Here is a 110,996-nt window from a genome sequence, read left to right on the forward strand (position 1 = left end):
CCCTGATCATTAAACAAAGAGAGCTTTGTGAAGATGTCTTTGCTTCCTCGCCCTTCGGGTGGTGGATGCTGTGTGTGAGAATGTGACTTTGGTGTAGTGGAAGCCATTTGTAACTATGGGCAGGGTGCATGCTGGCCTCTGGGCATAGCAGGCTGGATGGCAGGGGGATCCCGGGCTCTGTGATTCTGAGGGTCCTGACGGCTCGTGTGCGTGTGTGTGTGTGTGTGTGCGCACGCGCGCTCACGTTTGACGTCAGTGTCTGCTGCTTCTCTGGGAGCTTACAGGTCACAGATTTGCAAGACCTCCCTGTGTTAGGCTCACCATCTAGACAGAAACCGGGACATGGAGATCCCATTAACCACATTTTGTAAATCTCTACATCAGAGGAACGTCTTCGTCCCAACTTTGAAAACAAAATGCCACTGGGCGGGCATGTAAACAAGCACATGCATTTCTCAGAGATCTGCAGGCGGGACGTCTTTGATCGAAGTATAGAGGGTTTTGGTTCTCGGCGAGGTCCTGTCCCTGCCTGCCGGTGGCCACTTCTCGCTGTGCGCACATGACCTCTTTGTCTGCGGGGAGCTGAGAGCTCTGGTGCCTCCTCCTCTTCTTATAAAAACACGGATCTCATTGTGCGGCTCTGCTTGCAAACGTCGCCCACATCGGAGATTAGAGCTTTGCCGATGGATTTCGGGGGCGCACAAATGTTCAGCCCGTAACAAGGAGGTGGCAGGAAACTGTGGCAAGATCCATAGACGTCCACCCCAGTTTCTGGACAAATAGCTCTGTGAGCCCTCCGAGTGGCATCTCAGGCCGCGTTCTCAGGAAGAAGTGGGGCCTGAGGGGGGATTTTGTGCAGTGACCTGCGGAGGGCACGTGCTCCGGAGAGGAGAGAGGGAAGCAGGGTGGGCTGGGAGAGCCGGGGGTCTCGGCTGAGGACCGGCTCCAGCCTGACACCACAGAGGAGCCCAGGAGGGAAACCTCCGCAGCCCTCATCCCTCCTTGAGGTGGGCCAGCTTTGGAACTCTCCGTCAGCCATGGACCGTGGCTGCAGGGGCTGGGGAGGGCCTGATGCAGGGGTGAGGTGGCCCCCTTTGGACTGGCCGTAGTTCTTTGGAGAAGGTGGCCCCTTGCCCGGGCCAGCAGCCCTCCCCGCAGCTGTGGGACGCGCCCCTTGTCACCCCTTTTCCTGTCATCGCTCGGGAGCTGCACTGACCCACCGTCAGCCCCGTCCTAGGAAGGGTGTCACGACACTGCTGGCGAGGGCTCGTGGGCGCACTTCTGGGACACCTAGAAACAATGCCACCAGCAGCTCCAACAAAAACGTGTCCGTATTTGCCATCCTGTGATGTAACGAGCTTTCTTGAGTCAGTGGACAAAGTGCAGAGACGGGGCCATGCTGAGCCTAAGGAACCTGCCAAGGAGTGAATTCATCAACGAACCTGCGAAAACACCTTCCACCTCACCACGAATCCCGTGCACGCAAATTAAAAGAACAATATGACACCAGCGTTTATGTCTCAGATTGGCAAAGATTAAAGACACGTTCAAACACACTATATCTGCAGGGGGCTTAAAAGGCTTCGAGAAGGTTTCCTGACGTCGCCCTTCCATGCTGGGTGTCTGCTTCATGGAGGGCTACTTTTCGCTTCGTCTCCAACTTTCTGTTCCTTTCACGGCTGCCCTTCCCTGAGCTTTGCCAAGTTGTGCTCAGAAACCGAAAGGCCCGGGAGTAAACTCTGGCTGTGTTTATGGCATGTATAATCTGGCGTGTATACATGCTATGTTTTTGGCGTGTATAATGTATAATAAAGCAGATTATACATGCCAGATATCCCCTCATCCCTGCAAAGCCCAGAGAAGTCCCTTTTGGGAAAAATATGGCAAAGTTTGTTTGCTCCCAATAGCCCCTTGGTGGATGTGGTTTCCTGCTACCGACCCTTTGATAAGACAAACCCTGCAAAACATGAGAGCCGCCGAGTTTGAGAGGGAGATGCAGACTGTGCCGCGGAGCCCACGGGGAGGGCTGAACTTGGATCAGTAGCCCTGGGCTGACCCGGAGGGCCTCTGGCTTCTGCGAGCCTCACTTTCTTTGGGAGGTGGGACAAGCCACACCGGTGGTTCAGGGCGGTGGTGAGGGTCGCGCTGTAGAAGTAAGGAATGAACAGCTGTAAGATGCTGCAGGCATCCTCCACCCTCTTGTAACAGGGGCTCCTGCTGTGGCCACAGCCAAACGCGGGAAGTGTTCTGTTTTATGGACAAATTGAGCGCAAGGGAATCGTCCGTGCGGGTAAAGCATAGGCGAGCCGATCCTGCCCGAATGAAAACTTGACTTTGATTTGTTTTTAAACTGATAGCAAAGGGGCGCCTGGGTGGCTCAGTGGGTTAAGGCTCTGCCTTTGTTCAGGTCATGATCTCAGGGTCCTGGGATTAAGCCCTGCATTGGCTCTCTGCTCGGTGGGGAGCCTGCTTCCTCCTCTCTCTCTGCCTGCTCTCTGCCTACTTGGATCTCTGTCTGTCAAATAAATGAATAAAATCTTTAAATACCTTTGATTCATCGGAAGCAAGAAACTGAAAAACGTGAATCCAGAGAATCCCAGCCTATAGATGCGTGAGGGGAGCCCTGCCCTCTGCTCTCCCCCATCTCCTGTCCCTGGTCCCCTTTGACACAACACCAACAGCACTCCACCCTGGCCAGACCTGCACCATGGAGAGGCTCCCAGGAATCAGCATCGGAGGGAGGGAAGGAGCCAGAAAAGCCGCCCTGAAGGAGGGAACCAACCGAATAGTTAATGTGACTTCGTGGCTTTCTCCCATTTCCTCTCTCCCCCATGTAACTCCACCAAGTCTCCTGCAAGTTTTCTCGCTGTACCCAGCCTGAGACAATCGGGTCGCTTGTTACAACGGGGGTGTCTTTAAAAACTTCAAATACGACGGGCGGGATGTTAGTGTGCACCGGGCCTTGAGGCTTTCTCCCACCCTCAGCTGGGGACTGACAAGGCCCGCAAAGGACTTTGAAGCTTTGCTATCAGGGAGAACGATGAGATTAATCAGGAACTTGGAGCACTTATTGGGGGACGGGCAGGATGAGACTCTCCAGGGAGTATGGGGATCCCAGGAAGGCACTGGGTGCCCAGAGCCTGAGCACTTAGGACACAAGTGGTGAATGCCCATAGCAGAGCCTATTTAAGAGTTTCTCCTTGCGCCTTCCTCCTGCTGGATAAAGAGGGGACACGACGCATCTCATCCCTGGTGCTTCTCCTCCTGTCTGCACCCACATAGAGTTCAGGCCATGGCAGGGGGCTCGTGGTTCAGCCTGCGTGGGGCTCTTGAGGGCTGGCCTGTCCTACATGGGAACATACATCCTGAACTCCAGACAACCTGTTTCCAAATGAACTTCGGAACGCAACCTGTTCAGAGTTTTAGGTCAGCCTGTACTCAAGTGTCTCTACTTTTTAGAGTCTGACAGAGTTTTCCCCCATTTGCATTCAGAGCACAGAACAACAGTCAGGCTGCCAAAGGGAGCATATTTGAAGCTCTGATCTCTTGGTGTCAGAAGAATGAGTTATTATTGAATTTATGCTGAGAATAACACATACAGACTTCTGCTTCCAGTAATGGTGAGCTAAGCATTTTGCAGTAACCCTCCCTCTGAGGACAACTAGATGTGTTTGAACAAATATCCGAGACAGTGCTCTTGAATCCCGTGAGCAAGTCAGGCAGTGAAAACCAGGGGGACAGCACTGGGGAGAAGGCAGAAGTTGGAAAAGGTGAGCCCAGCATCTGGGGCGTTTGCTCTATTGGGAGTATTTTGCCAATTATGGAAGAAGAGGCAGCTGAGAGGTGCGGCAACACCTTGAACCTTCCGCAGGGATAGAGGACAAAATCTGGGGTTCAAGTTCCTCCAAGTCTGGGGTCTTAGCAGCCCTTCTTCTTTGGTGGGGACCCTGACGTGTGCACTTAAAGAAAAAGGTGAACTGGAAATAAACAAGCCCTCACAAAAACTTCATCCCAGTTTTAAGACATCTGGATGTCCCAGGAAAATATCGGCCCATAAAATTAGATTTAGATGATTCCAGATTTTTAACACAGCCAGATGTCTGGCAGCCACAGAAGTCCCCAGTGAAGATGTTATCAGTAAATTATTTCTACAATTTTCCCCAAATGCAATGTCTAGCACACAATCTAGAATAAATAAACACACAAAGAGAAGAGAGTGTTGACAAGAACCAGCAGAAACAAAGCACAACAAAATTAACCCCTCAGGGGCTTTCTGTAGATGTCGTAATCAACCTGGCAAACCATTCAAATAGGTGAGAATTGAAAGCTATAAAAAAACGACAGGGCGTCTGGGTGGCTCAGCGGGTTAAGCCTCTGCCTTCGGCTCAGGTCATGATCCCAGGCTCCTGGGATCGAGCCCCGCATCGGGCTCTCTGCTCAGCGGGGTGCCTGCTTCCCATCCAGCCCCCGCCTGCCTCTCTGCCTACTTGTGATCTCTGTGTGTCAAATAAATAAGTAAAATCTTTAAAAAAAGTGACATAATATATATTAAATATCTGAGTACAGATCTGAGAACTGCAATATACAATCATTGGAATTAAAAACTCAACGGATGGGTTGAAATGGTATCAGCTAACAGGAAAATTAATGAATCTGAGAGTGGGCTAAAAGAAAATATCCAGAACAAAGTATGGAAAGAGATACATGGACGGAGCATACAAAATAGGGGGTGAAAGACATGGAGGTTTCCTAAGTATTTACTGAGTCTGAGAAGGAAAGGAAAAAAGAATTGGGAGAAGCATTACAAAGGATGTTGGCTAAGAGGTTTTTTTTTTTTTTTTAAAGATTTTATTTATTTATTTGACAGACAGAGATCACAAGCAGGCAGAGAGGCAGGCAGAGAGAGGGGGAAGCAGGCTCCCTACTGAGCAGAGAGCCCGATGCGGGGCTCGATCCCAGGACCCTGGGATCATGACCTGAGCCAAAGGCAGAGGCTTTAACCCACGGAGCCCCCCAGGCGCCCCTAAGAGTTTTTTTTAACTGAAGGAATACACTTAAGACTCAACATTTTCCTGTAAACATTATCTTCCTGCGTCTGACAACATTTGAAATATACGGCTAAAAATTGCTTAAAACAAAATATGGGGGGAACGTCCCCAAATAATAGGGAAAATGCCATGCAAACACTCTGAAAAGGAAAACTAGTGTGTATAGTCTAGTATCAGACAGAACCGACTGCAGGCATAACATCATTAGAGACACAAACTTACTAGAGACAAAGATGGACACTTTGATTCATCAGAAAGATACAGCAATTCTAAACCGGTATGCTCTGAATGACACGATACCAAAATATATTTAAAAACATCTGATAGAATGAAAATAAGTAGGAAAATTCACAATTGCACTGGTAGTGGAGGATGCTGCCACAGCTCCTCCGTTGCTTGTAGATAACAGGCACAAAAATCAGTAATGATACTGAATATATTAATAAAATCCATACGTGACACGATAGATACATATGTGGAACTCCGCCCCCCAAATCTGCTAGGTACCCATTCTTTTCAAGCACATGTGAAATATTTACCAGAATAGACCGTCAAGTCCATCTCAATGAGTCTCACAAGCTAAATCGTGCAGAGCATGTTCTTCGGCCGGAATGCAACCGAGCCAGAAAGGAACGGGGAAAAAAAAAATGAAAACTCCCCCCATGCTTGGGATTTAATTCTTCTAAAAGGCTAAAGTTCGGAGGAGAAATACCAATGAAAACTTTTAAAATATTTTGAATCAAAAGATAACCTTTGGGAAATAGTTCAATAGTTCTTTATTTTTTTCTTAAAAAATAAGATTTTATTTATTTATCTGAGACAGAGAGAGAGCGCACAAGCAGGGGGAGGAAGGGAGAAAGGTCAGAGGGAGACGCAGGCTCCCCGCTGAGCCGGGGACCCGACGTGGGACTCGATCCCGGGACTCCGGGATCACGACCCAAGCCGAAGGCAGCCGCTTCACTGACTGAGCCTCCCGGGCGCGCCAGTTAAATAGTCCTTAAAAACAAATTCATAGCTTGATTATATACATTAGGAGAGAAGGAAGATGGAAAATTAACGACTAAGAATTTTCTCAAGAAGTTAGAATCAAAACACAAAGTAGAAAGAAGAAAATAAAGAGGTGAAGAACAGAAGTAGCAGAACAGACGGGAAACATAAAAAAGAGGAGACCAACAAAGACAGAAAACACGACTGGAAGATTAGGAACATTAACAAAAGTCTGAGACTGATTAAAAGGACATGTGTCTGCCTTCAGCTCGGGTCATGGTCTCAGGGTCGTTGGACCGAGCCCCTTGTCGGGCTCCCTGCTCAGCGGGGAGTGTTTCTTCCTCTCCCGCGGTGCGCGTGCATTCTCTCTCTCAAATAAATAATTTTTAAAAAGATTTTATTTATTTATTTGAAAGAGAGAGAGAGAAAATGAGAGAGAGCATGAGAGGGGAGAGGGTCAGAGGGAGAAGCAGACTCCCCGGGGAGCAGGGGACTCGATCCCGGGACTCCAGGATCATGACCTGAGCCGAAGGCAGTCGCTTAACCAACGGAGCCTCCCAGGCGCCCTCAAATAAATGATATTTTTTTAAAGAGAAGAGAAATAAAAAGAGGACTTTATGAACACTTTGTGCCCATAAATTTGAAAATTTAGATGAAATAGAAACATTTCTAGGAAAATAACTTACCAACACAATCACAATAAGAAATAGGAAATGTGACTAGTCCTACAACCATTAAAGAAATGGTTAAATCATCTCAAGAGAAGGGGGGAAGCATGACAAAATTTCAACATGCATTTGTGCAAACTAGGTTATGAGGGAACTTCCTAAATCTGATAAAATGCCTGCCAGAAAACCTCGAGTAAGCGTCATCACCACACCCGGCGTGTTAAAAGGTATCCCCTGGACACTGGGAACAAGACAGCGACGGTGGCTCTCGTCACTTCTGCGTAGTGTTGGACCGAAGGTCCTGCCCTGTGCTGGCTCCTTCCAAGAAGCCGGGCTCCCTGGATGCTTCCACGGAACCCCGCTGAATGCCCATCTGTGGAAGCCGGCCTTGACCCTCAGACAGGTGTGGGTTCCAGGCCTCCCCGGGGTTGGCGGGGCCATGCGACCGGCCGTGGCCCACGAGCTGTGGCTTGGCCCCCCGAGTTGGGAGTTCGGAGAGGAGCCCCCATACTCCCGCAAAGGGCATGTCGTGTGAATGAGAAACAGATTTGCTGCTGTAAGTCAGAGGGCACGGCCCTGGGACAGAGCGCGCAGGAGTTTCCTGCCCTCACAACTAAATGCTCCAGCATGATACAATGCATCGCACGCCCACTGGTGACTGGACTATAACTGGTCACAGGGTCCACTCCAACGGGAGTTCTGGAATGTTCTCTACAGAAACAGACGTAGAGATGCACCTGGAGTCCCCTTCAACCACATGCAGGCTCAGGTGCGGGAAGGCTGGTAGCAGGAAGCCGGCAGCCCCCTCGGGGACCGTCTCAGCTGTGGGGAGCCACCAGACCCAAGGGTACGCCTCTCAGGCGGCCCACATTCCGTGGCCGATCATGGTGGGGGCAGAAGGACAGAGAAAGCTGAGCCACACCCAGGACTCAATCGTCACAACCAAGTTTCAAAGAAGGTTAGATCCCTGACCCAAGCCAGACGGGTCTGCTATGCCAAGGTCGTGGTTGGAAAGAAAGGGGATCCTGGCACACTGAACAGGGACCTCCAGGTTGACTTACCTGAAAATCCTAAATTCCCAGCTTCCCCGGAACCCCGAGTCTGCAGAAGTGAGTCATCCCTCCTGGTAGAGACGCTCACAGCCCCGCTTGCTCGAAGACAATGTAAGCTGTCCCTCGCCTTCTCTAAAGTGTCAGAATTTCATACCCTGGCAAGGACCTAGGAGGAGATGTCCTGACTTTCTACTAGGAGGGTCCCTAGAAGCCTGGGAAAGCACAGACCCCTGCTGAGTACGATGGGAACCCACAGCTGCCACGGCGGATGGTGGACAGAGCAACCCCTTCTCCAGAGCTCTGGACGTGGGCTTGCTGGGATGAGTATATGATGGAAAGCCCGAGGTCCACCAGATGGTTGGATTCTACGGGAGGCCCTGGAGGCGACACCACTGACCACGGGTGCATGAAGTGCATTGCTGGGGACAGCACCAGCCTCGCTCAGAGGTCAGTGGTGGCCCCCTCCGTAGACCAGGCTCACTGCAGACGAGGCCACTGAAACCAGGCTCACCGCAGGAGGGGCCCACAGACCCAGGCTCACTGAGAGCGATGGGAACAAGGAGATCGAAACCACGGGGCGGGCGTCTGGGCCAGCTGTCCGAAGGCAGCGGGTGTGATTACTGCGTGAGCAGGGAGCTTGGGGGGCAGCTCCGAGGACAGCATCCTTAGAGGCAGAACATGTGCAGCCAGCAAGGGTAGCCCTCCGCTCAGACCCGAGAAGAAAGCAGGATGGATGACGTGGAGGGTGACAGGTGCTCCGCGGAAGTCACGATCCTTTGTCCTATTCCCAGACCTGAGCCGTGTTCAGACCTGGGAGCCCTTGGCTGAAGAGCCGGTTGGATCCCCAGGGAAAAGGATGACAAAACAGCAGAGCTGAAGAGCTTGGGAACAACTGTCCTGTTCCTTCCGCAAGAGAGACGTGTGGTCACTTCCTCGGGTAACTGCACATGGGGGGGGGGAGCAAACACCCTGAGGCCTGCTGGGTAGAGCTGGAGTTTGCCCTGGTGCCTAAAGACCCAGAGCCTCATCATGACCCCCATGGGAGTGGGGTGTGTGGAGACTGGGCAATAATGTGGTCTTGCCCAAGCACTGATGTCCAATGGGCCCACTCGGTCCATGCCCCTGCCCGAGTGGCCATGTCCCCCATCCCCAAACTACAGTTAAGACGGACAAACGGGGCAGTGGGTAAAACTCTCCTTACATCCTTGGTGGTAAAATCAACTGTCCTGGGGGATGACAAATGGAAACCTCTGGAAAGGCCCCTGCCCCCGGTCAAGATGGGAAACGCGAGACAATACTGCATGTGCCCTGGTGAAAGCGGTCGTGGGAATTAGCTCTACGCTTAAGGACCTGAAGGGGGCAGGGTGGTGGCCTCTGTCACATCCCTGTTTAACGAGGCCACCACTGAGCTCTCTTTTGTCCCCATGAAGAAACGGTCCGCATTCACACGGACTGCGTAAGTGTCCATTTTCACTTTGCTCCGGGGCTGTGTTCACTCACGCCCTCTACACCCTCGTGGGGCCCAAAGAGAGACGAGTGACCTGGGCATTTCAAAGAACATCACATCGGTCCACGACACCGATGCTCTCGCTGGTAGGGCGACAAGCAAGGAGGGGCAAACACATCAGAAGTCTGGGTAAGATGCCTGAGCTCCTGCCAGCGGAAGACAGGCCCTAAGAAAATTGAGAGGGGTACCCCACTAATAACATTCTTGGGGGGCCCAACCAGGAGAACGTTGGGACCACCCATCCAGAGGGAAGGGCCGATCACTGCATTTTGCGTCTCCCAAAACGCAGAGACAACGGTGCCTGGGCTGGGCCGTGGCTCTAGCTAGAGACGGCCCCAGCCCATCTACCGTTGACGGGGAGAGCTACCAGCCCTGGGGGAGCCCGGAGCAGGGAGGGCTCGGCAGTAGGGCCCCGGCTTGTGCAAATAGCCCCAGGCGGACCCTGTGCTATCACGGGCGTCGGTGGTGGGGAAAGCGCGGCGCGGCGCTCTCGGCAAGCCTGTGTCAGAGTCACGGTGCGGGCCCCCGGGGTTTGGGCACGAGGCCATGCCATCTGCGGGAGAGAGTTCTGCGCCTTTCGAGAAGCAGCTGCCGATGAGCTGCCGGGCCCGAAAGACACGGGCGCGCGGCCACGCCTCGGGGCCCACTCAGGGTGAGCCAGGTCCCGCCACCCCCCCACGTCGCACGGCGGGGGACTCGGAAATAACCCGTCACGGGCGGGAGTGGACACCCGAGCGGGGGCAGAGGATGGGGAGGGCTGTGAGGAGCAGGGACAGGAGAGGGAAGACGGCCGCGGAGCAGGTTGTGCCCAGCGGGCGGCCACCACCAGGAGGCACCCAGCAGCCCAGGAGGGACGGCAGGCTTGGCCGTTCCGGCCGGTGTCCGCCAGCCCACGGGAGGTTTCGTGTCAGCTCTCCGCGTGGGGGTCCGGAGGCCGCGGTCGGTCTGCACTGCGGCTCCCCGTCTCCCTTCGCCCCCCTTGCCCTCAGCCGTGGATCCCAAGGGAACCTCCCGATAAGCTCCCGCTCGGAGCCTGCCCGCGGGGAACCTGCCCGCGACACCCGTTCCTGGAGCGAGAGATCCTGGGTCCCAGAGAGGGGCCCTGAGACCCGGGCATCTGTCCCTCTGGTCGGGGGTCACACTCGTCACCCAGGAAATACAGTCCTTCCGCTGGCGCCCGACGTTCCCGTCCAGCCCCCCCCATGAACCCCCAGTGGCCCCACCTGGTCCAGACGTGCTTCTGGATTTGGGGGTGGATGAGACAAAGCCCGGTTACCCCCCGCCTGCACTTGCTGGAAAATGGTGGAACAGGGGTGAGGGGGCGCTGGCTGTGACCACACACTTACTTGGGGCAGGGCAGGATGACAAGAGAAGGAGCCAGGGTTTTGAGGCCCGTCCTGGAATCCCCGCTCCTGGGTTCGGACCTGACTCTCCCCCCGGCAAGTGCCCCAGCCCGTGCCTCTGGCCCGCAGCCCTGCCCTCTGGGGTCCCTCTTGTCTGATCTGGGCTGAGCACTGCGAGGCCGCCTGTGGCTCCTACAGGAGTGGGGCCCCGGGGTGGTTTTCAGGTCCTTGCAAAGGGTCCCCAACACAGTCCATCCCCATTAACTGTGGATTCTGTATTTTCGAATTCACCTGCTTGGGAAGACTTTTTTGTAGTCCCTATTCAGTGCTCCGGGGTGTTCTCAGACAGGAAGGGGACTGGCCAAAAACCTGTGAGTGGCCGGACGCCCGCGTTCCCCGCGGAGGTTGGAGACGACGGCCCCGCCCTGTTTCAGGCCTCGCTGGAAGCAGGTCTCCCCTCTGTGGCCTCTTCGGTGTCGTGGAGCGTTTCTCACATTTTTGTGCTTTTTGTTGTTTAAAACGGTCCCCCGGCAGGATGGGAAGTGCGGTCTGGCGTGCTAGGACGCGCCTCGCAGGGGGAAACGCCGGCAGAGACGGGCCTCCGTCGGGGGCGGTGACCGAGCCGTCCGCCGGGAGGTCAGTGTTCATGCGTCCGCGGGACGCGCAGTCTGTGCCGTTCGACAGAAGCTCGCATCCAGCCGGGCCGTGTGTTGGTTGATGACACCGTCGCGAGCACAGGCTTGAGAGAACCACCTCGGGTCCCCCGGGGCGCGAGGGCTCAGTCTGTGCTGCTGCTGCGCTCACGCAGACTTTCTGGAACTGAGCTGCACGGGACCGGAGCTGACTGTTTCCCCGGCTGAGGGTTTCTTCGGGGCGCACCTGCCCCTTAAAAAGGCAGGTGACCTCTTACTGCAGTTATGGGGAAAGATCGTAGCTGGTCCCGCGAGCCTTACAAGCTCAGGTGGGAGCCGCACCTTTCCCCGGGGTCCCTGGGTCCCTCCTGAGACGGCGCCTGGTGCTGGCCGCCCGCAGTCCCCGGGGTGGGCTGGGCCTCGAGCTTGGAGTCGCTGTTTGGCAGTCAGCCGCTGCTCCAGCACCAAAGGGACGTGTGTCACCGCTCTCCCGGGACGCTGGCTGAATGAGGCAGGGCGCTGGCGAGACCGTCGTTCCATGGGCTTAGAGGGACACGCACTGGAAATGCTTGGCAAGAAGCATGGGAGGCCGCTGGAGAAGACCGAAGGGACCGAGGGGAGCAGCTATGGTGATGTGGTGGCCGGGGTGGGGGACGAGCCCCACTGTGGGGCGCCACGGCGGTCGGGACAGTGTTCTGTGGTCTGTCCGCTGCTCTGGCTCCTGCTCGCTGCGCACAGTGGGGCCCGGGAGCCGTGCTCTGAGCCCTCCAGGCCAGCCGAGCCCCCGCGCACACCTGTCCAAGCCTGAGAGCCCGGAGAGCTCCCTCTGCTGCCCACGCAGGGTCCCTGTTCCGGGAGTGGGTCCCGGATTTCTGTTCCAGCTGGACCAGGGAGCCCTCGAGGTGCTAACTCTTCGTGCCCCCCACGCTGCATTTGCAAATGCTCCGGGGTGCTCTGGCGGAGACGGGCTCTGTCCTGGAGGGTGTCGTTAACACCTCCCAGCTGTCATTGACTTGAAAGTCCTCCAGGAGCTCCCGGACCTGCTCAGAGCCCGCCCCCAGGCTCCTCTGAGTCACTGCCGCTTGGACGGTTTTCTTGCATTTCATATAATTTGGAGGAATCGATTTATCATTTCCCCTACTTGGTATTCTAGAGACCTCATTTTTCATTTCATCCTGCCGCTTCTAAAAATAAAGTTAGTGGTAACTTGAGTTTCTTACTCATTTTTCTTCCCTTCGACAGCAGGCGATTTGATTTATAAAATCCTGCGCTGAGGAGACGGGTGGGGACCAAGCGCCCCGGGCTCCCCCTGGGCGCATGTGCCCTCCCCTCTGGTCATGTCCAGCTGGCACGGGCAGGGTTGCTGGGGAGGTAGGGGCGCCTGGGGTGGAGGCCCGCACCTTCCCCTCCTGGGCTGGGTCCCCCAGCACCAGTGTGCCCGAGCGCGCCCCAGATCTCATCCTGGGGGACCTGCCGTGTGAGGTCCCCGATGGCCTCGTGGGACAGTGGGGGAGATCAGGACGTGTGATCTTCCCTCCCACGTGACAAAGCACTGAGGTAAGTGTCCAGCTTAGGCAGGGAAGGGGCTTGGGGCACAATGACACGAATTTAGAATTTAGAATCTAGAATTTGCTTGAAAATATATCGTATTATAAACCGAAAACGAAAAGGCCGGAAGCAGAGGAAGGAGGTGTCGGGGTCACGGACACACCACTCCGAAACGGGCTGCTTGGGCATAGTGACCAGTTTCAATAGAAGTTAGTTAAGAGCCAGCCCGGGCAGGAGGGACCCTCAGACCCCGTCTGTCCCCTGAAGGCAGGGGGTCAATCTCCCCTTGTGGAAGGCGCCCTCCCTGTCCCAGGACGAAGGGACGTGTCCTTGTCACCAGAAGTGGGACATGGACAGCCCAGAGGCTGTATAAACACTCGTTACTTTTTTTTGCTAATTCACGACCCCAGCCCAAATTCTGCTTAGAATTCCTCACTACCGAAGGGCCCCCAGGTACTTATCTTGGTCCTGCCAGTGCCTCTCGGATACATTGTCTCTACGTGCAGGAGGGCAGAGCCCGCTCGCCTTGCTGGTTTCTTTTTCTTAATTTCATTACGCGGCTTCAGAGCACACGAAAAAATTTTGTTTTCTGTCTCCTGTTGTATCCGCCTCAGGCCGGCTTGATTCTCGGTGCAGCCGGAGGACCTGGGACCGAGGGCCTCCCCTCCCCTCGCGGGGATGCTCAGCCCGTGCTCACGGGTGAGGCCGGGCATGGCAGCTCATCACGTGATCTTGTCTGTTCCCGTGAGCCCGGCCGTTCCCGGATAAGTGTGCAAGGCCGTGAAAGAAAGTCGTGGGGAGGCCGGGGCCCTGGAGGCTAACCCCGGCTTCGGCGTGGTAACCTCCCCGGGGCCGAGTTCCTTCATTCCTCATTAGGAGGAGGGATGAGGAGTGGACGGCACAGGTGCCTGGCCGCGTCTGGTCCCCTCCTCCCTTCCCCGCCCGCAGGCTTTGGGGGTTTCTTGTGCCCTGGAAGGGACAGGCAGACAGGGGAGCCAACGGCCCACACCCCAGGGAGGCGATGGGAGGGGTTTGCTGGGGAGTGGGCACGGCAGGGCCCCCGACAGGGCCTGGATACTTCCTGCAGGGGAGGTGCTGGGCACGCTGGGCTGGCCTCCCCAGGTCCTTCTGTGAGCGCGCGGGGGCCCTCTCGTGGCGGCAGGGATTCTGGGCTGTATTAGAACAAAAGGAAACACACCCCGGGGCCTGGCCTTTGTGGCAGGAGCAGCCCAGCGTGCCTGCCGGCCCCCAGGCGTGGGGCAGCCCCTGGGCCACCATCAGTGGCCTCGGCCCAGTCATGCCCACGTCTGTGCCCACACCAGGGTGTCTGGGCCCAGGGCCCGCTGGCCGCCCCCCCCCCCCCCCCCCCCCGCCGTCTGCGCAGGCCAGTCCTCCACCAGGGCTTCACGCCCAGTGGCCCGCTGCCCCCTCTCCGAAGCCTGTGGGCTGTCTCGGGCCTCACACTCCCCCCTTCCCCTCCCCGCACCCCTCTGGCCCCCTCCCCGGGCCCAGCGTGTCTGGAGAAACCCAATCCCGGTTACCTGCCAGCTGCCCGCCCTGGGTCGGCTCATCAGGACACTGTGTTCTCTGCTCAACTCTCCCTCCTCAGGGGAGGCCATCTGCTCTCGGGTCACGCTGTGCCCTCTGCTGTGCCCTCACCACGGCCAGTTTCTGCTGGAGGCTGGCCTCCCTCAATGGCTCGGCTCACTTGCTTGCTGGTTGTGGTCTATGGTCTCCCCGCTCCCAGGGTGCAGCCCCGTGGGTGCACGGCTCTGGCTCACCCTGCTTGTCACTGTCCCCACACTCCCTCGGCACTGGGCAATGCGTGTGTGTTGAGTGAATGTGTGGACGAATGGACGGCACCAGCCCACCCGCCGGGTCTGCGATCCTGCCGCCCGGCTCCCGGAGCTGTCTTCGCGGGGCTTGGCTTCAAGGACAAGGACTCCAAAGGACAGCTTGTAGAGCTGGTGACATCCCAGGTCACGGAGGGGCGGCGGGTGCTGGGCTCAGAACGCGTCTCAGAAACACGGACTCCAAACACAGCCGTCCTGGGCGATGCCGGCCTGCCGAGCGGGTCTCTCCGCTCGCTGCTACAAGCCTGTACGTCTACAGCTAGCTTCAGTGCTCCTTCTGAGCCTAAAAATAAGACACGTTCATGGCCAGACACGTGGATGATACAGGGAGACATTGTCTACGTCAGGGTTCCCGCAGAAACAAGCAGTGGGGGACACACGGATGGGGACACACGCATACCACACACACGTGCACACACACACACCAGATACACATACAGACACGCACACACACACTTACACAGACACACACACAGACACGTGTGCTCACATGTGCACATGCACACACACATGCACGCACATGCATGCAAACACCCCTACACACAGACATGCGTGCTCACACATGCACGTGCACACACACCCTTACACACAGACACACATACAGACATGCATGCTCACACGTGCATGTGCACACACAACGCACACACAGACATGCACACACACATGCATGCACACACACGCATGCGCACACACACTCTTGGGCAGGAGCTGATGCTGTGATTCACCGGCAGGATCTCTCGTTCTCCAGGGAAACTTCAGTTGTGCTCGGAAGGCCTTCGGGGTGAAGGCGGTGGCCCCCCCATCAAAGGGAACCTCTGGACTTGGTGTCCGCCGCGGGAAGGTGCTCACACACCCACTGGGGCCTTGAGCAACGCCTGCATTAGGGTCCGGCCGCCTGGGGGGCAGCCCAGCTGCACCGACCCGGAGAGCCAGACTGCGGGAGCCTGGAAGGCGGTCTGCACGTCGGGCAGGGGCCAGAGCTCGGGCACTGCTGTGGAGAGGACGATGGTGCAGGGAGCAGCCCTCGTGACCCACAGACACACGGAAAGACTCGCTGAGCTCCATGCAAACCCGTGTGCTCAATAAAGCACACTTGTAAGGGCAGGGGCCCGGGACTATTTCTGGGGTGCTGGAAATACTCTATTTCTTGCTCTGGATACTGGCCCCAAGGCCGCACAATTTATCATTTGTGACCTGTCTGTGAAGGCTGCGGGGGCTCCCAGGGTCCGGCTCCGGCTCTCAGGGCAGAGAGGATGCACTTGTCTGTGGGGTCCGAGCCTATAGAGGAAACACCAGTTCCCCGGTCCTTTCAAACGGGCCTCCTGCTTCTCGTGCGTCCGCCCAAGCCCCGCTGCGTGATGTCATCGGTGCAAACCCACACAGGGTCCGTCACAACTGTTCTCAGGCATCAGGACATGTTTTGGGCAGAATGATCTGCCTGTCTTAGGCCGTTTGCTTAGTCTGACTCAGAATAATAAAACAGGAGTCTAAACTGACCCGTGTTTAATCCTGGTGGCGGCGGGTCCCAGCCCTGACTGCGAGCCGTCTGGCGCTCCCGGGAGATCACCGATAAGTAAAATCCGGTGAAAAGAGGGGAAAGCAGGTTTAGGACCACTGTGTTGGGGCCTCGGCCCGGGAGGGGGTGGGGGCGTGCACACGTACACGTGCGTGCACCGAGAGGCTGTGTGTGGGCTTGCACGGCGCTGTTCCTGCCCACTCGCCGTTCTTCGCGGTTCCCATGGGCGGAACTCGTGAAGACCCTTCGGATGGGCTGGAAATCGCAGGCCGTGGGTGCGGGCATAGGAGGGATCTGAGAATTTATGGCTTCACGGAGCTGGTCTGGACGGAGCCGCCTTCCGCTCTTGGCCAGCGTCTCCACCCCGAACGTGCCGGGAAACAGTGTGCTGTGCGACTCGGCGCGTCGGGCTCCCAGGAAGTCGGGGCAAAGTGCAGCCTCCGTGCGCGTGTCCCTCCCGCCCCCGTGCACAGCAGCCTCGATGGGCGCTTTGGTGCCAGGGGCGGTGTGGCTGGGGGGAATGAAGCCACGCGAAGGCTGGTGGGTGTGGGAGGGAGAAACCAGAGCTGCTCGTGGCCCATGTGGGACTCGGTTCTGGGGACAGCGACGGCTCGGGGGGGTCTTCCGGGGTCAGCAGACCCAGACCACGGTCCCCTGCGAGGCTTCTCAGAGGAGCGGGGACAGTGTGATGGGACACCACGCTTCCACGCCCACCGGTTTCTTCCTAATGTCTGTTTAACGAGTGAATGAATTCGCCGCTGAATAGAGGAAGTGCTAGTCTGCAGACACTTGGCTCCAGAATTTGGGGGCTAAAAGGGGCCCTGGAGCCAATCCATTAGGAAACCTTCATTTTAAATGTGAAGGGCTTGGGGGAGGAGGGCTGGGGTGTGACCACCGGGGGCCCAGGGGGGTGACGAGCTCTGAGACTTGAGAGCTGTGGTCGCACAACATCTGGGCTCCGAAAGCCACCAAAGGACACACTTTGTGGTGTTACGTGACTCTCACCTCGTCTCAAAATATACTAAGGAAGCTCTTGGGGCCAGTGCACAAGCCGCTCCTTCTGCTGGACTCGAAGCCGATCAGCGAGCCGTGTGGACGCCGCGGCCGGAGACCCTGACCCGCTTCAGGCCGTGCGCACAGGCGACCTCTCTGTGCCTCCACTCGGGGCCCATCCACCCGAAATGCCTTCGGGGGCAGGTCGCATGAGCTCTGACAGGTCACACAGTGTCTGATTCAGGCCTCAGGTTAGAACTTCAAACCGAGGCAGGGCCCTCTGGGGCATTAACAAACTGAGGTGCTGCCCAGCCCCGCCCCTGCCCTCCAGGACGACTGAGCCCGCCAGCCCCGCCCCTGCCCGCCTCCTCAGGGGTCGGCTCGGCAGGGACAGGGCTCTCTGAGGGACCCACGTGGTCCCGGGTATGAGCGTGAAGGGGATGCTCCTGCCCCGTCATGGGGCGGTCGGCTGGGACGGGGACTCACCCGCTTCCGTTTGTGACGCGTGCGGCTCCTCCCTGGTGTCCGGGGCCTGATGGAGCCCGGCTCCCTCGTCAGGAACGTGTTCCCGGGAAGGTTCCCGCGGCGTGCAGACCTCTGCTCTCGCAAGGACTCGGTGAGGTGTCCCCGCGTTAGCCAGCAGCTCTGCGCTGCAGGGGGACGGGTCTGGGGACGGGGACAGGAACAGGGCCGGCAGCCCCAAACACACAAAGGACGAGCCTTCGGTGGCCGTGACCCCACGCTGGCTGGTGAACAGTCAGGGAAGGGGGCTGACTGTCTGGAGCCTGACGGCCGGGCTTTGAAGGACCAGCTCAGAGCCTGGAGACTAACCGTCGGTGGGAGAAGGATGTGGAACATGCTGGAAAGAAAGCTCACGGGGTGGCACAGGACCTGAACTTGCTGCATGGTATCAAGGCAGGACCCCCAGGGAAGGGGAGACCGAGGGAGCACACCCCCACCTTCCTGCCACCACTGCCCCCGGACACTGGCCTGCGCAGTCAGAGGCAAGGCTAGGACCAGCCCACCCCCCCATCAGTCTCCGTTCTGTCTGGGCGGAGTGTCAGTGGGACAGCGGAGCAGGTGCTGGGGGACCGGAGCCCAGCTGCTCCCCACTTGTCCCCACGATCCCACCTCCCACCGCCCCTACCACCTCCTAGAGCCGAAGAAAGGAGTTTTAGTACCTTGAACAGGACCTTTCCCTGGGTTTTGAGCAAAGGGCCCACGTTTTCATGTAGTCTTGGCCCTGGTTGGAGAGACACAGCCTGGCAGGCCCGGGGGTGCCCCAGGAGTCAGGCCGCTGCGGTTTCTTGGGGACACTCCATGTGACACTCCGTGAGGAATTCACAGCATCCCCCGTGCACTGCACCCACAGCCTCCACGCCACGCGCCTGACCCTGGCACCCTGGTCAGCACCCCTGCCAGCACCCAGCACACGGCCACCTGCTGGGCTGGGCTCGGGGCCACTGCCGGCCACCGACTGTGAAAGTTCCCCACAGAGAGACCCGAGGAAGCATTTACAACCCCTATAGCAATTGGCACGATGTCTGTTCAAACCAACAGGCATTAAGACTCGTGTTGTTCCAGTGCATTTTTTCTAGTAATTTGTTTTACTGGGTCTCATTAGGCAGCTGGAGAGGCGGTTCTGATTTCTGACTGGGAGGGGGGAGCTCCCCGGCGCGTTACCTTGGAAGGGCTCTGCTCCTGCCCTCGCCCCTCCAGTGCCCATCACAAGCTCGCAATTCAGATGTCCTGGGCGCTCCCCCCTCCCCAGATTTGAATAGAAAATCTCTTTCCAGGTTTGAATAGGACTCCTGGAGGGCAGAGTCACATTCCCAGGAGAACAGGAGCCCGCAGGCGGCACAGCCAGCTACTAGCAGAAGGGAGTCGTCTGGGCTCAGACCGATGCCTTCTCCTTTAACAGTGAGGACGAGTCCTCCGTCCGTGGCTCCGGCGTGTCTCAGCTAAACTGCCTTACACAGAGCGGCGCGGACCCCTCGTTTTCCGATGTCGACTCCGCATCTCAAAGGCATGACGGGTTCCCCCTGCAGGCTCGGGGGGTGCAGAGTGGCCTTTTCTCTGTGGGCTGTGGAGACTAATACCCCGGCCCCCAGAGTTGGGAAAAATACTCACCCCAAAGCGTCCTGTGGCCGAACCACCCAGGCTGGTGGCTGTGCTTTAACGGGGGTTGGGGGGGCGGGCGTTGACTAAAGGCCTTTCCCCGGGAATAGGACCGAGTTCAGGCCTCAGGGAGATCCTTCCGCGGGGCAGGGAGCAGCGGGCTCCGGCGTGTCGTTAGGAAGGATTCTCTGCGTGGCCGCGAACGCACGTTTGCGTCCGGTTCTGCCCTCCCCGTGTTGTCGATGCTGAAGCTGGACGCCCGGCACAGAGGCCTCGGGGTGAGCGGGACGCTGCCGGGGCGCAGCGAACGTCGGCCCTGGGCCAGGCGGGGCGGGTGCCTAAGCCCAGGACGGGGAGGGAAGGCAAAAAGGAGCGACCCAGGCTGTGGGCGCGAGGTGAACAGCAGACACACGACCGAAGGAACCAGAGTGGCAGGGACCCCCGTGAGCGGAGCGAGCCTCGCAGGAGGAACGGCTCGGTCCGCTCCGGGCTTACAGGAACCGCACTCCAGTTACCACTCCAACTTTCCAGCGTGTAAGCGACTTGTGTTATTACACAAGCGAACCTGTCTGGGGAGGACGACGGCCCCCAGGAGAGTCCTCCTCTCTCTGGGCCTTCTCCAGAGAGCCCGGAGCGGAAGCCTCCGTGGGGACGGTGGGGAACGGGGCTGGATTCCCGCCTGTGGCGCTCTGTGCCGTGGCCCAGGCACGCAGACCGGGAAGGCGCCCACTGCCCGTGCCTGGGGAGAGGCTCCGAGAGCCTGCCCCGCTCCGTGCAATTTCTGGTGCGGCCCTGTCCTCCTGTGCCTCGAGGACAGATCTCGGAATGTCCCTTAAATTGCACGATTTTCAAAATAGCCTGACTCTGTTTGCCGGGGCCTGGGCTCAGCCCGCTCCTGAGCAGGGCGGCCGCCGCTTTGCTGGAAACGGCCCCAGCCTCCAGCCGCAGAACTCGGGACGGTGTCCGACCCTGGGCAACAAGAACACGCAGTGTGTGGAGTTCTCGCTTGCAGACAGTGGAGACAGGAGCAGACGCAATCAACATCCTGCTTGAACTGTTTTTAAAAAAGACTATTTTATTTCAAAGAGCAGATGAGTATTTTCCCGGCGACAAGTGGGACAAGTGGCCGGAGGAGGGTCAGGTGGTCTCAATAAATAAAAATGCCATTTATGTTTCTAAAACTTCTAGAACACATACCACGTCCTCAATAAATAAGCCCACACCGGTGCTACGTCACTAGAGACAGTCCTGGGTGTCTGGGTGCCCGCCCGCCCCAGCCACGTCATCCCCGAGACCCGCAGGGACAGCGGCAGCGGCAGCCTCGGAGCTCGGACCCCAGACGTGTCCGGGTGTCCCGGCCGGCACTCCTGGGGCCTCTGGACAGCTTCACGGCTGCTCGCTTCCCGCCGGCTAGAGCTCGGACCCACAGAGCAGGAGGAGATGCTGCAACAGTCCTCTGGGTGCTGGGACGGCTCTGAGTTCCGTCTTGGTGTCTGATCCAGGCATCGGCTTCCTCTGTCCTCCCAGAGGCTGGGCTCTGCGCTGGCTGCATTCGGGCACCCGCTGCGGGATCCGGTCCCCGCCGGCGCGGCACTCGCCCGCTCTCACATTCCAGACCGAGACACCTGAGACACCCCGGCTCCCGAGCAACCCCCGCCAGTCCCGAGCAGCTGCCGGGGTGCCCGCCTGTCCCGCAGTGCATCCCAGGCTCCGCTGTGGACACAGCACTTCCCGCACCTCCTCGTCGCCGTCGTGAGTCCCACGGCTCGCCCGAAATAGGACCCGGACTTCTCAGGGTGGCTTTTGTGTCTTTTCCAGGTGTGTGTGCAAAAGGCAAGGGTAAACCATTCTTTCCAACACAGGATCCTTTATTTGAACTTTTCCTTGACAGTGTGTGAAGGACAGGCCCAGCCTCCCTCCAGGGGACTTGAGGGGTCAGTGTTCCTTGAACCTGGAAGAGGACAAAAGGGCAGCTGGTGACACGGCCAGCGACGGTCACAGGCCAGACGCTGCATCTGGGCTGGATGTGCAAACCCTGCAGAGCCAGTTTTTCTCCCTCCCGGCGGGGTCTCCAAAGCCACATGGAGGGGGCAGCCCCGGGGGACAGAGGATGGAAGACAGGAGTGAGAGCAGGACACCCGCAGCCGGGACTATCTCCGTCACAAAGCTGCAGCTCCAAGACAACAAAGAAGGCAATTTCCCTGATGTTTTTCCCAGATTTTGGGGAGAGATGACCGCCACTGCCACCCCAACATTGCGAAAAATGAGCATGAATGAGACGTGCAAAGTCAGGGTCAGTGAACGAGATGTGCAAAGCCAGGGATAGCGGGTGGGTTCACCAGAGCGGCTTCTGACCTGCCGCGGGGAAGTCGGGAGCGGGGGGCACTTACAGAACTTGGTCCCCGGCCGCAGACCCCGGGCAGCTCAGCTCCTTGTGAATGAGGCGGATCAGGAACTGCACCCAAACGAAGAGGAGAGGTGGTTACTGCGGGCAGGGAGCCTGTGTCCGCAGAGGCGGCCCCGTGGGGACTCTGAGGCTCCTTCAGGACAGAAAGGACTCAGAGGCCCACGGATGCCGCGCTCCTGGAGCCAAGGCTGTCAGGACAGAGTTCAGCCTAACGTTTCTGGGATCAAGTAACGTTTAAAATGAAATGAGTCCAATCATAAGATACCCAAATCAGAAACAGAAGAAAGACAAGGTGACCCACGATGGTGGAGACACTGGGGGGGGGGTACTGGAGAGCCGTGCAGGTGACCCTGAAAGCCCAGTGAGCATCTCCTGGGCCCCGGCACCAGGAGGCTGGCCAGGTCATCTCTGGAACAGCCGCATCTTATCGGGAAGCTTCTGGGGGGGCACCTGGCTCTGCCGGGACCCTCGCTTGTGGCCTCCGGGGAGGCTGCGGGAATAAACCAGGGACAGCTCTGCGTCACCTGCCACCATTCCCTCGAGCTCCCTCCCGCTCACAGGGCTGAGTCACTTTCCAGAGCCGGACTAATGGCAAAGCAGGACACCAGCGAACGGGCTTTGTTGTTGGCGGCCGTGGGTCTGGTCTTTCTGCGCGCCGGCAGCAGCCCCACAGGAGGGCCCCGTGTGCAGGGCCTGGTTTTGGGGGTCCCCGCCTCTTCTAAGGCGGCAGATGGCCTCGGGCCCGGAGGGACGGCAGGCTGGGAGAAGCCCAGCACAGGCTGAAAACCCACGTGGCTCCGCCGGACCCGGCTCAGGTTGGAGCTCTAGGGGGCAGGGACACTTTTGTCTCTGAGGCTTGAGTTTCCAGCAGGAGCTCGAAGTCACTCGTATGCCACGAGATCAGGCTGAAAAGAACAGGTGTGTCCCCCACAGAGAAGCACGGGCCGGCTGCTCTCTTTGTCCCTCAAGTCGTGCGCATGCGCTTGGAGTGGGAATGCAGGGGGTGCGTCAGGCGCTCAGTACGGGGCTGGCGGTGACAGTGACATTTCTGCTGGGCAAGCTGGGACGCTGAGCCCCCAGCTCACCAGCATCCACCTGCTCTGTGGGAGCTGGAACCGGATCGCTGCACGTGCCACCGAAGCCCACGTGCGAAGGAGGAGCCTCTGGTTACACGACACAGATGGCGGGAGGGGAGGGGAGGGAGAGGAAGACGGAGAGGAGGGCAGAGAAGGGAGGAAGACGACGGGTGCATTATGTGACACGGAACAGTGCGGACGGGGGCTGAAGGTCAAAGGTGACGAAGTGCCTTGTCTGCAGGCGACACCAGCCGCCTGGAGCCCCCGTGACATGCGTCCGCAGGTATAAGACCACACATGTGACGGCACAGCCATCACGATCTCGTTCCCCGGACAGTCCTGCAGGGTGCCTGGATCTGACCCCGCCGGGTGACCTGCCTGGGCTGCCGAGCTCCTCAGCCTCAGACGGGCGGGGTCCAGCAGACACACGATTGATGCGTCCCGAGTTCACACCCACCCCCGCACCGCCGGCCCCCGCTGCAGGGTGGCTCATCTCCTGACACCGCTCGTCTCGCTGGGCTGGTCCAGCTTCCTTCCGGCTATTTTCTGCCTGCGGGTATGTTCACGTTCTTGTCTCTGTCCTTCTGGAGCCGAGAGACGTCGGTCTGCACGCTCTGTGGCTGCCCAGCCGGCGCCGTGCCCCACCTCCCGGTCTCTAGATCCCACCCAGGGGCTCAGAGCAGACCACCCGTGTGCGCTCCGTTCTGTGCATGGTCTCCCTCCAACCGAGCCTCCACCTCGCCGTCCAAGCTGCCCTCGGACTTGGCACTGTCTGCTCGCCGAGCTCGCCGTCTGTGCCCACGGGCTCCATTCCTCCCTAGACAGCTCTCGTGGCGTCTCGGCTGCTTGCTGTACGTCCGTCTGGTCCTCGTCTTCTCGGACCCACGAGACCGTGTTGCTGGTGAGCCGCCTGCTGGAGCCCAGCACGACACCTCCTGTCCCCTCTCCTGTCCTCTCCCCAGCGGTCCCCCCGTTCCTGAGCGGGCGACTAGCTCACAGCTCCACCCAGGACCTCGGTACTCGTCTATGCTGTCTCGATGCCGTGGGTCCTGTGGACACCCTGCCTCTCCTCGGGGCTGCTGGGCATCTAGAAGGAACGGATGTGCTCTCAGCATTGGCGAAGGAGAGTTTCCGGTCCTCGAACGGCCCTCCCTGATGGGAGTCTCACCGCCACTGAGCTGAAATGATCTGGGGATGCTGATGTAGCCAAAACTCTTGGGCACCGACAGAAACAAACGCTCCGAGAAGCAGAGTCTTCAAACCCAACAGGCCCGAGTTGAATGTTGGCACTGGATTCTGTCTGAAACCGGGAGCCCTGGAGTGTAAACTCAGAGCCTTCGTGTGATCGATGGAGCTGAGATTTCCAAATCCCCAACTTGCCCTTACTGGGATCCAAATCCCCAACTTGCCCTTACTGGGATCCGTGGCAGCTGTTTTCCGGGGAAGCGAGCGGAGGCGCGGGGCTTCCGGGCGGGGACTCTCTGCCCACCAGCCACTGTCAGGGGCGCGCTGCACGCCTCTGACTCGGGCCGGGTCCTGGCTGTCCTGCAGCACCGCCGAGTCTCGGTGCCTGTCCCCGCAGCCTCTGCTCCTCTTTCCCACCCTCTGGGTGGTGGGAGTCGGGCTGCTTCCGTACGGGGCTGCTGGACGCGGGGGCACTGGGGCGAGGGGGACTTGCCGTGCGGGAGGTGGGTCTCGGCCTGCCATCTCCTCCAGTCCCCTCGGCAGTCCTGTCTCGGGGTGCTGTTAGCATGCCCGTCCAGCCACCGTGGAAGCCGCACGACAGCCGGCGGACGACACGGCCGGGGCCCCATGCCAGGGTGTCCCTGCTCTCTGCCTCCCTACCGCCCCGCCCGAAGGTGCGCAGCACGACGTGTGCTCCGACCACGCAGAGGCAGGCCTCGCATCACGAGCACAGGCCAAGCCTCCCCGAGGCCCGCAGCTCCCCGGGAGAAGCGTCCCCAGCGTGCAGTCGACAACCAGAGAGACTCACCAGTAAGGCGCAGGCGTCCGCGAACATCAGCATGTAGAACACGTTGTTCCACCCAGACGGGGACAGGAGCCCGGCCAGCAGAGGGCCCAGGGCCGCTCCTGGGAGGGGCAAACGGACACACGTGAGCCGTGCGAGGAAGACTCCGGAAGGCGTACCCAGGCCCCGTGCGCACACAGCGCGGTGCTCAACACCTCCCGCTCCGTGAATGAAAAACGCGTTAGAACAAGCTCCTTCTCCCTCTCAGGCTGGGTGGGGTGGAAAGCCCTCGAGTACCCCGCATGGTGGGGTGTGGCTGGCACCACCAGTCTCTGGAAACAAATCTGAAAATTCGTATTGACCCTAAAACGTTCATTCTCTTGGTCCAACAATCCCAAAGAAAAACTACGGAAGAGCCCCAAATCTGATGCACGATCTGACAGACGCTCACGTACTAAGTGCGTAACTGTGTAGCGAGGCAGGAGTAAGGTGCGGCCACCGTGCCAGTGCGGATGTCCTCACTCCGAGAGCAGGGCGCTGGGCGTACACCCCGGGGCTCTCCATCTTTGGGGAACGCACACCGAATACACAGCCTGGTGAAGGACTGCGTGTCTGTAGTCTGCCCCCAAGCGGTCCGGGCAAACACGCGTATGTATGTTCTTACATGGGCGCGTGCGTGTGTTACAAATGTGTGTGCGCGTGGGAAAGGTGATGAAGCAGACGCGGGATACGGGAATTCTCCGTACCATTTCTGCAACTTCTACGTAAGTCTAAAATTATGTCAAAATGATTTTTGAGAGACTCTAAAAACGAAAGAGAGCAACTACTCCTCAAAATGCCTGAAGATACCCAAGAACGCAGCAGCAGTTTGGGTATTTACTGTCTGAAAAGCGACGGGAATAGATTACGACCCGTGCATAGGCTGGGTCATCGTTTCGGCCCGGTAAGAAGTACAAAGACTTTACGGCAAGTTATCCTGACACCTGACCCCGAGAGGCAGGAGTACGGGGTCCTTCCCACTTTGTATGCACTAATGTTGTTCCAACTGTTTATAGACAGCCCTCACTACTTTCTTACCTGAGAAGTGATCGTGTGTGTTAAGTCTCAGAGAAGCTTCCGGTAAACACAGTGGATTGCTCACCTGTGCTCACTTCTATACCTCCCAACACCAAAATATGCCACAAACAAATTTAACAAATTACGAGCCCACAAAGAGAAGGGCAGATGAGAGAAGCCGCCGTTCTTGGAGGACGGACTTTCAGGGGCACGACAAGGGCATGGGTTCCAGTCTCCTTGCTCGGAAAGAGACGGCCTGAGGACTCCTTGCTCGTAGCCAGGCCTGTCCACACACGCGAGGCAGGGGAGGGTGCCAGGCGAGGGAAGGGGGGCTGTGGGTGAGAATCTTTCATGAAGAATTATTGGATACGCCCCTCCACTCTCCTGATCCCAGGTTTCTCCTTCTCAGCATCACTCCAGGGGCCACCCCCCCCCCCCCCACTTCACAAGAGAACAGCCCCTCAGCCTTTGGAGACTGTGAGCAGAGGCACTGGGCTCGGGGATTTGGGTGGGGATGGGGCAGCGACTGAGTCGGGGAACGCGGGCAAGGCCTAGCACCTTCACTGAGCAGCCCTCCCCCCCCACAGTGATGGGAGGCTGTCCCAAGGCCCACACCCCAGCGGGCACTGGGGCTCTCCTCCTCCAGATTCCAGTCTGATCCCGTGACCGTGAAGACCAGTGGCTGATATGCCATCCCACGCACAAAGGGCTTCTAGGAAGTGCTTGGTGGCTCGGTCTTAAATACGAACATGTGAAGGGCTGGCCAGATTCATCTGGGTCTCAGGAAAGCCCAAACAAGCAGGGAGGAAGGCAACTTAGAGGAAACAAGCAAACTGGGGAGGCTAAAATGCCCAGAAAACCATAATACCCTCAGAAAATGGACAGAAAATCAAGTTGGGCCATACGATATTCTCACGTTTATACCTGAAAACTGGTATCAGCAATTACACGATTCAGTCTAACACATGCTGCATCCAAGAACGGGATGCACTAGGCTCTCCCTCTCCCACAGCACCTCACGTCCTTCCTTCCAACGAGGCGCTGCACGATGGCTCCCACAGAGAAGGGTGGCGACCAGGGCCATTCTGCCTTCAATGCCACAGTGATCAGAGAACACACCGTCAACGTTCACAAGCACGTCCACGGAGTGCGTTCCGAGATGCGTGCCCCTTGGGCACACAGAAAGATCTGGAAATTTGCCGTGAAGGAGACGGGAACTCCAGATGTGCACACTGACACCAGACTCAACCACGCTGTCTGGTCAAAGGGATAAGGAACGTTCCACACTGTGTCCGTGTGCGGCTGTCCAGGAAGTGTAACAAGATGATTCTCGAGAAAGCTCTCTACGTCGGTTATCAAAATCTCCAAAATTTCCAAAATGTGTGGAATGAGAACTAATCACTGATTGTCCAATAAAGATATAAAACTGGAAAAAAAAAAAACCCACAGAAAATGGGATGCATGAAAAGGGCAGAAAAACACTAATGAATGTTAACATTACGGCAACCAAAGACAAGGTTGGAAAGTCAAGTCAAGAACAGCTTTGAGAAAGCAGAGAAAAGAGAAAAAGACAGGAGAGAGGGAAAAAAGAAAAAAAAATGGAAGAATTAACCCAGAAAGGTTAACCTCTGATGAATCAGTTTTCCAAGAATTAAAAAGAGACAGCAATAGGGGAAACGCGTGCCCCGAAACAGAAGAGGAGGGGCCGCCAACACTGGAGGCGGGAAGGACTTCAGGCTCCGCGTTAGTAAGACAGCAGTGGGCGTCCAGCAGTGGACGGCGGCTGTCTCGATCCAGCTACACACAGGGCGGCGGGCGCCGCCAAGAGAAAATCCTCAGGGTCCTACACCGGTGCGGAAGGACAGCCCAGCTCAGGAGGAACCCTGTGCTTGCCGAGCCGCCTGCGTCTGGCAAGAGCTTGCGTTGACTGCTGTGAGACTGTCCTAGGTGCCCAGGTGTCCCTCCTCATCTAGCGAGTCCTCTCTCTCACAGCCCCCCTCCTGCGGGAGCCTGGGGCAGCAGGTGACACCAGGATGCCCCCCCGAGATCCTCCTGGGTAGCCGTGGGCGCCGCAGCAGCCGACCTTCCGAGCTTCAGCTCCCCACGTCTGGAGAGGGACCAGCGTAGGACCGCAGGTGCCTGGTGCGGGGCAGGGTCCCTGACAGGGGACAGTCACAGCGCATGTGCTCCTGGCCGGAAGGCTCGAGAAAGGTCAAGAATGTTGACGGCAGCCTGCTAACTTGTCGGGAAGAACACGCTTGCCGCTGGCTCGGTTCCCCCTGCCAGTCTGTGAGTGAGTGACCTGCTCATTTTGCCACCTTTCTTTCCTCCAGAGGATGCCGCTGGACGCTCTTCAAGCACCGTAACGAGGGGCGCCTGGGGGGCTCGGCTGGTTAAGTGTCCGACTCTTGGTTTCGGCTCAGGTCATGATCTCATGGGTCATGGGATCGAGCCCCACATTGGGCTCCCTGCTCAGCGGGGAGTCTGCTTCTCCCTCTGCTTCTCCCTCCCCCACCATGCTCTCTCTCTAATAAATAAAGTGAATCTTAAAAAAAAAAAAAAAAAAAGAGCCTCTTTAAAAAAAAAGAACCATAACAAGGCTGGTAACGCCAGACTCTTGTGTGCCTGGGGACCTGTGAGTGTTCTGCCGTTTGTACTTGGTTAAGATTCTGTCCGTCTTGAACGGGAGGGATAAACAGGGACCAGTGGCCCACAGCCACAGTGTGCCAGCAGCTGACTTTGGTGAAAACCTGAGCACGTGTTCTTTCACACGGAGGGAAAGTACTTGCAGCCAGTCCCGTGCCCGTCCTTCCTCTGCGGCCATCCGACCAGCGGACACACACCTCCACGCCCATGTCCCCCAGGTCGCGCACACTTCGGATCTGTTCATGTTTGTAAAAGGCCAAACATGGGGACCCTGTCCTCACCCTCCCACCCACGGTCCTCCCCACTTGCCGCACTCCTACCATCTGTGTGCATGCCTGGTTTGGTGGCAGAAAACATCAGTTTTTCACAGTAACAACTGTTAAGAGCTCCCTTTTCATTATCTAAACTTGTCGATAACAATTATCTGAACTGCGGCAACTGCATTCATCAAATTTCCCTTGGCTGGTTTTTATCATCAATTATTAACGTGAATTAGCAACTCTGCTGAAAGACTAACGGAGCTTTAAGTGACTCTGAGTCCTGTATTTTTCCATTCATAAAAATTATTAGCAAATCATCGAGTGCATGTGAGCACCACATTTATGACCTGAGAGATATTTCCCGTTTTGCCAAGTTAGATTTTATACACGTATTGTGTATTGGGATTAAATTTTGAATTAAGTTTCCTCTGTCAAATCAGCTAAGTAAGGGGACCTCCTGGAAGTCTTTGCTGATGTCCTCCCTGTGTCTGCAGAGAACCGCCGTGTCGCACAGCTCTTTCTTCTGGACTCTGCCATTTATAAGACTCTGATGCCCAAATCCCGTATCAACCTTTCCTTTTTTAAATTACAGTGTTCCACTCATTTGTAGACAAAAGAAGATACTTTTACTAGCACGATGATACCATCAAACTAAAAATAATCTCTGATTCTTGAAAAATAATATCTTTTTTTGAATTTTATTTATTTGTTTTTAAAGTAAAGTTTATGCCCAATGTTGGACTTGAACTCACAACCCTGAGATCAAAAGTGGCATGTTCTACCGATGGAGCCAGCCAGGTGCCCCAATAATCATCTTTCTTTTAGAATAAGCATTATAACAACAGCGTAAAGAGTGTTTCATGCAGTTAAAAAAAAAAAAAAAAGGCCAGCCCACCCTAATATTACCGAAACATCTAGAATCCTTGGCATCTGGCTAATCAGGATGTGACAAGATGGACAGTGTGGTTTCCCCCATGACCACGATGAACTCTTAGAGCTAAAAACACTCACGCACCTACAGAGCCGGTCCCGTCGATGATGGCGGTCACAGTGGCGAGGGCGTGCGAGTTTCCCTTGAGACTTTTGTGCGTGCCCTAGGAGAGAGGGGACAGCAAACGTGAGGCACATCCCAGCAGCCTCAGCGAGAAACGAGCCCGCACCTTCTTACGGCAATTTGCTTGAACAACTTGGCAAAGCGGTTCAAAACATGGGGTGTTTTTCCATCAGAAAATTGAAACTCTACTCTATTCCAACTTACTTGGAAAGATACACGATGTTTAAGGGTTTTCAATAGTAAAACCTCATCAGACATCTCCGTCCAAACATATTTTGGTTGAAAGAACTCTCAGAATTTTTCCTTAAGCAAATATTTACTGAGCACACCCCAGCAGCCAATGTGGAAGACAGACACGCGGACGCCACTCGTCCCCGTCCCTGAGCTACACCAGCCTTAACGCCCATTTCCACGTTCCTGCGAGGGGCTTTCTGTGACATGTGCTGGATGGCTCTGTACCACCTAAATGCCCCCCTCCCCCCGGTTCTCAGCAAATGCCTGGGGGGTGGGGAGGTGGGCAGGACCCAAGAAGCCAATGTGGGGAGTCACCAAATCCTAAACGACAGACCCACAGGAGCTCCGGGTTTCAGAAAGCAACATGGAATGGTGGGAGGAAGCAGCACAAACTGAGGACAATAAAGGAAGAAAAATTAATTGGGGGAAATAGTGCCCGGACACCTAAAACTACACATATAAACCCAGGACGGTAACTACAAGTGCTTGTGTGTGTGTCCACAGAAGTATACAAAATAAAGCACACACACGAAGTGATAACCAGCTATAATCCACATTTTCTGGAGTTGGGAGTCCCACCTCTGTCCTCTGATCCCATGGGGCAGACGACTGTTAGTGGTCTGGTGTGGGCCCTTCCAGAATGTTCTGTGCCCCGTGCAGGCAGGAGCATGGGTATACCCTCAGCACAAAGGGGGACCTGCTGCTGGACTCCCCTGTGCCCCTCCTCTGCTTCTCTCTGCTGACCCGGCACAGCAGGGCCTCTGCTCGTCTCGGGAGGGGAGGACGGGGCAGGAGCCGCTGGGCAGGGCGCAGTGTCGGGCAGACGCCTGGCCCTGGAGGAGGGTGGGGGGCAGGTGCGGGGTCTGCAGCTGCCTGGATTGCCAAGTAGGAGAATGAGCACGTGGCCGGGAAGTTCGGGGTCTGATTCTAGAAGGACTTGAGAGAGGTGTATCCCTGAGGCGAGGGGCAGCGAAGTTCTGGGGGCCTCGGGGGCCCGAGGAAGGGGGGATGCCAGGCCAGATGCCCGAGGAGGCCGGCCGTCCTCCCCACCCAATGACGAACCAGTTCTGGGGACCCGCTTATGAATTAATTAATTAATTAACTTATTTAGATTTATTTATTTGTTTATTTAGATTTATTTATTTGTTTGTTTATTTGACAGGGAGAGATCACAAGTAGGCGGGGGGCGGGGGGAGCAGGCTCCACGCTGAGCAGAGAGCCCGACGCGGGGCTCGATCCCAGGACCCTGGGGTCATGACCTGAGCCGAAGGCAGAGGCTTTAACCCACTGAGCCACCCAGGCGCCCCTGCTGCTTATGAATTTAACTGAGCTTTTACTTTTAGAGCAGTCTCAGGTGCATGGACATGTGGCCCAGATCGCACACGGGGTGTAGGCGCCCTGTACCCACTTTCCTGCATCACAGCTGCTGCGGCGAAGGTCTCGACACCCATGTGCCAGGATCACCTAATAGGCGGGCTTTTAGCTAATGGTTACTTTGATGTCCTTCTGTCTAGGACACTGTATGACGTTCCGCCATCACGTCTCCTGATGGTATCTGACACTTGCCCTCTCTCGGATGCCACCTCTGCTAGGATGCTGGGTGGTGGGTCTGGGGACGGAGGCCACAGAGGGGAGGTGCCACCTTCACAGCACACGCTCAGGGTGCAGGGTGTCACACCCTGTCACTGCCGGTGCTGACCTCGATCCCCTGGAGGGGGGGGTCTGTCACGTCTCCCCGTAGCTACCCCATTTCCCCCACTCGGAGGAAGTCGCTGTGCACAGCCCACACCTAAGGACAGCGAGGCGTGTCCCCCTCCCTGAGGATAGAGCACCCAGGAAAGTCTTCTGTATGGGGCACTTGTCTCTTTTCTCCTGTTTATTTAGGAAACGACTTTTTAAAGGACATTTTGTATCTTGGTGCGGTGTTCCCTATAGGTGGGGGCATCTGACAACGGTGTGTAACGTCCCTCCGGTCAGGGGGATGACGGTGGCCCTGCCTCCACGGGGTCCCAGAGCATGGGGGCTGGGCTCTCCTGATCGCGAGTCCTAGGTCACCTTGTCAGCACCCTCTTCCTCTGGGAGGAGTGGGGACGGTAGCTCCTCTGGACCCGAGGGCAGACCAGCAGAGGGCCAGGCACAGCGGGGGCTGGGTGAAGGGGGAGTCGACCCCACTAGGTCTCCGATCTGGGGCCCCGCGGCCGGGCTCTGGGGCACACGGCCACCAGCCCCCAGATTAAGCAAGGACAGCACAGAGGAGGGGGCCAGCGAGCTGGATTCTGACCTTGGGCCTCACACGAGCCCCTTTAGCTCGGCTCAGACAGATCGGGGGCAGCATCTCCCTGCATTTGCTTCAGAAGAGACTTAGAAGCACGGGGGACTCCTTCCCAGGGGAAAGCTGCTTCTATCAAGACACGGTTTTACTGAGAGGGACTGTCTCTGTCAAGAACCGACAGCGAGGACGGGCTCCTGCCTCTGCTCTGTGCTCAGTCGTGCGGCCACTCACCAGGTCGGCGGAGACGGCGGTCGTGATCAGGGCGTACGGCCCGCTGACCAGGGCCCCGCTCAGCAGCAGCATGGCTGTGGGAACCAGAAACCAGAGGAGGCATTTAGGAGCAAAGCAGCGCCCTCTGGGAGAGCCTCCCCAGCCTTGGCTGCCCTGGGGTGAGCGGCGCAGTGTCGGGTGTGGGGCTGGCCTGAGCGGAAGGCAGGCGGGTGCTGGGAAGGCGGCCCACGCGTCTGGGGAGTGGAGACGCTGGGCCAAGCGTGGTGGGCATCTGCCTTCCAACCCGCCCACGGAGGTCTGTAAGTCCTCTCACGCTCCCCCAGAGGCTCCCGCTGTGTCCGGAGGACCTGGTACTCCTGCATCCTCGACCCTCAACAGGGACAGCTAGGGACCCCCCAGGAGCAAGCAGAACCCTGGCGTCCCAAGCATGACCGTGCCCTGGGTATGCCAGGGCTCCCTGTCATCGGTGCTGGCAGTGTGCTAACTCTGGCTACGGCCTTCTCTGCAGCGAAAAGGGCCGTCTCTCTCTCTGCGCGCACAGCTGCTGGGGGCAGTCCCCGAGGGGAACACAGAGACCCAGAGCAGCTGAGCTCCTGAGGGTAGGATAACACGCTCGTTTCTGAACACAGAAACAATGGGCAGATCAGCAGAGCAGGAGGCGTTCTACGCTGTCCCCCAGGCTCACTTTCTCAAGCTAGCCTCTGGTTCACACTCTAGGCAGAAGCTTCTGGACCAGTGGGTCATGGGGAACCCCGCGGTCCCACGCGTCAGCGACCTGCCTTCTAGAGACTTCGAATGGGATCACACACAGCCTGCTTCCTTTCCAGTTCCCGCTGCCAGCTTGTTACGACAGAAGAAATACTTAGTAGGTGTCAGAGGCATCATCAGGGGGAAGCTAAGAGAGCCCCTCAGCGGCCTGCACTGTTCTCAGAACGGCCGCTGATGGAAGCCAGCTGGGAGGCTGTGCCCTGCCCAGCTCCGACCCACTCCCGCCTGCGTTGGGGACAGGTCTCGGGCTGCCGCGGCCCTGCCTGCCGCCTTCTGGAGGGCTCCCCATGGACCCGGAGCAGTGGCCAGTGTTCTCCCACGGCCACACTCTGACCTGCGGACGGGCAGGCCTCCCTCCCTCCCTCCCTCCCTGTGTCCCGCCCGGAGAGGGACACGGGCCTGCTGCGGCCACACCAGCGCTGCAGCCCGCCCAGCCGGCCCAGCTTTGTCTCCGCGAGCTGCGTGGACGGAGCCCGACTGCGCGAGAAGGAAAGCCGCACGGACTCACCGACAGTGGCTTCCAGGCCCATTTTGCTGATGGTGGAGAATGTGTAGAGCTGGCAAGGGCAGGAACACAGGGGAACCGCGGGTTACCAGAGGCGGCCGAACACCGCTCTGGAGCCCATCTCTCTAAAAAGCCAGGCGGGGACTCTCGGGCGGCCCACGGGAGACCCCAGGCTCGGCCCCTACGCGGATTCCGTCGGTGCCTCCCGCTCTCTGCTCTCTGGCAGCTCTCCCTGGGCTCCGTGCGACCGACCGTCCCCTCCTCGGGCTGTCCCCCCCCCCCCCCCGAACAGCTGAACGGGTCCTGCGGCAGGGGCCACACATATTTCCCCAGTAAAGGGAAGGATCTGTGTGGATCTGTGTGGATCTGTGTGGCCAGGGTCCCAGGCCCCAAGCTGGGCCTTGTCCCGGGGACGCGGCCTGGCAGAGTGGCAGACGCGCAGATGCTTACAAAGCAGGTTGATGGGTAATGGCATTATTCCTGAAATTACCACGACTGGAAAACAGTACTGATTTAGAAACCCTCGCATTCCCTCTGGGACGGGGTGCTACCGGCACCCTCATTTTTCAGACGAGGCAATAGGCCCAGAGAGGGAAGGTCACCTGCCCAGGGTCGTGTGAATGCAGGAAAAGCAGAATCCAGCACGACGGTGGTCAGGGAGGTGAGGCAGCCCAGAGGCTGAGCAGGAGCCTGTGGGGGAGAGGAGAGGGGCGGGGAGGAATGCCCCCCAGGGAGCCAGGGATGAATGAAGAGGGGGGCCGGCCACTTGCAGGGGGCACAGGAGGCACCTGGGGGAGGGAGTCCGGCAGGCCCGTGGGGCGTGCTAAGGGGTTCAGAGGCTAGAGTCTGTATCCAGAAACCACGAGCCTCGAATGGGGCTGAGTCTGGGCAGGACGTGACAGTCTTTGCTTGGGGGGGAGGGTGGCTGCTTCTGGAGGCTCGGGGCCCAGGCAGGTCAGGGGTGCGGTGGGGGGGGGGCAGGCTCACCGTCGGGGCTGCCAGCAGCAGCATCAGGCCACAGGTGGATGCCCTTTTCTCTAGTCGGTCTGAGATCACACCCGCCAAGATCCCACCTGCAACACGGAGAGATGAGGCCCGGAGAGGCTTGGGTCCCCAGTGTAAGAGCCCATGGAGAAGACGCGGAGAGTACAAGACAGCAGCAATAAGGGAATCACGTCCTCCTCTACATCCCTGTTCAAGTTCACCGTCAGCAGGGGGCCGTCCCGGTGAAAAGGCCCCGTGGGGTTGTGGGCAGACGTGGGTGACCCGGAGGCATCTCCCAGGGAGACAGAGGGCAAGTCTGGGGTCTGGGTCCAGGCTGGCCGCGAAGCTTCTTCACCGCGAGAGCGCTCATACCGCCAGCCGGCCGCCTACCTTGAGGCGGGCCCCTGCCTCAGGGAGCACCACTCCGGGCTCTGAGTCAGATGCGGGACAGGGGACCGTCCCCCAGAGGGACGGCCATATGTCCACTCGGGTGATGGGACGTTTTGGGGGACACGTGTTCCTCCCGATAGTAAGTCAGCTCAGAGAGAACACAGGCCCAGACGTTCACGTACCGCCCGCCACGTGTGCGGCCAAGGCCAACAGGGAGGGATGGACTCACCGAAGATCCCGCCCACATCAAACAGGGTGGAGAGCTCCCCGGCTTGTCGGGCGTCCAGGTGATCTAAGAAAATGACAAGTGTCCTTATGAGCAAGTCACAGCCAAGGAAGACCCCACGTGGCACCCTCTGGTTTCCTCAGGGTGACTCACACCGAGAGTAGCTGGGAGTTGACCCCGCAGCCCGCCACGTCAGTAGACTCGCAGAAAAGATGAACGCTGCTCTTTACCACGAAATGAGGATTTGCCCGATTACCATCCCCTCTGGTTCGGTGTCGCCCAGGGGCGGCCGTAAGTGGGACGCAGCAGAGAAGGCGGTAAGAACCACGTGGCCCAGAGAGCAGTGCCACGGGCCCTGGCCGGCTGACCCTGAGGCTTTAGGTCTGGAGGGACTGGAGCTCCAGGTACCGCAGAGGAGGAAGCCACGCTGGGCTCCCCGGAGGGCTCAGGCTGGCCCGAGCAGCAGAAGCGGGCGGGGAAAGCATTTGGGATCGAGCCCAGCTTTTCCTGGTGTCCTCAGTGCCACATACGAGGGACTTGGCTTTTTTAATGACTGGGTCTGGAAAAGCCAGCAACGACATCTGACTAGACTCCTGAAAACGTCACCCCTTCTGCGGTCACAGGAAACAAGGGAAGAAAGAAGGGAGGACGCCTGTCTACACTGCACGGGGCTTGCCTGCCCTCATGGAGTCCCCTGACAGGGAGCAGCTCCTCACCGTCCTCCCTCACGTGGGCGGTCCGCTTACTGCCTCAACTGCCTTCCCTAGGAAACCCAGCCCTCCTGCCTCGGGCCCACGGCCACCCCTGCTGGTCCTTACAACCATCGGGAATCCTCGGTGTTGGGGCCCAGGGCAGGCTGCCCCAACATGGGCCACTTTGGCATGAAGATCATTTTGAGTTAAAGGGGCACCTGGTGGCTCAGCCAGTTAAGCGTCCGACTCTTGATTTCGGCTCAGGTCGTGATCTCAGGGGTCGTGAGATCGAGCCCCGTGTCAGGCTCCGAGCTCAGTGTGGGGTCTGCTTGAGTGTCTCTCCCTCCCTCCCCTGATCCTGCATTCTCTTTAAATAAATCAATAAATATCTAAAAAAAATTAATTTTGAGTTAAAGTAATTAAAACCCAGCAGATTCAGGAAAAGCTCTCTGCCTCCGAGAAAAGCCCACAGCCGCCGAGATTTACGGAGGGGGAGGGAGAGCCTGCCCCAGGAAGGGAGCTATTACCAAAGACGCCCCTTTACTTAAGGAACCGATCTGAGTAAGGGGGCAATCCTGTGTTTTCCAAACCTCTCCTCTCACCTGCCTGCTAATGTGCTTTCATCCCCCTGCGCCCCCAGACCCAACGCCGCTCCTGCACCCACGTAAGCTTCATGGGGCCTCACTGTCTCTGAACTGCCCCCCTCTGCAAGGATGTCTGATACACACGCTCTCAACTGTGACTTTCTCCGGGCATCTGTCGTGTGGCATTTGATTCTAAGTCCAGCCAGAAGGACCACAGGGCGGAGGAAGGGCTTCCTCCCCGTCAGTGGTTTTGTGCTCTGAGAAGCCTCACGTTCCAGATCTCCCCTCGGTGTCACCTTCCCAGAGCCCACACTTCCAGGGGGCCCTGGTTTCTTTCCTTTCTCCCTGCGACCCCCAGCTCCCGGCCCGGAGGCTCCAGGGCCGTCCCTGCCTGGCCCCCGCCCCGCTTCAGCCGTGACTGCAGCCCCTGGGGTCAAGCATCTTTTAAGAACAGCTGCTGCTCCTGACTTCCCTCTACGGTCACACACAGCACAGGGGCGCACGGAGCCCACAGGCTGGTGCCTTCTGTCCTGTCTGCAGCATCAGCTGCGGCCGGACTGAGGGAACGTGAGACAGGCTGTCAGCTGTCCCCAGAACTAGAGCTCCTCTCCAAGGAGCAATTTCCAGGTCAGGTGACTCAGCATTTATTATCTCCGCTCCCGGGGGCCTCCCCGGCACGTGGGAGGGTGTGACCTGACGTTCGGTGTAGCCTAGATTGAAATGCGGGCTACCCCAGATAGAGGAGCCCCACGGCGCCGGCAGCCACAGCTGGGGTGGCAGAGGGGGCCCCTTAAGCCCCATCAAGGTTATTATGGCTTCCGTATCCGAATTCTCTTCTGGCCTCTACTTTTCTAGCAACCACACTGTTTGATCAAAAGTGTGTCTCACGAGACTCCAGAAATCGGACCTAAAAGGGCGTCCGGCTCACAGCCACGGCAGGAACGTAGCATCGGTGTCTCCAGCAATGGATACTCACCCACATTTGTGATGTAGAGAGGAAGCCAGCAGAGGAACGTGTAGCTGACCGACTTCGCAAACAGCAAGCACAGAGAGAACTCGACCACACCCTGAAACGGAGAGAGCCGGTCTTCACCCCGAGCGTGGACACAGCAGGTTTGCGGAAACAGGCAACCCAATTCTGAATTACTTCATTCTCCTAAAAACAGCCGCCATCTCTGTCCGGTGGGGCACCTGCAGACGCTGCCGGGAGAGGGGAGCCGGCATCCTCGGGGCTGGGTCCCGCCCGAGGACGGGGGTGGTGGCGGCCGAGGGGTGGGGGGGGTGGAGGACCCGCCCACGGCCACTCTGGCCGCCTCTGCCTGTCTTTGCAGATTGAGACCCAGTGTCTTGACGTCAGATCAGAGTCCATGAAAGCACGTATTGACCTGATTCCTACACCATATCGCTCTGGAAACTCAGCTGTTGAAGGAGTCCTCCAAGAGCGTGCCCGGAAGGGCTGCCTCGACACGGTGCACGCGGTGCTCTCCCCCCTTTTGCTGAAAACCCCCGCAAACGATGCAGTGGCCGACACACACACAGGACAGGGCTTCCCACTGGTCACAGCGTGCACACGTGCCGGCACCTGCACCTGGCCAAGTAGGGGCTCGGGGAAGACACGAGGAAGAGAAATGTGGGCCCGGACGAGGACCCCAGGGTCCACAGTCTGACGGCTGCTGAGAGCGTCCTGTCTGTGTTCTGCTTGAGCTCTACTCTTGGGAAGGCGTGGCATCACGACACACGCATTCCAGACTTCTCCGGGAGGTCTGGGTGAGACCCGGGGAAACGCTAAGGTGTCACGTCGTGTGTGCACAGGGAAACCCACCAAACCAGGCAGAGAACTCAGATCTCAATCTCTGTGATTGTGAAATTACCTGAGTTTGTGCTTCGCAGTGGCGAGCCCCGTCCGAGGATGCGTGCGGGGTTGTGGCGCGCGGACCACACGCCCTGCGTGGCCTCACTACTGCCCTGAGTGACTTCGTTTAATCCTCAGAACATTAAGTATAACGCCAGGCCCTGAGCCCCATTGCAGACAAGGAGATGGTGGCTCAGCGTGGCTGGCATAATTGCCCGGGACACCCAGCGCATCCGATAAAAGGATGGTGCCTCCTTCGCTCTGTAACTGGGCGTGCCCTGGCCCTGGCCGAGCAGCCGCACGGGAAGGCCCCGCTGGGCAAGTTACTAGTTGTTACTAACCATCACACGTGAAAGGTGACTTTCTATCTAGAAGCAGCCAACCCACATTCTCAGTGGCTGTGGGAGCCCCGGCCTGGCCTTCCACGCTCCGCGCTGGCCAGCCGCCCAGCGTCGTCTGGTGCTGCCAGGACCTTCTGTTCTCGAGCACACGTTCTCCAAAGTTCTTTCACTTCGATGATGGGATTCTCAGGTCCCGGGCGCGCCGTTTATGCTTCCTGCCTTACCCGGTCGCTAAGGGGCCTCTGGGCTTGTGCTCCCTCGGCCCTTCCTTGCCGAGGGCCGCGCTGGCGAGGCCGTCTCATCCGTGTGTAAGATCTGCAGGAACTCCTCTGCCCATCACACCCTGGGGCGGGAGTCCAGATGTTTCTAGGCACAGTCCACAGGCCTGGCCCCCACACGGGTCTGGACACCCTCTCTGACACGGGCAGTGTTTGCAACCTCCCCCTCCGCATGCTTCTGCCCTGGGCTCTGCCTTCACTGCCTGCCGTGCCTCGCCATGTTAGAAGAACACATTTTCCACGTGTCCTTTGTGGGTCCCCCAGATGCTCTGCTGAAGAATCCCATGGATTTCAGACAAGAAAAACCTAAAGCAACAAGAAATCTCACCACAGCTCCACGCCCTGGGCGGAAAAGCCTCTCCCTGGACCTCCTTCACGCCCTGACCACACACCAGCGTGCCCACCAGCCTGGAGCCAGGCCCGCTGCCTCACCCGGACCAGCACCCTGATCTTTAAACGACGGACGAGAGCAGAGTCTCAGGACCATCGGCGTGTGCGCCCGGGGGGCTTCTGTCTCTTCCCTTGGCTCTGCACTCTCCCCCCTTATTTCTTCCCTTAGCATGTGCGGCTGCAATGCACCAGCTCTGGTCCCCTAAAAGCACCTTAAAGGGTAAAGAAAATCGAGTGGGCTCACCCACACCCCACAGCAGGACTCGGGGACATGCCTCCCAAGGGCTCCACGCTAAGGGTCTTCATGGACCAGGGAGAGGAGCACTGGTGAGGGGCTGGGCCATGGGACGAGGGGCTTGCTGGAGCCAGACCTTCTGGTTTCCCAAGTGGAGAGGGGAAGCCCTGTTTGTCTGTGAAACGGGTGAACTTCTACACAGAGGCCACTAATTTTGAAAAACTGAAAACTTAGTGTCAGGCCAACACTGCAGCCTCACTCAGTCCCATGACTGCCTGCTGGCAGCCTCGGGTTGACGGCCGAGAGTTCACCGATGATATGACCACGGATTTCTGTTGTTAAGCTTGATCGTCAACCGCAGGCACAAAGGCCCCTTTCTGAAACGCCTCCTGGCGCTTGTACTCACCGGGATCCTCAAGGCCCCGGTGAAGCTGATGGCGGCCATGCTGCCCCCGCCGTCGGCTGGGAGGACCACGACGTGGCTCTGATGGACGGGGTGCTTCCCTTCGGGCAGCAGCAAGCACTGCAGCTCGGGGTCCTGGAGGCGAATCCCAACGGGAAGGGAAGAGAGAAGAAAAGCTGTCAGCAGGGCACGCACCTGGCTGAGCGAGGCCAGTCCTGAGCAGGACGCTGTTCCGCTAGGTCGTGGGGGCCGCGCGGGGCTGAGCTGCTCACCGCGTCTTTGCCTTACGGTCCCGAGAGCCCACGTGTCTCCAGCAAACAACTAAAAGCATGCAAAATCCTTTCACCCAGCAGTGCAGGACTCTATTTGTGAAAGACCATTTGAAAGTTGGGAAAACACCATAAACTGAACGTTGCACCACCAGTTAGACCTGGTCAAGGGCGTCCATGTGAAGGACATAATTTCTTTATGGTTGGGAAGGAAGGATGGAAGGAAGGAAGGAGAAAGCTGGTGAGATTTTTAATGTTTATGACCCATTCAACAATAAAACACTCAAAACTGCATTTTTCATTATGATCTTAAAAAACATTCAGTATATGCACCTTATTACACGTCTAGGTAACTAGAGGGATCTAATTACAGGAAAAAAAAGCAGCTGAATTCCAAACTGACAGTGGTTATCTCAGAATGACAGAATTATGGGAAAGGTCAGTAAGTTATTTGCACGGCCCTGTATTTACTAAGGAGTTCACAATGGACACCGGTGATCAGAAATAACATTATTTTAAAATTCATGAAGCACTTCCAATAGTCTGTGGATTCCAATCCTGGACATCCCTGGAGGGCAAAGTTTGCCTTCATTAAAGCAAAGAACGGTGCCCCCCAGTTCGGGGCTGGGGCTCAAGTCGAGCTAGGATGATCTAAAGATACTCTTTGTGAGGGAACCACGAAGGTCCAAGACTGGCAAAGAAATGTTTCTGTGCATCTCACGCTTTCCACAAAGTCAAACAGTTTTACTGTATTTATCTCACTACAACCTAGGTAAATTTCAAGTTGTACTTAAGTTAGGAAAGAAGAAAGAGATAATGCGCTGTCATGGTCCTCTCGCGGTATTACACTTCCCTTCCACGGAAGAGCAGAAATTGGCATACTGGAAGGAAGGCGACCCAAGGTCCCCAACACCGAGAAGCGGGCGTCCGACCACGTGGCCTGGTGATGGGGACATACTCACATTTAAGCATATGAGCGGATGTTTCTGAGTGAGGATGACAACCCCCAGTGGGACAGCCCATCCTCCTAATGACAGTTCTGTAACGGCACACGGAACCAGAGAACTAGGATCGGAGTCTGCAGTAAAGAAACTTCTCTCTCTAGAACGCTGCTGTTAGCGGTCCCGCTCAGGAGACCAAACTGATGGATGGTTGTGAATCAGTGAAACATGGCAACCGTGGGGGCTGTGAGGGAGCCTGGTGCTCCAGCCGCACCCCAGGCCGGTCACAGCCATCTCGGGGGACAGGCTCCAGGTCAGTCTGGTGTGCGGTCAAGGCTGAAATTGCAGGACAGGTTTCATTTTGTTTGGTAGAATTTTAAGGTATGAATTATGATCCAACAGAAACCAGTCAATGATGTGTGGTTTCATCAGTTTCATGAGTACTGTCCCCACACCCATGAAATTCTACAAATCTTACTAAATTTCTTCCCTGAATAAAAGATGTTATCCTAGCAAACTGGCAAATGAAGGAAGAGTCTAAATTAGGAAATGTATGAACTATAGGAAAAAATAAAGACTTCCAGACCAATTATAGGAAAAAACACTTTCAGATTCATTACTTTCAGTCGAATTGGTACCCGTGTGTAGCTATCAATATAGTTACTATACTATTTTAATAAGGTACTTTTTAATTTTAATTCCCGCCATTAGCCTATAGCTTCAAGTGTACCATACAGTGGATCATTACTGCCACGCGACCCTGGTGCTCACCATGGCGGGAGCCCTCCTTCATCCCTACGCTTTCCCCCGTCGCCCGTTCGACCTCCCCTCCGGGGCCATCACGTGTTCTCTAGAGTTAAGAATCTGCTTCCTGGTTCGTCGTTTTCTCTCCTTTGCTCTTTTAATTCCACATGAGTGAGATCATATGATATTTGTCTTTCTCTATTTTGCTCAGCATAATACCCTCTAGCTCCATCCATGTCGGGGCAAACAGCGAAATTTCATTCTTCTTATGGCTGAATAATATTCCTACACACACACACACACACACACACACCCCCTACTTCTCCCTTCCCCATCCGTCAGTCAGTGGACACGGGCTGCTTTGGTATCTTGGCTACTGTAGATAATGCTGCTGTAAACACGAGGTGCTTGTATCCTTTGAATTAGTGTTTTTGTACTTTTTAGGTAAATACCTAGAAGTGCGCTTGCTGGGTCCCAGGGTCATTCAATTTTTAACTCTCTTTTCCAGAGCGGCTGCGCCAGCGCACGAGGCTCCCCTTTCTCCGCATCCTCGCCAGCACCTGTTGTTTCTCGTGTTGATTTTCGTCATCCTGACGGGTGTGAGGTGGGATCTCATGGTGGTCTGGATTTGCATTTCCCCGATGACGAGTGTCTGTTGGCCGTCTGGGTGTCTTCTTTGGAGAAATGTCCGTTCATGTCTTTTGCCTGTTCTCGATAGGACTGTATGTTTTCGTGGTGTTGAGCTAAGTTCTTCATGGGTTTTGGAGACTCACCCTTTATCAGATTTGTCATTTGCGAGTCTCTTCTCCTGGTCGTTTTGTTGTTTCCTTATTTTGAGAGATCCCAACAGTTGATTTCTGGTTTTATTTCCCTTGCCTCAGGAGACGTATCTAGAAAGATGTTGCCAGGGCCGACGGCAGGGACGCTACTGCCGGCGCTCTCCTCTGGGGTTTCTGTGGTTTCAGGCTAGGACCGGTGCTCGTGAACACTAAGCAGGCTCTCCAGGGGACGGCGTGCAACCGGACACGCAGAGGACAGAGAGTGAAGAGCTCCTGCCCAGCTAACAGAAGAGCGCCTCTAGCCCGGAGCAGGCACTGCACACTGAGACCTGCCTGCCCCTTCCCGGTTCTGGAAAGCATTTCTGGGCCACTCGCCGGGCTGGTGGGAGCCCCAGATCCAGCGCTTCCGGTCTTTATCTAAGCAGGCTTGGCCTTTGCTGGAAAGGGCCCCCAGCTACCAAATTCCGGTCTTCTGCAGTGTCTGGAGGGTGCAGAGGGGAAGTGGGAAGTCACGGTAGGTTTTCCAAGCTAAACCAGGGGTGCAGAGTTGCCTCCTTACAGAGCCAGAGACCCCCTGGGCCGACCAGGACACGGGAAACTGTGCACCAAGGGCCCTGCAGGGTCTCACGGCATCTGTGGCGCCCTCGGCGGGGGGCGGGGCCTCTTCAGCCAGGGAGCCCCACTCCTAGGCTTAGGAGCCAGAGAGCAACGGGGGTCCCCAAGATTAAAACAGACACACATGGAGACACGCACACAGCTGGGGGAGGGGAAGCGTGTAATAACACATTGATGTTCACGTGAGAAGTGCACGCCATGCTCAGAGGGGCCTGCAGCCACATTGTGCCAGGAGGGCACCCCCCAGATTCGTGGCTCCCACTGGCGTGCCACGTGGAAGGCACCTTTAGCACTGAGACACCCACTCGATGCTCGGAAGTGTCCGCTGAGCCACAGCCGATCAGAAAGATCCTCAGAGAAGCCAAGGCTGGGCACGTGACACGTGACTACAAGGTGACAAATTTCGACCACCATGAGCCAGTCATAAAGACCCGAAGGATGGAAGAGGGTCCTCCTGGCTCCGTGACGCCAGAGCCCCTTCCTCTTCGCTCGTCCTTGCTTCCGCACCGGCCCCTTTCCCCACACACGTCGTCAGGAAGGCAGTCAGCGTCCCGCCGGGCACAGAGCGGCGGTGATGAGGCGGTGGGTGACGCGAAACTCCGAGCCCAGGGGATCTGAGCCGGTCATTCTGGGAAAGGAGACACCAGGGTGTCTGGCCAAGCTTGGGGGGGCATCCTGGCTGGTGACCCCCGAGGGGTCCAGCCCCATCCAGCGCCTCAGCCTTTCCTGCCGAGTAAGAGACAAGGGACCAAAATCTGCCTGGTCATGGGCACAACAGGGTCGGCCCGTGGTATGGCCAGACCCGAAGAAACGAGGCCTGCCCGGGCCCCTCAGTGACATGTTAGTCAACAGACTTCGGCAGCAGGAGCAGGAAAGGGAAGAGGGAAGTGACACCAGAAGATGCGTCCGGCTTTACTGGTCATCACAGCGCCGCAGCACGGGGCCTGGGGGCTCGCCTCAAGGAGAAGGTTCCGTCTTCGGTAACGAGCAGGACTTACAGCCGTCAGACATTGATTATCACCTGATGCCGTGGACCCAGTACTTGTGTCCCTCCGAAGCGCCTGAGTGGAACCCCGAGGCCCACGGTGGTGGGCGGAGCCCTCCGGACAGGGTCTGTGCCTTGTAAGAAGAGGCCCTCGGAGTTTGCGTCCCCCGTGCTCTCTCGAGCGTCCCAGGAGGAGGCGGCCGGCCGGGGAGTGGGCCTCGCCAGACCCCAGACCCACCCACGCCTCGATCTGGGACTTCTCGCCTCCAGAAGGACTCCTGTGTTGTTTAAGCCGCACGGTCTACGGTATTCTTGTTAGAACAGCCCAAACTAAGACACCCAATTTTTTAAAATGCACGCTGAGCATTGAGTAGAGAGATTAGAGCATTCCAGCTGAATTTCCCTAAATTCCAAGAACCAAGAGGTACAAGACATCATTTTTCCCTTTCCCATTATTTCAACCACCACAAATAAGTTTCTGTAGGCAGTAAAGAAAAAAAAATTAAGAAGCCCATTTGGTACATTTATCCTTTAAGGTGTTTGATTTAAAAAGAAAAGAGCTTGTCATTTCAGTGCGTAAAACCGAGTCTGAGGTGTCGCCGTGGCTCAGGGCTGTGCGGCCGAGCCCCAGGAGGGACTGGTTGGAAGGACCCTGAAGGCCAAGGGGCCGCCGCGCTGCCTTCAGGCCTCCTTTCTGAGCAGGACTGGGCAGGTCCCTGAGCACTCTGCCTCAGTTTCCCCTTCTGGATCATGGGGGCGGCAGGGCGGAGGCCAGGGAGATGACTCTCTTCATTACCTCTTGGGCCCACGTCCCATTCCCAGCCCTCCCTGTCCATCTCCTGAACTCCTCTGGCCCAGGTCGTGCACACCCACTGCTCCTCCCTCAAAGCCCTATCCATGCCCCCGGCTTAGGGACGGCTCCCAAGACTGGGCCGGAACCAGTGCCTGCTCACACCCCACCCCCCGGGCTCCGTGCCTGGGATTTGGCTGCTGCGGGAACCCGCTGGCTTCCCGTCTGTACCCCACACCTGCCCCCCAGAACGGGGGTCCACAGGACGGGGGGACACTGTGGCTGACACTCCAGGCGCGGCCTGACCTAGGGCATGCCTGGGACACTGAATGCTGCCCACAGTTCTGGAACGAGTGCGCCGCTCTCAGGCTGATGACAGACTTCAAGTCCAGCCAGCTACCCAAAGAAATCGCGCAAGGCAAACGCGGGTCTTACAGGAGAAATACGAGACCCAAGTTTGTCACCGAGGCTGGGCTCTGACCTCTGCGAGGCAGCGGAGGCTGGTCCGACTCACCAGGGGCTTGCTCTTGTCGTCCGTGAAGACCTGCTTCTGCAGTCGGAACCTGTGTGTGCCGTTCTCACAGCCCTTTGGCTGCAGGGACAGAAAAGCACACTTAGCACTTACGGATGCAACAGCCGGCCGCCGCATCTGGCTGCAGGGTAGGAAGGGCGCTCTGCACGAGCCTCTCAAAACAGCTGCCAAGGGCCAGTAAGACGCAGGATTAAAATAAAACACAGGGTCGAGGGACCTGGGGGGCTCAGTCGGTCGAGGGATCAACTCTCAGGTCAGGAGCTGGGAGCATGGGATCCAGTCCTGTGTTGGGCTCCGTGCTGGGCGTCTGGGGGACTCTCTCTCGCCCTCTCCCTGTAGCCTCGTCCTCCTGTTCTCAATCTCTCTCAAATAAACAAATAAAGTAAAACAAAGGCCTAACTAGGGGCTCTAGACCCTTGGATAAAAGAAAGTGAGAAGAGGATCCTCTCAGGAGCAATGATCCAGGACTGGGGTATGAGGACACGTCAAGGTGCTGATTGTGTCAACTTCACTCTCCCTCATGGTTTTGCCGTTTTTAAACCACCTTGAAAGGAAAGGCCCGTAGAAACAATACTGGGCGACATTCTCCTCTGGTGAGAGAGGAACCAAGGTCCCCCTAGGTCAGTAGACGGTTCAGAAGGCAGGGTCTGGGTGTGCAGGGGACACGTGTGGCCCCTCCCTCGGCTGGGCACCTCGGACTGGAGCTGCTGGGCCAGCTGTAAGGGTTAATTCTCAGCACAATGAAACCCGGATCCCTGTAAACTCTGAAATCCATGCTTGTGGCAGGAAAATGGCTTTTAAAATGTTGTAAAATATTGCCTGTCGTTTGAAGGCAGTGACTTTCAAAACTGAGTTTTTATATTTGCTTAGGAAGGTACCAGAACCCTTCTTTCCTAATTAACTGTGCTCAAAAGCTCAACGTATTGACAAATGGACAGAAGCAGGACTCTCTGGCCACCCGCTCCCCGGGCCCTGGCACATGGCAGAGAAAAAGAGGAGACCCTGCCCTGGGGCTGCCGCCTAGAGGGACTGGTGGTGAGGGGTGAGCGGGTCGAGGAAACGGGGAGCCACAGGAGCTGTCAGTCAAGTCAGCGACCCGCTCTGACGCCTGCTTCAAAAAAATCTTCCCAGGTTGGGGCGCCTGGGTGGCTCAGGGGGTTAAAGCCTCTGCCTTTGGCTCGGGTCATGGTCTCATGGTCTCAGGGTCCTGGGATTGAGCCCTGCATTGGGCTCTCTGCTCAGCGGGGAGCCTGCTTCCCCCCAGCCCTCTGCCTGCCTCTCTACCTACTTGTGATCTCTGACAATACATAAAATCTTAAAAAAAAACAAAAATCTTCCCAGGTGACGTGTGAAGCATGGCTTTTGCAGGAGCAAAGGGGAATTACTTTAAGAGCCTGAGGAGAGACGCCGGTGCCACGGGCCGGAGCGGTGGAGGTGACATCCCGCATGTTTAGGACTCCCGAGGATCTGGCCTGCCCACAGCGAGGACAGGGCTTCCCCGACCGAGATAGGGAATGTGGAGCCCAGCAAGTTCATGGGGTGAAGTGGGGAGATGACCTCAGCTGTGGCCCATCTGAGCCCCCCAGAGGCCCCTGCAGGGATGGCGGGGGGCAGGGGCCTGTGTGACTGTGGAGCTCAGGGGATGGCCCTGCTGGGGGGAGGCGCTGACCACCGGGGCCTGTGCAGATCCCTGGCGGGGAGGGCACAGATGGGGGCTTGTGCCTCTGGGGGTCTGGCAGAGGCGAGGGGCCAGCAAAGCCCTCTGCGTGGGGACAGCTAGGGTGGTGCGGCATGGGGTCTGGAAGCCCAAGAAAGAGCGCTGAATGAGGGAGGGGAAAAGCGTATCTCCTGGGGGGCTCAGCCGTAGGACTCTGCCTTCGGCTCAGGTCATGATCCCAGGGTCCTGGGATGGAGCCCCGCATTGGTCTCCCTGCTCAGCGGGGAGTCTGCTTCTCCCCCTGCTGTGCTCTCTTTCTCGCTCTCTAATAAAGAAAATCCTAAAAAAAAAAAAAGTAGTGGAGAGGGGTCCTTACCGCCGCCAGGGACGAGGAGCAGGCGATGTCCTTCGGATCTGCAAGACCAAACGGGAACAGCGGTGAACCCAGGGCTGGGCGGTCCCACCACCCAAGAAATCACACCAGAGCAAGGCGCGGCCTGAGACTCGAGCGCACGAGGAGCGGTTGAAGAAAAGGACAAAGCCCGTGCCCGCAGCCGCCCGCAGCCCTGCCCTTCTGTGCCCGTGACACACGTGGCAGGGCGGGGGGGTCCTCGGGCAAAGGCGAACCGTCGCGCGCGTGAAAACCGCTTTGCACTACGGGAAAGACTTTATACGGGACAAGTGAAAATAAGCAGAGCGTGTGCGTACCACAGTGACAAGCCACGGAAAGTAGCCCGAAGGACAAGGATCGGGAGGAACCGTGCAGACGTGCGCGGTGGGTGACCTGCACCATGTGTGATGGGCTGGTCCACATTAATTACAAATACAAATTAGTGGGAACAAAACAAAACAGCTGTCTTGATACAGAACGAAACGCTTTTTACCTAAATGCAAAGAAGGAAGAACACATGGGAAGTCACAGGACCGAGAGCCAGACCTACGGCCGCGAGGAGCCCGGGGAAGCAGACGCCCTTCTTCAGAAACCAGGCGGTGGCCTCCAACAGCCCTGCCCCTCCCCCAGCCCAGAAGCCGGGTCTCTTTTTAACTTTTGGTAAAACAGTTTCTCTGGAACGCCACCAGCCTGGCTGTGGCCTGGCTGGGGCCCGAGCGGGGAGGAGGGGCTGGGCGTTCTGACCCTACACACCGGGGTCTCTGGGCTCAGACACTCATGCACGGGTGCCCGGGGTCCCAGCATGAGGGGAAGGCAGAAGGCTACGGAAATGCCTCCTATCGTGAGGCCGGTGGCCTCCAGAGGAAAGTCCGCGTGCAGAGAAGCCCCTCCTGACCTCAGCTGCAGGGAGCTGGTGGGTGCGTGGTGGGGGAAGGGCACTTCCCCAGACAGTGTGACGTCCGAGCAGAGAGGCCCACTTGGGGGTCAGGGGCTGTACTGCGGTGATGAGGTCCCCCGGCTGAGAGGTGTGGTCTGGTGCACACACCAGATGGGGGCACGAGCGCTGGGGACCTCCTCATGGCTCCTGTCGGGGGCCCTCATCAGGGGCAGGAAAGAGAAGGGCCTGGAACACCCAGGGTGCGTCCACCTCTTCTCCCACGGACGCTCGGGTCTGCAGAGAGAGGAGGGCAGGAGGGAAGGCGAGGAGGAGTGGGGACTGCGGCACATGCACGGCGAGGGAGGGAAGAGGGGCTACGGGTGGTCCAGTGCATGTCCTACGAGAAATGGCCAGTCGTCCACTTAATCAGCAGGGGGAGGCTCACACAGTGGAACGACGATGGCCGAGAAGACCCGGATGTGTGCTATTTCCTTTTAAGAAAAGAGTTCCCATGGTTCCGGAGAATATTCTACTCCCTGGGTTCTAGGGAACCCAGGTTTGAGAAACAGACTTCAGAAGCACCTACATAGCTCACTGCAGGAACACGTCTTTCAAACATGCATGTCTCTACAACAAAAGGCAGTGTTTATAATACACAAAGTTTTTTTTTTAAATTATCTAAGTGAAAAAAAATTTTTTAAAATTGAGTCCATAAGAACACATCCCAGGGACCTAGGGAGAAAGTCTGAATGGATGAGCAGGCACCCGCTAACCCCAAGTTCACCACTTACTGTGTGACCTTGGGCAGGTCACCTACAGCCCTTGAGCCTCAAGATGTTTCCCTGGAAATCTGCGAAATAATATCCGCCCTGAGCCTGGCCCCGTGCCTGGGACACAAGAAAACTCCTGTTACACAGTGGCCGCCTCTCTCCCGAGAATGTCCTCCTGATGACGAGGAAGAAGGCCACAGGGCACGTGCCCACTAGTTACTCGGTGAGTCTGAAAGGTGTCTCATCTCCAGTCCAACTAACAAAGTAAACCTCGGATTTTAACACAAGTGGGTAGATGCCAACACCCGGTGGGAGCACACAGGAAGACAGGAAGGAAGACATCTGGTGGGAAGGCCATCTCACATCTGGTGAGAAATGCCAGGGTCAGGTGTCCATGAGCCACATGAGCCGGGCACTGGGGAGCAGCCCCAGCAGAAGCCAGGGGAGGAGAGCGGGTAGCCAAGGGTGGTGGGACGGGGACGACCAATCCCGGGAGACGAGCTGTGTGATGCTGGGGGAGAGCAGGCACCAGGTGACAGAGATAAATTGGGTGACCCCAGGCTCTGGGGGACCCAGTGCAGTGAGAAACATGCTCCGGACCATGGAAAGTTGGGGAGGAGGAGGTCAGGTGTGGGGAGTCCAGGAAGGAGGGAGGAACAGGGGCTCACCTGACATCTCATGTCACCTGCAGTGAGCATACTACTAAGGGCTGAAGGTAGACACTCTCGGCACGAGTCCATCCCCCACCACGAGAACGTGTTGAGGGGACAGGAGGGTGGTGGGGGGAAGGTTCTGAGTCCAGGCTTCAGTTCAGCACCCCGCCTACCCTGCAGGTCAAGGAGAACCCGAGGAGCAGGAGACGCAAGCCCAGGTCTGTAAGGTGTGCGCCTGTCCCCCCCCCAGTAACAGCAAGGTGTGCGCCTGTCCTCCCCCCGGTAACAACAAGGTGTGCTCCTGTACCCCCCCCCCCCAGTAACAGCAAGGTGTGCGCCTGTTATCCCAGTAACAGCAAGCCTCCCGGGACAGTCTGGCAGGCACGGTCCCCTGGCCTCAAGGCTTGGTGGGTCTGGGGCAGCTGAGGGATTGCACTTCTGTCCCCCAGCGAGCCAGGGTGGAGAAGCAGCGATCCAGGGTCACCACAGGAACAGGACAGGGGCCGTAGGTCAATCCCTGGATGGAATGGGAGGCCCCAGCAAGAAGTGGGGGGAAGGCGGCGCCAGGAGAGCCCCGTGTGGACCCTCTCCGCCCTGTCCCGCCCCCTTGGAAGCCACAGGAGGGGTGGCCCGGTGGGAAGAAGGCTCTCATTTTATTACAAAAGACAAACCACAGCCTCCTTGTTCTTGGGATCCCTGCCCTGAGCAGGGGACGAGGCCCCGCCAGGAGAACCGGACTGAACGGGTTCGGGCACTAAGATCCGGTCTCTGGCCACACACCCCATTCCTCAGTGCACTTCCTCTTGCCCCCGGAACCAACCCTTCATTGGCCAAGGAAGAGAAGAAAAGGGACCGTGGACTCTTGACCTCGGGCAGGACACACCCGGGGGCCCTTGTGCACGAGCCAAGAGGACTCGCGTTGTTCTCCGGGTGACTACTGCCTAAGGAACAGGCTGGAACGCCCCATGACAGAGCTCCGCGTGCTAGCGGGCCAGCCTGAAGGACAGGTGACACAGGGGACCTTTCCCGGAACTCTGTGACACTCACTCCAGTTAAATGCCACAGGTTGGTGACGCTGGCAAGCAATGAGAAAAGAGAAGTGAGAAGCTGAGTAAAACACACCTTACTGTCCTGGATGAATTTGGCAGCTCCGAACGCAGAGCTGAAGCTGACGCCCGCACGGATGGCGGCACTGAGCTCCTGAGCACCCCTACCTCGGATTAACAGCCATCTAGTGCCTATGATTTTATTTTGCCTTAAGGCAAATCAAAGCAGCAAATGCCCAATCCAGCTCCAAGAAGAGCTTGGGGGACCAGACACCCTGCCCCATAACGGCTGAAGCGGCTTTTTTATCACTGGACTAATGGCCAGGAATCCTTGTCCTGCCAGATTCCCGTTTTGAAAATTAATTTCAAACCCAATTCAATCAGAAGCTTGGCATTGAGCCCAGAAGGGAACAAAGAATTTGATTTTCTGGCAGAACACTCTTCACCTGATTAGGATACAGGGTCTGTAGTCACGCAATGATTTCATGCTATTACCCCATCAGAAGGCAAACAAGCTGGGGAGAAACCCGTTTGTGGCAACAAGACGGCTGAGCAGGTGCTGGGCACTGCGGCCCTGGAGGTGAGCGACGTGGCAGATCTCACATACAGGACTCCCGGCACCAGGCGAACCACGCATGCCCGATGCTGGGGGTGGGCAGGAGAGGAATGGCCACATCGCTTGCTCCAGAAATCAGGAGGCAACAGAAAATGCAGCGAGAGCCAGAGAGAAAGCGCTCACGGGAGAAATGTATACCTGAAGAGGGAAGTCCACCCGGCCGGGGGCGAGCCAGGGCCACTGTGGGCCTTTCCCTTAACACCTGGCCCCCAAGGCCCCCCCACCCCGGACGTCATCGCCAAGGCCGCATGTACTTACGCTCGATGAGAAAGAGAAAGCACACTATGCCCATGGCCGCCACGATGGCCCCGGGGACGATGAAGGACAGGCCCCAGCACGTGGACACCCAGTAGCCAGCAATCAAGGATCCCAAGATGTTGCCCACGGAGGTGTGCGAATTCCAGACCCCCATAATCAAACCCCGCCTGCAACACAACAGAACACAAGACGGCAAATGATGCTGAGAAGTCGCTACGCGCTGGCAGGTGCAGGACAGACGGTGCCCAGGATGTGTCAGGGGCCCCACGGCAATCAGCGGGACGACAGACACCACCGCCGCGAGGCGGACGGACACAGGAGACACGCACAGAGCAGTGCCCTCGCCGGACCTCGGGAGGAATCATCACACACCTCTCTCAGGGCTTAGTGAGTCTACACTCAGAGAGAGTGAAAGAAGCCTCTGCCTGAGCTTCTCGGAAGGGCCCAGAATGAAACCTGTGCCTTCGTAAACTAAATACAGTTGTTTGAGAAATCCCCCATTCACAGAGACACCAGATGAGCCAAGTGGGGAATCCTAACAAAGCTCGCCGAGCCGGGCTCTCGTTCTGCTTTCGCGTCGTGTTTAGTGGCTTCAGGCACTTCTAACCTTGGGCCCGGCCACGCTGCGCGTCACAGGGTCATCACCATGTCATCCGGACTGCGGTCCCGTCACCAGAGGCTGAGTGCGTCTCTGCTGCTGGGCGATGGGTGACCCACTCAGGACCCTGCCACACAGCCGTGTGCCTCTGAGTCTTGGGAAGACGGAGCTTCTGCTTCAGAAGATATGGGGCAGGGCCCCAAGCTCATGTTTCTCCCAGGCTCTCAGGGGACCAGCTGTGCAGAACAGACTCGCCCCGCCCATGACACGGAATGGGGCGGGGGGGGGGGTGGAAGGTGGGCGTGTCTCCTGGGAGGAAGCCCCACCTGAATTCAGCACCCCAAGTCCCAGAGGTTTCAATCGCCCTCCTTCGAGGAGTGCACTAGTAAAAGTGGCTTTTTCTGCAGTAAACGTAAAGAGTAACTAGAAAGAAGGTGGTCTGGTTTTCATCAGAATCTCAGAAAATAAATGCGGCCGGAAGCGGGGCCACCGTTGCTCACCTTCCTTTCCCAAACCAGTTGCCAAGGCAGGTGACGACGCTGGGCCAGCCGGTCGTCTGCACCAGTCCGTTGACGACCTGCGGCAGAGGGGACAGAGGACTCACCGCCTGTCCTCAGGCTCACAAAAGCTCACTCTGCTCTGTTCCTGGCCAAGTCTGGGAGCACAGCGGAGACTCCCACAAGGGGAAGGCACAAAGCCCTCTCTGACGGGAGCCTCAGGAGCCAAAGATGGGTTTTAAACTACGTACGCGTGCGCGTGTGTGTAATCGTGAGAGTAACCGCGGACAGTGAAGCTCACCGACCACACGTTTCACTTCTTGTATCCCGACCCTCTGGAAGGAGCACAGGCAGGACCCCGCGCTTGCGAAAAGCGTTTCTCCACTTTTCGAGAGTGCTCCGAGCTCAGGCTCTAGGAAGGGGCTCGGGGCGGCAGGTTTACTTTAGTCTCGGGAGCGTCGAGGGCAGGTTCACAACGAGACAGGAGACAGGTTTGCCTTCCCTCTAGGAACACGCTGGGACTCTGGGGAACTGTTCATTCCTTCCCTCTAACTCTCCATTTTACTATAAAGGGTGAATCACTGTTGTAATTAAAACACCCAAACTTTTCAAGTCCTGCGGCAACACTTTAAAAAGCAAATTACATACAATCTGCTTTGATGACAGGATGGCACCCCCAGGCTATGTGGAGAGCCTCAGAGGCTGAGCTGTAGTTTCACAAGCCATTTTCCACTTGCGGTCGGGACTCACCCATGGGGCCGTGGGGAGTGCCCGAGCAGGGGCTGCAGGAAGGACGGGGGCCCCGCGGGATGGGCAGAGCCTGCCCTGGCCTCTCCTCCCCTCGGAGCACCGGGGGGCTCTCTCCTTGCCTCCCCGCTGACAGCCTGCAACCCCGGAGCCCTCCCTTCCTCCTACCCCAGCCACACCTCCCGTCCCTCCGACTCGAGAGGTCAAATGCATCGCAGGACACATCTCAAAGCCTTCCACGTGAGGGAGGAAGGGCTCGCAGGCTTCCTGCGTCCGGCCCCGTGCTGGGGTGCCGATGTGCGGGGGGGGAGCGCGGTCCTTCCGACGGCAGCGCCGACCCCGACGGCAGACGGGACACGGAGCTGCCCTGGCCGCCGCTTTCTCCCGTGGTAGGGGTGGGGACCCGAGGCCCAAACACCCAGTATGATTCGTCACGGACACCCGGCCCCTGGGAAGCCACGGACCCGGCCCTTACCTGAGTCACCACGTAGAATCCCAAACTGTGGATGTTGTAGAAATATCCTAACCCGAAGAGGGCGGTGAAAGCGCCACTAGCCAGCATCCCAAACGTGAGGTAGTACCGAATGGGCAGGCGCTCCCCTATGATGCCGCTGAGGACGGAGAACAAAGAAGCAAACGTGAGAAATGAGAAGACAAGACACACCCATGATGCGAAGGAGCCGTGACCTTTCTGGATGTTTCCACGATGCTCTTGGGGCTTTCAGAACTCGAACGCGCTACAGTTTCCAGGAAGATTTCATCACAACTGTGTCCAGCAGAGCGCTCATGAACCAGAGACTGGCCATCGGCAATGTCTTTTAGGACTTTATTTCTGGAAGGGCCACGGACTGTCAAGTCGTAAACCTCAAACACTGGGACTTGTGCAAGATGGCTGCCAGTTAAGACCACTGGAACCTTGGCACACCTGCGGGGCTCCGTCGGGTAAGTGTCTGACTCTTGGTTTCGGCTCGGGTCATGATCTTGGGGTCCTGAGATCGAGCCCCGCGTCAGGCTCCGTGCTTAGCGGGGAGTCTGCTTGCCCCTCCCCCGCCCCCCACCCGGAATGGGTAAACAAGATCTTCAAAAAACAAAACAGTAAAAACCTGTCCGGCTAGTTAGTCCTGCTTTTATATAAACAACGTCCAGTGCGTGTGCACAGTATTTTAAAATGGTGATGTTCAGACTGTAGACGTATGTCATGAAAAGGGATCACCTGTCGCCTCCGGACGTCTCTCGGCTCTGAAACTGTCGCTAAGTCACCTGCGTCCACACACGGGGCTGGATGGGCTCTACCATTAGCTGCCCTCCAGCCGCCACCACTGTGACCTGGTCTGAAGACAGATTTTCTTTAACTCGAGGGCTGACACAAGGGGCTAGGGCTGCTATGCTCCTGTCCCAGCAACGCCACTTGATAATGAGCTGGCCTTGTGGGACAATTCCGTGGCAGAGCTGTCTGGGATGGCTCCAATGAGATCTAAGTGGGTGAAGGGGCTGGTCCGTGGTGGCTGCTCTCGACAGAGCAGCTCATGCCTCGGGAAGTAGGCTGCCTGGGGAGAACTGCCACTGTAGAGCGGTGTGTCATTGTCACTTATGAAGGGGACAAACACCAGAATAATCAAATGATCGTGAGCCTCCTGCAGTCACTGAAAAGCATGGATCTCCCTTCCTTCCACGTAACCATCCCAGGAGTCAAATAAGCAAGAAATATGATGATATCTGCTGGCCCGGGAACACTGCTCAGGGAACGATCTCCAAAATTCTGTCCTCCATCTCAAGAACCAAGACATAAGGACACTTCTCCTTTTGAAGTCCCCAGAGAGGGACCATCTACCTAGCACCAACCAAATGACTAAAGGAAATAACTTAAAATTAGGTATAACATTCAGGCCAAATTCAAAGTTGCGTAGAAACACCACAAACTCAAGAGCATTCTCGAGCTAAGCAAGTGATGTTTTTCAACTTGCTGGTTTCAGAGCAGAGAAAACGTGTCCAAGAAAGGCTGGCTTCCCGTCTGACGCCACAGGACAGAGCTGATGCCATCGGCCAGAGTTGACAAGTGTTCTCAGTCTTGCTGTACGATAATGGGCCCAAATTGAGTCTCTACTCCAAAGTTTTTAAAGAAAAGGCCTAAGGGAACGGACGCCACTCCGTCTCACAGCCGATTCGTACAGTGACTAAAGGCCACGCCGCACCTGCTAGGAAAGGCTTGCGCTGACGAAGGCGCCCCTGCAGACGATTCACCCGCCATACTAACAACCCATGTCACCAGCCACGTGCCCTGATGTCACTAAAAGGCCACACAAAGCAGTGGATGCCCTTGTTACAGTCGCGAGTCTACTCCAGATTCTACGCTAGATGGAATTTCGTAATAACCCTCCTTAGCGACTTGCATGACACATTACCTTTGCCAATGAAGAAGCAACAACGAAACCACCTTATTTAAAGGCTTCACCTCAACACTCTTGATGTGCTGCGGGGTCACTCTTTGGGGCGAGGGGCTGTCCCCTGCTGTAGCACGCTAAGCGGCCCTGCTCTCTGCCCGCTAGACGCTGCCAGGAAGGCCCTTTCTCCTGTTGTGACAACCAACCACGCTTCCAGATCCTGCTAAATGTTGCCTAGGGGACAAAATCACTCCTAGCTGAGAAGCACACGTAAATACTATTTCCTGGTAACCAAGAAAAACGCATTCGAACTTTTGGGTCTTTTTATACTATAGGTTATCAGTGTCCGGTAAGACTGCAGTCTTCGGGTATCGGTATTTGTTTGACCTCAAGATGAAACACGGCCAGCCGCCCGGCTGCAGCTCATGCCCCACAAAGCTGAACGGTTCCCCCGCCTTCTCCTCAGCTGGGCTGTGTTCCGCTGTGGGTCACACACAGAGGACTTTCGCATCCGTCCTTCCTCATTCGCTCGTTCAGACAAGGTCTGCAGCACTACGTTAAATACAATAAAACAGGGGCCAGCCACTCCATCAACAGCAACTGCCTGCCTGGGCACCGACCACCCACCAACTGCCCCGAGCTGGGGCGGGGGGCAGGTCTAGAGGATGCCACACTCTGGGAGGATTGGTCAGGGAAGAAGCTAACCATTTACAGGGATCCCCAAGATTCTTAAACCTCTGAAGATCTCTGAACAACAACAACAAAAATCTCTTGAGCCAAGGGCCTTAGTCCCTACAAGCAGGGGCAGCAGTAGGCAGAGGGAGACACATACTCCCCGCTGAGCAAGGAGCCCATCCTAGGACCCTAGGATCGTGACCTGAGCCGAAGGCAGATGCTCCACTGAGTCCCCCAGGAGCCCCAGTTTTTTTTTAAAAATCTGGCTGAACTGATACAACGCCGGTTTTTAATCAGGTAATCACCTGTCCTGGTACTGACATACCATTTGCACCTTCCGGGTCAATTTGGAACGGGGTAATGATCACACGGAAAGATGCTGGGAAAGCTCCATGGGCCAGGCTCTGTTCTGAGTGTTCATTCGGTCCTCGCCACAATCCTATCAGTTAACTACCATTCTGAGGGGAGACTGAGGCCCACAGAGGGGCAATGACTGACCCGAAGCCATGTGAGCCAGTGCTGGAGTCGGATTCACCCCCAGCAGCAGGCCTCTGGGGTCCGTGCCCCAAGCACAAGGAGGGCAGTGAGGTGTCCTGTGGGGCCAAGCTGGGCAGCGGGGTATAAACTGCTCTGATGCTGGCGACCAGGGCCATGTGGGCAGACGGCAGCCCTGGAGACCAGAGGGGAGGACACGCTCCGCAGCATATCCCCGGGGGCCACCAGCACCCCGCCCCTGGTGACCACATCATGGCTGGATTCAGGGTGCATGTGAAGCCCCAGGACCCCGAGCGCCGTCCCGGGACGGTCCGCCCCGATCAGCACACCGCCTGGACCGTCCACGTGCGCCGCTTTGCAGCGCTGCCCCGACCAGCAGGGCACCCTGCGCAGGCTGGCTTTCACTTTGCCCTCGTCTCTCAGAAGAGACAGGAAGGGAGGTGACCTGTGGACGCGTTTGCCCCAGAGGGACGAGAACCATCAGGGGACAGAGAACCCCAGCGGACCTACCTCAGGTACATGCCAATGGCGTAGGCGCACAGAAACGAGTAATCCAGGGCCCCGAGCAGCTGCTGGTAGTTGTCCTGGTCTACAGGGGGTGAAAATCAACAGGAAACAGTGAGCACTGTTCGCTCGTCACCCAACACCGGTTTGTGTTCCGGGGCAGGACGACAGAACACACACAGGTGCCCTGTACGGTAGGGCAGTGCACGCAGAAGAACGGGGCTGTTCCCAGCACAGAAAACCTGGGGGAACACCTGGGTGGCTTCTTGGCAAAAGGAAAGAAAGTCGCCACATTTTCAGTCACTAAACAAACGTGGATGACAGGAGATCCCCACTCACCCCGGGGACCACGTGGGGTGTTCACTCTGCCTCCCGTGTGGGTCTGGCTGTTCCTTGGCCGCCCTAGGCCAGCCCCTGCCCCACGCCCCCCAACCTCCGGGGGTCCCCCTGTTGTTCCCTGCTGTTGATCTCTTAGTCCTCTCTCAGCTTCGACATGGACAAGACACAAGGGATCCACAGCAGGTCCCCCAGGCCGCGAACCTGTCAGATGGCAGCGGCCCTGCACGCAGGGAGGGCCAACTGACGGGAGACCACTGTCCCCGGAGAGGCAGTCACACTCAAGAAGGTGGTTCCTGTGGCTCAGACAGGGCAGGCCTGGCGTCCAGCAGCGCCTAGCGGCCCACTTCTGGAACCCCCGACCCCAGTGCGCACACGGGGGACAGACAGAGAACTCACCAAATGGGGCCCAGCTACAGTCCGTCTCGTTGTCTGCCGGCTGGCGGTGGGGCGCGCCACTGGCTTTCTGGTTCCAGCTGTTGAACTGGACTTGCCCCTCGTGCAGGGTAGCGCAGTATCTGTGAAGCTCGCCCTAGGCCACCCGCGGGGGTCAGAGGCCAGAAGGAGAAGGTGCACTCAGGGCAGGCTCCGCAGGCTCACAGCAGAAAGCCTGCACAGGGCAACACTGTGCCCAGGGAGTGAGGTCCCACGGGCACGATCTGTCTACAGGACCCAGAGTGCCTACGGGGACTGAGGCTCGTGGGCCCTCGGCCGCGGCCAGCCCTGAGCGCACACACAGCCCACACAGGCCTACGTGGGGCCCCCAAGATGAGTGCCCCGAGCAGCCACGTGCAAAAGACGCCTGCTGCCATCCCGGCGCCACCTGCCCATAGTGGAAGCAGGGACTCCTCGTGCTCGATGTCTACAACCCAACACTGCCCAGCAGAACGCGAGACAAGCCACAGGTCCACGCGACAATGAGGACAGATCTCACAACCAAGGAAGCCTGACACGGTGCCAATGGCAGGAAGTCACTTAACAACAGAGGACAGGGCACACGGAGCCTGGAGATGAGAGCTGGAAGGGGGCCAGACCTGAGCCCAAGGATGATTGCCCAGGCGAGCATGTAAACATTCGCCAGGCTAGATACTGAAGGTCCGTGGACATTGCCGCGTGCAAATCATATACCTCACCCAAAGAACCAAACAGCCGGGGCACAAGGCCACCAGCCCACCGAGCCGTCCACAGAGCCAGCAGGCAGGCCAGGGGCGGGTGGAAGGGAAGTGGGAGGCTCAGGAGCTCTTGGGGCGGGTGTGGGGCCCAGGCAGGCCGCTCCCACCCTGCCTCTGTGCGCCCGCCTGCCAACAGGGCTGCCCCCGTCACCCACAGAACGCTTCCGGAGACTGGTGATGCCAGACACCACGTGTCGGCACCGCGCTCGGGATGGGGTGCCCCGTGAGGAAAGGTGGCCGTTGTGGCGGGGCTTGGGGTGCCCGGAAGGGCTGGAGGAGCAGTCACAGGAGACGTGCGCAGGGCACAGGGGCCACCAGGGGCTGCTGAGGAAGAGGAACCCCACTTCCAGAAAAGTGCCACATGATGGCTGGGGCCCATCTTGTTCTGGGGGAACCTCCATGCGCCTGCTGGGCTTCGGGTTGTCCCGTGTCTCCCCTCCCATGGGGCTCCCTGCCACCTGCTGAGCGTCTTCTGGGTTTTTTCACTCCAAGTGGCTCAGAGGAAGCAACCCTCCAGATGGGAGGGCAGAAAGGAGGCATCCTCGAGGTCAGGGAGGGGCCCTCAGCAGGAGCAGGGGCCCTAAAAGGGCGTTCCCTATTGAGCTGGCACCTGGGAGAGGCAGGGGGCTGGGGGGGCACCAGGAAAGCTGGTGCCAGGGGAACTCCCCCAGGTCAGGACACAGGGCAGCGGGCAAGGAGCCCCACCCCAGTGCACCAGGCTCGGGGAGGGGGTTGTGGGGTGCAACCGGAGTCCGGCCCACCACCTTCCCTTGCCCACACCGTTTCTTCGGGAGGGAGTCGCCTAAGAGGCTGATCACCTCCAGGCAGCTGCCCTTGCCAGGGCTGTGGTCAGCCTGGGCTGGACGCCTCCTGGTTTTGCATGGACGCACGCTACTGAGAGCTGGCACAGCCCACGGGACTCGGCCACTCTGTGGTCCTGTGGTTTTGGCATCCTTGCTGGGCGTTCTGCTAGAACTCAAACACTGCCCTGAAATTCAGCAAGGCTTGCTTTACAGACTCGGTTAGGTCTTTGCTAAATAACTGTCCTCTCGCCCTCCTTGGATTACTCAGAGCCCCTCTGCCCCTGCCCGTGCTGCTCTGGGCTCGCCCAGCTGGATGTCGCGGGGAACCGGGAGGGAGGCCGGGGAGGCCGAGCCCCTCCCTCTCACACGCCCCGGGCAGTCTCCCATTTCCCTGTTGCCCCTGATTCTGTATTTAGCTCCTCTTCGTCGCCTGCAGACGTCCGCCTTTCCCCAGGCCAGGCCCTGTGCCTCACTGTCCTCCCCGTTCACTGCCCACGAAGAAAGCTGCAGGCAGGCTGCCGGGGCACCCGCCTGCTGAGAGGGGGGATCCCCACGGGCAGGGCCTGACGTGGGAGCAGGGGGGGAGGCGGCTGTGGACCCCTGCTCCGAACACGGTTTTCACGTCCTCTCCCATCAGGTCAGAGTCCCAGGAAGCAGCTGTTGTGAGAAACGGCAAAGATCGGGAAGGATCCCTTCTTGTTTCAGAAACAAGCAGAAAAGCGATTCTGGTTTGGTTTGTCCTGCGGTGAGCGGACTCTGAGCTGGGACACCACCGGGGCCGAGGTGCTGCCTTCCTGCCGCCACAATGCGTGTGGGGACCGCTCCTCCCCTGGGCTCTGGCTTCTTGGAGAGCGTGGGGACTGGCAGCCATGGGCAGGGGGGTCCCCCACTCACAGCCAGCCCCTCCCCAGCCCGCGCCCTCGCACTGGAAGCACCACCTCCAACCCTCCCGGCGGCTGAAGCGCTGTGCCAAGCAAGAAAAGCCTTCCCGCCGCTCGGGCACCAAAGGTCCTGGGCACGCTCGCGTCACCACACGCTGGTTGTCGGCAACACTGCCATACTTTCATATTCCAGTGAGTTTTACTCCCCAACCTGGTGTTTGGGGGAAAATTAAGGATGAATTAGGCCAAGATGAACCGATCAGGAAAACGCTCAGCAGCTGATCGGGCTCGCAGTTGGCGTGACGGCATCAGGGGGCCCGTCCCTCACTTTCACAAAAGCCGCCGTCTTTGCCAACGTTTAGAGTGCTTCCTCCGACAGCGGGAACTGAGCCGCGCGTGACAGCAGGTGGTCACTCAAAGCTGAGCAATCGGGAGCCTATGTGGCGTGGAGCGTGCCAGGTACACGATCCTCGAGGTCGTCTTGTCACCGTGTGACCCACGGTGGAACAGAAACAACAAAATGCAGAGCATGGGCCGTGGGGGCCGGAAGGTGGGGCGGGAGAGGACGGTGGCCGCAGGACGGACCGGAGGCCACAGCGAGCAGCCCCGGAGCAGCGAGCAGCGGGGGTGTGGGGGAGGGGCCGGGGAGGTGGGGAAGCAGGTGTGGGCACTGGTCCCCCCTGCAGATCCCGCCTGGCCCTGCCCCCCCGCCCCACCAGTGGGCAGTAAAAGGGAACCGCGCAGGACCAGTGGGCAGCACAGCCCGTCCGAGGCACACACGTCCACGCAGCCGCAGGCCATGTCCTTAGCGGAGCCACCTGGAAGAAGGCTGCTGTGTAGGCTTGGAACTTGAGCGACGTCTCCAGCCCCCAGAACCGTGAGCAGTAAATCTCTGCTGCTGAGAGGCCACCGGGCACAGGGCTGGCGGCAGGAGGACCAGACCGCCGTGACTCACCCACAGCACGACCTGCGGCGTGTGGTCAGGTGCCCCAAGGGAACACAGGGGCCACGGACCGCGGTGCAAACACACCCCCACCGGCAGGTGCACGCAGAGAGAGAGGAGAGCTTTCTGCTCAGGGCTGATCTTTCAAAGCCGGAAGCCTTTAATACAGACTTAGGGACACCTTAACTCTTCTTACTCAAAATATCCTTCTCTGAAATCTTTCTGCGTCAAGTGGCGTGGCTCCAATTCTTTTTTTGTTTGTGGTGTGCTTATCTATTTACTTGTTGATGTACTGATTTATTTTTTAAAGCTTATTATTATTACCTTTTTAGGAATCTCTATGCCCAACATGGGGCTCAAACTCACCGCCTGGAGAGTGGCACGTTCCCCCAAGAGCTGCAGCCCTGCACGCCCACCAGCGGCGCCCGGCTGTCTTCCTGCCCCCGCTGCCCTCGCTGCCCGTGGCCCAGGCTAGCGCGCTGTGTCGGGTGTCCGGACGGCGGGTGTGAGGCGACCTAGTGCTACTTTCGCCGGCCTTCACGGGCGCTCACAAGCTCGCACACGGCTCATCCAGTCTGGTGGGATTCCGGCTCCTTGTCTGTGAACTTCCTCTCCACCCCTCTCTGGCATCCTCCTTCCGCTTTGCCAACTTCAAACCCCTCCGACGGACATAATTTTGTTCGTGGATTTTTACTTATTTATTACACTTAAATCTTTCATCCACCCATCCATTTTTGTAAGAGAGGGACTCAACTCCGTTCTTCCAGACGAACAGCAGCCATGCTCCCGCCGTTTGCTAAAGAAGCTACAGTTTTCCCATCCTCTGTCTACCGCGCCTTATTTTCTATTCCCTTCCGCTGACCTCTCGGTCTGTTCTCATGCCTGACCATAAATTTGATTGCAGTGGCTTAAAAATGCTCTCTTTTCCAACTTTCCTTGGATATTTTGCCACATAAATTCTTAGGCTGATTTTGTTCGGTGAAAAAGGCCTGCAGAGACATTCCGCTGCAGCCGCCTCCTCCCGGGACACTGGCCTTTCCAGAGAGCAACCTTCCCACCCCGAGCCGGGGGGTGTGCCGCCAGCTGTCTTCCATCTGTCACTGAGCATTTCACAGCTTCCGCCTTCTGGGCTCTGTGCGCCCAGAGAGGACCGGGCGCTCACACTCAGACCAGTCGGGGTCGCCGCTCCCACGGGGGCACGGGCGGTTGGGCTGGGACGGCAGGTGGAAGGGAGGAGGGCTGCGCCTGCACCCACCGCCTCCCGGCCCGCGTCCATCACTGACACCTTTGTTTTCTTTTTGCTACATCGAAATGATGCACGTCATGTCACTCTTCGGATGTCATTAAGGGATATGAACCATTTTATAATTCACAACCACTGGTGATCAATTCCAGGTAAGCAAATACATTTTCATTTTGCTTTGCTTATCACGTGCTAGCGAATACAGACTACAGATAATTCAAGCTACTCCTTGGGTCACCAGAATCATCCCTAGCTGTAGTTTTACAAGTAAGACGCGCTAAAGCGTGTCAAAGCTTTGTGAGGCATTATAAAGTTGAAGTCGACATTTGTAGTGGGACGTCCTGATCGATCTTAGGAGACTGCGAGTGAGGCCCATCCGTGTCCAGGCACAACTAAGGCGCTAAGTCAGAAAATCCGTGTGTGGGAGAAAATCCGGCTGCGGGCCCGTGGGCATGTCTGAGATCTTCAATGCCCTTCAGATGCCGCGGCTCAGGGCTCGAGAGCAGAGACCCTGCCCAACTCACCAGACCTGGCACTGCCCTGCATGAGGGGACTGGGCCCCCGAGTCCCAAGGCCCCTGTGAGGACTCTGTGTCAAATGGTGAACAGGTGCACCGTGTCACACCGTGGGCTATAGCAAGCCCTGCGACCGACAGATGCTTCCAGAAGGGCCGATGGGACCCTGCCTCATCGTGATACCAATCGTCAGTAAGTCCCAAGCTCCCAACAGGGAAGCTGGGAGTGTGCCCTACGGCAATGCTACATCCCTTCCTGGCTACGCAAGGCCCCTCGCGACATCATAGTCCCAGTGTCCTGTCCTGCCGCGAAGGTCCTCCAAGAGGCAGCCCGCCTTCCCCACACTGCCTGTGTCCCAGCAGAGCCTCTGCCCCCCAGGCTGGGGCTTCATGGTGAGGGCCCACCCTCCATCTGCTACTCCAGGCGTCCACCCCCCACATCCGTGCTCGATCCTGAAACCCCGGCAGGCTCCCCAAGCACTCCCGCTCCTTCAGCCCCACGGCGCTCACCGGGACCTCTCCAACAATCTCCCCACTCCTATCACTTGCCTTTTCTTGAGCTGTGCGTGTGTTTCCCTAACATGGAAGACAGAGAGTGAGTGGTGATATTTAAATGTAGTGGCTGGGGCGCCTGGGGGGCTCAGATGGTTGAGTGTCTGCCTTCGGCTCAGGTCCTGATCTCCAGGTCCTGGGATCGAGCCCCACATTGGGCTCCCAACTCAGAGGGGAGCCTGCTTCTCCCTCTGCCTCTGTCTCTCCCCCTGCTTGTGCGCTCTGTCTAATGAAGAAATAAAATCTTCGAACATAAATAAATAAATGTGGTGGCTAGTCCTTGGAACGATTTTAGAGTGCCCGGTTGGATGCATTAAAGCCCACTCTCTCGTCTCTTCTTTGAAAACCACATTTTTAAAAGTCTGCAAACATTTCCACAACCACTAAAACTTGGCATATCAAAAACTTGAGAATTCCGCAAGGGATGCAAAGGGCCCAGAAGGTTCCTGCTTACTAGAGGTCAAGGAGGTACTGCAGAACCCTTTGCATAGATGGATGCTGTTTTAAAGTCCCCTGGGCGTCACTGGAGAAGGGGGAACACAAAACTGTCCACAGAAGCAACAGCCTTGCTGCGGCATTGCCTCTCCTACCGGCCTGAATATTGAGAGGCCGGCGCTCAACCACGCGGGGGAATGTAGGAAGCGTGGCTGCCAAGGTCAGAATTATAGCGCTGGATCCGTGTCCCTGCCCACGACTAGGCAAGGGAGGGGGCAGTCTTTGGCACTGGACAATTTCCTTGTTCCTTCTACAATCAAGAGTCAACAGCCTACAGCCTGTTGAGAGTTTATAGGCAAAATGATGTCATTTCTAAGAGGGTAAGAAAATGACCTGTTTCTTCCCAGTTGTAACTGGCTATTACATAGGATTGTCTACTTTAATCTTCTTTTCTCAAAGTGTATTTAAATGCCTGCTGAGCAACTTTCTGCTCTCCCATCACTCAAACAGAAGCTCGGGGTTCTCAGAATAACAAGACAGCCACCACCACCACCGAACTTAGAATCGGAGGACTGCGATCGTAGAGGCACTTCGGATAACAGTTTGCGACTGGATGTATTTGGAGGGAAGAGTCACAGAGTAAATATTTGATTAAGCTTTATAATTCTGCAACTGTCAGTTACTACAACTGAAAGCATATCACCTCTAAAACGATAAACCCTGAAAGCATGTCCAAGAGTTTTGTTTCAGAAAAGAGAAACTAACAATCAAAGCAAGATAACTTACTTCTAAAACCACTCGTTTTCTCCATGCCCCCCACCCAGTCCTTCTCCCTCCCCCTGCCCCTCCCCCACTCCCAAACTGGCTCCTAAAGTAGCTCCAGCTCCTGGCAGAAACTACAGGCAGGATACGAAACAGGGTGCTTTTTACACTTTCTTACCTTAACTATGCTGATAGGCTTTCGGGATAAGTGGAAACTTGCATACAGCAAAAATGTCAAAATAAAAATGAAGGCTCTGTACCTGCAACACAGAACAGAGGCAGGGATGACATAAGTTAATACAAGATGCATTAAGATAACGTTGTATCTCCCTTGTCTCTGGAGACGAGTCTAGAAAATGCTGCCAGGGCCGATGTCGGAGAAGTCCCTGCCTGCGCTCTCCTCCCGGATTTTTATGGGGTCAGGTCTCACAGTGAGGTCTTTCATCCATTTAGAGTTTATTTTTGTGCGTGGTGTGAGAGAGTGGCCCAGTCCCATTCTTCTGCATGTGGCTGTCCCGTGTCCCCAGCACCATTTGTTGAAGAGATGGTCTTTTTCCTGTTGCCTATTCTTTGCTCCTTTGCTGAAGATGAGCTGACCACAGAGTTGAGGGTCCACTTCTGGATTCTCTGTTTCATCCCACTGACCTGTGTCTGGTTCCGTGCAGGTACGGTACTGCTCCAACCGCGACCGCTCCGCGATCTGCGATTGTGAGTCCTCCCGTTGTTTCATTCAAGACTGCTTTGACTCTTTGGGGCTCTGCGGATCCAAACACGTTTCAGGATTGTTTGTTCTAGTTCTGTGAAAAATGCTGTTGGTACTTTAAGAGGGACGGCACTGAACCCGTAGACTGCTTTGGGTAGTACGGTCGCTTTACCAATATTCGTTCTTCCGCTCCATGAGCATGGGATGCCTTTCCATGTCTCTGTGTCGTCTTCAATTTCTTTCATCAGGGTTTTACAGTTTTCCGAGTACAGACCTTTCACCTCTTTGGTTAAGTTTATGCCTATTTTATTGTTTTTGGTGCAATTGTACATGGGATTGTTTCCTTAATTTCACTTACTGCTGCTTATTAGTGTATAGAAATGCAACACATTTCTGTCTATTAATTTTGTATCCTGTGACTTTACTGAATTCATTTACCAGTTCTAGCAGTTTTTGGGTGGACTCTTTTCAGGTTTTCTATACATAGTATCAAGTCATCTGCAAAGAGTGAGAGTTTGAGTTCTCTACCAATCTGGATGCCTCTTACTTCTTTTTATTGTGTGATTGCTGATGCCAGGACTTCCAGTCTATGTAGAGTAACAGTGGGGAGAGTGGACATCCCTGCTGTGTTCCTGACCTTAGGGGAAAAGCTCTGTTTATCCCCACTGAGTGTGATGTTCGCTGTAGGTTTTTCATGTAAGGTCTTTATTATGTTAGGCGTGTTCCTCTAGACCTGCTTTGATGAGGGTTTAGCAATGGGTGTTGGACTTGTCAAATGCTTCTTCTGCATCTACTAAAATGATCAGATGGTTTTTACACTTTCTCTTATTGATGTGAAATATCACGTTGATTGTTTTGAATACTGAGCCACCCCTGCATCCCAGGAATAAATGCCACTAGATTGTGACACACGGTTTTTCTTATATATTGTTGGATTTGGTTTGCTCATATTTTGTTGAGGACTTTTGCATCTATATTCATGGGAGATATTGGTCTGAAGAGGTAAAAATCCTTGAAGAGAGCACATATAGTACCTCCTCTGACATCAGCCCTGGCAACATCCTTCTAGATATGCCTCAAGTCAAGGGAAATAAAAGCAAAAATAAACTGTTTGGACTTCATCAAGGCAAAAAGCTTCTGCACAGCCAAGGAAATAATAAAACTAAAAGACAACCTACTGAATGGGAGAAGATATTTGCAAATGACATACCTGATAAAGGGTTAGTATCCAAAATATATGAAGAACTTATACAACTCAACACCAAACAACAAACAATCCAATTTAAAAATGGGCAGAAGACATGAACAGACATTTCTCCAAAGAAAACATCCAGATGGCCAACAGACACATGAAATAATGCTCACCATCGCTCATCATCAGGGAAATACAAATCAAAACCACAGTGACATCCCACCTCACACCAGTCAGAATGGCTCAAATGAGCAAGTCAGGAAACAACAGGTGTTGGCAAGGATGTGGAGAAAGGGGAGCCCTCCTGCACTGTTGGGAAGGCAAGCTGGGGCAGCCGCTCTGGAACACAATAGAGGGCCCTCAAAAAGTTAAAAATGAAACTACCCTACCATCCAGTATTGGTACTACTGGGTATTTACCCCCAAAATACAAAAACACAAATTCAAAAGGACATGTGTGTCTCTATGTCTATAGCAGCAGCATCTACAGAAGCCAAGATATGGAAGCAGCCCAAGTGTGCACAGAGAGATGAATGGATAAAGAAGTGGGATGTGTGTGTGTATATATATATACGGAATATTACTCAGCCCTCAAAAAGAATGAAATCTTGCCATTTGCAATGCCATGGATGGATCTAGAGAGTTAAGTGAAGAAAGTCAAAGAAAGACAAATATCATATGATCTCACGCATATGTGGAATTTAAGAAAGAAAACAAATGAGCAAAGGCGGAAAAAGAAAGAGAGAGACAAACCAAGAAACAGACTCTAGAAAACACACTGATGGTCACCAGAGGGAAAGCAGGCGGGGGATGGGGATGGGTGAACTAGGTGATGGGATGAAGGATCAAATAAATAAAATCAATACATACAAAATAAATATCAAAATCAAACTATATAAATAAGATCAAAATACGTACATACATATACACATAAACAAACAATACACTGTAACTGTATTTTAAATGGTCTTATGCTGTATATTAGTCACTCAATCCTGTATCAATCATTAATCCTATTTGCAACATCACCATAATACAGCATTTAAAAATTTCACCACTTTTGCTTTGTGCAAATTAAAACTGTTTAAATACTCATAAAAAATAACTACAATCAAAGAGAAATTTGGGACGCAGAAGGTGAACACACAGTTCACAGAGTAGACACAAAGAAACCATTAACTGGTTAGCAAGAGAATGAAGTGCAAATTTCCTGTAAGCCTGTATCCTGGGCATTTAAGAGCATATCTATTTTTTACTTTGAGCTTCTGTGCAACTTTTTAAGAAGGACAGACGCAGGCAGGAATATAAATATCTCACTGGCCTCCATGAGAAAGTCGGTGACCGCAGACACGCTATGAACAAGGCAGATGACGGCAGAAAGCCTGGCCTGAGGCCGTGTGCTCTTCTTGGTTTATGTGAAAAGCAGCCCGTGAGCAAGACTGAGATGAATCAGAGACTAGAGAAAAGACCCCTGGGGAAGAAGAGAAAAGTTCATTCCAACGTCCAAGCTGGAACCACTCTCTGGAAAAGCACTTGTCGGGGAAGAAAACGGGTGAGCGGGAAGAAAACTTGGCAAGAGAGCAGAGAGCAGGGGCCCCGCCAGGAAGGCAAGGCTGGCCCCCACCCCTGAAGAACCTGCCTGTTTCCGGCCTGAAAAGGCCAGTGACTTTCGGACAGAGCGCACACCCGAGTGGACAGTCACCTATGGCAGAGGCACGGGCGGCAGAAGGGCACAAGGCAGGGCTCCAGCCCTGCAGGGACGCCGAGCTGGTCCCACCTGGGCTCAGAGCCCCCTTCTGCAGTCTGCCCAGGGAGCACGGACGAAATTCTGGGACCGAGTCAGCCCTAGCACCTCCCAGATCAGGGTCCCAGAGAAGAATCGAGCCCTTGAGGATGCTGCATGACCCCGGGTCACAGGTGTGTTATGAACCAGGAGAATGTGAATGTCATCGTCACCCAGCTAAGGATTCTGATAGTGACTCGACTTCAATGGGCCCTGGGTTCACGCTCTCCAGTCTCTTCCCAGACATAAACGGAGTATTCTATGTACAAGTAATTGATCCTTACTAAATATATTTATTAAGTAGGATAAATAAGCCTAGAAATAAAGAGCTTTTGTGTGTGTCCAGATCACATCTGAAGAGCCCCAGGGGCCCCGATACGCCTGCTGCCCTAGATGGCAGTCTGTCTAGCTTATCCAGACTTAGTGGCCAACCTGGGTCTCGACCCACCATCTCTGGGCTGCCGTCCTCCTTCCCTGCGCCTCCCTGTTCATTCTCTAGGAGGCTGCCTCCTTCCTGGAGATTCTGAACCAGAAAACCCTACCTTCTGTTTAGCCGGTATCAGGGCCGACTCTAGCGCCCCTATTTCTAAATCTGTCCTTCCCCCCTTCCTTTCCTCATCGTGGTTACACAGGATTTGGGGAGGGGAAGAGCCAGCATCCCAGGCTGACAGTTCCCTTCCAGAATGTCTGGAAGACATTTTACTTCCACGGGATTACCTGGGGTTATAGGACCAAAGTCCTACACAACCTTCCTGATTGCTTTTCCTAGCCTGTAATTAATTCTATCCTCATTTTCTGTCTTCCTTTATGCTTTACGAAGCAGGCCTGTGGATGATTGTGACTGTCCACTTTGCACTGGGTTGAATCCTGTGCCCCCCCAAATTCAAGTCCAACCAAAAACCTCAGAACGTGACCTTATTTGGAAATCGAGTCCTGGGGATGTAATTAGTTAAGCTGAGGCTGTAGGGAAGCTACATATGACCTCAGACCACATGAGATCCTAAATCCAATGACTGACATCCTTATAAAGGCCTTATGGAAGATGCAGGGACAGACAAGGAAGATGGCGCGTGATGCAGAGACAGAGCCAAGATAAGGAAGGCCGAGGACCACCAGGCTCCCCCACAAGCTGGAGGAGGTGGGAGGGACCCTTCCCTGGAGCCTTAGGAGCCGCGCAGCCCCGCCAATACCTGGGTCTGTGACTTGCAGCCTCCGTCGTGTGTGGGGCTGTTACGGCGGCCTCTGGACACGAATGCAATCTGATACTTGTGTTTTTGTTCAATGTCACATTTAGGCTTGGGAACATGAAACATGTACAATTACAAGGGAGCTACGGAGCCCTTTGACTCCTCGGCCTGCCACGTACTCTGCGGTTCCGTCTAGCGGTGGCCTTGTTTGTGTCGATCAGCACAAGAACGGCGCTGGGGCTGATGCAAAGTTTTTAGCAAAGCAAAAGTGCACCTCGGCCGTGACAGCACAGGCCCGGTGTGCACCTGCAGAGCCTCGCAGACATGGTCTCTAGCCTGGCGCGTGCTCCCAGACAGCAGCCTGCTTCAGCCCGAGATGAAGGGCACAGCGTCTGTTTCCTTGCTGGAGCGTTACTTATCGGAGTCGTATGCAAATGGGGGAGACAAACGCTTTAGAGGACAGTTACTGAGCGGTAGGATCTGGCGTGGGAATTAGTCCAAAGGCGTCCTTAACTTGGGAACAAGGAAACCACACAGAGCTACGATGGGAGTCCTTCCCAGAGCACCCTAAGGCACAGACGGGATGTTGGAGACGCTGGCACGGACCACCTGCTCAAGCGGTCCTCTGTCCCAGCGGCTCTGTGCCCAGTCTGCCACCCAGGAAGCGGCGCTCCTCCCCTCTGTGTAACTAACATGGAGTCTGTGGGGACATACGTGGAGCTGACACGGGGATCCTGTCTCTCTGGTCTCCCCTTGCAGTGTGTGATCATGATGAACTCAGAAAGGGCGCAGGCCTGGAGGGGTTGGGAGGCTGCAGGCAGGCTGCAGGCGGGGCTTCCTTTCTCACCCTCGTGCACGCACTTACTGCCGCTCCTGGGGTTCTTGTTTTATTCATCAGACTAATTCACCACTAGCATCATTTATTTTAAATCTCAAGTCACTCCAGACTCGGCATGTCATTTTCTGATAGGAAATAGTCCTGGCTCCTCCTATTATGTCTGTGGCCCCAGGGGTGCCTGGGTCCCTCCATGGGAGACTGCACGTGGAGCCCGACACCCAGCAACCAGTGTTCCCCACCCCTGAACAATGCTGCACCCACGGCCTCTGAGCCAGCTGGGTGTGACACGTGACTCACACGCAACACACAGCCCACACTCAGCACACACCACACACACACACCACACACACAGAGCAAACACAGCACACGTGCACACAACACATACATGCATACAGCAAACACACGCACGCACAAACAACACACCACACATACACCATGCATATCACATACATCAAACAAAACACATATACACACCATATACACACACACCACACACATCAGACATGCACAAACACAACACACATACCACACACATCAAACACAGCACACATCACACGTACACATACCACGCATGCGCACGTGCACACACACCACACACACGCATCAAACACACATGCAGAACCACAGGTACCTATTTCTCTCCCTGTCTTTCTGATACGTTACTTCCCGCCCACCCCTCCTGCACCTGCATCTGTAGCCCCTCACTGTCAGCGAGAAGTCCTCTCCCCTCTGTGCTGTTCCTAACAGAGGAGCGTTACCGAATCCAATCCTGAGGAAATACTAACTAGACACCCAAAACGAGGGACAGTCTACGACAGAAATGGCCGGTACTCTTCAAAATGTCAAGACCACGAAGGACAAGGGAAGGCCAAGAACCAGCTTCGGACTGAAGGGGACTGAGTCCCCCAGGACAACGGAACACTACGTGTGACTGTGGACAGGGTCCTGGACCAGGGGACATGAGACATCCTGGGACATTTGCTGCTGTAACTTCTGATATGGACTGTGGATTAGATCACGGCATCACCTCAGGTTAAATTTCCGGATTCTGACCTTCACACGCAGTTATAGGAGAATGTCTTATTCCTAGGAAACACACACCAGCATACTAAGAAATAAAAGGGCATGATGCCTGCAACTGACTCTCAAATGATTCAGAAAAATACGTGTGTGCGTGTGTGTATGTGTGTGTCACACACACATACACAGAGGGTGGAGGGGGAAGCAAATGAGGCAGAGTGTGAAGGTGTATCTGGGAGCTGAGCCCTGGCCCCAGCTGGACTGGCCACATTCAACAGTCCCTCTACCCAAGGTTTACTCTACTCACCACTCAGCACCCCAGGAGAGAGACCCGGATCCCACCCTGGGCCCCAGACTGCCTCCTGGGGGACGTGGGCTAAGGAGAAAGGTCAAGGGCACAGAGCCTCGGGGGCCTCGGTCGGCCGCCATCATGGACCCCGAAGTCCCGAGACTTACCCACCTACTGAGACAGGGAAACTAAAGGAACCCCATTAAAAAAACGGCTTTTCTCACTGCATTTCCAGCTTCGGTTTTTGCTAGATCTTCGCCCCCGCCTTACACATCTGCGACAGAACAGATAACGTCTGTCTTTCCTGGAAACGCCAAGGAATTAATGACTTCTTCAGAGTTTTCCAGCACAGCAGACAATACCTAAGGAGTGACCAGGCGGAGTCATCTTGACTTGAACTTTTCCAAGACTCTGGACTCACCAAAACCCCAGGTTCCAGGGCACAAGTGACTTACGGAGGACAGCTCCACACTGGTTTTGTTCCTGGGTTACTGAGGAGGCACGGGCACCAGACCACCGTCAGTAAAAACCCCAGGCCCCAGGCAAGTATGACACGCACTCTTCCTTCCCTTCTGATTCTCCCAGATGCGCTGTCTGTATCCACACTCTCTCTGTATCTTTAATAGACTCCGTTCTTCCTCTCGGTTTGTGTCTGATTTCTACCCCGCCTGAGGCCGAGGGCCTTCTTGGCTGGTCCTCCGGGGCCCTCCTCTGGGTCCCAGGACCCAGCCAGTCCGCTTCAGTCCCACAGCTGCGCACAAAGGAGTCAGGTCCCCAGAGGAAATCAAGGTGGTGTCAGCGAGGGCACAGCCCACTGGGAGAAAGACATAACCAGCCCTCTGCAGGAATGTTAAAGCCAAGTCTCTCCCTTTACGGGGAAGGAAGCTGGGATCTAGAAAGTAAAGGTCGACGAGCAAGTTTGAGGCAGAGATGGAAGAGACACGCTACATCCTTGCCACCCAGAGTGCGGTCCTCGGACTCAGGGCACCCTGTCCCCTGGGAAATGCAGACTCTCAGGCCCCACCCCAGACCTCCTGAGTAAGCATTCGCATTTTAACAAGTTCCCAGGGGGGGATGCACATCTAAACTAAAGTGTGAGAGGCCCTAGGGCCTCAACCTAAGAAAAGAAAAGGAAGAGAAAAAAGAAAAGAAAAAAGAAAGGAATGGATGAATCTGTGACATCAGGAGTTCCTGGGGCTCTTTGTGATAGTCTTACAATTTTCTTCTGTGGTTTTGGAAACTGTATCCAAACAAAGTTACAAAACAGACAAGGAAACTGAAGGGAAGCGCCCACTAGAGGGAAGGGAAATGTCTACAGCCTGCGGCCAGGTGACTGGTAGACGTGAAATGAAATGACGAGGGAACCGCTCCGGGAGGGACGCAGAGGCCCTGTGGGTGCCACCAACCAGCAGGGGCCTGAGAAAGCAGAAGAGGGTGTGAGGCCACAAGTGGGCTGTCGTGGCAGAGACGAAGGGGCGCAGGATATGGCACGAAGGCACAGAAACTGTTTTGAGTGGAGGGGATTTGAGCGCCTTCAATTTCTGCTCTGCCTACAAGCACAACCACCTAGAAGAACTCAGGCGTGCAAACGCCTCCCTGGGAGCAACGGGGGAGACACTCTTCTCGCTGGAAATGGGAAGCACCAGCAGCTCACCTGAAGAAAGGCCACAGCAGTCTTATCTCCCATCCGTTCCCATAAGGGCCCACTGAACCTTTCCGAAAAGTCACTTGTTTTTCCATACATGCCCTCGTCCTCCTCCTCTTCGCCTATTAAGATGGCACATGAGGGGGCACCTGGGTGGCTCAGTGGGTTAAAGACGGCACATAAGCCCCCTGAGTCACATTTTTCTGCAACCTCCCCTGCACATGTGATCACATCTGTCTTCTGCAGTTTACTTTGCCGGCCGCCAAGGAAAGAGCCTAAGAGGACAGAGGAACACTTATTCCTTCCCGGTAGAGAGCGACAGGGAAGAGACCCTTTCGAGCGGGCGGGCCGCGGGGCGGAGAGGCCGGCTCTCGCCTCTGCCCTCGCCCTCTTCTTCCTCTAAGGGGTGTAAGATTCCTGACCCCGCCGTGAGAAGGGCTGTCAGAGCACGCGACGTGAGGTTGTTCTCGGAACCGGAAGCGGTATTCTGGTCTGCATCTAACTTGCTTAGACTTCATTTTCTCTCAGTAAGTTCTGCCCCAGCTAAGCCACTCACTGAGCTCAGGGTTCATACACTCGTCTCCCCTGCAGCCGCTTTATAATCCTGCCCATAGCCAATGGTCGTTTTTTCCGTGGATACCGTGATTATTATAGAAACTTCTGAAAACCATGAGGGAGTCCTAACGCTATCTGTCATGGCCAGAACCAAATGCAGAGGATGACTTAGCAAAGTTCCTGGTCACAGTTTCCAGCGCTGATAAGCCATCAACAGTAACACAGGGACGCCAGGCATCCACAGGCATTTTATATAATGACACCGGCCGCGTGCGCACCTCCACGCAGCACCGGGCCATGGGACTGACGCCAGCACTCACCACTGATCCCGGGAGAATGAGCCGATGAAGCGAATGCCTGGGGGCAGGGGAGCCATTTACACCGCACTGACCACGGGGCTCTGGTCACAAGAGAAGAGGCTTCACGCGTGGGTTACCAACCCGGGCTCTAAGTATCTCTCTCGGGCCCCGCAGCTCCCGCGGACTGGAAGGTGCGTCGAGGTGTCCTGCTGCGTCTCGCTTGCCCTCTTCCTTCAGGCAGAGGCTCGGCTCTCTACAAGGAGAATGAGGAGCGGAAAAGTCAGGTGCCCCGACAGGGCCACTGTGGGAGTCTCTGGCAGACATAACGTCCGGAGTGGGTGTCGGCCAGCCCAGATCAAAGCTGGGCTTCCAGCTCCACATCGAACTCCCCCCCCACCCAAGAGCTACTAGGGGGAGGTCGTCTGCCTGCCCTCAGGGACAGCTTGTTCAAAGATCACAGACACGAACTCCACGTGGTCTGATGATGAACAGACAGACGCCGAGTCCCTCCCTCTCCATCTGGGAGACATCCAGAGATCCTCCCACTCGCTCTTAACCACCACACTCTACGGAACTAATACTAATATGGAACTAATACTAATATTCATGGGAAACCAGTCCATGCCCAGTGGTCATACCATGTGCTCAATTACCAGAGCAAGCCAGGGAATGGGACAGGCTCGACTCCACCCACTGTGGACCAGGCACGTCCAAGCCACACGAACAGATAGACACAGAGGCCTGGGCAAGACGGCAGGTCGTCAAGCCCATCATTTCACTGTGGCCTTGTGACTGAACTGAAATGCATCTCGTGCTGTGGGAAGGGACCCGACTGTCTAACTGCCTCGTGATGCCTCATGTCCTGGGGAAGGACCCCATTCCGAAGCCAGGGCTGATGGCGGAGCAAGACAGGAAGGAACGGCCAGGGAAGGGGAAGCCTGACAGCCAAGGAGGCCCGGCACAGCAGGTAGGCCTGGTCTCTCGTCCCAAAGCCAACCTCAGGACGCGTTACTTCTCAGTCTATCCTCGATGCTTGGCCACAAGGAATCTTTTGGACCAAGGCCTTAGATAACACGGGCCCCAGTGCATGTAGGAGCACGGCCTGGGCTGTCTTAATACTTACTGAAAATTCACCAGTTATGTAATATTTTTTTTTAAAAAGCTACTTTTGAGTAAACATTCATCTCAATTTAAAGCTGCTGAAATTTATTTAATGTCTTCCAACAACTTCTTTGGGGTTACAGACAAGCAAAGCAAATAGCTCCGCTGGAAGGTTCCAGCTACATTCCTAAGAGCCTGGGCACCCTCCCCCCGTCATTCTGGCCCTTTCCCCCTCCACACACGGTACCTTCTTCAGGGATTGCCCTGCACGCTGTTTAGCAAAAAAGTCAAATTCCTTGCTGCGTTTTCATCTCAGGACCCCTGTCCCTGGCGCTCCCCAACCCCCTTACAGCTGACCTTGGGCTGGCTAATCCCAGGCACATCACTTCAACTGTCTGTTCCCCTGCTGTCCCCTTGTTGTCCCCGGCTAACAAAATAGGGATAGCACCTACATTTTAGGGTTCTTATGAAGAGAAAAAGAGATCACCCAAGGGAAGCCCTCAGCCCCGGGCCTGGCAGGCAGAAGCAGGTCAGGAAAAAGCAGCTGGTGTCCCGGTAAATCCAGGAGAGCCAGGGTGGCACGCGGCTGCCCCATTCCCGGGACTTGGGTTCAAACTTGGCACAGAGCGAGCGCTCTGGAGACGTGTTAAACCAGTCTCCGCAAATGCTTCAAAGATGTTTTTCAAAATCTACATTTAAAGAATATTTTACTAAAACTCCGCTCAAGATGAGTGGGCTCCTGTCCAGGCCTCTATATACTCTGAGACACAATTTTGTGACCGCAGAGTAAAGGATTTAAATTTTACAGAGCCTAAAAAAGGATGGCCAGAGTCCACTTCCTTCCTCCATCCAAACACTGCTTTGCTAGGTGTGGCTTGTCTAGGAATATTCTAGATGGTATTCCCCCTCTGAATCAATCAATAAACATGGATTCTGGGAAAATCTGTAATTTAAAAAAAAAAAAAATCCAGAAGGCCCTGGAAACCAGCAGAGGGAGAAAATGTCAACTTCTTTTTAAAAACAATTGTATGGTCTTCCCCTGTGAAATGGATGAAGGCAAGTGCTATCATTCTCCTAGAAGTAAAGGTAGGGATTTTACACGTGGGATGTTAAGAGCTCAACTGAATGAGGCTCCTTCCTCCAGAGCCGGGCAGTGGCCCCTGAGAAGCACGGATTGCATGGAGAGCCGTGGAGCCCTGTGCGGTCCGGCTCCACGGGGAGGCATGGCACTCCCTTCCCACGAGGACGGGCGGCTTGCCCCATGGGCGGGACACTGTGCAGACTCAGGTCCAGATTTTCTCGGCCGTGTCCTCCCTCTTCTCTTCCTCCAGCCTGTCCTGTGTCCTCCAGAGAGCACAGGAGAACGAGGCGAGGCACTGGACACCCTGGGTTGAGCACACAGCCCCATCGCATAAAAAGAAGACACACTCTTTCCCCTGGCCACTCTTCATAGGGTCTCCTGGAAGTCACTATTCCCGGAGAGAAGTCACACTCTCCAGGGTCATTCTACCATCAGACGGGGAATTGAGCTCCCTCCTTCCTCCCAGAGCAGATCAGTCAAACCTGTTAACAGGCATGGTTTTATACCCACCTTCTGAAAGCGCCCAAACCCCGCAACTAAAAGAGGAATGACCTGAGGCAAAAAAGCATTCCCCGGCTGTGCCCTTGGGCCAGCCCTTGGGCCGGCCGCGGGTGACCTGGCTGCCCAGGACCGCTGTGAGCTCTTTCAGCAAGAGTGACACTGAACGGGTCTTCCCAGAACCGAGCGCTGTGTAAACCTCAGCAGCCCTGTACAGATGTTAAATGAGCTACTTAAAGAGAGTTTTCAAAGTGGATCTTATTTTAAGGCCAAGTCAGGTGGAAAGTACACTTCCCCCCAGAAAGTTACTTCTTTTTTTCTGCAAAGAGAGAGAAAAGAGAATGGCAGGAGAGGGGGAGAAGGAATACAACTTCCTTTCTAGAGAAACACTTTCTATGGCTTCTACTTTAAAGGCTCTGTTTCCTATGAAACATTACTGACAGTGCCCACTCTCTCTTTCCTGGGGTTTAAACACAAAAAGAACTTCTCTCTCTGCATCACCTCCTCTCCCCCACCCCCAACCCACTGAATGTCAAAGGTGATGCACAAAACAGACCCTGCCCGTGGGGGTCCAAGCCTACATGGGGAGACACTGAACGTCTGGAGTCTTGACCTAGAGGGAGACCAAGGAAGGCGCCAGGGCAAAACGCTTAGCAGTTACCAACTCAAACAACTTCCCCCAATCTCTGGTCCCCAGCGGGTGGCACCCACCCGGCAGGGGCCACCTCCCAGCCTCAGGAGACCAAGGAGAGGCAGGCTTTGGAATTCCACCTTTAGAAATGCAAACCTGGGGCTGGAAAAAGGGCTTTCCAGTGTCCTCCGTTCAAATGCAAATCCGGACGGTCCCTCGGGGTCACCGGGTCGCCAGGAGCGGCTGCGTGGCTGCTAGGGCAGGGAGCACCGGAAGGTGGGGGAAAGAGGCAAAAACAGCCAGAAGGCTGGATGGAGGTCGACAGGTGGGGGACTTTCCGGCGCTTTCCAATGGATCCACGAGGACGCTGTCACTCGGGTTGGCCAGGAGGCTCACGAGCTCCGGGAACCAGCCGCTCAGCAGACAAACAGCCCAGAGGCCCAGAGCGCCAGCTCTCCGAGCCTCCCGGACGCCTTTCAGCGCCGGCTCCTCCCCGGCAGCGGGTCCCCGGGAGAGGCGGACTCGGCGACACGCCCACGTCCCCGGCGCGCGCGGCGGCCAATGCGCGGGGCTCCTCCCGCGGGGTCCCCGGACCCCCGCTGTCACCGCGACCGGGGCAGGGTGAGGAGGGGCGCCCGCGGGACCGCTCGGCTCGCCCCTGATTCCCCTCGCCCGGGATTCCCCGGGCCGCTCCGGTCTCTTCCGAGGCAAGGCAGGAGTCGAGACTCCCCGGCCCAAGCCAAGGCCAAGCACAAAGGCCGGCGGGGCGGGAAACGGCCGAAGCGCAGGGGCCGGCGCCGCCGCGGCAGGTGCTGCGCGGCCGCAAAGCCGGAGGCCGGTAGGCCGGCGGCCCGGCGGGTGCAGGCGGTGCGGAGCGTCCCCGCGTCGCTCTCCCCGCCCTGTCCCTGTCCCCGTCCCCGCGTCTCACCTGCGCCGCGGCCCGAGCCGGCCGCCGCGGGCGCTTCCTGCTCGCGACTTCCTGGGGCGGCGCGCGGAGGCCCCGCCGGCCCCGCCGCCCCTTTCACTTTCCTGCCGCCGGCGGGGCGCCGGGGCGCCGGGGCCCGGGCCGCGGCGGGCGGCTCGGCCCTCCCCCTCCGGCTCATCCCCCTTCCGCCGATCCTCCCCGCCCTCCCCCATCCCCTTCCCCGCGCCCCCCCTGGCCCCGGGGCGCACCCTGGTCCCAAACAGCCCCAGGGGCGCCCCCACGCGAGTGGCACTGCCCGCCCGCCGCCTGCTGGGGCCCGCAGGCCGCCCCCCGCCCCAGCTCGGCATTTTGGCGGCCGGCCTGTGTCCTTGCACCTGCCGGCGGGCTCGTGGGCATTCACTGGCTTGTTCTGCACTGGCCAACAGGGAGCTCCCCCTGGGCCCTTAGCCCTCAAGGTAGGTCTTACCAACAAGCACCAAAGCGACGGGTGCCCCTGGAAGGCCCAGCGCTAGAGGGGGGGTGCCTGGGACTGCTTGCCTTTATTCCCCGGCTCCTTCTCAAGGGTCGGAATCCCAAAACCAGCGCGCTCCTGAGTGAAAAGGGGCCCACGGACAGGCTCTATTCTCTATTCTATTCTATTCTATTCTATTCTATTCTTCTTGAATCACACCTGTGTGTGCATGACATGCAGCTCAGAGGGGTGGACTGGAGAAGCCCAGCCTGGCTCCGGTCACCTGTGACCAGGGCACCTCGCTGTGCCCTCACACACAGTTCCCATTATGGCCCAGGACAATTGTTCTCTGAATCCCACTCTCACTGCGGGCCCACAGTTGACCTTGGGCAGACCCCAGAAGGGGCCGCTTATATTCCCACAGGCACCCACAGTGGACACAGCACCCTAACTGGGCCCAGGCACCCAGCTCCCAGAACAGCACGTCTCAGGAAGAGCAAAGGGAAGCAAAAAACACGTTTTGCAGAAAAATTCCAGGAAGGAGGCCGCCCCTGGCTAAAAGTAATCTGAGGCCTCACTGTTATTTGCCTGGAGGTCTGTAGGGACAGTGCGTCTGGGCACATCGGTCGGGTCGGCCCTGCCCAACATCTCCCTCGGGCCAGCCCTGAGAAGGTTTCCTCCTCCCCTGCCAGGCCTCACGGTTTTCCCTGGGGCCTGTTCAGTTTCTAGAACACTCTGCTGTCCTTTCCTGTTCTCTGAGTTGTGTAGAAGGTGCCACTTCTCTGGTTTTGTTGTTGTTGTTGTTGTTGTTGTTGTTTTGAGAGTGTGCTTGGGGTGGGGAGGTAAGGGGGGTGGGGCAGAGGGAGAGAGAATTCCATGTAGACCCCCCACTGGGTGTGGAGCCAGATGCTAGGTGGGGCTCTAACCCAGGACCCTGAGCTATGACCTAAGCTGAGTTGGACACTTAACCGACCGAGCCATGCAAATGTCCCCTTTGGCTTTTGAGAAGTGTTCTCCGTGCAGAAGGGAAACCTGCCAGCCTCAGGGGGCCCCAAGGTTTCAGCCACAGGACACCTACTGGGCCCCCCTCTTCCTGCAAGTGAGATGGCCCCAGGCCTCTCTACTTCTTTCTCCATTTGGCAGGGTCTCTGAGGGCCAGTTTTTTCTGCCCTTCCTGACTCTCCGTTCTTGGTGATCCCCAAACCAGCCCAGCCTGGCTCCCATCTCTCCCCACACCGCCCCTCCTCTGCTGCTCCCACGGGCGTCCTGGTCTCTCACTGGAAGTGTGCCCTGGCTCCCCCCGCCCTGGGCTCTCCCTCAGACACCCACTCTCCCAGCTGCCTCGAATTGCCCTCCAAAAGCAGCCGGGATCCTGTCATTCCTGATGAAACCCCTCACGGTGCCCCTGTGTCCCGCGGGAACGGGACCTGGTCCCTTGGCAGCCGGACGAGGCCTGACCTTGCTCCTGCCACTTCCTGCCCCAGCTTGGGGACAGCACTGTCGCCTCCAGGAGGCGCACTTTCTCATACACTGCCCGGTCTGCCCTGCCCGCCCCACCTCAGCCTTTCCTCCGGACTCAAAAAGCTCTGTCCTCTCATTCCCTGGGGGCCGCAGAAACCAGTTTGTCCTGACTGACCACGGTGACTTGATCCTAGTTATTTCTTTCTTTTTTTTTTTGATCCTAGTTATTTCTAAATCTAGCTGGAGAGACGCTCGGGCCATGCCCTGACTCATCAGGCAGCAGTCCCTGTGCGCGAGCTGTCTCAGAGAAAATGGCATTTGTGTGGCACACTGTGGAAAGCCAGAGGGGGCCAAGATGGTCTTTTAATTTTAAAAATGTTCGTCTTTTAATTTTAAAAAGGTTAAAATATTCATCTTTTATAAAATACTAATCTTTTATATGATCCTAACACCCAAAAAATATAGTAGGGGAGGTAATAAATTTGCATAAAACTTTCAAATAAAACAGTTTGCACTTTGAAATGAGAACCTGCGATTGCTTCGAGGAACATTCCAGGCTTTATGGTTAACATGACTGCGTGCAAGCATGATGTCCCAGTGGGGACATCACCACTGGGACACTTTGTGCCACTAGGTAGCCTCTTAGAAATTTTTACAAAAAGTTCTATTAATTTATTTGAGAGAGTGTGGGAGGGGCAGAGGGAGAAGGGGAGAAGCTATCTCAAGTAGATCGCCCCACTGAGCATGGACGGGACGAGAGGCTCGATCTCACGACCCTGAGATTGTGCCCTGATCGGAAATGAAGAGTCAGCTGCTTACCGAATGGGCTGCCCAGGCGCCTTAGGTGACTCTAACCCTATTTTTTTCAATCACAAATTTTATAACAGTTGAGATGATAAAGAATCTAATGGCTCTTCCTTTTCTTTCACTGACATGTAATACGGAAATTTCCTGTGAGAACAGAATGAATTCCAGTCCAGCTCAACTTTTCCAATCCAGTGGTTCAAAGTCCTGACAAGGTGTGCAACACCAGAGGTAGCGTGCCCTGAGGCTGCCACCAACGGACACAGCCCAGGGCTTGGCTCCAGATGGAGGACCCCAAGGGGGCCAGATGTGGGGCTCTGAGCTGAACACACCTGGCCTGGCTGGGGCTCTGCTTTAACCCGAAACGTCCATGCCTGCTTTGACTTTGTTTTGATGTTATTTCAGGAAAAGAGGAACAGACCAAATGAGAGGCACGTTGGTTCTTACCCAGCAGGTGTTTACTGCTGTTAGGGGTCAGCCCTGTGCCAGGCACTGAGCCGGCAGAACAACAACGGCCTTGACTTCGCAAAGTTCATAGAGCAAAAGTGTGCAGCAAGAATCAGCTGGGCCCCTCAAGGGGAGACTCATGCACGAGTGAGGAAGGGGCTTGTATTTATGTCTCAGGGCTGCCGTGACAAAGGACCTTAAACCGGGTAGCTTCAAACCAGAGGGCAATCCGTGGTCTCCCAGTTACGGGGGCCAGAAGTCTTGAGATGAGGGTGCTGGCCGGGCTGTGCAAGCCGTGAAGGCTCCCCAGAAAAATGTTCCAGGCCTTTCTCTTAGCTTCCATGATTGTTGGTCAGCCTTGGTGTTTCTTAGCTCGCAGATGCTTTCCTCCAAACTGCCATCACACAGCGTCTCCCATGTGTCCGTGTTCACATCCCTCCGTGTCTCTGTCTCTGTGCCTCCCCTCTTACAAGGACACCGGTCATACTGGATCTGGGGCACACCCCACTCCAATAGAACCTTGCCTTAACTACAACTGCAACCACCCTATTTCCAAATAAGGTCATGTTCTGCGGAACTGAGAAGGACTAGAGTCTGGCGAGGGGTAGGTTGGGGAGGGCACCAAGCTGGCACAGGGCCACTAGAGAAGGTCAAGCAGGGCACGGGGGTGGGGGGAGGTCGGTATGGGAATGCACACCGGTGTGGGAATGTGGGAATGCGGGCTAGCAACATCACGAAGCTGCCAGCGTGCTGGGGCCAGGGAAGTGAGCCGCTGCTCGGACTCAGGGAGCTGGGGCTGAGGCCAGAGCTGCTGGGCAGGAGGGGGCTTGGGAGGGGATGTAGCTGCTTTCAGGTGGTGGCCCGGCAGGGAGGGAGCGGAGAGTGAACAGCCTCGGGTCCCACTCTCCCCCTGCCCCAAGCCAAGAGGGAGGTAGAGACAAGGAAACCCCGAGAGGGAGGTAGAGGCAAGGAAGCCACAGTGCAGCTCCAGGAGGCAAAGACAGATGTGATCTCCATCCCCCTCCCCCCAGAAAGAGCATCTGGTTAGGGAATGAGTCACACAGATAACCAGAAATCACAACACGGTTATGTTATAGCGGCGAACACACAGGGTGCAAAGGAGGGTCACCTGATCTGGCTCGCCGGTCACAGGAGGTAACGTCTCGGGAGCATACCAGGGGTTGGCCAAGAGCATGGGCAGAGAAGGGACACGGTCATGCAGAGGGAACCCAGCATGCACGGAAGCCTGAGAAGCAAGGCAGCAGGCGGGTCGAGGAGCAGGGACGGCCCGAGATTATGGCAGGTGGGGAACACGGGTGGGAGAAAGGTCTGGGGGGCAAGGAGAGAAGGGAGCCGGGGCTGGCCCTCAGGTGTCAGGCTTGGGCAGCTAAATGAATGGCGGAGTCTTCACGGAGAGAGGCACACAGAGTTTATTGCCCCTGGGGGGCGGGTGGGAGAGGAATTTATTCGTACTTGTTGAGCATCTGGTTCCCAGGGGACCTCTCAGTGGAGATGCTGACCGGGGCTAGAGGTGTGGCTTCAGAGTCACTGGAAGGATCCTAAGCTGGTGAGGGAGGCCGGGTATGGGCAGCAACGGACAACAGGGGACAACCTTGCCCAGGCAGGAGGCCGAGACTGAACCCAGAGGTACCAACACTTAAGGGCCAGGCAGATGGAGTAGTGGGAAAGGCCAGAAGAGGGTGATGTCCAAGGGCCCAAGGCAGGCAGTTTCTAGGAGGGGATGGAGGGGGCCACAGAGCCAGGTGCTGCACAGAAGTCGGGTTTACAGGCTTCGCCGAGAAGAAGGGGGACTGAAGCTTCCATGGGGGTGGACAGACTGCTGTGGGGCAGGACTGAGTGGGGAGTGAGGAAGAGGAGGCAGGAGAAAGCAGACAATGATTTCAGGAAGGTTGGCCGTGACTGGGAGGAGAGAAGAGTCCAAAGCTTGAGAAGGACTCAGGGAGCAGGAAGCATAGGTTTTAAATGTCTGGACGTTTTCGATCTTCTGTAGAAGTTGAGAGAACACTGGAAGGAAGCCCCAGGTGCCCATCACTCAATTTCATCAACTACCAATAGACGACGGCCAATTGAGTCTCCTCCTTGTTCGACCCCCTTCCTGCCCCGGTAGTATTTTGCAGCAAGCCCCAGACACTGTAGCATTGATCTGTAATTTTTCAGTATGTATCTCTAAAAGATACGGTTGTAGCCTAATCATCAAGGCTCCCCCGAAAACCAGAATAAGCCCAGAACAGCGTCCAATACCCAGCCAGTGCTCTCAGCTCCCTGCCGGTGCTCCAGATGTTCTCGCCCTCTACTTTGTTTTTAAATGGGGACTCAAGCAGACCGCGCACGTATTGCCCGGATGCGTCCCCCGGGTCTCCCCATCTGGACGTTTGCCCTGTGCCTCTCTCTCTCTGTTTGCCTGTAACACTTCGTTCCTGTCGTTGCAGGGGCCGGGCCGTTTGTCCTGCAGTTTCCCACACTCTGTGTGGGGCTGGCTCTGTCTTCGCGATATGATCGAATGTGTTCTTTTGCCCCCCACCCTTCCTGAACTTGGCGGTGAGATCTTGAGGTGCTGTAGGGTTGGGCAGTGAGGAGCGCGGCATGGGTGACAGTCGGTGTTCCCTGCCGAAGTCCATTCTTCCTTGGAAGTGAGAATCACCGAACTCATGAGTTTCTTTCTTTGTAGCACACTCCACGGAGACAGACTTGTCCTCACCAGCTACTTAGCTAACTCTGAGGTGTGGTTCAGGTAGGAAAGGCAGGATAAAAGCGGGATTCCTTCCGTTCTCTGCCACTTGTCAAAACAATGGCTTGGTTTTCTAGCACGGCTCAAAAGTTATCAAGCGGTTTCCTTCCGTGTTGTTCTGCCCTTTTTGTTATGTGCGTTCATCTCATTTGCCCATCTTGGCTGGTGGGAGCCTCTTCTTTTTTTAAGATTTTAAAAATTTATTTGAGAGAGAGAGAGAGCAGGGAGCAGGGAGCAGGGGCAGAGGGAGAGGGAGTCCTAAGCAGACTCTGTGTTGAGCGCAGAGCCCAATGGGGGGCTTGATCTCACGACCCTGAGATCCCGATCTGATACCAGGAGTCAGACACTCAACAGGACTGTAGCCACCCAGGCGCCCTGGTGAGAGCCTCCTCTCACTAGCCCCTGAGTCCTTCTGCCACGACTTGGTGCTTTGATAATGTCCTTGCCTTCCAGCGGGACACGATGTTCTGAGCGCATCTCACCCACGCGCCCCAGACCCGGAGAGCTGCCCGTCCTCCGGAAGCCAGGAGTCAGGACAGGAGTCCACGTGCACAGGCAAGAGGGCCATCAGCTTAAAGGACGCGGGTCCCACCTGGGGCAGAAAGACAAGGAATCCAAAACATGCGAAGAGAAACGACCCCCGAGATGGGGAAGGGACCACGGAAAAAGGACAGATGTAGACGGAGGTCATTTTAGGTGGACAGAGGCAGGAGCTGGGAGTTCTTATCTCCGCTCCCTTGTTGCAGAGGATAAAGTCAGTTGCTAAAATGGAGGGAGGAGGTAGCCTCGGGCGTTTGAGGAAAATCAAGAGGATTTAAGCGAACCTGCAGCGAACACTGCCTGGAGGGCTGCGGGCCGTACTGCTGGCCTCGAGGAGAGTAATGAGATCGTAAGTTTCTATCGGTGCCAGTGTATGTGTGTGATGGAGTGTGTCTATGGCCCGAGTGACACCGAGAGAGGACAAAGGTGGGCAGCTCTGAGCTGAAGGGTCAGCTTTTGTCACCCCGCCTCCTCCAATTTGCAGGGAGGAGTCCCTCCTTTTCCCTGGCATTGAGAAAGGGGTGATTCTGACCCCTTCTAGAAGGTTCCGTCTACCATGAGAAAGACCCACGAAGCATGAGACCCTACTGTGTGCCAAAGAAGCCCTGTGCTAGCAGCTGCAGTTGCAACGAGGAAGGTTTAGAACAAGGACCTTCTGCTAAAGAGCTCGGTGTCTGCGAGGGAACCAGAAGGCCAGGCCAGGGCACATCCGGGAAAGGAAGAGACATTCCCCGGGGGAGGACCTCCTTGGAGGGCGCTTTTGGCGAGTCTGGACTTCAGAGCTTGAGAGAATGCAGCAAGGTTAGAAAGCATAAAAGCACTGAACGTTACCAGAGAGGGAGGAACATGTAAGATCAGAACCTGCTTACTTAGTGGGGAGAAGAGAAGCTTCGTTTATGTCTCCACTGATCAGACAGTCAGACTTCCAGCAGGAGGGGTGCGAGGTGATTTTTGTTCATTTATTAATGTTCTTGATATCGAACAGAATGGACAGCTTCCCACTGTTAAGCACGTCCTACAGGTCCCCCCCTTTACTGTGTGTATCGTGGCAGGGCAGCCAGCCATCTACAGGGACGTCCTGTGGCCGACCTGAAGGTGAAGGAGGTCGCGCGTTGGGATGTGGGCTCTGCCAGGGCAGAGTGTCTTCTACCTGTTTGCCCATCAGTGAATCTTCACCACCGAGAATCAAGCCTGGCACCAGGAGACCCTCGAGGAACCCCTGCTGTTGAGTGACTGTTCCCAGGTGGGCAGTGGTGACGTTAAGTGCCGGAAGGCACAGCGGGTCTGTATGAATGTGCCACGATCCCTGGCCGTGCCCCGGGTGCCCGGGGAAGAGAGAACTAGCTACAAAGTCCCTTTCAGCAGCGTGCGTGGTTGACCTGCCATTTTCTTCTAAAAATGCAGTTTGAGTTCCTGCCTCCTGTCTTTAACGTAAGTCCCATTAAGGCTGGGTTATGCAGCAAAAAGCGAATGCAAGTTTTAAATCCAAACGTGCCTGCTAAGTTCCTGTGGATTATGTCTCAGCCACCGCCCTCCCACCGGCAAACTCAGGAGCATCTGTGAGGGGACACGCCTGGTCATGTCGGGGGAGGGGGGATCAGAGGGGACTGGCCGCCAGCGCCTGCGGTCTCCCTGCAAGGGTGCCGCCCACCCTCCTTGCCTCGCCCAGCAGCATGTATTAAATGTGTCACCTTGGAATGCTCCTCAGTGTCTTCTCTAATGTAGGTCGCCGAGCAACCGAGCGCTTGGCTCTGCAAGGTGCCATCTATGTTACAAAGAGGGAAGGATGCTATTCTCAGGAGCTTGCCATTAGGCAGTAGGAAACTACAGAGAGCTTCAAGCCACCAAACACCCCAGCCCCCCAAACCCTTAAACATGTTACAAAATCTCCGGTTACAACAACATAAAAACTCTTTTAGAAAAAAAAAAATCACGGGGCGCCTGGGTGGCTCCGTGGGTTAAGCCTCTGCCTTTGTCTCAGGTATGATCTCAGGGTCCTGGGATCAAGCCCTGTACCGGGCTCTCTGCGCAGCGGGGAGCCTGCTTCCCTGTCTCTCTCTGCCTGCCTCTCTGCCTACTTGTGATCTCTCTCTCTCTCTGTGTCAAGTAAATAAATAATATCTTTAAAAAAGAAAAAGAAAAAATCACATTTTTTTGATATCGTCACTTACGGAAAGCCAACAATATTTTGGACGTGGTAAGGAACTAATCAGGGAACACACTGGTGAGATGAAGTTATCTTCGCCCAAATGGACTTGCTTCATATGTGGGGATTTTTCCATTTCTGTTCTTGCGCAGTGGGGAAAATGCGGAGGGTCCCTACGGAGAGGCCGCGCACCCAGCCCCAGAAATAAACAACACTGAGGTCAGGAGTTGTGGCAATGCCCAGAGCTGGCAGCCAGAAGCTGAGCGGGGCCCAAAATGGATCCCAGCCCAGTCCTCAGGGCCAAGTTTTAGGGCTCAGATGGCGTGGATGCCAGTCCTAGGAAACCTTTAACTACCAGCCCCATTTAAATCTTCGTGGCTCTCTTTGTGGAGGGGGAGGGGAAAGGTTTCTGCAGCTCTGATTAGGGGATTTGGTCCACAGCGGCTTGGAGCCTTGCCCTACCAGCTGGACCATTAAAAGCCAGGCCCTGGGAGGATAGAAAGATGCACAAAGAAGCAGGGGTACCAGAGCAGAGGGGAGGGTAGCGCCCAGAGCCGAGGAAGTGCTTTCGGTGGTCACCCCAGGGCCGGGATGAATGAGGTACCCAGAAAAGACCCCAAGACGGTATTTTCTTAATAAGGTAAACAAGTACAATCTCCTTAAGGAACGTTCCCTACCTCCTTCAAACCTGAATTAAACATTTCCATTCATTCTTTTATCAAACTTGGACTGAGTCAAGATAATGCTGACAGGCCCTCAAGGTGAAATACTGCTGTTATTTAAAACCGGTCCAATTAAGTACAAATATATGTGCATTTTAAAGGCCTGGAAGGATTCACACCAAAATGCCAGTAAGTGGCTGCATACTTCACCGCATTTTACCGATTTTGCCGACATCACTTAGTAATTTTTAATAATGTGAGCCTTGAGCGCATGGCAGGCTCTGTGCTAGACTGTGGGGGCCAAGGCCCTGGAGCGTGGCGGGAGGCTGACCTGGAAACACAAGTCACAGGGGTGCGAGGACTGCAACAGAAGCCGAGAGAAGGGGGGGTGCCAAGGGCTCGCAGCAGGTAGGACAGCGTCCCCAGGAGGGTGCATCTGGGTCAGATGTTCAAGGTGAAGAGCAGTTCACCAGGTAGAGAAATGCGAGAATCATGTTCCAGAAAGAGAAGATTCACTGATCTGGGAGGGTGTCCTGTAGCAACATGATCTAAAGAATTACACACGGACAACGTAGCTGAAGAATAAGCCTATGGGGGAAAGCGCTTATCCTCACAAACAATCCAGGAAATACAAAATAAAGGCACCGTGAGATGCCGTTCTGCCCACCAAATTAGCTGGGAAAAACGACTTACAGCAGGCGACGAGTCCTCGAGCATCAGTCACTCCGCTGGACAGCGACACGGGACCGGCCATCCTAGGAGGCAACACGGGGTAGTGTTTAGTCTCCCTACGCCTCCTCCTGGCCCAGGACCCCTCAGCTCCTCCAAGGCTGAATCCCGCACAGTGGGATTTGAGGTGTGCACAGAGATCTTTGCACTCAGACGTTCACCGTGGTTCTACTCATCTCTTCATTCGCTTCCTCATTTTGGGGAGTGGGCTCAGAGGGATTCATCGCCTTACTGTGTCACATCACTGACACATGGGAACATGCATTCTTCTGTACGGATCAAGCAGTATGTGATCACTGATTTAAAAACCTGAGCTGACTACACACATTCCATTTCTACAGCACGTGGCCTTTCCCGAGCATTTCATGCTCATGATCTCATTCTATCCTCATGACCTTCCCGCAAGTTGGGCGGGGCAAGCCTTATTCCGGGAAAGGTCACTTGGCTTGGAGGCTCCTCCCCTGCACCTGCCTCGGAGAGCCTGATGCATCCTTAGGCCCCGGAAGGTACAGTCCCTTGAACCTTGGCCTCGCCCTCCACCACCACAGGCCCCCGCAAGGTCATCTTTGGTACCAGAGTAGAACCGACCTTACATATCCACTAGTTTGTAAGAATGACACCCGTTTTAGAATAACGGACCCAGAGGAAGCCACAGGGGATCAGAGTTTTGGTAATTTTTTAAATAGCGTGCGTTAAGGCTGAATTTGTCCCATATGGGTCTGTACATTTTTCTTGTTCCATCAGAGCCCCCTAATAGACAACCCAAGGGCTCAGCACATGCTCAGCTACAATTACTTCACTGATGTATTGAGAGAGTCCCTGGAAAACTGAATCTGATTTAAGGAGAATCAAGAAAGAATAAAAAATAAGAATAAATAAATAAATATAATAAAAAGAAAGAAAAACCAAGATTCTAAACCAGATGAAAAAAGGAACAAAACACTGATATGCTCTACTTTTTTCCTCTTCTCCAAGTGTTGCATAAAGTACAGTTCTGTTGCAAAATGATACCTAACATGCAATTTGGTAAGCATGTGTCATCCGAACACTTGCTCCGTGCTGTGTGGTGACAGAGGAGCAGGGACGAGCTGCAGGCTCCTCTGAGCGGCTGCCAACATAAAACCCTAGTCTGCCCAGTTTCTGGACATCTCGTCCGCAGCCCTGTTGACTCCCCTAACCTCTGTGCCCCACCGGTTGGGCTGCATTACTGAATGGGTTCACTTCCCAGGTGGATGAGAACTGGTTTATGTCTTGATGACAGTGTCCTGACATCGTTCCATTAAACCACATAACTCCGGTGGGTGTGGCTGGCTGTTTCCTCTTTGTTGGCTGCCACGTGCACGGGAGGCATGAACTTCAAAGTGGTCACTTGGACCGCAAGGACTGCGGTCTCTTCCCGCCCTCGCGGACATCGGCGCTGCCGAACGCGAGTCTTCAGCACGGACTGACTTCTGATCCCCACAAGTGAGCACCTGGCTGAGCCATCGTTGGCGGTTTGATCCTCTTCAGGAAGGAACGATGATTGAAAATCACGAAGATCAAACGGAGATGAAAGTTCCCCAAGGACGGGCTGGCAGAAGGCTCTCGGCTGACCCCAGGAGCGGCAAGCACGGAAAGCGTGGGTCGCCGACACCCGCCTTCCCTGCGCGCTAGGCTCCCCGGGAACATTTTACGTGGACACCACAACAGCGCTCGGAGGGCAGCGGCCGCATCTCCATTTCAGAGATGGGCACGCGGACTTCAGCACCTCAAAGAGGGGTTCGGAGTGCAGCCTGGCATCTGGCTCGTATCCACCAAATGCCATTAAAATTCTGTTTTAAAAAAAGAAGTTGCCATTCCCGTTTTTAAAGCATCCAGTGACACGGCTGGTCTACGCGCCCGTCTATCGGCGGCACACCGGGGCCTGCACAGGGGCGGCACGCGGTGCACGCCTATGTTGCGCACGACGGAAGCAACCCTAACGGACAGCCCGACATTTGCACGGTCCAGACGGGTCTGAAATCTCCTTGCTGAGAGGCCCGGCTTAGTCTCGGGGCGGCTGCTGCAGCCTCAACCCCACCGGACAGGCCTGTCTGCGTTCTTCCGATCCCCCCTGGTTCTTAGGGCCGCTTCGAGCCGGTCCAGAAGAGCTCGGAAGGGGCGCAGCTCGTCGCCATGGCAACTGCCAGGCCTACAGCCCCCGCCTGGAGGAGGCCGGAAAGGTGTGGAGGGAGGGGCACACCCCGGGGGCTTGCCAGCACTTCCGGCCCCGCTGGAGCAAGCCCGAGGTCCCCCAGGGCCCCCTCACCGGCGGGCCAGCCTGGACCGCGTTTCCTTCACTCGTTCTCTTTTTGGAGGAGGGCAGGGAGGTTGCGAGAGGCGGGTCTCCGTCGCCTCTATTCGGGAAGGGCAAGGAGAGGACTTCTCACTGGGGAAACGGAGCCGGGCGCATCGGCGGGCCTCCCGCTCTCCACTCACCCGCGGCCCGGCCGTCGCGGCCCTCCCTCCGTCACCGAGGGGTGCGTCTGCGCAAGCTCCCGGCCGGGGGGTTATGGGAAGTCCCTCGTGGGGGCTGATGGGAAGCCTCGCGGTGGCTGACGGGAAGGGCTCCCTCGTAGACGATGGGAAGCGCCTCCCGGTGGCTGATGGGAAGGGCTGGCCGGGGCATGACGGGAGAACTCTGCTCGGGTCTCCCCGGAAAGGTTTTTCAGAGGCGGGGGAGGTTCTTCCTTCTTTTCCAGTGAAGAAACCCCCTTCGGCGATGTGCTCGCCCTTTTGCCCCTCGCGCCCACGAAGAAAGGAGCAAGACGAGTTAAGGAGGCGTTTCGAGGCCTTTCGTCGGAGTTTGAAAGCGCTGCTTGTGTGACCACCAGGCCGTCGGGGTCACCCGGGGTCAGGGGTCAGGGGGTCTGGGGCTGCGGAGAATCCGCTTGGCCTGAGGAAGCCTTCCCGGGACTCCGCGGTCTGTCCGAGGCGGGGAGCCGGGTCTGAGCGCTTCTGGACCGGGCAGTCTGGATCGGGACCGGTGTCGCCGCGGGAGGCCGGGGACGCGGCCGTCTCGCTTCTTCACGCCCCGCCGGACCTGCGGCGCGTGACGCTGCCGTGGACTGATGATGGGGGGGGCGGGGTGACGCTGCGGTGGACTGAACGATGGGGGGACGGGGTGACGCTGCGGTGGACTGACGATGGGGGGACGGGGTGACGGGGGGGCGGGGTGACGCTGCCGTGGACTGACGATGGGGGGACGGGATGACGCTGCCGTGGACTGACGATGGGGGGGCGGGGTGACGCTGCCGTGGACTGACGATGCGGGGGGCGGGGTGACGCTGCCGTGGACTGACGATGGGGGGGCGGGGTGACACTGCCGTGGACTGACGATGCGGGGGGCGGGGTGACACTGCCGTGGACTGACGATGCGGGGGGGCGGGGTGACACTGCCGTGGACTGACGATGCGGGGGGCGGGGTGACGCTGCCGTGGACTGACGATGCGGGGGGGCGGGGTGACACTGCCGTGGACTGACGATGGGGGGGGTGACGCTGCCGTGGACTGAACGATGCGGGGGGGCGGGGTGACACTGCCGTGGACTGACGATGGGGGGGCGGGGTGACACTGCCGTGGACTGACGATGCGGGGGGCGGGGTGACGCTGCCGTGGACTGACGATGCGGGGGGCGGGGTGACGCTGCCGTGGACTGACGATGGGGGGGGTGACGCTGCCGTGGACTGGACGATGCGGGGGGCGGGGTGACGCTGCCGTGGACTGACGATGCGGGGGGCGGGGTGACGCTGCCGTGGACTGACGATGGGGGGGCGGGGTGACGCTGCCGTGGACTGACGATGGGGGGGGCGGGGTGACACTGCCGTGGACTGACGATGGGGGGGCAGGGTGACGCTGCCGTGGACTGACGATGGGGGGACGGGATGACGCTGCCGTGGACTGACGATGGTGGGACGGGGTGACGCTGCCGTGGACTGAACGATGGGGGGACGGGGTGACACTGCCGTGGACTGACGATGGGGGGGGCGGGGTGACACTGCCGTGGACTGACGATGGGGGGGGCGGGGTGACACTGCCGTGGACTGAACGATGGGGGGACGGGATGACACTGCCGTGGACTGACGATGGGGGGGGGCGGGGTGACACTGCTGTGGACTGAACGATGGGGGGACGGGATGACACTGCCGTGGACTGACGATGGGGGGGGCGGGGTGACACTGCTGTGGACTGAACGATGGGGGGACGGGATGACACTGCCGTGGACTGACGATGGGGGGGCGGGGTGACGCTGCCGTGGACTGAACGATGGGGGGACGGGGTGACACTGCCGTGGACTGACGATGGGGGTGGCGGGGTGACACTGCTGTGGACTGAACGATGGGGGGCCGGTAGCTGACTCGTCCGCACGAGAGGTCAGTCACGTCGTAAGCTCCAGGACTCACAAGCTCCATGGCCAGCCGGTGCCCAGTTGCTCCCTGCGATGGGATCCTGAACAGGGGCTTAAGCTGCTTCTGGTTCTTCAGTCTAAGCTCACGGAACAGCGACTCTCTGCCTGGGTGACGGTTTCGGGCCACCCCAGAACACCAGTTACTCCTTTAAACCAGAGATCTGGGGGGCCGTGGGGTGCAGTGAGGGGCAGCAATGGCTTTGATCCTGCAGGCTGTTTGCCCTGGAGCGAAGACAGTACTTCCCAGCGCTTCCTTTCCTTGGCCGTGCGCTGGGGGGACAGCAGCGAGGACTTAACAGGACACAGCCGGCGCGGAGCTGGACACTTAGCAGACTTCGATCACTGTCATCGTTAGAACAAGTTTGAAAGTGGAATTTCTGACATCCGTTTTCACTTGCAAGAAAGCTAACATATATTTGAATGACAAATTGCCACTCCGGATTTCTAGCATTTAGAATATTTTTGACATTTTCTTATAGAAAGACATGCTTAATTGTACTAAATGTGGCAACTGCCAAGTATAAAGGAGATCATGATCATCCATTCCCCAAACACCTCGCTTTTCCCCACAAGAAAAACTGTTAAGTTTTGGTGTTTATTATCTTTTTTTCTTTGCAACGAACAAATAGCGCTAATTGTAGGGTCTTGGGTGTTAATTTGCTTGTTAATTGTCTCTTTTTTCAGTAAGTGATGTGTTTGGGACTGACATTAGGTTAAGATCACTACCTTCCATTATGTCACTGTTTCTGAGGGATGGCCTGGAAAGCACATGTGATCTGGGAGTTCCGTGGATGCCCTCATGGGTTTGGCACTCTTGTAAGGCTGTTGGCAAGATCAAACTATTTCCTCAGCCACCCCTACCCCTACCCCCACAGCAACAACAAACAACACACACCTTGGGGTGGGTGTGAGAGGAACTTTCTTTGAATGATACATGATTTCTTTGTAATAGTTTTATTGTTTACATTAGGTAGCTTTCATAATAAATAACAATATGTTAATAAAAATATTATTTTTGATCCCCATGACAGCTCCTTGAGATCAGAAGGGCTTATCCTCCCCAGTTTACAAAATAGGAATCCGAGGTTCAGAGGGCGGGTGAATTACCCAAGGTCACCAAAGCCATGGGAACCCAGAATTAGAACTCATGCATTCTGGCTCTAGGAGAGTCATGTCTTCACCAGGAACAATGATGACTTTAAGAAATAAAATGATTGGGTTATTGTTATTGTTCAAGGTATTAAAACTCCAAAAAAAAAAGATATTTAGATTTGAGTTGATGGTTATTTGTGTCATTTGCAAAAACTCTTTAGAAATCGGATATACAAATGTACAACGGCCAAAGCACACAGAAAAACAATTCGGAGCCACAAGCTACAGCCCAGGAAACCAACCCTTTATCTATAGTAACCAGTCCAGGAAGCCAGCGTGCTGTTAAGTCGGACTTCTCGGAAGTCAGTCCGCTATCTCTATCAAGTGATCTAGGGGCAAACACTAACCCCTGTAACCACCGGCCAGGACTTGATTAATAACTGAGCCATTTCGTCATCTTTGTCTCCATTTCCAGCTTCGGACCAAGCAGAGAAAGTTCAATATGCATTGCTAACCAGTCACATAGGATGTCCCACTTCTAGTTAACACCCAGAGCTTCCCTGGGCTAACGGCCTCCAATCGGGGCGCACCTGGAGACCCCCCCCTCTTCCACTGTAAGCTTTGCCTCCCCTTTGCCTGCCCATGAGCTCCGCCCGTGCAGGTGATGGTGGCTGACTTCCTCGCTAGGGCAAGCTCTGAATACACGGTCTTTGCTTGTTCATTCGGGCGGTCTTTGTGTATTCACACATACAAAACAGAGATTCTGTTAAGTACCACTGATGAAGAAAGACCTCGACCGTATTTCCATCTCACCGGGAATCTAACGGCCTGTGGACTGGATTTCCCTGGCTTGGCTGACCATCTGCTGCGGGAAAACACTTTCCTCGGTGCTGTGGGGGCTGATAGCTAGATGGAGGATAGACAGGTGGACGGACGGCAGGCGGTAGATGATACATGGACTTGAAGTCCTTTCTTCCTTGGGGTAGAGACGGGACTGGACCCAGGCTCGGGGTGGAGAAGGGATGTCAAGCTCTGAAGGGCATCAGTGCGGACGCGCCCGCAACACTGACTCCCCGCGTCAGGAGGAAGTTTACAGACACGGCGGACAGATCTCTCCGGACGCCAACACCGAAGGGTCGGGAGAGCCCAGAAGGTGGGGAGGAGCAGGCAGGGCCCACGGAGGGACCCAAGAAGCCAAGGGGCCGGGTCGGAAGGGGCGGGGCTCAGCGCAGGCAGAGGTGAAGCCCTGCCCAGGGCGGGCCCCTGTGCGTCGTCTGCGCGGCACGTCTTTAGGGCCCTGGTCCAAAGGCGGCCCCTCGTGACCGCTCCAGCCGGCGGGCCGCCCGGGCCAGCCACGCGGGGTCCCCGCTAGACGGCGGGTGGGCGCCGAGTCCATCCCAAGTCCGCCCCCTCCCTCTTCCCGGGCGCCGATTGGTCGAGGTAACCTCCCGTTGCTATGACAGCGCAGAAAGCGGCCAGTGGCTCCGCCCCGCGCCCTTCCGCCCCGCCCCTTCCCGCCCAGGCCCCGCCCCTTTCTTCCCGGGCGGCCACAGGCCCGGGCGCCCCCTCCCGTTGCTATGACAGCGCCCGAACGCGGCCAGTGGCTCCGCCCCGCGCCCTTCCGCCCCGCCCCTTCCCGCCCAGGCCCCGCCCCTTTCTTCCCGGGCGGTCACAGGCCCGGGCGCCCCCTCCCGTTGCTATGACAGCGCCCGAACGCGGCCAGTGGCTCCGCCCCGCGCCCTTCCGCCCCGCCCCTTCCCGCCCAGGCCCCGCCCCTTTCTTCCCGGGCGGCCACAGGCCCGGGCGCCCCCTCCCGTTGCTATGACAGCGCCCGAACGCGGCCAGTGGCTCCGCCCCGCCCCGCCCCTCGGGTCCCCTCCCCAGGGCCCGCGCCGGAGGGGAGGCGGGGCGGACCTCGTCTCCACGGCGACGGCGGACGCGGCGGTGCGGGCGGCGGGGACCTACCGACTGGAGACGCGCTGGTGGCGGCGAGGACCGAGACCCGGGCCAGGGCATGTCGGACTTGGGCTCGGAGGAGTTGGAGGAGGAGGGAGAGAATGACCTTGGGGTGAGCGCTCCGGGGGCGGGGGGCTTCCCGGGCGCCCCGCGGAGGCCAGCCGGGGACCGGAACCGCGCGGGCCACCGCGGCGCCGCGCCCGGGACGTTGGCGGTGGCAGGTGCCCCGCTGACGTCCTCTTGCCACATCCCTTCTCGCCGCCTCCTCCCTCCGCATCCGCCTCCCGTTAAAGGCGAAGACTTCCCAGCCCGGCCTCTGGGAGCATCCCCCGCCTGCTGCCGTCTCCGTCCGGGCGCCCTCCCAGGCCGGCGGGTCCCCCCGCCCTGGCGAGCCTGCAGGGCGCTCGGTCTGCCCCGGAGCCTGCGCCTCGGGATCCAGTGGGTGGAGAGGGGCTTCGCGGCGTCCTTCGAGAGATGCGAGGGGCTCTCGGAGAGGCCTCCACCCAGAGGCCTGGAATCCCACCGGCTCTCTTCGGTCTTGCGGGAGCTGACCCACGTCACTGGACTCGTTCCCGGAGCAGGCAGCGGAGAGGCGGTGCTGGGTGCCCGGCGTTTGGCCGGGAGCAGGCCTCTGCGTGGGCGTAGGTGGATGTCCCCAGACTAATCACTCTACCCAGAGGGTGAAGGTCTCCCGGCTGACAGGTGGGAACCCCAGCCACAGCCTGTGTGCTGGGGGTGCAGAGTGGAGACAGTTTCAGAATTAGCTGAAAAACCTACCACTTCGGCTGTGATAGATGCTCAGAACTTTTTGCTCGCTAGCCGTGCCCACCTCCCAGCTTCTGCCCCGGTTGGTCACTGCTCAAGACTAGCCCCTCTAGGACGCGAAGCCACCCGGCCAGTAGGGAGGGCCGGAAGCCAGGAATCCGTGCTCTCCGGACAGCCAGCAGCTCGTGCTAAAAAGAGGACAAACCACAGTGATTTACACTCCAGCAATCCCGGGGCATTGAGGCCCAGGTGGGGACATCTCCTGACACACCCACCCTCCTCTTTCATGTCTGTTTCCCCATCCCCTTTGTTGATTTCTCGGGGGACACTTTTAAAACGTCACTTGCTCTGGGTCTGTTTCTGGGGGAACCCAACCTACAGCATCTGCCCAGTAAGACTTCAAAGTTATCCTCTCAGGTAGCCCTAGTGATTTGTAACTCTTTTGTGCCCATAACTTTAGCTTTGAATCACAGCTGGGGTCATTTTAGAGCCCCCCTCCCCCATTCGGTCACCCCCATGGGGTGCCTTGGGAGGTCTCCTGAGCGAGGCGGAGAGCTTTTATACATTTTGATTTCGACTAACCCTGAAACAAATCGGTAAGGTCACACACATTTACCTTCCGTACCGAGCAAGGATTTTTGAGCTAGACAGTGCTGGGCAAAGGCAGACCACAAAGGGTTTTTTCCCCGACGTCCTAGTCGTGGGTCTGAGCTGGTGTTGCCCTCTTTGTGGGTACCACTCGTGTCAAACCGTTACTCTGTGCCTTGGCCCTTTTATTATGTGTATGTTCACTCTGCACTCATGGTTAGGGGCTTGAGGAATGTTTATTTCCTGAAGGGTAGGAGAAATCAAGTGAATTACAAACCCGTGTTAGGTTTTTGTTTTTTTTTTTAACTGATTTACTTGTAAGCTACATAATTATTTCCGTATTAGTCTACAAGTGTTTGAAACTCGAGTCTCTTGCTGAGGAGTTGAAACTCTGTAAGGAGATTAACTAAGTGGAGTTAGGGACGCTGGTGACAGCTGAGCCCCGTTTACTCCTTAGCTCCCCCGCCTGGCTTACTCTCCCGCGGGCGCCCCTGACGGCGAAAGGGGTCCTGAGGCCACAGGCAGCCCCGGGATCCTTGGAGGAAGAGGCGGATTTTTGCATTTTGAGTCCTGGGGTATTGGAAGAAGGAACAAGGAGGTATTCCTAGTGTGGCTTGAGGCCACTCCAGCCGCGTCTGCTACTTCACGCCTGTCCCCACAGAGAACACAATTAGGAGTGCCTCGCGTTTCCCGCAGTTTGTCGATTTTGCTTACAGGGCAAAGGATTATCATGATCAATTGCAAACTCAGATGTTGGAGAGAGCGAGGGAGGCTCCCACGGGTGACAGGTCCCAGGATGTCACCTTGGACCAAGGCTCCACATCACCCAGGTGTGGTTTCCTACCTCACCCGTCAGATGGGGCTGAAGATTGGGAGGGATTCCATGAAATACTACTTACGAAAACGCTTCACGCATCCTTAGTGATTAATACTCGGTAGCTGTAATTGCCCCTGTCTCTTCTGCCCAGGAGTACGAGGGGGAGCGGAATGAGGCAGGTGAACGGCATGGACATGGGAAAGCAAGACTGCCCAATGGCGACACGTATGAAGGGAACTACGAACACGGGAAAAGACACGGCCAGGTCAGAACAGGTGCCTTCAGTGGCTAGATTTCTCCAGTTAATACTCTGGTGGTGAGCCCTGAATGCAGGAATGATACGAATTGTATATAATCAATGTGTTTCAGGGTGTCTACAAGTTTAAAAATGGTGCTCGGTACATGGGAGAATATGTTCAAAATAAAAAGCATGGTCACGGCACTTTCATATACCCAGATGGCTCAAGATATGAAGGTAAGACGTGCTCACAAAGCAGATGGTTGTGCTGAAAAGCTGATGTGTGGGGACTGAACTTGTCTGTGGTCGCCGAGCTGTGTGAGGGAGCTTCGAGTCCTCCAGATCGGTCAGTCACTCAATAAACACAGCTGTGCTCCTAGGTTCACGGGGTTGACGCAGAAACCAGACAGGCCGGTAATGAACGCACCGGCTGCTGCCCCTGCAGTCAGCACAGCTGTGAGCCCGTGTGCTCGGTACCAAAAGCAAGGGAGGCAGTGAGGGAGCACAGGCGTCATGGGGTCCGGACCCTTGACTTCAAATACTCTGTCCTTTCAGTCCCTTGAAGTTGATTTGCTGTTTCTCTTTCTGGCCAGTCCCTCTTCTGATGAATACGTGGTTTCTTTAGACCTGGTGGCTCCTTTGTTGAAGGCCGCTGGTCTGGAAGACACGCTGCCTCGTTAAGTTGGCATTCCTACGTCTGCCACGATTTCTTTTTTTTTTTTTTTTTAAAGATTTTATTTATTTATTTGACAGAGATCACAAGTAGGCAGAGAGGCAGGCAGAGAGAGAGAGGAGGAAGCAGGCTCCCTGCCGAGCAGAGAGCCCGATGCGGGGCTCGATCCCAGGACCCTGAGACCATGACCTGAGCCGAAGGCAGAGGTTTAACCCACGGAGCCACCCAGGCACCCCTTGCCACGATTTCTTACCTGCCAATGTTATGTGGGAGGGAAATTCTTGTTCCCTTATTTCCAAGAACCTCTCGGCTGCCCCCATGCGCCGTCATCACCTGGTGTGACTACCATGTTGGTCTGATCCCAATGAGGGACGAGCCTGGGAAGACAGACGAGTGGGGAGTGGGTGTGAGCCCTCAGAAACTATGCAGGATTCTGTGTTCTGGACTTTTCCTGGGAAGAACATATCCAGTTTTCATCAGATTTTCCAGGGGAGCTATGACGGCAGCCCCGGAGCTGTGGTGACAAGAGGTGTGAGCTCGTGTAGGGAGCCTCACTGCTCGCTGTCCCAGCTCTGGTCTGCAGCGTGGGGAGTGAACATGGGGGAACTGTGCCTGGTGGATGGCGAGCTCTCAGTTCACGTCCGCCGGCAGCATCGCCTCCCGGTGAGGACGTATCCTTCGGTGCAAGCCAGAGCTGCCTCCCTCATCACCGAATGAAAGTGGAACCAAGGAATTCTGACCCAGAGGTTCTGCCAGAGTCCGAGAGCCAGGGCAGGCCTGCCAGCGCTGGTCGTGTTAGAGAGGAATTTCTGCTGTTTCCTATCGCAGAAGGAACACCATCTGCTTTTTAAATCAACTTGAAACAATTTAATTTAGAGTTTGATTTAATTCCTTCCAGACGGTTATGAACCTAATCTCATTGGTGTCATGTTTTATTTTAGTGTAGACTTTAATACAAGCGGAACGGCATGTAAATATGTAAAGACGGTACTCAGGATAAGGGATCGAAGGGCCTTTTAACGTGAAGGTTAGCCAACATGTAGACCTTCTTTGCAAACAGCCGTGAGTTTTTGTGTCTCCATGTGGCTTTGTACGTTAAAGTGTGCAGGGTGTAGTCGCTGCTCAGTGATTTCTTCTTTGAGGTCAAAAGCTACGATGTTAATTTTAGCTCAGCCAGTGAACAACCTTCCAGTCACAAAGTCTACGTTAAGACATGGCTGAATTTTTCAAGACTGTGTGTTTGGCCCTCTTCCACCCTAAGGGACGCAGAGTGGTTTTCTGCAGGTTATCGAGAGTACTCAGCCTCGGCCTAGGGCTGGGGGCACATTCCTGATCAACCCACTGAGCCTGATGGGGAGCCCAGGGACGAGCGGACACTCCTGGTTTGGGGGCCACTCGAGCAGTGGTAAAGCGGGGAATGAGGTTGGGGGGTGAGTGGGAGCCACTTTAGAGGGACTTTCGGACCACGTCTACAGACCGTGAGATGCAGAAACGGACGGTCGACGAGGGCTTGGGAAAGGCGAGGGAATACCCTTCTCCCGGACCGGTGCTGTAGCTGCGGGGGGCCAATAAAGATGAAGATATGTAGTCACGACACCGCGGAGAGACAAAGCGATATGACTCGAAGCTGGCTTTTCTGGACGCTCTCAGTGGCCAGAGCCGGAAGAAGACACGAATGCATGGCCCTTGCTTATGCAAGAGAGCACGATGTTGGAACCACAGAAATCGGGATCTTTGTCTCCGTCCTGCTGTGTGGCCTTGGGCAAGGTGCATGATCTCTCTGGTTTTTGGGTGCGGTCCCTGTAAAAATGTGTTTCGGTTATTATACATCCCAAAGGAGGTGGCCAATGCAAAGACCCTAGCTGGCAGGAACCACCACTAGAGTGATGTCCCACGGATGTCAGCTCCCATCTCGTTCCTGTTCTGCGGACCTGGCAGTGGAGGGAACCAGTGGGGCAGACAGTGACTCACCCGCACCTTAGGTGGGCAGAGAGCTTCTTAGAAGGGCATTTCATTTTATTTATTTTTTTTATATTATTTTTAAAAAGATTTCATTTATTTATTTGCTTATTTATTTGAGAGAGACAGAGAGAGTGCGAGCGCTTGCACATGAGCAGGGGTGAGGGGGCAGAGGGAGAGGGAGAGAGAGAATCCCAAGCAGACTCTGAACCCAGCGTAGAGCCTGACGCAGGGACTGATCTCAAAACCCTGAGATCGTGACCCCGAGCTGAAATCAAGAGTCAGACCCTTAAATCACCGAGCCACCCAGGTGCCCCAGGGCATTTTGCTTTAAATGGTCTTTAATCCCCAGAGCTCCAGACCTGGGAGGCCTAGAAGCCTGGGGACGGCGACAGGGTTGGACGCATGTGGAGAGCTTTGTAAGGGGTCGGTGCTCTCCTGGAGGAAAACCAACACAGACCACCAGCCAGCCAACCGTGGAGTTTCTCCCAAACAGAAATGTAGTTGAAAACACTCTGGTGATGAGATGGAGAGTGATGAGAAAGTACAGGGTTAGGGGTCAGAAGACTGAACAACGAAGTGCACGGTTAAAGCAACAGCAGCGCAGCTGCTCAGCGGCATGCATGTACAAAGGGAAACCTGGCCCGCGGTGTTAAAGACCTGCTCCAGGAGGTGACCTTTCCCTCACTTAGCTCCCTCACGTCACCATTTCCTGCCACCCGGTTACCATCTGCTGGGCAGGATTGCTAACACCTTGTTTGTTCAGTAAACCAGGACTTTTAAAAGTTTCCGCACTGGCTTGAAATTTGGTGCCTTTGCAATTTAATTATTTTCTTTCTTTCTTTCTTTTTTTTTTTTTTTTTTTAGAGATTTTATTTATTTGAGAGAGAGAGCGCGTGCGCACAAGTAGGGGGAGGGCAGAGAGAGAAGGGGAAGCAGACTCCTCGCTGAGCAGGGAGCCCGATGCAGGACTCGATCCCAGGACCCTGAGATCATGACCTGAGCTGATGGCAGATGCTTAACTGACTGAGCCAGCCAGGAACCCCCACTTCCTTCCTCCCTCCCTCCCTTTTTTCTTCCTTCCTTCCTTCCTTCATGTATGTTTATTTATTTATTAGCAAGAGAGAGAGAGAAAATGGGGGAAGAGACAAAGGGAGAGGGACAGAGAATCTCAAGGGGACCCCCACTGAGCACGGAGCCCGTCGGACAGGGGGCTCCATCCCAAGACCCTGAGATCACAACCTGAGCTCAATTCAAGAATCAGATGCTCAATTGACTGAGCCACCCAGGTGCCCCGTAAGTTAATTTGTTTCTAGAAAATTTTCTGCGAAGTACTTACTACATTTTTCTTGACACGCTGCCCTGGAGACCAGCTGTAGTGGCCAAAAGAAGAGGGTGGAATCGTTTTGTCATGGTCTTTTTTGGTGAAGAAACCAAGTGACGTCTTGGCCTCCCGGCGCCCTGTTGCTCAGCTCCTGAGAGCTCACACGAGCCAGCTCTGGGCCACTTGTCCCCAGTCCCGTGCCCAGTTCAACCTTGGCCGCAGTGAGAATATTTATACCACAGAAACTGCCTCTGCTGCTCATCTGCCCTCCTCCTCCTCCTCCTCCTCCTTTTAAACTGGTAATTTACCAGGACACAATGGCTCCTTGAAAGCCGAGCCTGCAGGACTCCTGCGCCCTCTCTCTATCCTCAGGGCGACTTTAGGTTTGAGTCCCTGTGTTTGCTGAATTATTTCAGTGTGGGGGTTCTCCGTCACCCTTGCTCATGCTGTTCCTGACACACGTCACACCTCTTCCCTCACGCCGGTTCCCGCTTCCTCCTCTCTGGGCTGTCAGCTGTGGGTCTGCCCCGCACTTGGGGGGCGGGGGGCAGGCTCCCCCAGGTCAGGTCAGTCTGTCTCAGAGTGCTCGAGACCTTGTGGGACTGGTAGAGAAAACGTGTAGATGGGCCCTTCTGTCGATCTGTTGCTGTCGATGAACATGGGATTCACTCACGTAAACACCTATTTCCTGGACGATCCACATGTCCTTGGCGTGCTGTGTCTTCTTTCTCTTGATGCGGAAGCAGAGCCCGTTCTCCTGGAAGCCAGAAGCTTATGCAAGTCTTGGAGACTCTCTTTAAGGAAAAGAACATAAGATTGGCATACATGTGGATGTTCATTTGTAATAAAAAATCAAAATGAATAAAAACAATTTTAAAATGCCACGACTCTTACAAAATCCAAGGAATTAACAAACAGATGTTTAAAAATTCATGTCCGACATGGCTGCCACACGCCTTTTCCTTGTCTGTCTAGCTAATAATGGAATGTCTGTCCGACCACAATTCTGTAATATCCCTCTCTACAGAGAAAATAGGGAATTCTATCTTTTGTCTTTGATCAGAAATTGATGAAAATTCATTTTTTAAAATTATGCTTAGTCTAGGGGCTCCTGGGTGGCTCAGTGGGTTAAAGCCGCTGCCTTCGGCTCAGGTCATGATCCCAGGGTCCTGGGATCGAGCCCCACATCGGGCTCTCTGCTCAGCAGGGAGCCTGCTTCCTCCTCTCTCTCTGCCCGCCTCTCTGCCTACTTGTGATCTGTCTGTCAAATAAATAAATAAAATCTTTTAAAAAAAAATTATGCTTAGTCTAGAAAAGCGTCATTCCAGGTAACAACTTGTTATTAGCAACGCCACGTGCATTTTTAGGAGTGGTCAACCTCGGAATACTCTTAAGTTTCTTCCCTGTGTGAGCTGTAAGGTTGGAGGGTGTCGTAAGTCTCCTGGAGCGGGGATCTATCTTCTAGGATCGACCGCATTCCCTAACTAGTTTGCAGCTGTCATTACGGTAGAGGTGTTGGGAATTTTATGGTATCTTTGCCAGTTCCAGTATTTCTCAGCAAGGCAGCGGGAGATTCGCAGGAAGTGGCACGGAGGGGAGGAGGCAGGGACGATCAGTGAGGGAAGAGTCCAGGCAGAGGCAGGGGCTGGGAACAAACAGTGCGGCGTCCACGCCCTTGGAGCCGGTGTGTAGGTGGTGCACCCCAGTCGCTCAGGCTGGGAAGGTGTGTCTGAGTGAGGTGACAAGGTGGGAAAGAGACTGAGCCACTGGGAGAGGCCGGGGCGGGATTGACGAGCCTGGGTGTTGTTGCTGGATTGTTGAACTGTGCGAGCAGGGGTGTGGTGTAGAGACAACTGCACGACAAAACCCGGGTTTGAATCCTTGCTCCGCCACCGACCAGCGGTGATACCTGTTGTCGGCACATGCAGGGGACTGCTGCCCAAATGTGTGCACCTGTCCAGACCTGCATCCAGGAGGCCCCTGACTCAGTTTCCCTTAGCCAGCCCCCCACACCACGCCATCCAGCCAGAGGGGCAGGGGGACGGAGGGGGTCCCAGCGGGAGGAGACAGCAGGTGAAGCCCATCTCTCCCTTCTCACCCGGGCCCGCTTTTGTGTCGTCCCTTCCAGGGGAGTGGGCGGATGACCAAAGGCACGGTTACGGCGTCTACTACTACATCAATAATGACACCTACACTGGGGAGTGGTTTGCTCACCAAAGGTTTGCGTTCTCTCTTCTATTCTGTACACCTGTTTATGTAACGAGAATATGACGGCGTCTTATTATGAGGCGGAATCATGACAAAAGCCCATTAGCCAACTCTGCCAGGCGGTCCAAACCCTTCAAGGCTTTCAGGTGGGCACTCCAGATGTGACATGACTGGGCAGGTACAGATGCGTGGGGAGAATACGCGGTCCTTCATTCAGAGCCCCCAGGGCGAGGAGGCCACAGAAGTACCCACCGGGGGACAGAGCCACAGAGCCTCCTGGGAGCGCTGCCTCTTTCCCATGTGACCCAAATGATACCCAGGAAGGGCATCGGGAAGGGTGTCAGTGTCGCTGTCCAGCACGCGATGCCCCTCCCATGCATGGGCACACAGAGCAGGCGCGTGCTTTGATGGGGCGCAGATAGAAGAGCCAAGGATAGGCCACCCTCAATTTAAATGTCTGTCTTATAAACCTGGAAGGCTTTCCACTGTGCGGGGAGAGTGCATGTTCCCTCTGTCTTCACCAGGCACGGGCAAGGCACCTATTTCTACGCAGAGACGGGCAGTAAGTACATAGGTACCTGGGTGAACGGACAACAAGAGGGAGCGGCCGAACTCATTCACCTGAACCACAGGTACCAGGGCAAGTTCTTCAACAAAAATGTAAGTCAGTGGGAAACGAAGTGCGCCCTCCTCCCCCTGTCTGTGTAAATATGTGAACGTAGAATACTAAAAACTCAGGGAACCCTCCCACCCCTCCAAATACAGGGAGGGGGCAGCCATGCCTCCCCCCCAAGTCTCTGATGCTTACAGACGGCAGAGCGGAGGGCACCTGGTTCTTTTCTCTGTATCTCAGTGAAACCCCCACTCTACCCGGGCTGTGACCTAGCCCATCCTTATAAAGCGGGGCGGGGGGGGGTGTGTGGTCCCGTCTCTCATATGTGCTCCTCCTCATGGGTAGGTCAGATGTGAGACATTTCCCATGCTTGTGAGCATGTGGGTGTTCGGACATCCTTTGCCCTGGGAGGCACGGGGCTGGAGCGCTGGGAGGGCAGACCCACAAGCTTCCTCCTTGCCGCAGGCTAGCCCACCCACCCTGGACGTGGGCTTGTGTGGGAAGGTGTGGCCAGTACGCAGGGCTCATAATTGGTCATTTCTGTTTGGAGGGCTCTGTGGTTGTGGGGGCCCCGCCGGGACGCAGAGAAGCCCTGCTTATTCGCCCCTCCCCCCACGCTTCAAGCCAGCGTGGCCAGAAACGTCCCCTGAAGAGTTTGCCAAGCAAGTTAAAGGCGATAGAAGTTGACATAGAGAGGGGCACCTGGGTGGCATAGTTAGTTAAACATCTGACTCTTGGTTTCAACTCAGATCGTGAACTCAGGGTCATGAGATCGAGCCCCAGGGCAGGCTCTGTGCTCAGCGGGGGAGTCTGCTTGAGATTCTCTCCCTCTGCCCCCTCCCTGCTCTCCCCGCTCTCCCTCTCTCTCTCTCTCTTTCTCAAATAAATAAATAAATACATCTTTAAAAAGAAGGAAGTTGGGTGCAGGGAATATTGAACTCATGTAATGAAACCACCTCACACTCTCTTTATTTTTTTTTATTTTTATTTTTTTAAAGATTTTATTTATTTGACAGAGTAGGCAGAGAAGCAGGCAGAGAGAGAGGGGGGAAGCAGGCTCCCCGCTGAGCAGAGAGCCCGATGTGGGGCTCGATCCCAGGACCCTGGGATCATGACCTGAGCCGGAGGCAGAGGCCCAACCCACTGAGCCACTCAGGCGCCCCCTCACACTCTCTTTAAAACTTAGTTTTCATTGACATAAAATTCATTCCCTAACTTACAGATTCTACTTTTAAGTCTTTGTAAAGCAGCACATTCCCCCCAATCCGTGCATTGCATATGTAATTCCCAGGAAAATTCTCACGGGATGCTTTTCAGCACGGGGAGCTCTGGAGGGAATGAGAATTTGACAAAAGTTCACTGGGAAAAATTGATAAACCTAGACTCCCCTGGAGAAGGAGAGCTTTGTTCTGCTGGTTAGTGAGACCTGTGCACATGGCACACAAGTCCAGTGGGCCGTTGAACAATGCAGGGTCGGGGCACGGATCCCTGATCCCTGCACAGTCAGAGATCCACACAGGACTTTGACTCCCCCAAAACTTCACTACCAAGAGCATGCTGTGGACCGGAAGCCTTACAACAAGATAAACAGTCATTAACACACACTCGTATGTTTCCGGGATTATACACTGTATCCTCACAACAAAGTAAGCCACATACTTTGTATCTATACTAGATACTGTATTCTTATAATAAGGTAAGCTGGAGGAAAGGAAATGTTATTAGGAAAATCATTAGGGGGGCACCTGGGTGGCTCAGTGGGTTAAAGCCTCTGCCTTCGGCTCAGGTCAAGATCCCAGGGTCCTGGGATCGAGCCCCGCATCGGGCTCCCTGCTCAGTGGGGAGCCTGCTTCACCCCCCGCCCCCGCCTGCTGCTCTGCCTACTTGTGATCTTTGTCTGTCAAATAAATAAAGAAAATCTTTAAAAAAATCATTAGGAAGAGAAAACACATTTATAGTGCTGCTCTGTATTTATTGAAAAAAATCCGCATGTAAAGGGACCCATGCAGTTAAGACCAGCGTTGTTCAAGGGTCAGCTGTCCGTTCCAATTGTAATGTCACCAGACACCCAGCCCTTTCCGCATGCGTACATACAGCATGAGGGCTGTCACTGTATAAAATAGGTTCACATTACATCCGGACACGAAAATAGGCACAGAGACCTTGATCTTTTTGCACATTTGGGGATATTTATGTAAGTTAGACACGGCCATTGCTGAGTCTACAAATATTGACATTTTGAATCATGATTGCTATCGCCAGCTGCCCAAAAGAGCTATGCTAGTTTACACTCTGGTGAACAGGCTGTGAGATCCTCTGTCATACATTCTCCAACATTGGGTATCACCAGTCTTTAATGTTTTCGCAACTCCGATGGATAAAAAATGTCTTGTGGTTTTAATGTGCATTTCCCCGATTCCTAGTGAAGTCCAGCATCTTTACGCACTTCTGCTCCTGGTTCAACTACCTTCCTCGGAGAATTACCTGTTCATATCCTTGCCGACAAGTTATTAAAACATACTTTAAAGTATTGATAATTGCAACTGAGCTACCAGATTGGAGAAATACAGATTATGGAGCAGATTAGAAAGTCTAGGGACAGATGCAAGTGCATACAGCAAATTAGCTCCCGGAAAGGGCATCATTTAAATTAATGAGGACATGATGGGGAGAAGTCAAGGAGTGGTGCTCATACAACTTGATAATGAAAGGAAGAAAAATGAAGTCCATTTGACATCCAGCATGAGGTGAAGACACACACTAGAGGGAGCACGGGTTTAAATGTAAACAAAACGACAGATAGAAAAAAATTAGGTAAATGTTCATTAACTTTGAAATGAAGAAAGAGGACTTTCTAAGCAGAAATATAAAGGAGGGAACCTGGATGGCTCAGTGGGTTAAAGCCTCTGCCTTCAGCTCAGGTCATGATCCCAGGGTTCTGGGATCGAGTCCCACATTGGGCTCTCTGCCCAGCCGCGAGCCTGCTTCCCTTCCTCTCTCTCTGCCTGCCTCTCTGCCTACCTGTGATCTCTGTCTGTCAAATTAAATAAAATCTTTAAAAAAAAAAAGAAATATAAAGAAAAACCCAACAGATTTTGCTTGCTAAAAATAATCCCATATTGATTAGAACGTGCTATAAAGAAAGTTTAAGAGATAAATGACCAGTGGGGTTAGGATATTTGTAACATTTAATATGCATACGTAAAGAATTTGCATCAGTGAGTGGGATTTTAAGTGGTCAAAAATGTTGAAAAAATCCAACCCTACTTATAACTTAAAGATGTGACTTAATGATGAGTCCTGTTACTTATATACTTAAAAAATGTAAAGATAGGGCAAAATGTTGATGCCCAGGAAAAGCAAGGGTTTAAAGTCAAGGGGGCTCTTAAGTGTTGTTGTGGGACAGAGGATCATTAGAGCCTCATTCTGGTGAATATATAAAAAAATAGGTGTGTCTATACGTTTTGTGAGTGTATATGTACACACTGTGTGTGTTTACCAGAAATTCCACCTCTGGAAACTTCCCTGAGGAGAGTATCAAGAGTGTACATTAGATTCGGCTCCAAATACGTCTCCGCCACGGTCTCTGTCAAGGGAAAGCGTCGGCATGCCAAATATTAACAGTAGTAGACGGGTACAATAGATTACAATTTTTAGATGAAAGAAAACACCAGGTTGACAACTGGAGTTGTGGAAGACCGTTTGTGAATATGGGAATTCATTTATGCCATGTTTCTAAGTAATGGCAGAGTATGAGTCGCTGGGTGTAATTACGGTCAAACTTCTATTTAGAAAAATCTAAGCCCTAGAAATAAGGAATAAGGTTATAAGGACTATGTCACAATATGTATTTTTTAAAGATTTATTTATTTAGAAAGCAGCAGGGGGAGGGGCGGAGAGAGAGGGAGAGAATCTGAGGCAGGCTCCACACCCAGCACGGAGGCCGAGGCAGGGCTCGATCTTACGACCCTGAGATCATGACCTGAACCGAAATCACAAGGAGTCAGTCGCTTAACTGGCTGAGCCACCTGGGCACCCCAAGACCATGTCCCAGTATTATTAACACTTCTATCTCTAGCTTGTTTGCCTGTGGGTGTCGACTTCATGAAATTTTTGTAATAAGTACATTACTTTTATGACGATGAAACTAAAGTTTACATAAGAAACCAAACAGGCCCTATACCTGACAATTCCATTGGCTGTGAGTTCACAAAAGCCCTTTAACCCTCATCGGCTGTCCCACTCCCCGCCTTTGGGCTGGTTTTCAGTTTTCTGACATCCCCGTGGCATTTTGCGCTCCGGTGGGTACGGAACACTAAGTGTGAAGTCCCTCTTGGTCTCTCTTTGCTCGCAGCCTGTCGGCCCTGGAAAGTACGTGTTTGATATCGGATGTGAGCAGCACGGGGAGTACCGTTTGACAGATGTGGTGAGTGGCAGAGTGCGTATGGTTTCCTCTATCCGCAGGCCAAGGAGCTGCCTGGGGCTGTTGAGCCCACGGATCCCGTCAGGTCACGTGGAAGTCATGCCAGCTCTTGGCCACGCTCATGCTGTCGTCCGCCTGTATGTGCGTGCCTTGGTCCAGACCCGAATTTCCAGATCTGAGCAGCGTCACGTCACTGCTACTGCAGAAGCCCACGTGCAGCTTGGGTCAGGAGGAGCAGGTGGCCTGGAGTCCAAGGGCTCTGGGCAGCATCAGGTAGCAGGAGTGACGGCTGGCATCTGTGGCCATGGGGCCACCAAGTCTGTCCAGCGTCGCACTTCTGACGTGCGGCTTGCCCTGCCCATTTTGTCTTTTTGCACCTTCCCAGCACTCAGCGCTGCCGTGGATACCTGCTCCATGCGTCCTGGTCCACAGGAACGAGCCAGCAAACGCTGTCATCACTAGGCACGTGTTTGTGTGAGCGTGTGCGCGTGTGGGCCTGCATGTGTGTGTGTACGTGCCGGTGGATTTCTTTTCATCATCTCCTGATCTACAGGCGATTTCATAAAATACCTTGGCAGCCCCTTCCTCCCTGGACGTCAAC

The 110,996-nt window shown here is 55.8% G+C and overlaps 2 protein-coding genes across 3 annotated transcripts in view; one reads left to right on the forward strand and one right to left on the reverse strand.

Annotated features, from left to right (window-relative positions):
* Positions 1-20,317: 20,317 nt before the first annotated feature.
* Positions 20,318-75,342, reverse strand: SLC37A1 (solute carrier family 37 member 1). Of its 2 annotated transcripts, none has more exons than XM_080803141.1 (19): positions 75,111-75,342; positions 65,758-65,839; positions 58,674-58,806; positions 57,945-58,023; positions 54,359-54,494; positions 53,140-53,216; positions 52,042-52,208; positions 47,807-47,844; positions 45,756-45,833; positions 40,122-40,253; positions 37,596-37,686; positions 35,347-35,409; positions 34,731-34,816; positions 33,747-33,795; positions 32,471-32,544; positions 29,695-29,773; positions 24,742-24,839; positions 21,656-21,720; positions 20,318-21,216 (listed from the first exon to the last, which is right to left on the reverse strand). In XM_080803141.1, the coding sequence occupies exons 1-19, from the start codon at positions 75,164-75,166 to the stop codon at positions 21,201-21,203; spliced, it is 1,599 nt and encodes a 532-aa protein (XP_080659267.1). In that variant the 5' UTR covers positions 75,167-75,342; the 3' UTR covers positions 20,318-21,200. The 2 variants fall into 2 exon arrangements, with proteins under 2 accessions (XP_080659267.1, XP_080659266.1); XM_080803140.1 differs by having other exon boundaries at positions 45,723-45,833; positions 75,111-75,189.
* A 21,503-nt stretch (positions 75,343-96,845) lies between these two features.
* The window catches only part of RSPH1 (radial spoke head component 1), a gene marked incomplete at both ends in the record, with an annotated part of 19,267 nt that continues 5,116 nt past the window's right edge, over positions 96,846-110,996 (forward strand). The window contains 6 exons of the mRNA XM_080822372.1: positions 96,846-96,899; positions 99,109-99,222; positions 99,327-99,432; positions 105,280-105,370; positions 105,884-106,019; positions 110,327-110,398. Coding sequence (XP_080678498.1) covers positions 96,846-96,899; positions 99,109-99,222; positions 99,327-99,432; positions 105,280-105,370; positions 105,884-106,019; positions 110,327-110,398 — 573 coding nt within the window. The remainder of the gene's footprint in view (positions 96,900-99,108; positions 99,223-99,326; positions 99,433-105,279; positions 105,371-105,883; positions 106,020-110,326; positions 110,399-110,996) is intronic.

The sequence above is a fragment of the Martes martes genome (assembly GCF_963455335.1).
Source record: "Martes martes genome assembly, chromosome: 1".
NCBI lineage: Eukaryota > Metazoa > Chordata > Mammalia > Carnivora > Mustelidae > Martes > Martes martes.

Coding starts and splice junctions, on each gene's coding strand:
- SLC37A1 (XM_080803140.1), bottom strand. CDS start 75,166: ATGGCTCCCCTGCCCCCAGGCATTCGCTTCATCGGCTCATTCTCCCGG. Junction 58,024..58,673: donor CTGTAGCTGGGCCCCATTTG/GTGAGTTCTCTG, acceptor CACCCCCTGTAG/ACCAGGACAACTACCAGCAG. Junction 35,410..37,595: donor TCTCTACATCACAAATGTGG/GTGAGTATCCAT, acceptor TCATTTTCTTAG/ATCACCTGGACGCCCGACAA.